The following is a 144179-nucleotide window of genomic DNA, read 5'->3' on the forward strand; positions in this document are numbered from 1 at the left end:
CAGCTGGCTGTGTGCTAAGAGTCTGCTTGTGCAGAAAAAAATACCTCCCCCTTTCCATCTAATGCAAATGTAAAATCACCAGAGCAATACCAAACAGCTTTCTGAGACCAACAATATGTGTAGCCTGGGTGACTGACTACACTCCAGCAAGGGCAACCAGCCTTACTGATGCTCAATGTATTTGCATTACTGACTGCAACCTCGCCCCCTAAAAGTATTCCTCATTTATACCACTACACCCTAATTTATGGTGAAAACATAGTCCATATTATTTTACATGTTTTTATTTGCATTATTAAGTGCAACCTCAAACCCCACTCAGTTGTGAATACTGTGCATAATTCCACAGGATAAGCAGCTGGGTGTGTGCTAAAAGTCTGCTTCTGCATAAAAAAATAGCTCCCCCTTTCCTACTAATGCAACTGTAAAATTACCAGAGCATAACGCAATAAATCTCTGCCTGTAATTCCTATTTGCAAACAGAGTCATGTTTTCATATTAGTCTGAAAACGTAATTTCTTTGCCAATTTGAAACCACACTTACTACTCTTTTTTTTGGCAAGTGATAAATACTTTTACAGTCTGACACATTTTAAATCCACTTTTCAGATTCTTAAAAAAGCACATGTCCAAACAACATTTTCAGACCAGCAACATGTGTAACCTGGGTGACTGAGTACACTCCAGCAAGGGCAACCAGCCTTAGTGATGCTGAATGTATTTGCATTACTGACTGCAACCTCAAACCCCACTCGGTTGTGAATACTGTGCATGATTCCACAGGATAAGCAGCTGGCTGTGTGCTAAGAGTCTGCTTCTGCACAAAAAAATAGCTCCCCCTTTACATCTAATGCAAATGTAAAATCACCAGAGCAATACGCAATAAATCTCTGCCTGTAATTCCTATTTGCACACAGAGTCATGTTTTCATATTAGTCACAAAACTAAATTTCTTTGCCAATTTGAATGCACACTTACTACTCTTTTTTTTGGCAAGTGATAAGTACTTTTACAGTCTGACACATTATGAATCCACTTTTCAGATTCTTAAAAAAGCACATGTCCAAACAACATTTTCAGACCAGCAACATGTGTAACCTGGGTGACTGACTACACTCCAGCAAGGGCAACCAGCCTTAGTGATGCTGAATGTATTTGCATTACTGACTGAAACCTAAAACCCCACTCGGTTGTGATTACTATGCATGATTCCACAGGATATGCAGCTGGCTGTGTGCTAAGAGTCTGCTTCTGCAGAAAAAAATACCTCCCCCTTTCCATCTAATGCAAATGTAAAATCACCAGAGCAAAACCAAACAGCTTTCTGAGACCAACAACATGTGTAGCCTGGGTGACTGACTACACTCCAGCAAGGGCAACCAGCCTTAGTGATGCTGAATGTATTTGCATTACTGACTGCAATCTCAAACCCCACTCGGTTGTGAATACTGTGCATAATTCCACAGGATAAGCAGCTGGCTGTGTGCTAAGAGTCTGCTTCTGCATAAAAAAATAGCTCCCCCTTTCCTACTAATGCAAATGTAAAATCACCAGAGCAATACACAATAAATCTCTGCCTGTAATTCCTCTTTGCACACAGAGTCATGTTTTCATATTAGTCAAAAAACAAAATTTCTTTGCCAATTTCAAAGCACACTTACTACTATTTTTTTGGGCAAGTGATAAGTACTTTTACAGTCTGACACATTATAAATCCACTTTTCAGATTCTTAAAAAAGCACATGTCCAAACAACATTTTCAGACCAGCAACATGTGTAACCTGGGTGACTGACTACACTCCAGCAAGGGCAACCAGCCTTAGTGATGCTGAATGTATTTGCATTACTGACTGAAACCTCAAACCCCACTCGGTTGTGAATACTATGCATGATTCCACAGGATATGCAGCTGGCTGTGTGCTAAGAGTCTGCTTCTGCAGAAAAAAATACCTCCCCCTTTCCATCTAATGCAAATGTAAAATCACCAGAGCAATACCAAACAGCTTTCTGAGACCAACAACATGTGTAGCCTGGGTGACTGACTACACTCCAGCAAGGGCAACCAGCCTTACTGATGCTGAATGTATTTGCATTACTGAGTGCAACCTCAAACCCTTAAAGTATTCCTTATTTATACCAGTACACCTTAATTTATCGTGAAAACATAGTCCATATTATTTTACATGTTCCTCACATTTAAATTTCTCCCAAAACAGAAAATGATAAACACAACTTCAACAAAAGGAATTCCAATTTTATTATTCATTTCTTAATTTACCATATACATCCCCTCTCAAACTCTAAACTCACCTTTAAAATTAGTTAGTTGTGAAAGAAATGTGGCACTCAAACAGCAGATTATCAGAGCCAGGATCTCTGTTCTGTACACCTCTCTCCTCTCAGCAGAACCAGATAATGGCAAAGTTTCCCTCTCTTTTTCCACACATATACATGTAAGTTTCAAATCTCAGTGCTTCCCCCTTTTTTTCAAATGTAATCACACATTTCTATTGGTTGAAAACCAACCCTTTTCCAAAAGTACCCTTCCCCCAACTTGACTTCTGCCTAGTACCCTTCCCCCAACTTGACTTCTGCCTGCTACCATAGCAACAGCTCTTGAAACACTGCTGTGCAGAGTTAGGTCAGAAGTTCACCAAACAATGTTTCATTTCCAAAGAGCAGGAGTGCTTGACTTTTCAAACCTAACAGCAAATCCATAGTACTGTTCTTTGGTAACACATTTTTCTGTACCAATACAAAACATGCTTCTATAAATTTACACATACAGCCTAGTTTTTATTGTAGAATGGTATGAAACAGCCAATCAGTTTAAAAAAAAAAAAAATATGTATGCCTCCATTCCCAAACTGTCTTTCATTTCTTTTTACCTTTCTACTGAATTACACCTCCTGAGTGCATCCAGTTCTCCTTTGAAGATGTTCACAGTGTGGATTGTAGGGCACAGCTATGTCTTCTGGAGTGAAAAGTATGCAGAGAAAACAGGTATGGTGAGAGACCTTGCTTTGCCAAATGTAGACATTAAATGGATTGGTCAGAGAGAGTTAAAGTGGCACCAATTGATGCCATTGGTGAAATCCTTCATGCAAATCCAACACCCTGACCTCATAATAGTGCACTGTGGTGGCAATGACCTAGGCACTTTGACTGGGGTAGGTCTGGAAATGCTTATGAAGGAGACCTTTGCACAACTGTTTTCACTTTTCCCTAAAACTGCCTTTGTGTTTTCTAACATATGCCAAAGGCAAAAATGGAACTGGTCCAATCATTTCTGTCCACAGATTGACAAAGCAAGAAAGCACGTCAACAAATCTGTTTCTGCTTTCCTCCGAGACTATGGTATGGGTTCCATTTACCACAACAACTTGCGTTACGACATGCAAGACATTTATAGAGGAGATGGTGTGCACTTCACTGATGAAGGGAACAGAGTCTTCCTCTTGAACCTTAGACTCTGCATCGGTACTTACTTGTAGGTACCACTAAAAAATCACTTCATAAACACAACGGCTCTTTTTAGAGCCCCCTAATATCTAAACACTTAAATCTGCATTTCATTTCATTTTTTTTTTTTTACCGTACGCGTACGGTGAGCTTACCGTACGCGTACCCCGCGATTTTTTTTTAAATTAATAAATGTTTTTTTTGTACTTTTCTGTCCTTCTTTGACCCCCTTTCAAATGTTAGGGGGTCTGTAACTCTCTTCCTTGCCCCCTTTTCAAGTTATCTCCCTTTTTTTTTCTGACTGAAACACACGAAATGGCGTCCGCCGCTTCCTGGTTTCGACCGATTCGAATGTTTACTAAGATCTATCAGCCAATCAGAATCACGCTCGCGCACGTCACCGTACGCGTACGGTATGCGCACCGTGAGCGCACCGTAAGCTGGCTCAGATATATATATTGATTTAAAGGCTATTTTCTCAGAATCTACTGAACAGATTTACACCAAACCTACAAAAGGCACTTCCTTGACCTGAGGACTACCTCTCTGCCAAATTTCATTTAACTCTGTTCAGCCGCTCGGGCTGTAGCTGTGTCTAAAGGTCCTATGGAAAAATGCATGGGAAAAACGCGTTTTGGGACCCCCCTTTTATCTCAGCCCCCGCTTTACGAATCCCCCCGAGACTTTCAGGGTAGGAGCGGAGCGCAGCGCCCCACCTATTTTGAAAATTTGGCGAGGATTCGTCGACCGGCGCCAAAGTTATTCAAAATAGAATGTTGCGGATTTCCTATGGTAAGAGGGTCCTAACTATAACTACCTACTGGCGACCGCCAGTAGGTAATATATATATATATATATATATATATATATATATATATATATATATATATATATATATATATATATATGTAATGTGAAATTTCTCTGATACAAGAAACACACCTATTAGATAAGGATAATAATTCATTAATGAAACATTGGTTGGATTGGGTATTCTGTTCTCCTGCTTGTAATAACAAGAATTGGGTTGCGGTATTAAGTCATAAAACTCTCCCTCTGGAGGTGCAGAAGGAAGAAAGAGATGACAAGTGTAGACGGCTTCTCCTCCACCTCACCATAAAAGACATACCAATTTCAATTCTCCACATTTATGACCCTACAGGAGTTGATGTACAATTTTGGAAACATATGTTTGCCATGTTACAATCTTGCACAAACACAAACTTTATAATAGGTGAAGATTGTAATCAGATAATGGGTCCCTCCATTGACAGAAAAAATCCGTAGCTAAATACACCCCTAATACAATGCAAAAAACATCCAAGCAATCTCTTCAGTCTAGAGGACTGGTAGATGCTTGCAGGTTTTCTAGCCCAGATACTTTAGAAAATACTTTTTACTCCCCTGCTCATCCATCTTACTCCAGAATAGATTATATTTTCCTCAGACCACATTTAATCTCCAAACTAATTAATGCAGAAATTGGGTCCATTCCAATCTCTGATCATGCCGCAGTTATAATAGATTTTGAGGTTTTGCCTGATACATCAAGGTCTCATAGATGGCATTTTAACAATAGCTTACAGAAAAATGCATTTTTTTGTGGAACAGTTTGAACACTTCACTAAAGATTGTTTTGTGTCTAATATAACTCCTGATCTTCCTTTCTATGTTATCTGGGATGAATTTAATCATCGGTTAGAGGATTCATAATAGACTACATTGCACTGAAAAAGAAAAAAGGCCTCACAGACTCATCCACTTTACTCACCTCATTTAAACACCTCAAACATTTATTTTATATGTCTAATGATAATTATATTTTGAAGCGACTTGTTCAGGCCAAGTTAGAATTTAATAAAAGATCAACTGAGGAGGCTCTTAGGGTACTGTTAAGAGTTAATTCAAATTTCTATGGAATACATAATAAAGCTGACAAATTGCGTGCTAACTATTTGAAAGTTAAATCTCAAAATCCCAAATAGTTAATATTACAGATGAAAAAGGTGAATTACATTTCAAAGATTGCGAAATGTTACATTTTTGGCAGATTTTTTTCAAACTCTGTACACCCCTGAAAACTCACCTTCAGATGAGATACTTGATACTTTCTTTAATTCTCTAACACCACACCAGATGCAATCATTGGATTTTTTTACCTTAGGAAAGGACATTTCTCTTCCAGAATTAAAAGCAGTTGTGACTCAATTACCTAAAGACAAAGCCCCTGCACCATATGGTTTCTCTACTGAATTTTACTAGAGGTTCTCTCATATTTTGTTCCCACATGTGCTCACATTATACCAATATTTTCTCTCATGATGAGCCTCAAAGCACCTTTTTTTAGAACCCATGGTCTGTTTAATTCCTATAAAAAGATTGAGATCTTTCCTCATGTGACAATTATAGACCCATTTCTCTCATTAATTTAAATTGTACATTTTTTGAAAAAAATCTAGCCCTTCGAATCACTCAGTGTATTCCAGATCTTATTGGACTAGAACAAACAGGATCTGTGAAGGGCAGAGATATGGTAGATAGCTCTAGACCCTTTTTGGAAATTTTGAATCTCGCATCACACAGCACTTTGCCCATTGCCACCATTACACTTGATGCCGAAAAAACTTTTGATAGGGTTCTTTGACTCTTCATGATGCATGTTCTCGAAAGGCAGGGATTTGGAAGAGTCATTTTAAAATACATTGAGCTTTGTTACTCTTCCCCGAAAACTTCAGTATTTGTTAATGGTCTCTAATCTTCTTACTTTTATTTTTCATGGGGAACTACACAAGAATGTCCCTTATTACCTTTACTTTTTATTTTGTCTCTGGAACCCTTTCTACAATCTTTACACCATTCATCCTCTTTTAAGGTTTGCACACAAGGACGTTGAAGTTAAATGCACTGCCAATGCAGACGATGTGGTCCTTTTTGCATCAGATACACAAACCTCATTGACTACTTTTGTAAATCTCTTAAATATTTTTTCTGGGTTATCTGGTTTTAAATTAAACTTCACAAAACCTTCCATTAAATAAATATTGTTTTAAAGAAATGTTTATAGATACTGTGTTCAAATGGAATTCTCAATATATTAAGTGCTTGGGGATCAAAAACTCTAATTCCATCACTAACACCCTACATATCAATGTGACTGACTTTCATATTAGAGTTATACAAACGACTGAGAAGTGGTCTCCTTTATACTTGTCTTGGTGGGGTAGAATAACTACGATTAAAATGATGATGCTACAGGTCATTAACTTTTATGAATCTATGTTGCCAGTAAAGAATTCTCTAAAATGTTTCAAATCCCATAATAAATTACTCAGGTCTTCTTTGTGGAATGGAAGCAAAGGTCACATATCACCAGATTCATTATGTTTCCCCAATGAGTTGGGGGGTATTAACTTCCCAAATTTCTGAAATTATCCTTCTCCATATGATTTAAAACTAATTTTACCTTATTTGGTCACACACTAATGCACATTCAACTATCTGGTGCAAACTGAACGACTTGCTGATATCACCTTTCCCTTTTCACTCTCTGGCATACTTCTCAAACCCTGCACAATCTTTCTCTTCTCCCACTGTCAAACATTTTGTACTTTTGACATGTCCCATCCTTTCTAAGTCACTGACACTGCTTCAGGTGTTTTTTTTTTTTTAAATCATCCATTTGGCATAACAAACATATAAAATTATCTAATCGCACAATTCTTTGAAAGGATTGGGTGACCAAGGGAATAATTCAGGTAAAACAATTATACAAGGAATCGGTTCCCCTCTCTTAGCAGAAACTACAAATTCAATATGCCCTCTCCTATGCTTCTGTATTTAAATATGATTTTCTAAAGACGGTTCTTCGTCAATCCACGTGTACACTTATACAAACACCTTCTACCAGTTATCCTCAGATTTCCGAGCAGTTTAACCTATCCCTAGCTGTCACAGAATCTTATATATATAAACATTTATGTTAGTCATCTCCCACAGGATTTAAATCTAAAGTTGAATCATTATGGGAATCAAATCTGTAATGCTCATTTCACTTCATAACCTGGAATTTAATTTGGTCCAAAATACACCACATGTCTTGCATTGCCTGCACTATACAAACAATATTCAATTTTTATAATAGATTGTTTCTAACCCAGACTGCTCTTCACAAATATAATCCAACCATACCAAATTCTTGTTGGTCCTGTAAAACTACCCCTGGTACATATATGGATATGTTTTTTCAATGTTAACCAATTCAGACCTTCTGGATAGCAGAATACAAACTAATATCAACAATTTAGCCAATTACTTTCCCATTTAATACACAATGTATTGCTTAGGGAAGGTCTTCTCACCTTTGGAGTGGCACTCAAAATATGGTGAAAATGTGTTGGCTTACTAATTGCCATTGCCTTACAAATAATAACCTCTAACTGGAAAAATTTGACTATGCTTACTGTAACCGAATGGTGGAACTTACTTACATCGTAGACTAGACAGAGCATCTGCTATGTCAACGCAGCATCATATTAAAAAAGACTTATTTTGGTCACCCCTTACTAGTTATTTTAACAATAAATGTGATCGTATTCAGGACAATTCCTTTCCATTCCAGCCACCATTAACTATATTTATTCATTGTTCATTGTAGCAATTTAGTTTTTTTGGTTAGTTAATAGCAAACATATTATCATTAGCTTCTTGTAAGGTTGACTGATTTTAAAGTTTCCTTTCCATTTCTTTTCTTTTCTTCACTTCTCTTTTCCTAACCCCTACAAAATTTAAAATATAAAATGCTACAGTGTTAAGGTACTGCTTACTATACCTTTATTATATATCTATAGTTTTTCAATGCATTGGTGTTTGTATTCTCCTTGTTTAATGATGTGCAATGTTCCATTGCATTGCGTTTTCAAATAAGCGTGTCTTATTTCCAAGATATGACTAATATGTACTTCTTGTTAAAATATTCCGATGAAGCTTTCTTATGCTAATAAAAAAAGAGCTTTGAAAACAGTTGACTTGTCCAAATGTACAACAGTAAAGGGTGATATCTGAAAATCAGTGGTGGCTACTGTCAAATGAAAGTGATGGGGCAGCGCTGGGGAATAACAAAAAATGTTTACAGTGTACTTATCTGTCAGCCCCAGCCTTGGTGCTCAGCTCCTGTCCCGCCAATCTTTGGGATCATGCACAGGCTCCCAGACTCTAGTGAACTCCCTTACGCCAATCCAGATTCTGCTTTCATGCTGGAAATACTATTACCTAGCATGACAGAATCACCAGGATTGGTTGGAGCGGGCTGGTTTGGCACTCACTCAGAGACTGGGACCCTGTGCCTGTTCTCCACCCGGCTGTGCAACACAGCTCAGGTTGGAGAAATCTAAGTGCACATGTTGGGCTGACCGCCGTAAGACAGCTGGCCAAACCGACATGCACAATTGCAGTGCCCACCGCTCCTTCTCCCTGCTGCAACTGCTGTAAGCAATAGCCTCATCCTTGCCTAAGACTTGCCTCTGCTGGCAGGATGAGAAATGAAACTATGATAAAATTGTGTTATTGCCATTTTATTTTTCATGTTTGACTTTGCTTAGCTCACAGCAGTAGTGCATCGCTCTTCCACTCTAGTGGAGGAGCCCCTGCTGCTAAAAACAACATTATCAGCTGTGCTATTTCAAGGCCCCTTTGAATGTTAATGTCCATTTGCGACTAATTCAAGACCACATGATACCAAACACATTTTCAGAAATGGGGATAAATCAAAACAGATGAACTATACCTTGCCAGGGGCCCCAAAACCTTAAGAATGGATCAGCAGAGAGAGACTGAGGCAGAGGTGAGCAGAGAGGAGGGAGGTTGACACACAGAAATAGACAGAGGTGAGAGAGAGAGAAAGGTCATTATTCCAGGGGGCCCCTTGGAAGGCAGGGGCCCAGGGCAATTGCAGACTTTGCACATTCCTTAAAACGTCTCTAACTGTTAGATGGAATTATTAATAGCATGAAGTACAATTCTGATGTAAAGGACTAGACAAACTTCAGATTACATCGAGAAAGTGGTTTAGGTGAATGCCAAAAATTAAAACACAGATATACAGCAGTGCACAATTCTCTCCAGGAGTTTGAAGAGATAGTGATGAGGTAAATGGGATGCTAGTAGCAAGGTAGAGAAGAACTTAAGGACGGAAGAAATACTATTAAAATAAAGGAGACAAAAATCAGACTCAATAAAACATGTACAATGAATATATTATGGTCGTGTCCTGGATGCAGGTATAGTGTAAGAGCACATAAGGTAAACAAAAAAAAATATTTTAGCTTCGATGCCGATGACAAATCTGAAAATATGTGATAAATTTAGATGCGAAGTAGTAGTAAAGGCTTCTTAAATATTTGCATTTTTAGAGCTGTAGATGGAAAAGGAGTTGGCTATTTCCAAGGGGAATCTTGACTTTACAACCACATACATGCTAGGTACACTTCGATAGGGTCCGTATAGCAGGAGTACACTTGATTACTGTCATGATTATATACCTGCATAAATTCACTGTTTTAGCACCATGGTAGAATTCTACCTTCTATTTACTCTGTTGGTGCTTGTATTCCTTTACATATGTTTCTGTCTAATGATTGTCGCAGCAAACATGTTTTATACTAGAATGATGCTGGTTCAACAAATGCTTATTGAAAATGTCCCCACCATTTATTCTGTGTATCTCTCTGAGACCAAGTGATCGGGGTTGACTGAGTGAAAAGTACTGCACTGTTTCCATGATCCCTGAAGGATCAAGGGTTGTCATGTTCAATGGTTGCCAGAAACTATTCTGTCCTTGGGAAGATTAGGGGCCTTATGCTTGCACTGTGAGCTAGCTGGTCTAAAGGGCTAACCTATCCTTCGGGGGTGTCCAGAATCCGTCTAGACACCAATCCCTTAGTGTATGTTGTCCAAATGTGCAGATCCTATGTATTTTTAGGAACTACAGGACAATAGGCTCATGCCAGATAACAGAGGATGTAAAGGATATACAATTATCTGTTTTTATGTGCATGCTCTCGAATGATGCACTATTAGATGTTATGTGTAAATAATGAATGTCTAAATGAATAAGTCCAAGCCACTGTTATTCTGTATAATTTATTTACCCTAGCCACATTTGGTATATTGGTTTGTGGATTTTTATATCAATTGAGAATTGATTTTTATATCAATTCTGGAGTAAGCCACACTTACCACAATTCTTCCACACTCCACCAGCCATCAAACACAAGGCTGTTATGGAGGCAGGGATTTTCTAATCAAATGGCAGCCACTCGGTTTAAAGCAGGTGAACACCCATGTGTTATTCAAGTAATAACTATATTTCTTACCAGAATTATGTGTGCTAGATAATAGAAAACCTACAATTAGGTCTCACCCTTGGTTACTTAAGGCCCCATCAGGTTACACAGATCACAAAACCAAGGCTTTTACAGTAACGGCATTGCTAGGCTAGAGTTAAAAGTCTCCAAATCAGACCAACCTATCCATCAGGCTACACTCTTCTCAGAGCCTCTGGCTTGAGATATTATGGTGCCGATTCCGATCCGTTAAAATTTTTTTCCGTACGACTCGTATCCATATATTTTTACGTACGATTCGTACAAGTGCCCTACAACCGGCGAAGTACGATTCGCACGTTAAAAATACATACGAATAGCGTCTGGAAAAGTGTACGAGAGGGAGCCGGACATTTTTACGCGCAAATAGTAAAACAAAAGTCCGAGTGCGCAAGTACGATCCGTACCGCCCGTCCGAATACACAACCGCATGTAAAAGGCCCCGTACGGAGCGAACGCAGTAGCACACATGTACATGGGTAAACTTGTGCCCGGATACGAGTCGTACAGCCCCCCCTCCCCCCGTATATGTCAGCACCGTACCCCAGCCCCGTACCTGTACGCACCGTACCCCAGGCCCGTACCCCAGCCCCCCACCTGTACGCGCCGCACCCCAGGCGCGTACCCCAGCCCCGTACCTGTACGCACCGTACCCCAGGACCGTACCCCAGCCCCGTACCTGTACGCACCGTACCCCAGGCCCGTACCCCAGCCCCGCACATGTATGCGCTGCACCCCAGGCGCGTACCCCAGCCCCGTACCTGTACGCACCGTACCCCAGGACCGTACCCCAGCCCCGCACTTGTACGCGACGTACCCCAGGCGCATACCCCAGCCCCGTACCTGTATGCACCGTACACCAGGCCCGTACCCCAGCCCCGCACCTGTACGCCCCGCACCCCAGGCGCGTACCCCAGCCCCGTACCTGTACGCACCGTACCCCAGGACCGTACCCCAGCCCCGCACCTGTACGCTCTGCACCCCAGGCCCGTATCCCAGCCCCATACCTGTACGCACCGTACCCCAGGACCGTAGTGCTTGTTCGCGCTGCACCACAGGCCCGTACCCCAGCCCCGTACCTGTACGCACTGTACCCCAACACCGTACCCCAGCACCCTCACCCAGCATCACGTATGTACAGACCTTACCAACGTGAAAAAGACTCATACAGAACCAGGACACTGTAAAACAGCACAAGGAGGGTCAATTCGACTCGCACAACACCACAAAACACGTCTACATGACAAAATACATCTCAATGACTGACCTGGCACATCCAAACAGGCAAAGAGAGGCCCAAAATCACAACCACCTCTTATAACACACCCACCAAAATTTCAAACCCAGCCACACCCACAAATCGACCAATAAAAAGGGCCCACACACACAACCCATGAGCCTTTGCAACAGACCCACTGCTGCCAGACCCCACAGACAAACAACTGCACCTTACTTACACCTTAACTACACCTTAACTTACACACCTTCACACAACCTCCTTCACAAACACCCCCTCTTCACATTCACACATACACCGTCACACTCACACCCACAACCACCCACAGAGAAGAATCCAAAGTTCACAAGGGTGGAGCGGGACCTCAATTTCAACGAAGTCATCAGAGTCGAGCCACAGCTGTTTGGAACATTGGTCAGACTGACCAGCACAGCCCAAAAAACTAGCCTGTGACAGAGGATCGTCGATAAGGTGAATGCTGTTGCACCCATCCGAAGGACCAAGCATGAATAACAAGCCAGGTGGGACGATCTGCGCAGGGCAGTCAAGCGGAAAATGAACGAGGAATACACCCAGAGCAACATCACTGGAGGTGGGCTGCCCCGCAGACCCGTACATTACCATCCCTGGGAGGAGAAGGTGATGGCCCTGCTTCCACCGGTGGGCGTACACAGAGTCGAAGGAGTCGCAAAGCCTGGTGAGTACACAAACTACTTCCGTAACATGGGGGCAATGGCATCCACACCCCAAATACACCAAATGCACGCAACTACCCCCAATCCCTCACCGGACACAACCACACTCAAAAAGCACACTCATGCCACTAACATGTCCATGCCCCATTCACAAAGCAAGGCCATGCCATGTCCCAGGCTACACGAACCACAAACCCAAGACAGGATGTCCGGGATGCTGGGAGGGTGGGCCTCACAAAACACATTGTGACACTCAGAAGCAGACACCAATGCCCTCAGCCCATATGGCCTAGGTGCATACCCATGCACCATGCCCAAGGCACAGGGACTGGCAAAGTACTGACAAAGTAGCTGACATTTGGCCCTGCTGTATGCAGCACAAGGCCCTCCTGTGACCACTGTACACTCAAACACCAACTCCACTAGCTCAGATATCTAGCACAGGAACTCACACTCACTGTCATGCCAGCATGCATCATGTGGGGACAGACACATCACCTGGGAGACCCAATGACAAATCACACTACACACAACAGCAGGCCCGGTCACAACCCCCCCCCCCCCTTACACAAGCACACACCCCTGGGGCAGGCAACGGATTCATCCACTCTCACAATGGACATGTGACACAACAAGATCAATCCATAGCCATATAGGCATCCTAGCCACAATTCTACAGGTCAAACACTCAGGAGAACATATCAATCTGTCCCCCGCAACATACCCATCCACAAGTGGACATTGAGAGGAATGCTAGGCACATTCAACTACCTGGAGGAACTGTGCCAACTTGAATATGTATGAAACATGGATGTCACATGAAACAGCATTGACATTGTCTCTCTCTCACTCACAGGGCAACATCATGGATCTCCCCCCAACAATGGGGGGAACAATCACAGTCCCACGCTCGGCGTGAAGATGATCCCACTGGCAGCGACGACTCTCACCACTCCGTGGATGACCCCGACCAACCTGGACCCTCTGGTGCCCAAGCCCCTGCAGCACCTGCTTCAGGTACATCTGTGCCAACCACCTCCCCCATTCCTGCCACATCCCAGGAGACACCCAGGAGCCCTGCTCGCACTGAACGACAGAGCCAGTCTGACCAGGAGGGACATTCTCCGGCCACCCAGGAGGAGGCAGGCAACCCCGCAAATGCCATCTCTCAGGGGTCCCGTAGACCCGATGTGCCCACAACGGCAGGCCAGGCTCGTGTGGGCAGGGGTGGTTGGAGTGGAGGCAGGCGGAGGCGAAAACCTGACCAGCCAGCTGAGGGAACCGGTATGTCACACATACGCCACATCCTGGACACATACCGGCGTGACACCAGGGGCATCAGCCAGGTAGTGGGGAGCGTCACAGAGATGAAGGGGACCCTCGACGAGATGAAGAACCTGCAGGCCGAGCAACATGCCAGTCAACAACAACACCAAGGACGGATGGAGGCAAGACTGGCTGAGCTCCTGGCGGTGCAAAGGGACATAAGCCATTCACTCCGTCGGATCGCCGACAACATGGGCAACCCTCCCTGTGACACCAGGCGCAGACCAGCACCAGCCACAGGGAGGGAGGAGGAGGAGGAGGATTCGTCCGACGGAGCGTCCCAAACATCGTCAAGGCCTGCATCTGAGGGTCCCCGGAAGAAGGTGGGTCGTCCACGGAAAAGACCGTGAGAGGCAGCGGACCATCCACATCTCCCAGGTCACCTGGCCTGGCACCTGGCCCTCTGGCGCAACAGTAGCACCACATCCAATGACATTCTTTGCCACATGGACTTGCTGGTCACAGTCTGACCAATGATGACCAACACTGTTGTCTGGACTCTGATGACTTCAAATGCCAAGGATACCATCTCCCCCTGTGAACTTTGGATTCCATGCACCCGGTAGAGCACCTTATTTTATCTACCAAAACACGTACCCCACTGCAAGTAAAAAGATTTATTTTTTATTATGAGATGTTGCAGTCATTTTGCATTAGTCCACAACATATGTGTGTGTAAATGTCAAACTATGCCTGAGTGTTGAACTAACTCCACCCATCCATACCCTTGGATCTGAGTCTGGTACAGGACACACATGGGTCACAATGTAACATTCAATGCAGACATGGAGCACAATACTCACCTGTGATGGCCTCAAGCTGCTGAGGGGGGGCTTGCAATACTGTGCGGACAGACCTATTTGGAAGAGTATCATTAAGGCGTAGAGGTCATGGCTCATGTGGAGGATCCCGGGAAGGGAGTCCCAGGTGTGTTTTGCCAGGTGGGAGAACTATGTCCTGCATGCTGGAGTACGGTGGATGTGAAGAATGGTGGCCAGGGCAAGGTTGGATGCACGGAGATGGCCCAACGGGGTCTCGGATGACAGTGGTATAAGGTTGGTTTTGGGTTGGGGTTGTGGCCTGCATCCTGAGTGTGGGTGGGGAGTCTGAAGGTCATCCTGCAGCAGACAGTGATCCATTGCAGCTTTCTCTGCTGGACGGTGATGTGGCTGGGGCGCGGGATGTTGAAGCTGAGGTGTGCAGATGCACCCTGGATGTGTACTAGTTTCCCGGGAGTTTGGATGTACTTGCTCCGTAGAGGGCAGGGCAGTATTTGACACGGATGTTGTCGTGGTCCTGGGGGATGGTCTGTCTTTCCTTGGAGTAGATCTATCTGTGGATCATGTGCATAATGCAGAGGGTGTTGCAGCCTGAGGTACAGATGCTGGTGATTACCATGGCAAATGTGAGCGAGCAATACATGATGCACACCATCTTGTGTGTGTGCCCACTGGGTGCTTGTGCAGGGCTCATGCGGGTGGGACACAAGCAGTTGACCCAGCTGTAAGGGGACAATCTGCAGATGATTACCTCAGTCCTGTACAAGTCCAGCCTCAGGTGGCTGATGTTCAGCCATTCATCAATGGATCTCATGCATTCTTGAATATTGGAACTGGCAATGTCGGCGTCTTTGGTGAGGGTGAGGAGCGCCTGGCTGTCAATGGCATACAAGCTTATGATGAAGTGCTGTGCGCATGTGATGGTGGTGAGGGGGGTCCTGGACACATTGTAGATTGACACGCTGAGAGATGATACCTGTGCCATGTGCCAGACAACGACACCATACTACATGCAGAAGCCTTGAGTCCCACTCCCATGGCCTTGCTGGGGTACAGAGCCAGTGGGGAGTAGGAGGGACATGACCTGGTTGGTGTGACAGGGCCTGGAAGGCGTGACAGCACTGTGTAGGCAGTTGGAGTTGCACACTCATCATGCAAAGGTGTTGTGTGTGCGCTTAGTGTATGTCTGAGAGCAGGCGGTAGATATGCGGATGGACATTGCTTGGAGGGTGGCTGCAACATCAGACTGTAGTGTGATGTGGGTCATGCAAGGACATGAGGGTCGTGCAATGTGCATGTTGCATGTGCAGATGGTCCAGCCTTTGGCACCGCGTGGCCGCAACAGTGGCACAGACAAGCAGATGACTGCCAAATGAATGGGTGGAGGGAGGAAGGGAGGAACATCTTTGAGGCGTGTGTGTTGCCAAATACGGAAACTCTGTGTGCCCTTGTTGCAGGGGCTGCAGCAGCAGGCGGCATGTCCTGGAAAACATGCCACAAGTTGCACACAAAGATGCCTTCCTCACAATCCACAATCCCATTACAGATGACTGTCAGGTAGGGTGACTATCAATTCATGGGAGTCATGCTACATGTCATGTGCCCCATTGTGAGTCGACATGTATGCATAGTAACAAAACCTGCACAGGAGCAGTGCCCACACAATCCAAACAACTACCACACCCAAAATGCCTTGCTGCAATCCTTACCCAAAGGAGACTTTTCACCATGTCCGTGCATGTAACGCTGATTCAGCACAAGTTGCAATACTCATGAGGAATAGCAGGAGCCCAACGATGCCACGAGCAGACTACCTGGGGATGACAGACACACAAGAAGTCACCGAAAAGATAGTCAACCGCATGCATGGTCATTTACTCTACAGGAACAAGGTTGTCACCATGCTAGTTTTAAATTTACTGTCTCAGCTACAATGTGTGGAATGACATCATCACTCGAGTGACACATCAGAACACACCTCTAAGTCACTTAGCATACAGTCAGCTGGACACACACATTGCAACACATGCCACACAAGGCTCAAAGCGTGCACACTCAGACCCCGGGACTCACCATTATGAGAAGAAGTTGCGTATGAGCTGACTCCGGATGTCCTCCTCCTCCTCCTCCTCCTCACTTGCCTCGTGACCAAGCCCTTCATCCTCCACGGGTGAATGTTCCTGCTCATCCGGATCCAGGATGAGTGGGCAGCTTTCTCCACTGCCATGTTGTGCAGCATGCAGCACACGAGGAAGATCTTGCAGGCCTTCACCGGTACATATGGGAGGGATCCACCTGTCTTGTGAAGGCACCGGAATCGGCTCTTCAAGAGGCCAAACGTCATCCCAATCACTCGCCTGGTCTGCCCATGGGTGTTGTTGTAACGGTGATCTGTAGCTGTTCTGGGGTTGCAGAGAGGCGTCATCAGCCATGGCATGTTGGGATAGCCAGAGTCCCCTACATGGAAACATCATGTAAAGAAGTGGGTCAGGAGATGCAGTAAGATACAAAGATACCACTAAATACAGGACAAACAGAGTATACCCACCAACAAGACATGCTCGTTCGTTGTGCAGCCGCAGCATCATTTCTGGCACCCTGCTACGCCTCATGATGTAGGCATCGTGTGCTGACCCTGGAAAACATGCACAGACATGGGAAATCAGCATGTTAGGTAGACACACCAAAAGGGCATTAATGGAGTGATAATGTTTTCGGTTTCGATAGGCTACCTCCTGTGCCTGTGGTGGTACCAAAGCCACATGTGTCCCATCAATGGACCCAATTACATGGGGCATCCCTCCCAGGGCATAGAACTCACCCTTGACACCTGCCAACTACTCACGAGTCGGAAAATGGATGAATTCATCCAGGTGCTCCAACATGGCTTCTAAAACATCATGCAGGACACGGCTGAACATGGTCTGGGACCTGCCACCAACATCAGCAATGGTGAATTGAAACGTACCGGTGGCAAAAAAATGTAGGGCTGCCATCACCTTCATCTTGGGGGTCAGCGCAGTAGGATACCTGTGTAGCGGTTGGATGTGTGGTTCCAGCCGGGCGGTCAAGTGCTCAATCAACTCTTGCGAGAAGCGGTAGCGTCTTATGCAGTCACGTTCCCTCATGGCACCCAAGTCTGGCATTGGTCGGGGGGAGAGGCGTTGCCCTGCAGAAATTTGGAAGGATTAACGAAGAGTGAGTACATTACAACACCAATGTCAATAAACTGAGCACATGTTCAACAGCTAATACACATCTGCGAAATACAGAGTCTGGTCTGTGCAATACATCCAGGACACGTATGCCAGCCAGATAAGACTCCTACGAAGAGCCAGCTACAACCGTTGATTGTCAAGTTCTACATTACATGCCCTGAAACAAGCTGTGGGCCAGTGTAAGTGAACAGCCAGAGACATCACAGGAGTGACATACATCCACATATCTGCATTTGAAGGATGTCATCTCATACAGACAGCTGGCGGCAAGCTAGACGCACAGGGCACATGTCATTAAAAATTAGCAGCTCACACACATTGCGATGAAGGGGTACACGTGAAAAAAGAAAACACAGACATGGAGACGACGCAGATATGTCCTCATGTCAAAAGAACATGTTCGAAGCATCTAGACACACGTAACGTGTGAATCCACATGTGGCATGGTGTGCGTATATGTGTGCCATGGCCATCTACGCACAGACACATGTTGGATGCAGCAACAGCAGATGCAGTTGACGGAACACCAACAGCAAGCTCATGGGAACACATGACACACACGATATAGTCACATCGGGCCACGCTGGCAGTGAGATGTCAGGTGTTAGTGTCCCTGTCCCTGGAATCAGGGGACAGTTGTGGGTGTTGGTGACTGTGCCATACCAGTGAGGCAGTGCTTGACACGTTTGTACTACATGCACACATGTGCAAAATGTGAAGGGGAAGTGTGCCACATAGTGCCCCATCACACATGGCATGTGTACATAGTTCATCACACATCTATTGTGCAAAAACATGAGGAGACATGTGCTATATCACTGCCTGACACACATAGGCCATGCACAAGAAGGACTGCACTGACAATGACTTGATGTACAGCCTTGTGCGAGTCTGAGACCTTCATTCCTTTCCTGTGCACCTCCTATCACCAGTGGAAGATGTGAAACGCACCGTACACACGCTCTGAGGGCATGTGTACGGTACGTATCACTATATTGGTGTTGGCGTCGGAGTACGCGTGTATGTACGGCCCATACACACGTACGTGTACGACCAGTGTGTACACGTACGTGTACAATGGTAGTACACGGACGTGTACTACGGTAGTACACATACGTGTACACACTGGTGGTACATGGACGTGTACACACTGGTCATACACGTATGTGTACACACTGGTTGTACATGTACATGTACGACCAGAGTGTACACGTACGTGTATGACCAGTGTGTACACGTACGTGTACCTTAATATCAAAAAGGGGAAACAGTTCCTCTCTATGGGCCTAGGTAGAGAGTTACAATGACTTACTACACTATTAAAGATGGTATCTGGGGGGATCTGCAAATCCAGATCGTAATGCCCTCACACACCTGTTAGGGTGTCATGCTTCATCATTGGGCGCTCCTCGTCGGACCGGCGCTGCAATGTCCGACGGGCCTGGTGGCATCTTTATCGGAGATCTTTTGATCTGGGAACGCCGTATGGTGAGTGAGGTGTGTGGGGCTATAGGAGAAACATTGTTTGGTGAAGGTGTAGATTGTGATTATTAAAAAAGGCCCCTAACCTTTTTGGTTCACTTTATTAAATGTTCAAGGATGGGACTTTGTTAAAAACAGTGAGGCTACGTGTGATAATTAAAGGTATTCAAGTAGCCATTGGTGGACTAAGTCAGGTCAACATGTTTCGTGTCAGGTGCTCCAAAGTAAAGCGACACTTCTTCAGGACCAGAATGATATGACCGCTTAGTTAACAGTCACGGGAGGTGAGCTCCCTTTCTGAGAGATAGAATCCTCAATTTGGGGTTCTCATTAAGGCATTCTTCCTGTATAGATAAGGCCAAAGAAGAAAAGAAAGGGATATGGATACCATCAGAACTCATGAGTGTGACCTATTCAGCTGAGACAAAAGACAGTATATCATCCAGACAAAAGACAGTATATCATCCAGACTGGGCCAAACAAGGCCGGTATCTATTAATAACAAAGGGATAATAAAAGAATTAACGCTAAGAGAACATTAAAAAACATGGTATGAAAGGGTTCACAGCATGATATGGCTAAAGTAACGCAAATGCAGTTGGACCACCAAACAATTAGGGGAGGTAACGTTGTCAAGGAGAAGGAATTAATCTTACCTCCTCAAGGTAGGATGTAGAGCCTCAGAGATGAGGGAAGACGACCCGACCAATTGAGCGGGTGTACCTGAAAAAGACGTGGGCTCGTCTTAGAACCTACTCGTCTCCATCTCACCTTGGTGTTACCGTAGGCGGTAGGGTCCAGGTTATGAAGTTTCACTCGGCGATCTAAATCTCGTGAGACTAGGCCGCCATTTTGTCACAAGACGAGATGCCTGACCCTGAATGATATGTAAGGTTTTGATCACAGAGTTTGTTAACAAGCGGAAACTACTGCTAAAGGGCAGTTAGAGCAACATATTCTTTTGTGCACAGGGGTCCAGAGGGTCCTAATATAACCATGATAAATAGTTTGTGGACACCAAAGGTCTCCTCCCAATGGTTGTGTGGATTAAAAATTATAATCAGAGCAAATGTTCAAATGCACATCGTCGTGGAGTAGGAATTCACCGTTTTGCTGTGGTATTAACTTCTGTCCAAGGGATATCGTCGTTAAGACCTTGTTTGTGTGTAGAAAGGCGGAAAATCCACCTTTGTTCAGTTTCGAAGAGTTTGTGACTGGACCAAGCAGGGTTATTTTCAAGTACTGTCCAGTGCAATTCGTTCGTTCCATGTTGGTTGGCAATGAAGTGGGTACTCATTTTTGTGGTGGTTCTCCCGCATCGTATATTACTCCGATGCTCCAAGATCCTTGTTTTTACTGGACGTGTGGTCATGCCTATGTAGCGAAGGTTGCACGGGCACGTGATCATGTAGACACAGTTTCTAGAGTTGCAATTCGTGTGGTTTTTTTGGGTCCAAATTTTGCCTGCCTCTAGGGTGAGTTCTTTTGTTGCCTTAGTCAAGTTACATACTCCGCAATCTCCACATGGGTAGTGGCCCCTAACTGGTGTTGAACTCCAAAGGGTACCTTGAGCTGTTGTTTTAGTGGTTTTTGGGCGTGTGTGTACCAAGATGTCTCTGAGGTTACTTGTACGTTTATTAGCAAACCTTGGTTTCGGTAAAGATAAAGTACCTGTGGTCAGAATCTTCCAGTTTTTCGTGATGATTCTTTGTATTTTGTTGGGTTCTGGTGTGTAAGTGGTAACACAGGTTATGATGTCATCCGTCTTCTTCATTCTTGGTTCTAACAATGCCTCTCGGTTGTTGTTGAGAGCTCTTTTGTTAGATTTATTGATGATGGTGGTGGGATAGTTGCGTGCCTTCAGATGGTTACTTAGGATGGAAGCCTCCTTTTTATAGTCACTGGTCTTATCACAGTTCCTGCGGAGGCGTAGGAACTGGCCAAAGGGGAGATTATCCCTGAGGGTCTTTGGGTGGTGACTTTCATACTGTAACAGACTATTCCGGTCCGTTGGTTTTCTGTAAGTGTGGGTCGATAGGGTGCCATTGTGTAATGTGATTGTCAAGTCCAGGAAATGTATTTCGGTAGGAGAAACGGATCTGGTGAATTTCAAGTAGGGGTCCAAAGAATTCACCCAAGTGAAGAAGTTGTCACAAGTTTCTAGATCCCCTTTCCACATGATCAGGATGTCGTCAATATAACGCCTCCAAAGAATGATGTTGTTGGAATAGGTGTTGGTCTTTTCAACATTGAGGCGTTCAAATTCTGCGACGTAGAGGCATGCCAGGCTCGGCGCAAAGGTGCTGCCCATAGAAGTTCCTTGGGTCTGGTGGAAATATTGGTCTTTGAATATGAAGTAGTTCTCACACATGGCGATGGTGGCACATTCCATTATAAAAGAGACAGGGGTGTGTGATGTCCACTCTTCTTTCAGAAGGAGCTCTTCGATAACCCTCAGTGTCTCCATTTGGGGAATATTCGTGTAGAGAGCTTCTACATCCAGTGTCATCATGAGATCGATCTCTCCACTCATGGTAGTATCGGCCAGTAGATTGAGGACGTCCCTGCTGTCTTTCAGATATGAGGGTATCCGTTGGACCAATGGACGGAGGAAATGGTCACAAAATTTGCTGAGGGGTTCCAGTAGTGACCCTATGCCCGAGACTATAGGGCGACCGGGGGGTGGATTAACTCCCTTATGAATTTTGGGTAAGGTGTAGAAGGCAGGAGATCTGGGTTGAGTGTTCACCAGAAATTGGGCTTCATTCCTGGTAATCCAGCCTTGTGTTTCGGCTGATTCTACGATGGACTTGATCTTGGTCACCAGCCTTCCTGTCGGATCTCCATCAATCTTAGTATAGTACTTGACTTGGGAGAGTTGTCGTAGGCATTCCTGATCGTAATCTGGTGTGTCCATGATGACGATCGCACCTCCCTTGTCTGCTGCTTTGATGGTAATGGTAGAGTCTTCGTTAAGGGCTTTCACACGTAGCCTCACTGTTTTTAACAAAGTCCCATCCTTGAACATTTAATAAAGTGAACCAAAAAGGTTAGGGGCCTTTTTTAATAATCACAATCTACACCTTCACCAAACAATGTTTCTCCTATAGCCCCACACACCTCACTCACCATACGGCGTCCCCAGATCAAAAGATCTCCGATAAAGATGCCACCAGGCCCGTCGGACATTGCAGCGCCGGTCCGACGAGGAGCGCCCAATGATGAAGCATGACACCCTAACAGGTGTGTGAGGGCATTACGATCTGGGTTTGCAGATCCCCCCAGATACCATCTTTAATAGTGTAGTAAGTCATTGTAACTCTCTACCTAGGCCCATAGAGAGGAACTGTTTCCCCTTTTTGATATTAATATACTTGCCTTGGAGCATGGAAACAGGACCTCATTAAATAACCAGCTCTGATGTCCCCCCTTTGATTATACACGTACGTGTACCACCAGTGTTTACACGTACGTGTCAAACGCACTGTACAACTGGTGCCATAGGGGTACGTGTGGAACGCACCGTACCTGTGTGTGGATTGTAAAATTACATAGGGGACACATGAGGGACAAGTATTATGGCCTAAATGCATGCTGGTTGTCATGGAGACCGAGTTTCCAGTTCAAATTTTTCCATCAGGTGGCCAGCAAAAGTCGGTTGGAGACAATATACAATGTTGCAAAGTGGTTGTTGACTTGACATGATGCTCAAATTTTGAACCATGCAAAGGCACTCACTGGTGTATGTTTAAAGGGTGTGGAAATATGGATTTTCCTGGTCAGTTATGTCCCCTATCTTGGACCCCAACGGTTTCATGTATGAATCACAAGTACATGTATGTTCCCTCCAGTTCCAGTTATGAAGACGCAAATACATGTGCGTCCACCGTCAACATGTCCTCTGTCAGATCCGCCATGAATAGGCCGGATATTCCATTCCTAAGTACAAAAGGCCACCGGCTCTATATGGTTCACTTATGCCATTTTACAGTCCAAGCAAGTAGGCCCTGATTCTGTCATCAAAACTCTTCTTGCCTTCTGCCTCTGAAAGCTCCAGTCTGAGCCTGCATCTGTGACCATGAACTTTGTCTCATTCTCTGCGCGGCTCACGAAGCCTGACATCAGCCTATTCTCTGCCAAGAACTGTATTTCACCTTCGAATTATCTGCTTCCCCCTCAGCCAATGCATTCCTGCCTAGTAGTTTAAGTAAACATTCTTCCAGCTACCGAGCAAAAAGCCCGGCTTCTCTGTCTTAATACAAGTAATTCATAGCCCTGTTACTATGGAAGATTCCTGCCCTCGCATTTAGTGTAGACACTTAGACGCTTGTACACGCACACACAGTCAGTATAGAATAGATTCTGTCCGAGAGTCCTTCCTTTGTGGATAACATAGTTCTTTAAACATAGGATGTTAGATATGATTTGGGATTAGGTTGACTTGACCCCCCAGACTTTTCGTCTCCACATGTAAAGCTAAATGTCAAGTCCCCTTCACCCCCTAGTTACACGTCAATCACACGTCATGCTGCTGCGCGCGCATCTATGCCAAGTATTATCTTATAGATCCACCTATATATGACATCATAACCAATTATGTTCCTTTTTACTCCTTATTACACCCATTTTCGGTTACGCAGACAAATCGTCATTTTCCTTATCAATTGTTACGCCTACTGTATTCGCTTCATTGTAATGTATGTACTATAAAAGCCATTTCATGTCAATAATGTGTGTGCTTCACTTCCTGAACCTTCGTGGTGACGGAACATGGGAGCAACCGATTATAATCGTTCATTGGAATAAAAGCCCATTCCGAACCTCTAATACCACGGATTCTGCCTCTCATTTTACTGAGCTATTTTATTATGTTCCTGTATCAAATTAAGTCCAGGTAAAGGAGAATTATTTACCACATGAATGGCGCCCGAACAGGGACACTTTCTCATCTCACGCGCCGGCGGTGAGTTGCAGGCCCGGTCTCCTGCCACAGCTGGACGGACAATAACGCGTACCAGCAGGATTTCCTGTAGTTCCCTCCGGTCAAGCGGGGGCGACTGAGACTGCGATCAACACCCAGACGAGGCGGTGAGAAGTGCGAAGTATCCCGACCAGAGCCTAGCTGAGAGAGCAAGATCCGAGGTATACAGAGGCCCACCAGTTTCTGAAGTCCCAAGTCGAGTCCAGTGTCCGACGAGTCGAGTCCAGTCCAGTCCGGTTCAAGTTCAAGTTACCGAGGCCTTCCGTTTCCGAAGCTACCCGGTGAGTACCATTGCTGGGGAGGCATTTCTGACGTGCACATAGGTTGTGCCGGTCAAGACGGGTTTGGGTACACAAATCCGGTCTGCACTGTTTTAGCAGTGTATCTGTACTGTTTAGCAGTATATCAAGTATTCCGAAGTGTCTAGTTATTGTCGAGAATTAAGCTTGGTGATTAGTTATGCAGACGATCATCATTGTTGTTTCAGTTAAAGGTTTAATGTTTAATGTTTAATATGTTTAAATACGTTCTGTATATTGTGGTATGAATGACTGTTCATAATCGTGTTTATTGTATTAAGTCTGTTCAAAATCAAGTATCGGGTCAGTTGGTCAAAATCAAGTATAAGGTCAGTTCTCAAATATGCCGTTCTTTTCGAAACTAAGACAGATCACTACAAGAAAAGGGGTACTCGAAGAAGCCGTTCCTATTCCTCCTAGGGACACCCCAGGGTACTTCATGTATCATAAACATGGCTTAGATGCCATATTATTTCTTGATTTATGGGTAGACTACACCAAGGAATTACCAGAAAGTCAGAGGTGGCCCACAGCGGGAACCTGGGATGCAGAGTGCATCATGAAAGTAGAAGAAGAGTTATGGAAAAGGAAAGTCAGACAGTCACAGAAAGATGCCATTGAATTATGGCGTAAGGAATCACATAGACGAACAGAAAAAGCACGTAGACAGGAAGAGAAGAGTAAAGAGAATTCCAATAAAGTTCAAGAAAATATATTAATTGAGGAAGGTATCCGAGTGAAATCAGAACAAGTAGACAGACAAAGAAATGCCCTTATGAATGGTATGTATCCCCTTCTGGCCGAAGGATTACCTAAGGCTACTCCAGAAATACCGAAAGACTTGCCATCCCCATTGTTCCCAGTAAAGGTACATCCAAAGGGGCGTCCTCGAACCGCAGAAGATGTTTTTCTTTCCTCATATTTAGATGACGCGGCTCCCGAGTATGCTAATTCCGCCCCACATAGACCGCCTGTCAGGGAGGTTCAACGCCAAGATCCGGCACCCGTATCTCTACAGTCACAAGTTCTGGCAAGCACATCTGTTTCTACATCTGTTCCCACAGCTGCTTCTATAGCTGTGTCCACACCTATAGTTGCTGTATCACGTTCAACGAATCCTTTCACACCCGACACCCCAGATGGGGCTACGGGAGGTGCTACCAATATTTTTTCTACGCCACCCAGAATAAATAAACTTACATTTCAAGAGTCAGGACATTCACGTACACCCAAACTCATTAGTGCCCGTGCGCTTAAGGAACTTCTTATAGATTGTAGATATGACCCTGTGCCTGGAAAAAAGGACGAAATGACCCTAGCATCATTACGTATCAGACGAGCCGCGGTGTATTTAGGGAAGTTACCAGGAATGACTGCACATCTAGATAAAATATACCATTTTGTCCAGACAGGGCGAGATCCAGAATGTATTAACAGAGCTATGGAATACCAGAAAGTGGAGATACAGGGGGAACTGTTGCGTTTCCTCATAAATTGTGTGATCAGAAATGAAGACCGACCGGGGGTAGACCCGGAAGCAATGCAAATTCTTACCCGATGGAGCCAGAATATATCAGAAGGGAGACATGATAAGCAAAATTGTATAATAGCCATGTGCCGAAAGATCCGTAAAGAAATAGAACGCCTACACGAAGAGAGATTAGAGGTAGACCAGTTCGAACAAAGCGAGGAAGAAGGGTCAGGACTGCCCACAGGACAGTCAGAAACTATAGCCTATGTAGGTAAAAGAAGATCTTGTAATAGTACGAGATGTCTTATTGACCCGACACGCCCGATATGTCCAGACAATAACAGGGGTTTCCCAACACCCATAGTCCATATAAGGTCTAACGAGCATTCGTTCCAAACAGCTGACAAGTTACTCCGAGAACGAAGGGGTTATCATTTCCTCGATTCTATGGATGAACAAGATTTAGCCAGGGCAGCTGTCCATTGGGTGGACAGTCCCGGAAAATATAGTGATGATACAGTAGTACGCACATTTTTGAATCTCACCCCAGATGAACAGAGGTTAGCTGGGATTTATATGATTCAACAACTCATTATACTATATCGGAGTCAACATTCAGATCCTGGTCCCTTACCCGACATATTGACTGAATTACTCACGAATAGATGGAGAGGTCCAGGTACTAAATTAATTAAAGAAATTCTAGAATCAAGAAAGCAATACATTCTTTTTGTATGTTCAGAACATGTTCCATTGCCCGTCAAGGAAAGAACTACGTATCATATAGATAGACAGAATCCCTTACGAGAAGTGCACCCAATAAAGGGCGAGGACAATCAGTTTAAACGCGTATTTGTATATACGCCCATATCGAAAATAGAATTGTTACAAATGAAGAAAGTGGTACCCAGTCATGACAAAGACCCAGCGGGTTTTCACCGAGAAATTAAAGACATGTTGCTCATGGGAGAGTATACCTATCCCGACATTATGACAATATTAAAGGTATTGATGCCTGCTGGCATTTATGAGAAACTCAAGGAAAAAGAGTGGGAGGTAGGAGACCAAAAGATAGAATGGTCAGTATTAGAAGCAGAAGAAAAGGCCCGAACTGCAGGAGCAGGGCTTGGGGACAAAACTAAGGCATTACCAGGTTTACTAGTACAGGTACTGCCGCGTTTATTAACCACGAAAAAGGAAGATTGGGGTACAATTTCAGCCTGTAAACAGAAGCAAGATGAAGACACTAGTGATTACTATGCCCGATTTGAAAAATGTTTTGGTATAAATAGTGGCATAAAAGCAAGTAGCGAATCATACCCACATCTGTTTGTAACAAAATTAGTCGAGAATGCTCTACCCCAAGTAAAGAATAGAGTATTAAAATTCGAGAGTACCTGGCAAGGTAACACTCCATCACAAATGTTACAAATGTTACAATACCATCACAATAGAATTAGAGAGGAACAAGAACATGAACACAGACGCATGAAAGACACGAAAATGAAAATGCTAGTTTCCCAGACAGTTCCAGCTGAAGGACATAAGAAGGGTATGACACATTCCGATTCAGCAGGACCTGTAAAAGGGACATGCAATTATTGTAAAAAGCCAGGTCATTATGTACACGATTGTCCAGTTTTAAAACATAATATCGCCATAGGTAAAACACAAGAAAGATCACGGCCATTTAGACAAGATCAGAATGAACAAGGAGCTCTGCAGCATGCCCAGGCCATGCCAGCCGCACAACAGCCAATACAGTTTGTGCCAGCTGCACCAGCGTTGCCTGCTGCTGCCACACAGACAACAACACGACAAATGTATCAGACCGCACAGTATGAATATCCTGAGTACCAGCGTTACGCATGAACTAGCCTAGAGAGGGAAGTTGACTTACCCCTTATCGAGATACCTGTAGATCAAGAAGGACCTTATGTACACAGTGAATTATTAGGTCAAGATAGAAAATTTTTACTCGATACAGGGGCAAGTCGAACAACTATAAAACGTAGTGAAGTTCCAGGGGCACCCCTCTCAGGCTCACAAAATATTTCCCTTGGTTTTTCAGGAAAACCTATTGTTAATGAAGTGTCACAACCTCTGCCACTTACGATAGGACCTCTGACCCGAACTACAGATTTATTGCTTACTAAATCATGTCCAGAAAATCTATTAGGAATAAAAACGTTGAAGGCTCTAGGAGCCATAATATGTTGTTCTCCGGAAGGAGTAAGATTGTTTTAACGTGATTTTAAAGGTCATTATGTGTCTAGAGACATGGATCCCCGATTACAGACTTTACCCACACATCTATGGGCACAAGGCCCTACTGATGTTGGATGCATGAATATTACACCATATCGAGTCACATTAAAGGCAGGAGTGGTGCTACCACGAATGCGACAATACAAGTTACCCCCAGATGCTGTAATGGCTTTACTGCAAATCATTGACGAACTCATTGCCCAAGGAGTGGTTGTAGAAACCGACTCCAATATATGTAATTCGCCAATAATTCCGATTCTTAAACGAACAGATCCAAAGGCCCCGCCAGTATATCGATTGGTTATTGATCTGCGCGAATTAAACAAATGCACTGTGCCACAATTTCCTGTGGTTCCCGATATCTCGTCATTACTGACAGCCATTGATTCCGAAGCAACATTCTTTACTGTAATCGATCTCAAGAATGCCTTTTTCAGCGTCCCAATAGATCCGGAAAGCCAATATTTATTCGGATTTAGTTTAAATGGACGTAGCTTTAAATTCTCACGCGCACCTCAAGGATTTACAGAAAGCCCCAGCATCTATAGCCAAGCACTGAAACGAGAACTTGACAGTATCCACATGCCAGTTAACACTGCTCTGCTTCAATACGTCGATGATCTGCTGATCACCGCCCGAAGCGAATCCAAATGTGAAAAAGCATCACTGACAGTTTTACAATTTCTAGCCGAAAAGGGGCACAAGGTGTCCCCTTCTAAGCTGCAATTCTGTGTCCAGCGAGTTATTTATCTTGGACACTCGCTGTCCAAGGAGGGAAGGCAGCTTACACCAGACCGCATTCAGTTAATAGCTAACATGCCAATACCCAAGACACAAAAGGAGGTGCGGGCTTTCATAGGCCTCACTTCATACTGTAGACAGTGGATCCCGCAATATGCATTCCTAGCAAAACCACTCATTCAGTTGACAACACAGGAGGCAGCCACATCGACTGTTCTCCCTTGGACCCAGGAACATACACAAGCTTTTGAAAGCCTAAAGAAAGCTTTATGTCAAGCACCCGTTTTAGCAACACCATGTTACAGAAAACAGTTTACACTCTTTGTTACAGAACGCGAAGGCACTGCTTTGTCAGTACTCACACAGGAACAAGCAGGAGCACACAAACCATGTGCTTATTTTTCTAGTACATTAGATCCAGTAGCTCAGGCCTTGCCTGCATGCCTAAAATCAGTGGCAGCAACAGCTTTAGCAATCAGACAAAGCGATGCCATAGTGTTAGGACATCCATTGACAGTTCAAGTACCACATGCAGTAGAGGTTCTTGTAAATAGAACGCAAACACAACACTTGACTATAGCGCGACTTACAGGGTACGAGCTTACATTGTTTCAGCCACACATAGAAATCAGACGCTGTAACACATTGAATCCTGCCACACTTTTGCCAGTAACCGGAATAGACCCACTAGCCCATGACTGTATTGAAGTTATTACTATAACGACGAAACCTAGACAAGACTTGACAGATGTTCCATTGTCAGATCCAGACCTAACGTTGTATGTAGATGGTTCATGTATGAGAACAAGTACAGGAGAGTTGGTGGCTGCTTACGCAGTCACAACAGATACTGAAGTCATTGAAACTAATCGTATAAATACTCTGTCAGCTCAAGCCTCAGAGCTCATCGCTCTGACACAAGCCTGTATTCAAGCCACAAGTAAAAAAGTCAACATATACACTGATTCACGTTATGCATTCGGAGTTGTACATGACTTCGGCGTGCTGTGGCGAGAGAGAGGTTATTTAACTTCCCATGGTGCCCACATTCAGCACGGACCCCTCATTCATGCCTTATTAGATGCAATACATCTACCTACTGCAATATCAATTATGAAATGTAAAGCTCATACGAAAGTAATTGATATCATTTCTCAAGGCAATGATCTAGCCGACAGAACAGCTAAACAGACTGCTCAAACCCAAACATCCGACATGACAAAGACAATAGTCCCGATGCCGACACATTGTATGACAGTTAAAGATCCTACCCTTGACGTAATTGACATACAGACACATGCTACACCAGATGAAATAGAGAGATGGACTGAATTAGGAGGGATCCAAACGGACCAAGGATGGATGACGAAGGAAAAATCTGTGTGGTTCCTCCCTGATTCAATGGTCCAAGTCATTATTAACACTATCCATAGCCCAGCCCATCTAGGAGAAAAAGCTATGCTAGACAGCATTCAACGCATTTGGTTCAATAAACATTTACGAGCAGCAGCCAAACAAAAAGTCCGTACCTGTATGATCTGTTGCCAGTTCAACCCAGGAAAAAGCGTTCCCGTAGAACAGGGTGGATTTCATCCCCCTGATCACCCTTTTGAAGTCCTCCAGATGGATTATATCCAGATGGAACGATGTCGAGGATTCAAATATGTTCTCGTAGTTGTCTGCGCTCTGTCCCGTTGGACGGAGGCATACCCGGTTTCAGATTACACTGCCCCGACTACTGCCAAACAGTTAGTTCGAGAATTCTTCCCACGCTACGGTTTACCACGTGTTGTCTACTCAGATAACGGCCAACCGTTCTCATCCGAATTAATGAAACATGTTTCACTTCTGTTAGGATATCAGTGGAAATTCCACTGTGTCCGACACCCCGAGGCAGCAGGTCTCGTAGAAAGACATAACCAGATCCTGAAAATTAGATTGTCCAAAATATGCCGAGAAAAAGGTGTCGACTGGATAGTAGCGTTACCAGTTGCACTTTTTTACATGAGAATGGTAGCGCACTCTCGAACAGGGCTATCCCCGTATGAGGTGATCTTCGGCAGACCACCAAATATGTGGGGGACGCCTGTACCACGCAAAATAACTGATATTGACTGTAATATGCTGACAGATTACTTGGCCTCCTTGATGTCTGCACTACAATCTTGTCGTTCACAGGTAGCTGCAGCCTTTCCCGACAACACTGAGGTAAAACCCCATGACGTAGTTCCGGGTGATATCGTATTTGTGAGAAATTTCGACCGAAAGACTCAGCTGGAGCCCAGGTGGAAGACACCCAAGTTGGTTCTGCTGACCACAAGAACAGCCGTGAAGATCGAGGGCCGCAAGGGCTGGATTCATTCAAGTCATATCAAGAAATTTCATGGACTATCCTCGGATATAGACATTGTGCCCTGCACTCCCTCACAGACTGATTCAAAACTTCCTTCGGTTGAAAAGACTGAAACAGAACTTTATAAAGTTAAATTGAGGCCTAGGACGTCAGACGATTTGATTGTTTAAGTCCTCTCCTAGGTGAAGCGGTTGAATCTGTCTCTGACATGTATCCCCTAGACCTGAATCATGGACAGTCGCGAAAAATGATGAAACGACAGGCGTATTGTAAATCACTGCGTAGCCATTGTATAGTGACATTATTAATTTTGTTTTCCTTAAGTCTTTTAATAATTACTACCAGTATATTGTTGCACATATATTACCCTATTGCCAGAAATGTTCACAATGTTATTGCAGAACATTCTTTTAGTGACTTACCCCCGCATGAATTGTCCTATAGACTTGCGCTGCGCAATAACACTTTCATTAGTATGTTACATCATTCCCATCAGACTAGTAATGCAACTAATTGTTGGGTGTGTGGCCGACTCCCTCCCTATCAGAATTATGAAGGAGTCTTGCCTTTCTTTCCACATCCATTTACACATAATGGCTCCTGTGGAGCATGGTTTAGTTTAATCAATTCCATAGACTCAGACACAGCAGTTTACCAAGATCAGTGGGTATGGGGAAACCTAAACCTAGTTTTACTCAAGGTCTGCTACCCTGACAAGGAGGGTCGCCCCAAAAGAACAGGAACTGATCTAGAAAATGAAGTATATGGATTAGGTAATTTTACACCTAATCTCATGATTCTAAATGTCGTATCCGAAGTTGAACTAGTCTTACCCACCATGTCAGTATTCCCAGCAAAAGGTGAATTGTGTGTAAGAAAGGTTGGTTCCATACATATGGGCCATAGTAAGTGCACTACTACAGTAGAATTCAGTGATCAAGGCAAATCTTCATTTAGAGCTTATCGCCACTCCTACTTTATATGTGGTCAGACTGCATATATGCGTCTACCTCTAGATTGGGACGGTACCTGCTACATTGCATTCCTTTTGCCACCTGTTTTCCTAGCTCCTCCTGATTATTATAGAAATATTCATTTAGTACACAACAGAGAGCGGAGAGATCTCCCAATTGTCGATTACACTGAAACAGCATGGGAAAAATACACAGATTTCAATAAAGGCATCTTTCCCTATATAGGTACTGTTACTAATAGTAAACTGATACGTAGATTAACGAGAACCCTTGAAGCAGTAGTAAATGAAACTACTTCCGCCTTAGGCAATTTAACAGAAGAGCAGTCTGCTATGCGGATTGTTGTGCTTCAAAATCGTCTTGTCCTTGACGTCATCCTGGCTGATAGAGGCGGAGCTTGTAGGGTCATCGGATCAAGCTGTTGCATTTTCATACCAGAAAATTCGCCATCTGTATATAAAGCTATAACTCGCCTTCATAAGATTGTAAGCCAGATACACCAGAATCCAGGCACCTGGACTTGGTCCAGTTGGTTTTGGAGTGTGATATCAGCCTGGGGATGGAGAGTTCTATCCTTCCTAGGTATTGGCCTTCTCATACTATTCAGTTGCTGTCTATGTCTACAATGTGGACCAGCGATTTGTGGTCTGTGTGCCACATCGTGTATTCCACCACCAAGATTTCATTCAAGATCTCGGAAGAAGAATGAAGAACAAATGATGTTATATGAACAGATCAATGGATTAATGAAGATTGATATCTCTTAACGGGCAAGTAGGGGACAAGGAGGGAATGTGGAAATATGGATTTTCCTGGTCAGTTATGTCCCCTATCTTGGACCCCAACGGTTTCATGTATGAATCACAAGTACATGTATGTTCCCTCCAGTTCCAGTTATGAAGACGCAAATACATGTGCGTCCACCGTCAACATGTCCTCTGTCAGATCCGCCATGAATAGGCCGGATATTCCATTCCTAAGTACAAAAGGCCACCGGCTCTATATGGTTCACTTATGCCATTTTACAGTCCAAGCAAGTAGGCCCTGATTCTGTCATCAAAACTCTTCTTGCCTTCTGCCTCTGAAAGCTCCAGTCTGAGCCTGCATCTGTGACCATGAACTTTGTCTCATTCTCTGCGCGGCTCACGAAGCCTGACATCAGCCTATTCTCTGCCAAGAACTGTATTTCACCTTCGAATTATCTGCTTCCCCCTCAGCCAATGCATTCCTGCCTAGTAGTTTAAGTAAACATTCTTCCAGCTACCGAGCAAAAAGTCCGGCTTCTCTGTCTTAATACAAGTAATTCATAGCCCTGTTACTATGGAAGATTCCTGCCCTCGCATTTAGTGTAGACACTTAGACGCTTGTACACGCACACACAGTCAGTATAGAATAGATTCTGTCCGAGAGTCCTTCCTTTGTGGATAACATAGTTCTTTAAACATAGGATGTTAGATATGATTTGGGATTAGGTTGACTTGACCCCCCAGACTTTTCGTCTCCACATGTAAAGCTAAATGTCAAGTCCCCTTCACCCCCTAGTTACACGTCAATCACACGTCATGCTGCTGCGCGCGCATCTATGCCAAGTATTATCTTATAGATCCACCTATATATGACATCATAACCAATTATGTTCCTTTTTACTCCTTATTACACCCATTTTCGGTTACGCAGACAAATCGTCATTTTCCTTATCAATTGTTACGCCTACTGTATTCGCTTCATTGTAATGTATGTACTATAAAAGCCATTTCATGTCAATAATGTGTGTGCTTCACTTCCTGAACCTTCGTGGTGACGGAACATGGGAGCAACCGATTATAATCGTTCATTGGAATAAAAGCCCATTCCGAACCTCTAATACCACGGATTCTGCCTCTCATTTTACTGAGCTATTTTATTATGTTCCTGTATCAAATTAAGTCCAGGTAAAGGAGAATTATTTACCACAAGGGATTGGAGGAAACGTAGGATGCAAATGAGTCTGACCAATCACTCTGTACTCCTGTAAATGAAACAGCCCAGCAAGGCAGATATAAGGCAGCCAGAACCCATGAGAGGGCACTTGCCTGCACAACACATCATTGGACACCACTGTTGCTGTCATTGCTTCCTCTGTCACCATGTCCAGGTCTGTGGAGAAGGCCCAGCCATTCACCCAGGAGGAGAATGAGGCGTTGCTGGACGTCATCCTCCCACAGTACCCCAGCCTGTATGGGAGACCAGGGGAGCAGGTGAGTGCTGACTCCACTAGCTTTGACTGTGCACCTTTTTTGTGACTGTCACTTCTGGCATTGTGTCCAGGTGTGACAGACATTCAATGTTGTTTAGAGTGGGTCCCAGGGGGGGAATGCCTTATGTATCTCATGAAGAGCATGAGGCAGTTCATGTCTGCACTCCTCACTTGCATTGTGCTTACTGTGACAATCACTGCATGGTGCATGGCACATTCAGCCTGGCTAATCCTCTTGTGCATTTTTGTTCTATAGTCCTGATGTGATTCAGTGTTCCCCCCGGTGTGACAGGTGACTGTACCCACAGATGTGTGTGAGTTGAGTGGAGCTGTGGTGAGAGTGTCCAAATGATGTGTGCGCCCCCTGGACATTGATGTGTGTGAATGTTCCTTGTCATGTGGGTGAGTGTCTATGTGGAGTGTTGCACCACAGCTGCATGGAGGAGGCAAATGCTCTACCCATCTGATGTGAGAAGGAAGCCGTGCTGTGTGTCTGATGTGCTGAGCTAGCCCCACACCTGTGACACCCCCCAGGCAAGTGGCACATGTGTAGAGTGAGGTTTGTATCCGATGTTGCCAATGGCAGGTGATTGATCTGTGCCTGTGTGTGTTTGTGTACTCTGCTGAGGTTGCGTCAGTGGCCTGGGGCATGTGACTGCTTTGAGGTGCTGTCCATCAGCCTTGTGTTACTTGTGATGCACAGTGTGAACCATGATCAGGGAGTGGGTCACACCCCTCATGCCACCTGTGTACTTTCAATGCCATGTAGTGCATTGGGGCTTCCCCAGAGGCTAATGTCCCTATGACAAAGGTGCTATTAGTTGGCAGCATACCATGCCCTGTTCAAAAAATCAAAGATGTTCAAATGTGTGTCTCTGTGACATGGAGCAGGTGTAGTGATGTTGTCTCACTTTGTCATCCTCACAGGTAACCGCCTACGAGAAGGGGAGAATTTGGAAGCGGGCCGTCAGGGCCGTGATGTCGGTGGAGGGTTGCTGTCGGCGCCTACCCCAAGTGAGGAAACGCTGGCAGGACATCCGGTGCTGGACCAGGAGGATCGCCCGGGTCCTGCTGGGGAACTCACCACCACGCCCCCACGGCGGGCGTCGATGACTGACCCACCAGATGAAGCGTGTCCTGGCGGTGGTCTTCCCTGACATGGATAGGCGGTTACAGGAGGGACAGCAGCAAGGAGGGGGTAGGTACATGTGTGTTTGTTGTGTGTCACCAGCTTTAGGAAGTGCTCAGTCTTATGGATACACTGCCAGGGTTTATATGTGCAGTGCATATCCTGTTGCCCCAAGTCAACCGGGGCTGTTCTTTCTCCCTTCCCCTCCTTGACATGTGTTCCCTGGTCTGTGTGTAATCACTCTTGCACATGGTCATCTAGGCTGCCAGTTAATCCAAGTGCACAATGCTTGCTGCATCATGTGTGGGGGTGGTCTGTGACATGTGTTGGTACCTTGCCTGTGCCCTGTCCTGTTCAGTAATTTGGGGGTCCATCATTGTTGGCACTGATGCTGAGTCTCAACATAGGATTGTGAGGTTTAAAATGAACAGACTTGCAGCATGCATGACCGATGTTGTGGCCTCAGACATGATGTGCATGAGTGGGAGATATGCATAGTGCTGGGACGGTTGCTCCTGTTACAGTCAGATAATTCCAGGACCATGGAGCAGTGTGCCCACTACAGTCCCCTGAGACACCTTTTCCTAGGAATCCTGTGTGTCATCCAACACTGTGGCCATTCTCGGTGTGTTCAGCATAGGTTGGCCTCTGTGGAATTGTTCCCTGGCCTCATTTGTATTTACGTAAAGTGTGCTACATGTGTCCACTGTACAGGGTGACCCCATTTGGCTTGTGCATACTCACACTGGCCAGTGCCTGTGTGTCTATGTACAACTATCTGATGATGGTTGTTTGTCACTAATATGTGTGGTCAGCCTCACAAGGTGATGTTGAGTACATTTAGGAGTTCTTGATGCACATTTTAGTAAACCCAGATTAAGAGGTGTAAGTACTTGCTCTGTCTCAATCACATTGTCTCAGGTAGGTGGGGTTTGTGCAGGCAAGGCCGATATGTCCAAAACATATGTCTCCCTGCCAGATCTGACCTGTGTGTGATAATTGTCTGGACAGACACTCAACATGCAGTGACCCAGTCATGTTGTGCAGGGTTTAATGTTTGTGCTTTGCAGCATGTGTCAAAAGTTAAAAGACATGGTTCCTGCTCATCCATTTTTTGCAACGGTGTGTGGTCCAGAGTTTGGTCTGTGTGTGCTGACATCTGTGTGGACAATCTTGGTTCCCATGAGGGTGTCTCCTCAGTGCAGGTACTTCTTATTCCGACACAATTGTAGGGCCATTAGCTAATGCATTGTCCTGTGTTTGGACATGTGTGCGACTCCACATGACAGGTATTGGGTCAGATGTGTTGCCAAATGTGTCATCATGGTACGGATGGCCATGTGACAGGTGGCATGATTCAAGTTGTTAGTCAAGAAGTCTTGTACATTGGCACTCACTACACTTGTCAACATGTCTCAATAGTTGATATGCATGACTTTGATGTTTTGTGGTGAATGACAATAATGTGCCTGCATGACAGATGTCTCCCAAGGAAGTGCACAAGACACCACCTTTACACTTTTCTGGGACACGCTGGCACATTTAAAACAAGGCACAGTTAGGAAAAAATTTGTTTAGAGATTATACATATACATGTTCCCACAGTGTGGTTGTATTTGGGTAAGTCCTTGGTTGTTGCTGATACCAACTTACGAGTGTCAAGTCATCCAGACCACCGTGGTGCCATGTATATGTACTTACTGATACCCCATTTCTTCTTTACAGTGGCTTATTTGATTTAGGCTGCCAGCTCATACAATGACTGTGTAAATGTAGTTTTGTGTGCACCTCCTTGTGTGACTTCTGTTATACAGGCACATGTGTGTTCTGATCAAAAAGTGGCACATTCACACATTCCAAACACGTTGATTGTGTAAAGTGTTGTGATTCACAAGGGTTCACAATGTATTTCTTTTGGCTTTCCAAATTACTCACAGGTCTCTGAGTGTGGGGACACCTTCAGCATTGGCGTCTGTTATTTGCCCTTGGGTGCACCAATACTGTTTCTTTCACAGTGAACAAGAGGTGGCATGCATTCATAGTCTGGCTGTGCTCAACAATTCCCAGACACCATATCCTCTGTCTAATTGGATATCGAGTTATTTGCTGATGTGTCCTAATTTTCATTGTTTCCAAGTGGCATGATGGGTCAACCAACTGGGGAGTGCAGGGCTTACATATGTGCGGAGTATTCTAGATGTTGCACTGTGACCTATTTTGTTTGGACTCATGTGTCATATATATACAGGTGTCTGATTATTTTTTGTCTCTTCACCTTGCCCACAGCATCATCGGGGGACACCGAGGGAGACACCTGCACGGACGTGGAGGAGGGATCCAGCACCGGTGCCACCAGTGCTGGCGAGTCTGGCGCAGCAAGTGGCACAGAGTGCGAGGGGAGTCAGGCAGAGGTCCTGTCTAGTACCAACACCGACTACGACGCTGACGGGTCCGAGGCTGAACTCCCAGAGGGGGCGGAGGCTGCTCCAACAGCTGGCAGCAGCACTACATCTGTCACCGCCCCCTCCATTCCCATCACCGCCCTCCCAGTTGCTCCGGTCCCTTCTGTCCGTGTAGGGCAACAACATATCTCCTTCGTGCCAGGCACCGCACCCCCTGCCCCTGTCTGCCCTGCTGCCCTCACTGCTGAGTCTGTGGACATTCAGCAGCAGTTGCAGGTTGGCCAGACATCGCTGCTGAGTGTCCTCCATGGCCACACCAGACTGCTGACACAGATGGTGTCGTACATGGAGGGCATGTCATCAGTGATGTCTGACCAACGGATGTTGCTGAGGTCCATGGACTCGTCACTGATGGCAGCAGTGAGTCTCCTGCAGCGCTTCGTCCCCCCTACCCCTGCACCATCCACACTTCCCACTCCCATGCCTGTCCCAAGCACACCCAGACATTCCCAGGCACGCACCCCACCAGACACAGGCAGCACACCAACACGGAAGGGCAAGCGCACACCTCCTGTCACGCACACTCAGGGGGAAGAAGGCACACCCACTGGGTCTGGGGCACACAGGCAGACACGCAGCCACAGTCGGAGTGGTACGACCCATGCTCTGAGGGCGTGGGTACGGGCTGTACCACCATTGTTGTGGTGACGTAGGGGTACGGCCCGTACACACGCTCTGAGGGCATGGGTACGGGCCGTACCACCATTGTTGGGGTGACGTAGGGGTACGCGTGGTACGGCCCGTACCCACGCTCTGAGGGCATGGGTACAGGCCGTTCCACCATTGTTGTGGTGACGGAACGCGTCCACGTCCACTTCCGTTGTGGCGGGACGCAGGGATTGGTGGACACGCCCCCCGAAGTGACCAGACCCTGGAGGTACTGTATGTACATGATATATGTGGTATAATTTGGGTAGGGGTTAAGTTTCATGCCTCCCCCCCCTCCCCCCCTTTGACCATGGGTGTTGATCTGAACTTTTGCGGCGTCTGCGTCGGTTTCTGTGCACCAGGTGGGCCGGAATTACACGTAGGATGGTGTCCATGGCTGTCCGACGCGTACAGGTGCTCCTTCTTCGCGTCGTCCTCAATTTCCCGGGAGTTTTTGGCTGCCGTAGAAAATGAGCCGTGCGGAGTGACGTAGGCACGAATCGTACTTGCTGGTCCGTAAAACGCTGCATGACTCCGTCCGGACGTCACGTACGCGATGTCCCGGATCGGAATTGTGGGTATTTTTTAACCGCACGTAGTTTTGTACGAATCGTACGGAAATGGTATTTCTGTACGAATCGTACTTGCTGGTTTGTAAGGAGTATTTCCCGGGTACGAGTCGTACTGAGAAAATGCTCCGTACGACCATTCGTACCCGGGTTTTACAGGATCGGAATCAGCACCTATATGTCCTGATTCACAAAGATACATATACTTTGGCATATTTACTCAATTGTATAGTTACACCTACACCTAGGTGTAACTTTCCACTGTTTTGCTATTTCCCATTTCTGAGTAGAGAGTTACACTCTTTGTAGACTTGGAGATATCTGCAGAGAAATGAGAGGAGGGGCAGAGGTCTCCAGCTGTAGGTTTGTGAATTGCATTTTGTGGTACTAAGCAGTATTACTGTAGTACTACTTTATGCAATACGAAATGTAGTTTGTGAATCCGGTCCTGGATAGATGTCCTTTCACTTCACATGTTGTATGCTTAGGGTCAAAACAGTAAAGGTATTCTATATGAGACCTTAAAAGTTTGGGTCTCTGCCAGTAGAGCTATAAATCAAGGTACACTGGAAAATATTAAGCCTCCTTAAAGAAAAGTATTGTCAGTTATGTGCGTCTGTCATAAGACCATGCTGTGGAGCATCATTAAGGTTTGCAAATAGTAAATCTTATGTTAACATATTATAATGGAACTAATCCTTTAACAAAAGGTCCAATATAACAAAGTAAAAAAGTAAACTGTCCAAGCGGCTGTAGTGATTAAAGCTTTACTTGCACACCAAAAAGGCCTAAAAAGCAACATCTCTGTAATCAAATGTCAGTGAGTCAACAGGCACAGCACAGAGATGTGTGCAAACTAATCTATCAAAACAACTCATTAGGACAGCAGTGAAAGCATCTCTTAAACACAAATAGTCAGCAACAGTGCAGTCTTCACTCACACACAGTACAAGCGGCAGCAATGTAATCCTCACTTACACTCAGGCAGCTACAAAATGTGCAATCGCATTGAAAGCTTCCCTCACAAGGACATGAAAAGGATAGCCCAGGCGCAGCAGTACAGATACCACACACATACAGTAGTGTAGTGAGCCACCCGGCTGCTACATTATGGACCCAGACCCTGTTTATATTTCAGTCCATTCTGGATGTATTGCACACAACCCTCAAAGCCGGGCATTGTTGAGGGTAAAAATGAAGGGAAAGAAGACAGCTCATGGTATTTTACTCATACCATAGCAGTGAGTGTGTGGTGTCCATTATTGTGGTGGCATGTGGTGTCTTTGAAAAGACTGCCTAGGCACTTCATTGTGGCAACCAGGGGGGCCCGTGCAGGTCCCAGACTCAGCCCTGCTACCCTGGACCAGAAGTTTCTGCTGGCAAGCTGCTGCCGCAGCTCTGCCTTTACGTGGCCTGGCCACCTCCATGCACCTGACTCCACACGGTGGCTGTCTATGATGCCTTGCCCTCATGGTGCCAACTGCGCCATGAACTGGGCCTGCCCACCTGCACTGGACGCCTCATCTGGAGCTGCGGATCCAGCACACCAGCGTAATGTGTCCTTCTGCATCTGCCTCCTTGATTTCCTCGTCCCGATGCCACCAGTCTGCCTGGCACTGCTGGATTCACCCACTGGGCAGGCCAAACATATGTCAGGGGATGGTCTGTGGGATGGTCGCCCCAATCATCATCAGTAGTGGTCTTTGCCAGACCTGATAGGCAGCCCACGCTCATTTTGCCTGCTTGTTTTTCCCTGGGGGATGTCCCACTCCAGGACCTAGTGAGTACTTCTGGCAATCACATCTACTTTTGGGACACTGTGCTTTCCCCATTTGCCTGTGGGTGTTGCACCTCAGACATAAGCACCATGGCAGATTATGCCGATGCCTCACGCACTTCGATGTCACTCGCCTGCAGCACAACCTGTTGGTGGCCCTACAACCATTCAGTGAACTGCTTTACCCTGCCACAGCTCCCCCGGATGGAAGATGTGGGTGGGCAGCTTGAACAGTTACTTCAGACAACCTGAGAAACTGATGACACAGTCAAGCAATCTCTCCTGCTTCCCTACGCTCTTTGAGCGCCTCCCTAGCTCTGGGGTGAATGATGACCATAATGGGGCTAAGTGGGCCTTGAATGCCTACTTTGACCTGCAGCTGAAACCGGACTTTGAGCGTGTAAAGCTACAACAAGCATGCCAAAGCAAAGGAGAGTCGATTGACAACTTCTACAACTGCCTTCATAAATTGGTCAGCACCTGCATGGCAGACAAACAGCCAAAAGAAGCCTGAAAACTGATCATTCAAGATTGCAGATCCAAGACCCTCTGTGGCCTAATCCATCTTGAGGCAGCCAAATCATCCTGAATGACATCCTTATCTTAGCAAGGCGGCATGGGTAGTCAAAATTGATATGGCATTGACACCCAGCTATGGTGGCAGCAAGTTGCCCAGTGTCAAGACAGAAGCAGTGGATGCGATCACCTCCGAGACAAGGAATACCCATGCAAAGCAGAGGAATTAAGTGACACTCCATGGAAGAAAGTCAGCCTCGACTCTTCGATTTTTCGAGATGGGTGCATAACCATTCAAATTATCCTGTGGTGTAGCTGATTGAGTAAACTTCTTTTCACAACATTAACCCTGCCCTAAAAAAGGTTTGGTCTGCTCGAGAGGATAAAGACAGATAATGAGCCACCATTTCATGGATTAGAATTTTGAGACCGCTTGCACCATATCAACATACAACTTAAACACATCACTTCACAGTGGCCGTGGGCAAATGTAGATGTAGCGCGCTTTATGCAGAACGTAAATAAGATGCTGAGAATTGCTGTTCATTAAGGGACAGACCATGAGATCACCCTCAACACATTCCTATTAGAACACTAGGGAAGTCCACAATTCACCCCTATATGCCCTCCCTAAACACTGATGATGAAGGTACACCGGCAGGACACCATCCCAATAAACCCCGAATGGTCATCTGCTGACCATGACCCAGACGGCATGGAAACTCGGAGGAAGCAGAATAAAGAAAGAGCGGGCCAGCAATGGGGAGCTCATCTGTGTGGTCTGCAACAGGGGGATCTCATGCTTCTAAGGAATTGTCAACTGGATTGGAATTTCTGCACCCCTTACAAACTGGGAACATGAGAATCGTGGAGGACAGAATGGTGACGGCATGCCGAGGAGAGGAAATAGTGAGCAGGAATGTATCATGGTTCAACAAAGTAGAAACCCCCACAAGGAAGGTCAGTGAGGAGAGTGGGAATCAAAGTGAGGAGCAGTAGAAGAGGTCGACAATCACAATCTCCACCGGGATGTGAGCAGGCAATCATTCGAGGAGGGGATGGAGGTCATCAAACAACCAAGGTATCGTGCAACAGGAAGAGCCTATTCCCAATAAGACAGCATAATGATCTTCATCCTAAAGCTCAGCCAAGCCAAAGACTGAAGGACTATATGTGTGGGATGAAATCCAATTATCCAGATTAAAATGTAGAGGGCAGGTAGTGAGCCACCGGTCACTATGTCATGGACCCTGACGTATTGTACTCAACTCTCATGCAGCAGAGAGTATAAATACATGGGAAGAAGACCACTCAGGGTCTTTTACCCACACTGTGGAGGTGAGTGTGTGGTGTCCATTACTGTAGTGGTGTCTGGCATGCTTGCAGTGGCTGCCTCTGCATCACAAGTAGAAGTGCAATTAACTTTGCACAGTGGAACAACAAAAGTATCCTGAGCCATAATGCTACCAGCACAAACAGACAACCTAATCTTGGTTTGATAGTAAAATGCAGAAGTAGATTGGAGTCACACCCCTGGCTACTGGCACAGCTGTATCTTTTGTACTAATGATAGGATGCCCCTGCCCTCTCACAGACTGACTATAAATGACCAAATTGAGCAGCTTAATTGTGCTCCACAATTGCAATTAGCCTGATGAGCCACCAATCGGCAAAGTTGCTTCTGTATTTCCCAAAACATGTATAGTTATAATGTTCTTATAATGGGAGAGGCAGCACATTATTAACATTTGGAGTGCTAAAAATAATGCAACAGTGGACAATAGTAAAAAATAAGAGCATGGAAAGAAATGTTCCTTGTTATTTTGTGCCCTAAATGTGTCTACACCTGCTATTCAGAATACTCATTCCAGTGGACCACAAAGTAACGCAATTGTTCAAAATTCAATGATAAATTAGGCCTGGGCCAAAATTCGGTTCAGCTAGCGGAAATTGCGATAATTTGGCATTTTCGTGTTCCGGGGAAAGCGCAAAAATGTCAAAATTTCTGCAATCCGCATTTTAGCGGTAATTTGTTTCTTGCTCGCGCTGTAAAAAATACATTTTCGCGTGCGCGCGGTCGACTTACCTGAATCCCCGCATTCGCCGACAAGAGCAGGTAGCCACAGCTTTATTAATCAAGTGTTTTCTGTGTGGTCTGCTGAATTTAGACATCATTGAGGGCATGGATGGCATTGGATTGAGTTGGGGAAGTGTGTTTTTTTGGGGTTGGCTTTCTGATGTTGTTGGGTCTGGCCATGTGGCTGGTGGCCATTTTGAAGCCTAGGCCTGCAAGCTTGCCTGGACTTGTCTGCCAACAGGCCTGCTTTCATCCAGTAGGATCAGAGCAGGTAGCCACAGCTTTATTAATCAAGTGTTTTCTGTGTGGTCTATTGAATTTAGACATCATTTAGGGCATGGATGGCATTGGATTGAGTTGGGGAAGTGTGTTTTTTTGGGGTGGGCTTTCTGATGTTGTTGGGCCTGGCCATGTGGCTGGTGGCCATTTTGAAGCCTAGGCCTGCAAGCTTGCCTGGCCTTTTCTGCCAACAGGCCTGCTTTCATCCAGTAGGATCCGAGCAGGTAGCCACAGCTTTATTAATCAAGTGTTTTCTGTGTGGTCTGTTGAATTTAGACATATTTAGGGCATGGATGGCATTGGATTGAGTTGGGGAAGTGTGTTTTTTTGGGGTGGGCTTTCTGATGTTGTTGGGCCTGACCATGTGGCTGGTGGCCATTTTGAAGCCTAGGCCTGCAAGCTTGCCTGGCCTTGTCTGCCAACAGGCCTGCTTTCATCCAGTAGGATCAGAGCAGGTAGCCACAGCTTTATTAATCAAGTGTTTTCTGTGTGGTCTGTTGAATTTAGACATCATTTAGGGCATGGATGGCATTGAATTGAGTTGGGGAAGTGTGTTTTTTTGGGGTAGGCTTTCTGATGTTGGTTGTCTTAAAGACATGCTTTTGTTGTGTGTGTCTGGTGTGTGTTGGTGTGCAATGCATGCACCCTGCAGACCTTTTTGGGGTCTGTGAATGTTTGTATTTGCATTTTGTTGCATTAAAAAGGCAGAGCAGTGTGGTTTAGCATGCATCCTTTACCTGGCTTTTATAGGCCTTTTGTCAGCTCCTGGTGTTTCCCAGGCCCCCTGCTTGTTTGTGATTTGTGAGTGTCCATGTGGCTGGTGGCCTTTTTTTGTGCTGGGAGTTATTAGTGGCCTGCTTTTGCCATATAGGCCTGCGTGGTTTTCCTATTGGCTTACTGCTTCCATCCATCCACCTCCTTTTCCAGCAGCAGCTCCATGGATGCTGAGATGCTCAAATAATTTAATGGCAAATAGGGTCCACCCCACTTCCATTACATTTTTATTTTGGTGGTTCTTATTAACTTTCCTATCCTTCCTGAAAGTGTAGTGTGTGACTGACTGTACACAGTAGTATAACATAGCCCTTGTTAAAAAAAAGTCATAAATGGCTAGACTATATCTTTTTTTTGCACTAGTACAGTAGTAAGTAACTGAACCACAACAACAAACAGCAACTTTTCACTGATGTTCTTCTCTTGGCTTATTTGCTTTTAGGTGCACAAAAAGCCAGAGGAGGAGGTGTCATCAGCATCACCAGGCTACCCGTTGTACTGCCAGCCAGACAGAAGTCCTGCTGCGCATCACGTCCACATGTGACCAGAACTTGTTGTGCATCTGCATCCTGCCTGACATCTGAAGAAGATGGCCCCAAAGAAAGGTACCAGGTCCAGTACCAAAAAAGTTGCCGGTGAGAAGAAGGAACAGAAAAAGGAAGTGCCATTAACGACGACTGGTGGTGTGCCGGCCAATGGTTTTTTGGCACCAAAAAAGTTACGCCTGCAGAAGCGTTGTCCAGGAACCAAGCTGGGAGCAGCACCTCAGCACCAGTGGTCCAACCCCACCAACCTAGGCCCAAGGGCTTTAGTTTCGCAGAGGTAGCCAGTCTAATAACGAGCAGCGATGTTGAAGAAATGTCATTATCGCAAAGTAGTACACAATCAACACAGGCGCAAACTCAGCAGATAAGTGTGCAGCCGCAACAAGAACAGCAGCAGCCGCAACAAGAACAGCAGCAGCCGCAACAAGAACAGCAGCAGCCGCAACAAGAACAGCATCGGCCGCAACAAGAACAGCAGTGGCCGCAACAAGAACTGCAGCGGCCGCAACATGAACAGCAGCAGCTGCAACAAGAACAGCAGCAGCCGCAACAAGAACAGCAGCAGCCGCAACAGCCCACCATTGTAGTTGTTGCTCCTGACGTAGGGGCATTACAGGAAATCGAGCTTCCTGCAGACAAAGTGGAGCAAAGTCAAACCACTGTTTCAGAAGATCTATTGTCTTCCAGACCACCAGCAAGGAAAAGGAGGCTTAGTCCATCATCTTCTTCTTCAAGCCCCGCTTCTGATGATCGTGATGCCACTTGGCACCCACCAGCTCAGTCTGAGAGTGATATACGCCACAAGACAATGCTTCTGAAAAGGAGGGTCCCAGAAAAACTTAGAGTTATGGAGGTAGATGTAGAAGAGGGGGGTGATGCTGATGTTGATGAAGACGAGCCAGTCATCACGCACATTACTTCCGCCCCAAAGGGATTGGAGACCAACATTCTCACCCTATCCAGAAAGGCTGCTACTCAGCGGGATGTAGCACGGATATCACCAACACAGGTTACACCACCACTACCTCCAGCTGCCATATTTTCCAAGGCCCGGCAGGGACCTACATCCAGCTCAACCATCTCAGTAGGTAGTGGTAGTAAAAGTCACAGTCTAGGTGCACAGGGTCACATTTCAAGCACACCCTCCAGTTCATCTGGTATTGAAAGTGGCACATCCAGCAGTGCCAGAAAGTTCTCCTCCCCAGTTTGGGACTTCTTTTCTATTAGCACCAAGGAGGAGAACGTTGCTATCTGCTCAATTTGTCGGCAAGGTGTTCGGCGGGGTAAGCTTGGTACAAACTATGGTACCGGAGGCCAAGCAAGTCTTCTCAGAATACACCACACTATCTTGTGGGAGAATCACCTACTTCAGTTAAAAGAAAGTAGAAAAACTCAACTCATTGAAGTTGGTCAGGAAGAATCAGGGAGCGATATTATTGCGGTGAAAGGTGAAGAAGAGGGAGGCATTTCTAGCCCTGTCCCCAGTAGTGCAGTGGTACCGCCCACATCCTCCTCAGTAACGTCTGAGTGGCACCGCAGGAAGAGCCATACTCAGAGTCAGGCTGAGACACCAAGGCGACCGAGTACCGCAATGAGACAAACTGTGTCGTTGAGCCTAAGTGGGGTAATGAAAACAGCACCACAAAGTAAAGTAATCCAGCCTACCATTGAGAGTATGTTTAGGTTGGAGGGGCAGTTCCAACGCTACCACCCAATGGCACGGTTGTACAATGTGAAGCTGGCTAAAATGTTAGCGTTGGACCTACTTCCTTTTTCATTTGTGGAAGGGGTGGGTTTCCTTGAATTTGTGTCAGCCATCTGCCCTAAATGGAAGGTTCCCAGCCGGTCCTATTTCGCAAGAATTGCTGTTCCGGCACTACATCATGATGTGCTGGAATTGGTTGGACAAGCTTTGCAGCAGAGTGCTGTTCACAATATCCACCTGACAACAGACATGTGGACCAGTTGCCAAGCCACAGATTACATGTGCATCACTGCACACTGGGTCTCTTTTGTGGGGGTTAGAGATAAGCTATCTGCATGAGGTGCTGTTGACACAGCTGCGATTTTTAAAGGTACTCGGAAACATGCAACTGTAGCCATGTTCGAAATTGAGAAATCTCATACGGCTGAAAACATTTTACACGAGTTTCGCAGCAAGGTTTTGGAATGGCTGCGGCCAAGAGGGCTTAGTATTGGTTTTGTTGCCACAGACAATGGCAGTAATGTACTTAAGGCCATGGAATTTGGTTCCTATTTCAGGGTTCCGTGTTTGGCGCACTGCATAAACATTATAGTTCAAGACTTTCTGAAAAAAGAACCCATAGTCAGCAATTTACTGCCCATCTGTCGAAGAATATGTACTCATTTCAGCCATTCTTTGAAAGCTCGGAAGCAGCTGAGGATCATCCAACATAGGATGCCAGTCAAGGCACTCATCCAGGAGGTGGCAACACGTTGGAACTCAACGTATTACATGCTTGATCATCTATATGAGCAGTACAGGTCACTCCATGAATATGTCTGGAAATGAAGAGGGGATGCTACTGTTAAAGGCATGAACCTTGAGATGGAGCAATGGAGCCTAATTAAATGCCTGACTGAGATGCTTTGTCCTTTTGAGGTCTTCCCACATGAAGTCTGCAAGAAGGACTGTACAATGGGCCAAGCTATCCCATTATTGCAAATGCTAGAGCATCAGCTGAAGAATGTGTCTGAATCATACAAAGGTGTAGAGGACAAAAGGGAAGACTATCACTTGGTGGAGAGCTTAGCCCATCGCTTAGCTGAAAATGTAAGGATACAAAATAAAATTTTGTCACAAGAACATTACATTTGTGCCTCAATTCTGGATCCACGTGCAAAATTTGGACTGAAGACATCCTTTGCTTTTTCCGAGATTAATGTTGCCCGCTACAAAACTTGTATAGCTGAAGCAGCCAGTAAGTTGGAAAATGAACGGCTGCTAATTAAAAGCCCGCAAGATCAACCCACAAGAAGTACTGCAGCAGGCCATGCAGGATCAAGTGCAACTTCGTCAGCTGAGGGCAGTGCGTTTGGATCACAACACTCACCATCACTATCGACAACAGCAACAATAACTGGATCATTAGGCCCAGTACAATCATTAGACGATTGGTATGTACAGTTAGGCATTAATAAGCACAGTGCTGATGCACATAGAAAAGAGCACAAAAGCTTACCAGCAGCACCCCTGAACATTGAGCGGATGGTCCAGGCCTATCTGGACGACCCAACAGAGGTGTACATTGATCAGAACCCATTGCAGTATTGGTATAGGAAAAGGTCAGAATGGCCATAAGCTATCTGGCTTGCCCTGTTGCAAGTGTCTCTTCTGAACGTGTTTTCAGTGCTGCTGGTTTTATTGTAACATTGAGAAGGACCAGTCTCTCGCCCAAAAACGTGGAGAGGTTAACAATGATCAAAATGAGTCAGGACTTCATACCACCGAATTACACAATTCATGAAGCAATGGAGGAAGATGAGGACAGCGGCTCAGGTGACGGAAGTAGTATGTCATATGATGATTACCTACTACTGGCTGACCCCCCAGAGTTTGAGGACGAGCTATACTTCCCTGACAATTTAGGCTTGCACTTACTGTCTTCCTCCCTTTTTTCCCCCCTTTATTTGTGTGTCTGTCGTTCCGGTTACAAACTTGTGAATCACAACAAATCCATCACCACCGTCTTCTACTCTTCTTATTTAATATACAAGTTTCAGGTGTCTGCAATTTGACAGTACAGTCCTCCGAATCCAGCTCCTCCGCTCCATCATACTGAATCTCCAGCCAAAATCCATTGCCCTCATGAATGATGATTGGATGATGGTAAAAATACTAGAAGAACAAATTAAAACTTTCCTAGTCTTGCCAAAAGAAGTGGAGCATGAATCAGATGACTACTATAGCTATCCTCCTTTCAGAGCCGAGAGAGACTGCCCATTAAGTGAAAATAAGATGGAACAGGTAATGATTGATGCCATGCATTGGACGCAGTCGCAGACTGAATGATTTTGTTGTGTTTGTTGTGCATGAAGTTATGTAATTGTGCACTACCACTAATCATCTTTGTACATAACACACTAAACTTAACTCAAGGTGAATTCAATTTTCCCCTTTTTGCAAATAAGAAATTTGTACTTCTCCTGCAGCTTGGTGATACATTGCTTTTAATTCAATACAGGAAGGGGACTCACTCAATCTGCGCAATGAGTATGATTGACACAACAGCACCGTCCATGATGATGGCGAAAAAGATGGCCCGTTAACTTAAGCTGAGAAGGAACAGGTAATGACAATTAATGGCATGCATTGGACACCTGACTCTGAGCGATTGGTGTTTGTGTTTTCGTTGTTTGTTTGTTGTGCACAAAGTGAAGTCAAAGTGTACTAGTAATCTATCTTTCTGTACACACTAAAGACTGACTCAAGTCAATAATATTTCTACTCTTGTTGTGTAATAACAATTTTACTTCTACTGCAGGCCGATCTTCACAGTCAGTCAGTAAAAGTATCGGAGATGATGATGAAGTCAGGAGGACGTTTCATGAGTGGCATAAAACTTAAAAGCCTAAAGGTAAACACGTCATCAACAACCACAGCAGACTCAAATGTCTGTGTAGAAGTGGAATAGAGTGTAGCGGTGGGATGACTGCGGTGCATTGATTTACTAACTTAAACTGTAAAATGCTATGTTTGGAATGGATAATGTGCTTTGCCTTTGTCCAACTCTTTAAAAAAAAAAAAAAGTACTCTAAAGTCTAAACGTAGGATGTGCTACTGCTAAGCAACGTGCCGTCAGGCCTGTCACTGTGGGCCTGCTCTCTCCTGTTATTGTTGAAGTTCAATGCTGGAAACAGACTAGAGTAGAGATGATGGATACATGCCACCTCGGAATGTGTTCTTGTTGCACTACACCATAACTTTTGCATTTGTTTCAACTTTGTTTCTCAATTTCCCCTTTGGTTTTCCATCTACAATTACAGGCCGGGCCTTGCCCTATACTTTGGAACAAATTACAATGCACACTTACCTTACCACTAAATCGACATTTTGTTTTTCAGCCGGGCAGTGGCGAGTGGCGAGGCGACACACCCAAGATTGATGGACGAGAGGACCAAGAGGAATGCCAAGATGCAAATCCAGTCCACATTTTTCACCAGGATAACACAGTAACAGTATCAACTTTTATCTTCTTTTAAATAATTTGAATAATTTTTTTGTATACAATCTTTACAACAGTGTGTTCTTGTTGTTGTTATTATCATCATTAGGTTTGCTCTCTGTTTACGATTCTTCCCTACCAATATTTAACATTTTTTTTTGCTATCTGTAAAAGTATTAAGGCCGGAACAACAGAACAAGAAGTGTATGTAATCCGGGTCTCTCATCATCATGCATGCATTTCCTTTTTCTCCCTTAACATATGGATATGGTAGTCTTCAAAGATTGTCGTTTGTTTGTCCATGCATACTATTTTTCTATGTCAAACCTTTTCCAAAAACCCCCTTCCCATCCATTCAACATACCCTAACCCTCTTCCCCCGGGCCGTGTGACTTATTGTCGAGGTGTGACTAAATTAAATGTACACCAATACTTAATCACACACTTGCTTGGGCGGATGTGGTGAAAGCAACAGTACTTCAATTTCAAGGCAGAGCGATGATCTTCTTCTGCTTGCCCACCCATGAGTAGTTTATTTTATTTAACAAAGGAACATATACCTCAGCATTAATTGCCGGCATTGATTGGATTTGTTTGTTGTCATTCCTCATACACAGCACTAACTGTTAGGCTGTAGGCCTAGTCAAGTGACTCGACACAACTATAGTTTGTAACTCTGTCTCGTAGGCTATCCCAACCACCATTATGTTTTGTTGTAAAATATTTTAGCAGATTATTGTTGCTCGGTAAGTTCTGTACTGTACTTCATTCTACTACTCCTCTAACAGTCTCTCAAAAGGCGATTGACTGTCTCCTTCTCTTTTTTGCAAATGCTGCCGCCCTGCCAGTGTCTACTACTACTACTATACTACCACCACCACCACCCCAATCATGGCAAGTTAGAAAAAGGAAACCATCTTCACCATGCAGCCATTGCTGTGCCTAAGTTAAACATGAACATCAAGCACAGGTACGAGACAAGTTTGGGGGAGGCAGAAATAATAATGGATATGTTTTTTTCAATGATTTCAATTTCACACACCAGTCCAGATAACGAATGCATAGACTAGAGGACAGACTGAAAGTACTAGAAGGACAAGTCAATCAGTGAGGTGTGTCGCATCTATCTGTTTGTGTCTTACACAGTCAGCCAATTATTTAAATCAAACACAGGCTATGGGCGGCCCTGCACCAGCAAGGAAACAGTGTGATGTAAAACAGTTACCCCACCTACAAAACATTAACAACATTGCATGTAACATAGAAAAATATATTTAATTTACCCTAACAAAAATAAACTAAATCCACAAAAGCTGACCCACCCCCCTCCCTAACACCAACCGATGTCCGTAGGAAAGTCCAGGAGAAAAAGTCCGAAAAGCAAAAACACAACGCCCAAACCAGTTCCCAACCACCCAAACAAGAATTAAAAAAGGGGCAGAACTTGATGACAGGGACTAAGGCGTGGGGCGGGACTCTAGGAGGACATGCATCTGCCCCTCTAAACGGGCGACGCGGCGTCTGAGGGCACGGCAGTTGCATCCACAGTGGGGGGGGCACTGCGGTGGCGGCGGGCAGCCACCAAATGGTGGTGCCGTACCGCTGGAGGGCGGTGGCTGGGGCCCAGGGCACAGGAGGAGGCTTCAATTGCTGCTGCAGTCTCCTCCTCCTCCTCTGCCAAGACCACCAGCCGCCAGTATTCAAGCTGGATTGCCTCCAGCTTCCGGCGCCGTGCCTTGGTTGCCAACTCCTTTCGATTGAGTTTAGGAGTAGCTGTGTATCAAAAAGAAAAAAACAAGACAATTGTAAAATATACTCTTAGAAAAACAGTAAGACAAGTTAATTATTTATACACATAGTGGCATGGTAGAGTAGCACTATATAGCACAGTAGTACATAAGATTTTAAATCTCGCCCGTCCTTCTTCCTTCAACCCGTCTTTCACTTTTTAGTTGAACAGTGCACCAGGTGCTCTTCTCCATAAAACTTTCAAAGCGGAGTTGAAATCAGATAGATGAGGCAATTGGTTACTCAATACTCCCGCTCCTATGCCAATTAATGGGATTCTAGTCTTCTAGTTCACTCTTCAAATGTTCACAACAACTCATACTTACTTAGGACATCGAATGGGGGGCGTACTTTGTCCACCCGCAATCCTCACGCTAAAAAGGGTGGGGGTCCCGTGGGGACAATTAATTAGGATGATGCGCCCGGCGCAGTGGCGGGTGCATCCTGTTTTTTTTACATTCAGGTTGGCGGTGCCGAAAGCAATGCTAAAAATACATGTTGTGCTGCTTTTCCAAGCACAACATGACAGGCCCCGCACGGAGCCTGTCACGTTTTGCTTTGAAAGGCAGGGGGGGTACCATAGCATAGGTAGGTACCCTCCATGGGGGCCCCCAAGCATACTCTGCAATGTCTGCATGCCTTTCCGTGGCGGACGGCAATGCCGCCACGCAAAGGCATTCCAAAATGCAGATTATATGGCTGGCGGTGTGTTCAGAGAGACACCACCGCCATATTGAACCCTTTTCCGCCTGGTCGACATGTGGGGGGTCTGACTCTTTTCTACAGGGATGGCGGGTGGTTTGCCCCTGCGGTGTCGGCGGTGAATACCGCTGGCCCGGCGGGGGCTATACGCCTGCCATCCTAATGGGGCCCTAAGTCTCAACAGTACAGTATACATACAGTACACCCTTGCAGGGAGTGTACTGTCAAGTTCAACAATAGTTAAGGATTATGAATCTAACTTACCACCGCCCGCCACTGGTGCTGCCACTCCGCCTACCGCTCCATCGTCGGTATCTGCAGCAGCAACTACCGCATCCTCTCCCTCCGCGTCACCTTCGCTGGCCCCGGCAATGGTGGTCGGTAGTGCGCCTAGAAAACATTACACATTTATTAGGCGTCATATACAGCTCCCCCTATTGATCAGTAGCAAGGTTGAAAAATGAGTTGATAGTATACTAACATACATCACTAGTACAAATCAGGAAGTAGTAGAGTAGACCTTAATAGTTATATATGGTCATTCTAGCCTTTGCTTAGTTAGCCCGAGCCATGCAACCATTTTACCTTTGTGTCTTTTATTTTTGCACATGTGATGTTACCTTGCAGCTTTTTGTATAAGACACATTTGAGCCCACATGACCTGCCTCACACTGCTACTGTCTACGCGCTGCGTACAAGCGGTCAACAAAAACATTAACAAGCCACTATTTTATGAAGTACTGGTGTACTGTTAGCCCATATTGCTTATCCATAAATGCTACACTTTTTGGCACGGCTGAGAAATGCTTGCAAGTTGCAATATACTAAGTGCACCATTTAATTTTTCGCATTACAGACGGAAGATTCCCCTCTACGAACCAGAGCTTTGCAGAGCTTATGAATGATGCAACAACTACCAGTACTATATTCTTCTAAGGATCTTCATTTATAAATTTATATAAACTACATTCCTAGTGGATGGTGGTGCTGCCTTCCACCACTGTTCAGTTATCATGATTTAATTCCCAACTGTAAGTAAGTGTAACAATGTTTATTGTTTTAATGTTATGGGTGGTGCTGCATTTTATAAAAGAACAATGTACAGAGCTTCTCAATTCAAAATAAACATTTTGAACTTACATAGACTTGGTGGTATTTGATGTGTACTAACTTACACGAGTGAGCAAATTAAAGTAAGGGTGTGCATGTGCATTGCTTCCACGACTGAGAGGTTGAGTGTGTTATGTTCTGGGCTATCTACTTGTTGGGTATCTTGGGGGAGGGTTCGGAGACCTAATAGTTATGACAAGACAGTACTATAGTCGAGCAGGGGATTGGGGTGTGTTCTGAATTTCTGATTGAGGTGTGTGAGGAAGGTCCAACCTACCATCACCAACATCCTATTTTCTTGTGCAAAGGTCTGTATGTGCAAGATCCCTACAACAGTAGTAGTATGTCCTATAGGCTATCATATCAAAATAGTAATAAATGAAGGTTGGGCATTTGTTGCAGTGAATTGTCAAAGCCTCAAGATTAACAAAGACTCAAGATCAATAAGACTAGAAGTAGTACAAGAGGACGACCTAAAGGACTGGACTCAATGGCTAGAGCTACTGGTGAATCTGAGTTTTATTACAACCTTTCACATAAAGAGTGGCACTGGCCAACTGGGCAAACTTAGCTACTACAGTACAGTTAGACTGGTAGTAGTAGTAGTACTGAGAGTCATCATAGCAGAGGCAGGGATAACAAGATTTTTGAAACCGTACAGATCGAAGGATAATTGTTGGTAAAAAATAGCATTGGGAAACTGAAACAATAGCTGGTGAAAAATATGGTGCAGTAAAAGTTATGGAATAAGAAATATTATTAAAAACAAGAAGACTTACTGGGGCCAGCAGAGGAGCCCTCATTGGTGTCCTCCTGGTGGTGGTGTTCGGACTGTTGTCCCGCCGACTGCCCACTCCCTGTCTGTCTGCCCCTGGGTGCTGATGAACAGGAAAGATATAAGAAAGAGACAAACATTGATGGATGGTGTCAAACAAATACAATATTTTTTAAAGAACGGTCAAAAAACACTTATGTAAACAACAATTGCAATAACTAAATTGACCGATCTCATCTGGTCAACAAGTAGTATTGGGGGATTCACGTATCGACTACTTAAGTTACTATTCATCAACAGTAATCCAGTCTTCCATTCTGATTCCAGAATACTAAGCTACAACTAAGCCTAAGTACGACGTACCACCCGGCTTAGCCCACCTATTCCAGGCATGCCAATTGTACATTAAGTATGCATTTCCACTTCTTTTATTCCTCAATAATGCATATGGTCAAATGGTGGACACATGACTAACTTTTTTGTATACATCAAATTTTGGGTTGATTGATTGATGCTGATGTTCTGCTAGTGCTAAGCCAATTACCAACACTCATTGAACAAACTAGAAAAGGTTCTAATAAAGACTGCCGTACTAGCAGCATGTCACGTAACTGAGGGGGCATCACGCATACCACTAACAAATTAGAAACTCATACAAAGTACCTAAACCTAAGTATCAATCCGCCCTTATCTCTTAGTGACAGGACAAAGTAAGGAGTGGACTAGAGTCACTGTAGCATTACGTAACTTAATTTCTCTAAAATAAACTCTTACTGAATCACGCTAAGCGAGCGCAAACGCAAAGTTGCAAACAAGTAAGATTAGCGCAGAAGAGCACCTGTGTCATAATCACAGAAGACTTTTAAATGTAATTAACCTGGAATGTAAGCAGCAACATTCTAGCTGGTTGGAAGAAAAAAAAAGATATTCGCAATATATAACACAGAGCAGAAGGTCCAGCAGGTCCTGCTCACGGTCCAGGATGTCGGACCACCAGTGCGTCAGCTGCGCCTGGGTGCGCCGGACACCAGAGAAGCGCGACACTGCCCGGTGCACCTTCCCCCACCGCTGCCGACGCTTCCGGAGGCCGTACCCGGACCCAGGCCTGCCACCTGCTGCCAGGGTTGAGGGGAGGTGGCGCTGCAAAAAGAAAATGAGTGCAGCCAACTCCACCTCCCCAAATAAGGCCCGTGCCTGCACCCCTTGCGGAAGGTGGGATGCGGCACTGGCTGCGACGACGACCAGCCCTACCCTTAGACATGGTTCTGGGATGGGGCGGGAAAGAAAAGGTAATAAAATTAAAGAAGTAAAGGAAATAAATAGCAGGCAATAGAAAGAGAGAAAAAGTAGCTAAAAAAAAAAAAAAGTAGACAAAAACCAAGAATATAGAAGCAGGCAAATAGTTAGAGAAATAATAAATAAGAAAGATAAAAAAAAAAGTGGCTTTAAACAAAGGATTGAAAAGATGTAGGGAGGATTCAAAATCAGGCCCCAGAACCATGCAATAGAGTGAAAAACAAGATAGCCGCGCCCATTGCGACCACGTGCGCAAGTTTGCGCGATATTTTCTCCCCGAACAAGCAAAAAGCAACGTGATCAAGTAAAAGCGGTCGCGAACAGGAAATATCTACCGCGAACGGGCACGAACAGGCGTTGCACGACCCGGAACAGGAAGTAAGCATCGCGAGAGGGCGGGACAAGTGAAAACAAGAACTTCCGCGTCTTCGCGATATTTCCGGGGTGTTTGCGGAGATTTTTAGCATTTTCACGATCGTTTGCGAAAGTTAATTTCGCAAATTCCGCCCACCCCTATGATAAATCCACTATATTAGTGCTGCTGTATTAAATGGGTTATGAAGAGTATAATATTGCTCATAATTGATATTACCTGTAGTATTACAATGGCCACCACCGCAGGTAAATTTTTATGCTTATTCATAAAAAATGTTTGTGGATGTTGTACTCAATGGTCACCCTTTCTACATTGTTTCTTTAATTAGGCACCATCCATCTCCATCCCTCTTCCATCTTCAATGGAAAAAAGGCATTTGAAATGAACTAGGGGTGTCATTTAGAGTTTGGAAGAACTAGACCACCACAGTAAATAAGAGGTTCTCCCGCTCAAACACATGGTTCCCCCACTCTATTTAAAATAGTCAGAAGGCCTGTGTTTACATCAACAGAGCCTCAGTTGACTCCATTCGTTCAAACCTCTGCCCTGTTGGCCAATCTGCCAAATAAAAACACAATGTCACAGTGATTATCATCCATCCCTATTAAGGGTTGTGTGATTGTGAGAGATGGCCCTCAAGACTCATGGAGAAAGCTTCTTGTATGTAGGCATCATTTGTATTTTGTTTACAGAAAACAGGCATCTGTATGGCATTTGGTTTTCCCTTAACACAATGTTGCATGGTGGGGGCTTCAAGCATGCATCCTTGTTGTAGGTTGACAGGGGTATGAGCCCTAGTCAAGCAGCAGTCGCAATCCTAGTCAGGGTAAGAAGCAGGCAAACCCTAAATTAACCTGTGCTCACCCTCTAATAGCCTTCTCACCCTCTAATAGCTTGGCACAGATCAGTCAGGCTTAACTTAGAGGCAAAGTGTAAAGTATTTGTGCAGAACATCAAATAAACAAAATAAAAAAATGACACCATCACCTCCCTCACACTCAACATCATCTTCCCCACCGATATCTGGCTCAATCTAGCATCCAAACCCAACATCGCCACGGCCACATTAAGAGGCTACAAATTTGCACACCAGGACTGCATCAACAAACACGGAGGTGAAATCTACATCATCCACAAAGAAAACATCCATTGCACCAACCCTGCGGATGACACCACCCTCATCATGGAGCACCTCGACTTCCAGCTCAAAACAGAGTGCAAGATCACCATCAGAGGCACCCTCGCCTACACACCCCCAGGGCCACGGCCTGCTTCTGCGACGCCATTCCCGAATTCACATCTCAAGGCATGGACACCAACGTCTTCCTCTGGTCCTCAAACTTCACCTCGAACACCCCATAACATCAGTTAAGCCAACCTCATCCAAAGCATGAACAGCATCAGACTCACCCAATTAGTCACTAACCCCAACACACATTGTACCAACCATATTTTTACAGCCGGCAACAGAGCAAAGTACAGCCATGTCACCTAGCTCACCTGGACAGACCACTCTACCATCCACTTCACCATCAAAGTATCCCCCAACAGTGCCACCAAGCCACCCAGCATAGCACACCACAGCTAGACCAAAGGATCCAAAGGCAAATCCTGACACCTCCACCAACCTTGAACTGGCTGTCAAGAACTTCGCCATCTGGATCCCCGACTGTACTGACAGAGTTGCCCACACGTAAATCACAAAGCTCAAGAGACCCACCAATCATGCCAGTTGGCACACCTTGGAATGGAGAACCTCAATATGCAACTGCAAATTACTAGGAAGGAAATGGCGAACAAGCAAGAAACCCACACCTTCAATACCGCCTTCAGCCACTATCATCAACTCCTGAAGGAGACAACAAAAAAACACCCTAGTCGACTGCATCAGAGCCAGCTCCAACCACAGCAAAGAACTCTTCAGTATCATCAAGGACTTCTCCAACCCCATATTGACTGAAAACATCATCACCCCTTCCCAATACATCTGCGACACACTGGCGAACTTAATCCATGACAAGATCTCCACCATCTATAAACACTTCGAAGCCCATCCCTTCTGCTACTGACATCCAAAGCCTCCTCACCCCCACTGATGCAAGCTCTAACCACTGAATCATGACTTCGGACCATCTTACCTCACAGAGCACTACAGCCATCATGCACTCAGTCAACTCAGGAGCACCCACAGACCCCTATCCCCACCACATGTTCAACCTCGGACAAAAGACTATCAGCAACAAGCTCATGGCCATCGTCAAGACATCCATCACCTCGTCCACATTCTCTGTAGAATAGAAACACACTGAAGTCAAAACCATCCTCAAGAAACTGTTCACCAACCTCCATTGAGCTCAAGAACTACCAGCCCAGATATCTGCTCCCCTTTCCCACCAAGGTCCTTGAAAATGCCATAAACCGCCTGCTCACTGAATACTTGGAGAACAATGACCTTCTAGACCCATCCTATTCTGTATTACACATAAACCACAGTACCGAAACTGCCATAATCACATTAACTTATGACATCAGAACCCATCTAGACCGTGGAGAAATTGCCACGCTGATGTTCCTCGACCTTTCAGAAGCATTTGAGACTGTACCACCACACCCTGATAAAGAAGCTGCATCAGATGAGAATCTAAAAGGATGCTCTCAAATATATTGCATCCTTCCTCACCAGGAGAACCGAGAGACTCTGCCTTCCAGTTTTACCTATGAACCCAAGAACATAATCTCTGGCATCTCTCCAGGTTCATCCCTCAGCCCAACTCTGTTCAACACCTACAAGACCCTCTTGGATAATATAGCCAAGTTGTCAGGGTATGCCCAGACATGGGTCCCTTGCTCACTTTGCCACTGGATTAGAGATAGCCTGGCTGATGAGGGTTATGAACCCGAAACTGGTCCCAGGATGCTTGTTTCTGGTCCAGGGAAGACATGGCTTGGCAGTTCGGGCTGGACTGTTCGTATGTAGCACAGGGTCAGACTGATTTGCATATGGCCATGTCTGAACTTGGGTGGTGGAGTGAGCTAAAGAATGATGATGAATTAAACCCAGATCAGTTGACTGGGGGTGAGTGTTTAATTTGCTCAAGTGCTCCGTCCATCATCCCCTTTGTTATCGCTTTGTTCGCCCTAAGTTGGCAGGGTATGCCCAGACGTGGGTCCCTTGCTCACTTTGCCACTGGATTCGAGATAACTTGGCTGATGAGGGTTATGAACCCGAAACCGGTCCCAGGATGCTTGTTTCCGGTCCAGGAAAGACATGGCTTGGCAGTTCGGGCTGGAGTGTTCCCATGATGCACAGGGTCAGACTGATTTGCAAATGGCCATGTCTGAACTGGGGTGGTGGAGTGAGCTCAAGAATGATGATGGATTAAACTCAGATCAGTTGACTGGGGTGAGTGTTTGATTTGCTCAAGCGCTCCATCCATCATCCCCTTTGTTATCGCTTTGTTCGCCCTAAGTTGGTAGGGTATGCCCAGACGTTGGTCCCTTGCTCACTTTGCCACAGGATTCGAGATAGCCTGGCTGATGAGGGTTATGAACCCGAAACCGGTCCCAGGATGCTTGTTTCTGGTCCAGGTAAGACATGGCTTGGCAGTTCAGGCTGGACTGTTCCCATGAGGCACAGGGTCAGACTGATTTGCACATGGCCATGTCTGAACTGGGGTGGTGGAGTGAGCTAAAGAAAGATGATGGATTAAACCCAGATCAGTTGACTGGGGGTGAGTGTTTGATTTGCTTAAGCGCTCCGTCCATCATCCCCTTTGTTATCACTCAAATCACATGGACTGAACATCATATCCTAAGCAGACGACAACCAGCTCATCCTCTCCCTATCTGAAGACCCTTGCACCAAAAGGAACAACTTACACCCGTGCATGACCAGTGTTGCAAACTGATTGCAAAACAACTGCCTTAAACTCATCACAGACAAAGCAGAAGTACTGATAGTTGGGAACAACACCACCTCGTGGACTGACTCATGATGGGCAGCTGAACTAGGACCCTCACCCACTCCTACAGACCACATCTGGAATCTTGGCATAATCCTGAACAGCAAGCTCAAAATGAAAAAACAGATAAACACAATGCAGTCTCTCCTCAGCCTGCTTCCTCACTCTTCGCATGCTCTGAACGAATGTCAATAAGCTCCCAGTCAGGACCAGATGCACCATCACTTAAGCCCTAATCACCAGTTGTCTGAACTACAGAAATACACTCTGTGCTGTAAATACCACACACCTCTTGAAAAGACTGCAGACCACACAGAACTCAGCAGCCAGACTCATTCTTGACCTCCCCACACAGACCCATACCATCCCACACCTTACGAAACTCCACTGGCTCCCCATCCACAAGAGATGTCAATTCACAATGCTGAGCCACGACTACAAACCCCTGCACAATCAAAGACCAGCATACAGCAACCACTGCCTGAGCTTCCACCAACCCCAGACACCTGCACTTTACCTCCCTCTCCCTTGCTCACACCCCCACATCCGCCAAAGCAACAAGTAAGGGTGTTGCTTCTCTACCTTGCCACAAAGTCCTGGAACACCGTTCACCTCCAGACCTTACCCTTCCATCAGGAATTCAGAAAAAGACTCAAAACCTGACTGTTTAAGTGCTTCCTCTTGCGTAACTTAGGTCTCAGCACCTGGATACCCTCTAAGGTGAATAGCCACACTCTAGAAATCCAAATGGATTTCCTGAGTGAAAACCACAGAAAAATATTCCACACCAGGTTAGAAAACCAGACCTTAATTAAATAAATAAAACTCAACCAAAATGACAAAAATCCAAAATGTAGAACCTGAGATATGATTTTTGAAGAACAAACTGTCAAATAGCACTTTGAAGCAATAAGTGCTTACTTGGTATATTTGGTGGTGCTGGACTGGGACAAAGTCAAACGTTCAGGCTGACTGCGATGGAACTTTGGTTGGAGACCCACTTAAGCCTGCTGAACAAAAGTACATTGAAAATGCCGGGCGCAGCCGAAGCAATGCATGAGTGTTAAGCCACACAATGGTGGTGATGTACTAGTCCTGATCTTCATAGCACAGATTATGCATCAGTTTTGATGAGAACAGAGTTGCGATGTGGGGATTCATGGTAGTTGTCAAAGATGCCATCAACGGAGATGCAGAAACCTGTGCAGTGGTGTTTCTGAAGGTGATGTGTCAGGCCAATCCATGCAGTAGAGGCAATGCGCTGGTTCTGGTCATGCAACAGTAGCGATGTGCTGGTTCCAATCCACGCAACAGGAGCAAAGCACCAGTTCAAATTCACATGAAATGGGTGATGCACCAGTTCTTATCTATGCAATGGCACCGAGGAGCCAGTTTGACAGAGAGTACGTGTGTTTTGATGTAGCACGCACCTTAGGCCTTACATCCAAGGATCTAGGACTGAGGTGGTCCCACTTGGCTGGAAAACTCACAGATGGCGGAATCCTGGTGCAGAAGCAGGTACATTGGAAGTCTTTTATGTCCCTGAAACCTCAGATCAGGAGGCCAGTCAGCTAGCCCTTGGGGTCACTCCTGGTTCAAGTGATACAGGACCAGTCCTCACCCAGGCAGGGGGAACCACAGGCAACAGGGCAGCACAGCAAGGCAGGTGTCCAGCTAAGCAGCAGTCCAGCAGAGTGGCAGTCATTTAGCAGCACAGCTCTTCCTGGCAGAGTGTTCACTGGTTCAGAAGGGTACTGAAGTGGTGGTGTCATAGGTCCAGTACTTGTACTCAGTTGTGCCTTTGAAGTGGGGGAGATTTCAAAGAAATACATTTGAAATGCACAGAGGTCCCTCCCTTCCTGCCCTGTCTCCAGACTCACCACAGTGGGTATACAGGCCTTTGTGTGGGGATGGGCCATCAAGTCACACCTAAGCACCCGATGTGTGTGACTGCCTAGGGGAAATACACCAAGCCTAGTTTCTTCCTTCCTAGTTGTGTATCAGAGACAGCCAGCAGGGACCAAATGGCTAAAGAAAGATAATTCCAACTTTCTAAAAGTGACATTTCCAGAATAGCAATTTAAAATCTGACTTCACCATAAGTTGTGATTTATAAATTGTGATTCCAGAGACACCAAATGTGAAAAACCTATCACTTCACAATTGGGAATTACACTTAAAAACATTTAATAAGTTAATCTCAATGTTATCCTATGGGAGAGATAGGCCTTGCACTACTAAAAACAAATTTGAGAGTGTTTCAGTACCAGAACATGTAAAACTTAAGAGTACAGGTCCTGCCTTTTAAATACATTACACCATGTCCTCTGGGTTGTCTCAGGCCTACCTTAGGGGTGGCTTATAAGTATAAAAAAGGAAGTTTAGGAATGGCAAGAGGTTTATTTTGCCAGGTCGAGTTGACAGTGTAAACTACACACACAGGCTCTGAAATGGCAGGCCTGAGCCATAGCTAGAGGGCTACGTAAGTGGGTGGCATAATGAGTGCTGCAGGCCCACTAGTAGCATTTAATTTACAGGCCCTGGGCGTGAGTAGTGCACTTTATTAGGGACTTACAAGTAAATTATATTTGTCAATTGGAGATAAGACAATATTACCATGCTTAGTGGAGAGAGTACAAGCACAAACACTTTAGCATTGGTTAAATGCACAAGCACTTTAGCATTGGTTAAATGAGCAAAGCCAAAAAACGAGATCAGAAAAGTGGAGGAGATAGGCAAAAAGTTAGGGGGAAGACTACCCTAAGGCTGTCTGGCCTAACAACTCCCTTTACAGCAGAGTCTTATTTGTTATACAGACGGATATGTCTAAATAGAGCAGACGTTCATCTTTCAGGGTGGTAGAACCCCAGGAACACTTATCGACTGTCTGCAAGACTTTAAATGACTCCCATAAAGTTTAAACAAACACTGGGGTTATCAGACAAGACTGGCCACAAGGCACCACATGTACATTGAGAGAGATGAGTCTTGAGCTAGAGTCAGTTTGCCATTGCCGTAACACATTCTGTAGGGATAGGGTCTTAAAGCTTTGGATCTTCCACTATTCCTCACTGAACAATTCAATTTTGAGATTGGAAGTGTTATTTATTTAAAGGGGACTGTGCTAATGCTATATTGTCAGTACCTTCCTTCCTACCAGCTTCAGAAGTTATGGGCAGTTTGAAATGTAGCAGAACATTTAATTTTTTGATAAAACAATAGAACATTTTTAACTCCTCTTCTGAGAACAAAGCAATAGTTGCAAGTCAGAAAGCAAATGGAGTTGAAGACTCTTTATTTGATCTATAGGAGCATAAGTAGCTTGGCTTTGGTCTCCTTGAAAAAAGGTTATGGCATATTTATCCTACAATTTTATTTTGGCTGGTCAACTTATGCAAAGTTCGAACGTATTGCTAAAGGAGTTCAGATACAGGTCCCACGACTGTGGAATGTTCTCCATTTGGATAGCTGCACCCTCCCAAAGTTAGTTTCTCTGTAAAGAATCTTGCAAAACATTCTGTGTATTTTACCAACGCTATTTGCTGTGGTCAGTCTTATTTTACTAGAAGAACAGAAAGAAGACAAAATTAAAATGAACAAGCACAATTGGACCTACATTACAAATATATTCAAACTATTTCACGATTCCATGTTGATTTAATACTGGTGATAAACACCTAATTATTTCACTTTCCTTAAAGTAAAGGACCCTATGAGTATCTGTTAGTTGTTTCTAGAGGGTTGTGTTTCACTTTTCATTGAAGACAACTGAGAGCTCTGCTTTCAACCCATCATGGTATGTCATTCACAAAGGATAGCAACAATATTGATTTTAAGAAAGAAAATGTATAAAGCATACAGATGCCAGGGTTTAAATAAATTACAAATGTTTCCAAACCACCACAGTGCCTCCTCCAGAGAGACATCACTGTGACATAATAGCCAAAGATACCATATTACCATATTCCTATTTCAGGAACTATGTAATAGAAGGTTTAATTGTTTTGGCACATCTAGAACTGCTTCCGAAACTGCAGCTTGCTTTTCCTGAACATAGAGCTAGGGCTTGGGTTTAGGAACCTTGGGACCTAAAGCAACAACGGCCTCAAAGGGATACAAAACAATGATCACAAATTGAACAGTGTAACTATTAAATGCAATATGATTCCAATATTTCTTGTGTAAGTCCAAAGTGGCTGTCAAGTCACATTAACAATTAACAACTCAGTTGCACGTGTGGGTGAGACATCCATATAAATGCCATTCTCTTCTTCACTCCAATGTCATTTTTAACTTGACATAACCAATGATGAAGTGAATAAGAAAATATATTGATACTAAAAGACTTGTTTCTTTCCCATTAAACGACTCATGTGCAAGATGTGTTTCTTCTCTCTGCTGCAGACATTGCAACTTTGGAAGCTGTTTATTATGCACTAGTGAATAAACACTTGTTTGTATTCGATGACTAGTGGTAAGGTTCTCACTGCAAAAGATGCAGACGGCAGTAGGAACGATTTATGGGAAGAAGTTTTGGGAAAACAAGAAAGAATGTGCCACAATATTTTAGGACGCATAGTTAGAAGATGATTGTACTTTGGCGAGAAGATGGAGAGTAACCCTGTTCCTTCAACCTTCAGCACTGGGACACTCTTTGGAGTATATGTTCACTCCATCAATGCCTTTTCATTTAATTTCCCAGTAGCGTGATAAAATCTCATAATCAACATGAAAAAGAAAGAATATTATTGTTGCAACACAGAAAATGTATTTTTGTGTTAGTGCGTGTTCTTAGACTAGTTGCAGGCTGATTTACTGAGATTTTCATTCATCCTTTGTCTTAGACTGAGAGTAGCTTTTTATTCTGCTCCCCTTTTTTCTCAACTCGCTTAGAGGAAACTCTTCAGTGAGTGCCTTGGATTTCTTTATTTGAGTAAGCTTAGCTTATTTCGTGGTCTGCTTTATTTGAGCTGAAAATACCTTCCAGCTTAATATGCTAAAGCTTCATGCTTATGCTTGATTCTCTCCTCAAAGCCCTTCATGGGTATCTGAATTGACACCTTTTTAGTTTGAGCCTAACCTGTGCTTGCACTGTCGCTTAATGACCTGTTGTATATGCCTTCTGAAGTTCCAACTGCACACATTACTTGCCTCTACTTTTCATGTGTCTATGTCAGTGTCCTTTAAAAATCCTTGCTTGCTAGAGGTTAGTCCTGCTTCTTTGTCCCTCCTTTTTCTCTTCCGTTCCTCCAACAGAGCAGGGACTAAGTACTGTCTCATTGCGCTATGGTTCTTTGTCTGTTCTTTGGGGGACTATTTTTTTCTTGGTTTCCTGCTCTGTTACTGTTTGCTTGTGTTAATCTTTGGTGCCATAACTGCTTACATTTAAATATAACATTATTCTCTCCCCCGTCATTTTAATGTCACAGTTGTTTTAACACTGCCTCCTGCGCTATGCTTCCTGCTCCGTTGGTTGTATTTTTGTAGCCTTTTTTGCAATTTTCAATGTTGACTGTCAGTTGGGCTTTTTTTTGGTAGGATATTCATTTGGTTTTGGGCTTCCTTTTAAAGGAGATGGGGCTTGTTAAAGTCTTGTTCTATTGTTTGAGGTAGCCTTTCAGAAATTTTATATTTTATGTTGAGCAGAAGGTTTTAAAACTGCTCTACTGGAATTCGAAAGGCAGCATGTTAATGCAGCATTCACAATCAATCAATCAGGGGGTTTATAAAGCATGCTACTCACCCGTGAGGGTTTCAAGGCTCTGGGGGAGGATAGGCAGCTCCGGCTCAGTCGAAGAGCAAGGTCTTGAGGTCCTTCCTGAAGATATGCAGGTTTGGGGAGTGTTTAATGCTGACTGGGAGCTCGTTCCAGTTCTTGGCACCAAGGAATCGAGAGCGCCACGTCAATCTTGAAGGGCTGCAATGAGCACCTCTCATCCAACTTTAAATACTTGCTCTCAAGCCATGAGAGGACACACTCTCCACAGGAAAATAAAACACAATCATTGGAGAAGCCCCTATAGAGCAATGCTTGACATTGGCAGAGGAGCCTGTTACATTTTCACGTCAGGTAATGACGTCGATCTGGTTGTTACAGTTCTGTAGTTTAGGGTTGCAACATCAATGTACTGGGAAGTGGGTTGACACAAGACATCTTTGTTAATGCAGGTATTGTTACTGCGCAGTACTTTAAGCAAGAGGGGTAGTGGGTTGTCACAGCTGGTGTTTGAGCATCTGGAGTGATGCAGGCCAGCATAGCAAGCAAAGCACATGGAGGATACACATGCATACCAGATTTATTTTGCCTCTGTGAAGGACTTCTCATGACATGGAGACCTCTCAATTTCCTCTCTCTGAAAATGTTGTTAATGAAAGATTTGGGAAGGTACAAACCACAATAAAATGTGCATGAGAGAAGAAGCCACAAGGGAATGATCTGGGAGCAACAGGGCAAGGTGGTAAAAGTTCACAAACTGTTAAGGCCGAAGATGCCAGCACGGTCCCCATCCCTTGCATGTGATTTACTCCCCATGTAATATTACTTTGTGGTGGGCTAATGTTCTGTAGAAGGAAATTGATCAATAATTGCTAATTCACATCTTTCATAAAGCCTAACAGTTATATGCCAAGCCATTCAGATTTGTAAATGTAAAAGCGCAATAGATTTGTGATTCAGTCCACATTTTCCCCTCTGAAGCTTTATTAATGTTTCATTGCTTCTGTTTCAGGGCTGCATCTGTTTCACGCGTGCCATTTTTCTGCTTTCTGTCCGTTCGTAATATTTGTATATAATTTTTTGATTATTAGATCCTGTTTCTATGTTTATTTTTGACAATTTTCATCCAACCCACATAATTACACTCCACACCACATATATCCACGCCATTCCAAACCAAAACACATGGGTAAAAGACATTGGGGTATAGTCACAAGAACGTGTGATAACTACCGCAAGAGTAGCGTAACGCAACTTTCAATATCGCAGCCTAGTTCGGGAAAATAACCCCGTGTCAACGTGGAATTCACAGCAAGGCGTTAGCATGCGATAGCCACCAAATAACACGGACAATGTCCGCGATACTATCAACCCGATGGAGATAAAAACACAAACCACAACACCAGAAAACCTGCGATAAGCCCTTCCTCGATGTGGAAAGCAGGGATAAGCAGCGCAAGGGCAGCAATGCTCATGCGCAATGCAGGAACAAGCACAAGAACAGCATACGGAAAATGCCACTGACCAAAATACAGCAACAGCGGAATACCACGGATGCACCCTGGCCAACTGCAGAGGACAACATGCACACCACAACATCCAAGCACCATGGAAGGACAGAACCGACAGGCACACTGCATGAAAGAGACCAGTGGCAGTCAAATTGGAGCCGCTGGAGTGACACACCCACCGTGCAGCATACGCACATAAGCAGAAGTGCACCTCGACATTGGCAACATCCCAGTACAAACATCAACCCCTCCACAACTAAACACAGGACACAACTGGACCGGCAAATGTGCACAACCAGGCAAATCACATCTGTAACCCCGGGGACATGTAACATGACAATGCACAATTCCAAACGTTAACCTGCAAAAATGTTTAATTCACACATGCAGTGCAATTGGACATCTACTACTGTCCCATGATTGCCACGGACTGACACAATGTGAGGTGCTCATGAGAAGTAGGTGTCAATGATGTAGTTCCTACGGGCCATTCCTTCTGCAGCTGCAGTGGGATGTGGCTCACCTGCCCCATCACCATCATCATCGATCGGTACCTCTGGTACTGGGATCCATGGGGTCATCTTGCACACGACGTCCGGGCTGTACAGGAGCTTTCCACCTGTGCAGTCCAGGCACCTGAAACGTGACTTCAACACGCCAAATGTGCATTCAACGATGCCCCTGGTGCGTATGTGGGCCGCATTGTACTGCCTCTGGGCGGGTGGGTTCGGGTCCCGGAAGGGGTGTCATCATCCAAGAGCAGAGTGCATATCCTTGCTCACCTGTGACTGTGCAGGGAGAAAAGAGTCAATACTTGGTCTGGCAGGATGTGATGGCAGGCCCACCAACTCAGTGACGCCTGTGCTGGCTGAGTGTGGGGTGAGTGTAAGCCAGCCCTCTGGGAGTAGCCCCGGATGACTATGGAGTAGTGTAGTCGTGTCTGGTAGGTGGTCGTGTAGTCTGACATGTCGAATGTGGCTTGGTCACGTGTGCATCCCCACTGATGTGCTTTGTGCGTTGTTGGCTGTGGGATGTGTGGTGTGTTGATTAGGTACTTACCAACAAGCTGTCCAGTTCCACATGTGCCATCCTGGAAGTGCTGGTTGATGATCGACTGTCGGAAGATGAAGGAATCGTGCACACTGCCTGGGTAGTTGCCGACGACATTGTTGAAGAGTCACCGGTGGTCCACTATTGCCTGCACATTGAGGGAATGCGTGTGCTTTCTGTTGCGGTAGTGGTGTGCAGTATCCGCAGGGGGCACAAGTGGAACATGTGTGCAGTCAATTGCCCCCAACACGGCCAGGAATTTGGCTATGACGTAGAAGCCTTGTTTTGTCTCCAGCTGTTCCTGAGCAGTGTTGGGGAAGTGAAGGTACTGAGGTATAAAGCTGAGGATGGCATCCAGGACAGGTGTGATGCACTTTGATAGGGCTGGCTGTGAGACTCCTCCGACTCTGGCAGTTGTTGGTTGGAATGTCCCAGAGGCCAACAGGTGTAGCACAGCCAGCAGCTTTGCCTGAGGTGGAATGTTGGTTCTCTGCTGTGCTGGTACCGTCAGCCTGTGGGTGATGTGTGTCATGATGTGAAGAATGGTTGTCGTTTTGAGCCTGTAGTGGGCAATGACTTCGGCGGGCGTTAGGTCTGTGAGGTTGGTGTGTTTTTGGTAGGCCCGCTGTCTTACTCTATGCTGCCTCTGTGGTGGTCCGGGAGAGTTCGGGTCTGGGTCCTGAGGGTGGTGGCGGTCCAGAGGGTGGTGGCAGTGGGTGTTGTGGCCCTGTTGGGGCTCCGAACTGCATGATGAGTAGCTCCATGGCATCGTTAGTTCTTCGGGTATGGTTGTGTTCGGGGCTCCGTAGTCAACTGCAGGTAGGCGTCCATCTTTACACCTGCTTGAGGCAGGTGTTAAATACCTGCGGCCACCGCGGCGTATCACCAGTTTTTGGTTTGCATCGCAGTTCTGTCAATTTGTTGTGAAAGTGGTGTTGTTGTTTTTTTGTGTGTTTTTGCATGGGTACGCCTACTCTGCATTTCATTAGAGTTAGTTGGTGGTGTCCGACGTGGTGGTAGATTTTGGGGCAGTTATCACGGGAATACTGGCGATGTCTGCAGTTTACACCTGCTTGTGAATGGGGTGTTAAATATATCTCCACTTTTGTTGCGTTAAGGTGGAGATAAATCGGAGATATGTCCTTGTGAATAAGCCCCATTGTTGTTTATTCACAATGCCAATAGCTCTAACTCATACGAATGTGAGACCTATTGTATTGCAAATGCTTGTTTCTTCTTGCATTTAATTTGATTTATTTAGAAATGGGGAGCTTCTTTATGGCAAATAATCAAGTTGTGGGCGAAGGGATCACTTGTCCTGTAAAATCAGGGTCTTTGATGTTGGAAAACTTTGTAAAAAACCCTCCAATGAGTACACAGGTCCTGGGCGGTGTATCTTGATTCTCCGCCTTAGTGTACTGTCACAGCATCATCATTGGGTTTCTTTTGCATATATGCTGTCCTCCACCTGGAGGTAGACCAACTGATTTGTCAGTAGTGTCCAGATATCAAAAGAAAGAGGGACGTGCAGGAGCTCATAAGTGGTGAACTTAAAATTCCCTACTGCACTCAAAATACAGTAAAAACTTTAATAGAGATACGAGTGAAGTGGGAAATTAAAACAAAAAGTGTGATGCGTATATAGACGAAGTTACTAGTCTATTGCAGTGGGTCAGGTCAACATGTTTCAGCCTGCTCACGCATTCTTGAGGCTTTCGTCAGGACCAGAATGTATTAGGGGCTCGTTCTGCCACCTAATGTAAGTGATAGAGTCGTCAAGTTTATCTTAGTGTTTTTCTTAGATCTGTTGTATCTGTAATTGGAATCAAATTCATATATATGTCACAATAACTAGTGTACCCTCTGTTAATTATATAGCGACCATTTGTCCTATATTGCGAAATTGTGCTATGACAGTGTTAGTATACTTTACATTATTATCATGTTATAAGATAAACAAATTCAGCTGGAGTGTAGGAGCGCTCGTACTAATTCAAACAAATATGGAGAGGCAGGTTATAGGACTATAAGAGGAGACACATTTCGTGAATATCTAAAAATGCGGTAAATCTGCATAATCTTACTAGTTAGTTCCGCATTGTCAAAGTCTCGATATTGCGAAAAGTCAATGCGCGTGTGTCATGATTATTAATACGGCGATTTGTGCTGTGAAATAATCGCAATAGGTGTATAAATAACTTCGCTATTAGGTGAAGGATGTTATATATTGATATCACTTATGGTGCTATCTGTTTGGCGTGGTCGCAGATATCGCTTACATAGCCGAGTAGATATCATTCAGCGTTGTTACCTTTACAAATGCCGTGTTGTGGCTTCCTCAGGACATCAGAGATCAAGGAGAGAGCCTGTTCCTATGAAATTAGATTTTGTTTAGTAATGGATCGCTTACACTAGTCTACCACAACAGAAGACCTTAGATACTCTTGAAAACATTCTATTCTCTGAAACATGGAATTACCACACACCTAGACATTTTGTATTGGAATGTTGCAGGATAGCACTTACAGAGAACTATTTTGAATATGAAGGGATGCTGTTTGGTCAATGCCACGGTACTTCTATGGGTAGTACCTTCGCCCCTAGTGTGGCCGGGCTCTATGTAAGTCCCTTTGAGCAACAGTTCATACAAAATCAAAGTAACCCCTTTCACTTACAGATAAGTTTCTGGCGACGTTATATTGACGATGTAATCATGATATGGGAAGACTCACAGGAAACATTGAATGAATTCCTAACATGGATGAACAGTAGAGACGGATGCTTGAAGTTCACATGCACATCAAATAGAGAAAAACTTGACTTCCTAGACATAACAATCTACACAGAAAACAATACCCTGCAAACCAAGACATTTTACAAACCTACAGCACGGAACAGCATACTTTCCTATAACAGCTTTCACCCTCGCCCCTTGAGGGAGAACTTACCCTACAGCCAGTTCGTACGTCTCAGACGTAACTGCTGTACTATTGAGAACTATAAAGATCAAGCCAGAGATCTGGAAAGGAAACTACATTTGCGAGACTATCCAAACAGAATCATCAAGAAATGTCAAAAGAGAGCACATAACCAAGCAAGGGAGAGCCTTTTGGAAACAACACCAAAGGCAATACCTCCAGACCTATTGACATGTGTTACTACTTACAGTATCTCTACCAACACAGTCAAGAAAATCATAAACTGGAATTGGAGAATCCTAACTTCAAACACCTTACAATGGCCTAAACCAAGATTCGCTAATAAAAGGACACGAAACCTGAGGGACCACTTAGTGCATACGAGACCTGCACCAGTTGTCAATAAAGAGAGCCTAACAGCAATTTGGAACTTGAGTCCCATCATGGGTCATTACCCATGTGGGTCATGCGCAGTGTGCAAACTCACTACAGCTACAAAAAAACTAGAATTGCTACCCAACTTTACATGGACCTTACGTCACCATACAAATTGCAATACGACTCACGTGATATATATGATCACGTGTCCATGCAAAAGTAGATACATAGGCATGACATGCTGGAAAATCAAACTCCGCATAGGAGAACACAAAAGCAATGTGAACTGTAGGAGAGCCACAACCAAGATGAGCAAATATTATATAGAGAAAAATCACAGTACAGACGATCTCAAATGGGTGGTTTTGGAAACCATATACATGAAAACCAACAATGTTGAACGTGTCCTTTTTGAAAAAGAACAACGCTGGATCCATCATCTCAGAACGGATATCAAAGGGTTGAACGATTTTATCCCTTGGCACACACTGGCATGACATTTTCATAATGACATTTTCACAATAACAATACGGTCTGATTCAGCGATAGGGACAATAGGGCTGTCTTCGCTATGCTTAATTGGCAATCTATAATGCTTACCTTTGACTTCTGGTGTCACCAACATATTTTTACTTGTGACCTCTATCGTTATTAACATCTTTTTAACATTCTAGAGGAATTGTTATGATAATTCTGCAATAGAACATAGTCTCTTTTCCATTATAGCTACCACAATGCCAACCACTATGCCAACCATTACGACACTGAATGAGTCCTTTCTTAGTCTTTAACCTCTGTTAGACTATGTAAACACGAGCGATACGCGGCCCCGCGTTTACCGGGACACCGCGATCAGAGACAGCACAAGTTGTGTAACAGGAAGAACCGGTAAGCGCTCATTCCTCTTAACCACGAGGCAGACGACAAACACGGTAAGCGATCCATTACTAAACAAAATCTAATTTCATAGGAACAGGCTCTCTCCTTGATCTCTGATGTCCTGAGGAAGCCACAACACGCCATTTGTAAAGGTAACAACGCTGAATGATATCTTCTCGGCTATGTAAGCGATATCTGCGACCACGCCAAACAGATAGCACCATAGGTGATATCAATATATAACATCCTTAACCTAATAGCGAAGTTATTTGTACACCTATTGCGATTATTTCACAGCACAAATTGCCGTATTAATAATCATGACACACGCGCATTGACTTTTCGCAATATCGAGACTTTGACAATGCGGAACTAACTAGTAAGATTATGCAAATTTACCGCATTTTTAGATATTCACGAAATGTGTCTCCTCTTATAGTCCTATAACCTGCCTCCCCATATTTGTTTGAATTAGTACGAGCGCTCCTACACTCCTGCTGAATTTGTTTATCTTATAACATGATAATAATGTAAAGTATACTAACACTGTCATAGCACAATTTCGCAATATAGGACAAATGGTCGCTATATAATTAACAGCGGGTACACTAATTATTGTGACATATATATGAATTTGATTCCAATTACAGATACAACAGATCTAAGAAAAACACTAAGATAAAAGTGACGACTCTATCACTTACAATAGGCGGCAGAACGAGCCCCTAATACATTCTGGTCCTGACGAAAGCCTCAAGAATGCGTGAGAAGGCTGAAACATGTTGACCTGACCCACTGATGCAATAGACTAGTAACTTCGTCTATATTCACATTACACTTTTTGTTTTAATTTCCCACTTCACTCGTATCTCTATTAAAGTTTTTACTGTATTTTGAGTGCAGTTGGGAATTTTAAGTTCACCACTTATCAGCACCTGCACGTCCCTCTTTCTTTTGATATCTGGACACTACTGACAAATCAGTTGGGCTACCTCCAGGTGGAGGACAGCATATATACAAAAGAAACCCAATGATGATGCTGTGACAGTACACTAAGGCGGAGAATCAAGATACACCGCCCCCGACCTGTGTACTCATATGAGGGTTTTTTACAAAGTTTTCCAACATCAAAGACCCTGATTTTACAGGACAAGTGATCCATTCTCCCACAACTTGATTATTTGTACTAACCATTGGAAGCCGGATGGATCACTGCTTCTCATTCCCTCCCTGTTGATTTCTACGAGCTTCTTTATGGACCACGCTTGTTGCATTATTATCACATCACCAATTAATATATTGATTTACCTTATTATTTAACTTTGATTGATTGATTATAATAACTTTTGATCATGAGAGATAGAAAATAATAGTTAAATTAAAATGACAATTTCAAAGATCTAAAATAAAACCCTTTAACTCACACTCATATTCGTTATTCACTGAATTAGAAGAAATGATAATTGATAATGTTTTATATTGATTGCAGCTTGTTACATCTTTTTCAACATCAAAGATCCATCGACATATAGCACAGGGTTTATGATCGATAAATAGGTGAGAGAGAAACCCTGTTCTCCAATAGTGGTAGCCGAGTGATGGTATATGTCACAAGAAAGAAGCTTAAATAATTATCCCCAGTTTAGAAATGCTCTTGAACTTATGCCCAAGGCCCGAAATTGACGATTTACTGTGTTGCATTTTTTAAGGCAGTTTTAGTGGTGAAGGTATATCAATAGGATCATGCTTTGCCACTGTCTTTTTTGATATTTTGTCATTATGTTAAATGTATCCTTGTGCTTCAGAATGCTTTTGTTTAAGCTCTAAATATTGAGCAGCCAATGTTTTTATTGGACTCAAGGAAGTCTGAAATTGTGGTGTTGTTTGCTAAGTTTTGTGGTGAGGATTTGTGAGGTACCATTGAATTGCACAATTGAGATATGGAATATAACATTTGTTGTTAAAGTAACAATATTGATTAGTGTTAGTAGAACCTAAGGTGCAAAGGGGAATATACTTCAGTTAGAGTGATTTCCCACTGGTCGAGATCTCATTTGTGTGTGTATGTAAGTTAAATCCTTAGTTCTAATTATTTCTTGTAATGAATGAACTACTTTGATTTCTTTAGTGGAGCAGACAAAAGGTATTTGTTTATTGTGCTTCCTTAGAGATGAGGAAATTGTGTACCATAAAATTGTTAGATGGTGAACTGCTGGAACGAGTGAAGAGTGTGGCACACTTTGTGTTGAGATTGGTCGGTTGATGTGAACTGCCACACTGGGATCGGTTGGTTGATGTGCAAAGTTGTGCTGAGACTGGTTAAAGAGTTATCAAGTGTTAAACTGTGATAGGTTTGTGGAAGTTGAGTTGTGATAGAATTGAAGAAAGGAATTGACGTATACAGCAAAGAAACAGAACCAAAACTTTGGGATTAAATTGATCACTGTTCATTGATAAGTGAAATATTGCAAAAATGAAATGTTCTAAAACCCTTAGAGATTTGTTGAGGGGTGATGTAGGAGTCCCAGTACTGGAAGGTGAAGAGGCACCGCCAGCTTACTATGTGATGACAAATGTAGGGATCCATACATGCTTGTGGCTTTGTCAATCGTGCAAGATCATGAAAAATCATGGTCCATTTAAATTTCCATAATATGGTGCATTTGATTTAAAGGTTATCGAGCATTTAGGGGAGAAAATATATAAGATGAAACCACCTCCTAGACCCACAAATCAGGAAGCATTAAATGCTTAGGACAGAGCAGCACATGCTAAAGAGAAAGAACAATACCAGAATAGGGACAAGAGAGCTGTGCAAAATTAGGCAGATGAACAATGGAATGAAGGACAGCAAAGGTGGAGAAAATGTATAATCGAAGGAGCTAGAATGTACCCAGTCATAGCTACGGAAAAGACTGAAAAGAATTGGAAACAGGGAAATGATGATAAAGAAGCTGCAAAGAAAACAGACACTACTGGTGATTTAGGGGATGACATTCTGGATGCTCTATTGGCTTCACGTCCACCACTTTATGTGGCACCTACAAAAAATACTGATAGTCATACAGCTTCTAGTGTTACAGGGACTACAGCCCTTTTGATCAAAATGCAATATGGTATATGGTATGGTTGTGTTCGGGGCTCCGTAGTCAACTGCAGGTAGGCGTCCATCTTTACACCTGCTTGAGGCAGGTGTTAAATACCTGCGGCCACCGCGGCGTATCACCAGTTTTTGGTTTGCATCGCAGTTCTGTCAATTTGTTGTGAAAGTGGTGTTGTTGTTTTTTTGTGTGTTTTTGCATGGGTACGCCTACTCTGCATTTCATTAGAGTTAGTTGGTGGTGTCCGACGTGGTGGTAGATTTTGGGGCAGTTATCACGGGAATACTGGCGATGTCTGCAGTTTACACCTGCTTGTGAATGGGGTCTTAAATATATCTCCACTTTTGTTGCGTTAAGGTGGAGATAAATCGGAGATATGTCCTTGTGAATATGCCCCATTGTTGTTTATTCACAATGCCAATAACTCTAACTCATACGAATGTGAGATCTATTGTATTGCAAATGCTTGTTTCTTCTTGCATTTAATTTGATTTATTTAGAAATGGGGAGCTTCTTTATGGCAAATAATCAAGTTGTGGGCGAAGGGATCACTTGTCCTGTAAAATCAGGGTCTTTGATGTTGGAAAACTTTGTAAAAAACCCTCCAATGAGTACACAGGTCCTGGGCGGTGTATCTTGATTCTCCGCCTTAGTGTACTGTCACAGCATCATCATTGGGTTTCTTTTGTATATATGCTGTCCTCCACCTGGAGGTAGACCAACTGATTTGTCAGTAGTGTCCAGATATCAAAAGAAAGAGGGACGTGCAGGTGCTCATAAGTGGTGCACTTAAAATTCCCTTCTGCACTCAAAATACAGTAAAAACTTTAATAGAGATACGAGTGAAGTGGGAAATTAAAACAAAAAGTGTGATGCGTATATAGACAAAGTTACTAGTCTATTGCAGTGGGTCAGGTCAACATGTTTCAGCCTGCTCACGCATTCTTGAGGCTTTCGTCAGGACCAGAATGTATTAGGGGCTCGTTCTGCCACCTAATGTAAGTGATAGAGTCGTCACGTTTATCTTAGTGTTTTTCTTAGATCTGTTGTATCTGTAATTGGAATCAAATTCATATATATGTCACAATAATTAGTGTACCCTCTGTTAATTATATAGCGACCATTTGTCCTATATTGCGAAATTGTGCTAAGACAGTGTTAGTATACTTTACATTATTATCATGTTATAAGATGAACAAATTCAGCAGGAGTGTAGGAGCGCTCGTACTAATTCAAACAAATATGGAGAGGCAGGTTATAGGACTATAAGAGGAGACACATTTCGTGAATATCTAAAAATGCGGTAAATCTGCATAATCTTAATAGTTAGTTCCGCATTGTCAAAGTCTCGATATTGCGAAAAGTCAATGCGCGTGTGTCATGATTATTAATACGGCGATTTGTGCTGTGAAATAATCTCAATAGGTGTATAAATAACTTCGCTATTAGGTTAAGGATGTTATATATTGATATCACCTATGGTGCTATCTGTTTGGCGTGGTCGCAGATATCGCTTACATAGCCGAGTAGATATCATTCAGCGTTGTTACCTTTACAAATGCCGTGTTGTGGCTTCCTCAGGACATCAGAGATCAAGGAGAGAGCCTGTTCCTATGAAATTAGATTTTGTTTAGTAATGGATCGCTTACACTAGTCTACCACAACAGAAGACCTTACATACTCTTGAAAACATTCTATTCTCTGAAACATGGAATTACCACACACCTAGACATTTCGTATTGGAATGTTGCAGGATAGCACTTACAGAGAACTATTTTGAATATGAAGGGATGCTGTTTGGTCAATGCCACGGTACTTCTATGGGTAGTACCTTCGCCCCTAGTGTGGCCGGGCTCTATGTAAGTACCTTTGAGCAACAGTTCATACAAAATCAAAGTAACCCCTTTCACTTACAGATAAGTTTCTGGCGACGTTATATTGACGATGTAATCATAATATGGGAAGACTCACAGGAAACATTGAATGAATTCCTAACATGGATGAACAGTAGAGACGGATGCTTGAAGTTCACATGCACATCAAATAGAGAACAACTTGACTTCCTGGACATAACAATCTACACAGAAAACAATACCCTGCAAACCAAGACATTTTACAAACCTACAGCACGGAACAGCATACTTTCCAATAACAGCTTTCACCCTCGCCCCTTGAGGGAGAACTTACCCAACAGCCAGTTCGTACGTCTCAGACGTAACTGCTGTACTATTGAGAACTATAAAGATCAAGCCAGAGATCTGGAAAGGAAACTACATTTGCGAGACTATCCAAACAGAATCATCAAGAAATGTCAAAAGAGAGCACGTAACCAAGCAAGGGAGAGCCTTTTGAAACAACACCAAAGGCAATACCTCCAGACCTATTGACATGTGTTACTACTTACAGTATCTCTACCAACACAGTCAAGAAAATCATAAACCGGAATTGGAGAATCCTAACTTCAAACACCTTACAATGGCCTAAACCAAGATTCGCTAATAAAAGGACACGAAACCTGAGGGACCACTTAGTGCATACGAGACCTGCACCAGTTGTCAATAAAGAGAGCCTAACAGCAATTTGGAACTTGAGTCCCATCATGGGTCATTACCCATGTGGGTCATGCGCAGTGTGCAAACTCACTACAGCTACAAAAAAACTAGAATTGCTACCCAACTTTACATGGACCTTACGTCACCATACAAATTGCAATACGACTCACGTGATATATATGATCACGTGTCCATGCAAAAGTAGATACATAGGCATGACATGCTGGAAAATCAAACTCCGCATAGGAGAACACAAAAGCAATGTGAACTGTAGGAGAGCCACAACCAAGATGAGCAAATATTATATAGAGAAAAATCACAGTACAGACGATCTCAAATGGGTGGTTTTGGAAACCATATACATGAAAACCAACAATGTTGAACGTGTCCTTTTTGAAAAAGAACAACGCTGGATCCATCATCTCAGAACGGATATCAAAGGGTTGAACGATTTTATCCCTTGGCACACACTGGCATGACATTTTCATAATGACATTTTCACAATAACCATACGGTCTGATTCAGCGATAGGGACAATAGGGCTGTCTTCGCTATGGTTAATTGGCAATCTATAATGCTTACCTTTGACTTCTGGTGTCACCAACATATTTTTACTTATGACCTCTATCGTTATTAACATCTTTTTAACATTCTAGAGGAATTGTTATGATAATTCTGCAATAGAACATAGTCTCTTTTCCATTATAGCTACCACAATGCCAACCACTATGCCAACCATTACGACACTGAATGAGTCAATCAATCAATCAATCAATCAATCAAAGGCTTTATTTCGATAAAAAGTTATCATAAAAGCATTACAATAAAAAGTTTCAGTTCATTTTAGTCATAGAAACCATATATTACAATAAAAAGTCACATCGATAAAGTTTAAGAAATAGATTAAACAATTAATTTAAGCCTATTAATTCTAATACGTCACGCCCAGGCTAAAAATTTAGAGAGGGCGCAAACATACAATGAACGAGAATCAGACTTTAAAATACGTAGCGCGACAGCGTGCTGTCTAGTGCCTAATGAGCGGCACAAGTGTTTGAGCCATCTTCTCCTCGGGAGAGTATACATTTGGCATTCAAATAAAAAGTGTGCTACAGTCTCGCGCCTAGATGTACAAAAAGGGCAAAGATCTGTCGTCTGTGCAGGGGATTTCCATCCAGATGTGAAAGCGTGGAGTGGGAGAGTCCCAACCCTAAATTTAAAATAAAGGGTCCTATCAAAAGGCTTCTCTATAATGTCCAGATATAGTTCACGGAGGGGCAGGTCCTTAAAACTCAGAAAGTCCTCCGTGAGTCTGCCCAATGAAGAAGTAGTATTCTCATGTACTGCAATCCAGTTCCAATATAATTATAGCTACCACAATGCCAACCACTATGCCAACCATTACGACACTGAATGAGTCCTTTCTTAGTCTTTAACCTCTGTTAGACTATGTAAACACGAGCGATACGCGGCCCCGCGTTTACCGGGACACCGCGATCAGAGACAGCACAAGTTGCGTAACAGGAAGAACCGGTAAGCGCTCATTCCTCTTAACCACAAGGCAGACGACAAACACGGTAAGCGATCCATTACTAAACAAAATATAATTTCATAGGAACAGGCTCTCTCCTTGATCTCTGATGTCCTGAGGAAGCCACAACACGCCATTTGTAAAGGTAACAACGCTGAATGATATCTTCTCGGCTATGTAAGCGATATCTGCGACCAGGCCAAACAGATAGCACCATAGGTGATATCAATATATAACATCCTTAACCTAATAGCGAAGTTATTTATACACCTATTGCGATTATTTCACAGCACAAATTGCCGTATTAATAATCATGACACACGCGCATTGACTTTTCGCAATATCGAGACTTTGACAATGTGGAACTAACTAGTAAGATTATGCAAATTTACCGCATTTTTAGATATTCACGAAAAGTGTCTCCTCTTATAGTCCTATAACCTGCCTCCCCATATTTGTTTGAATTAGTACGAGCGCTCCTACACTCCTGCTGAATTTGTTTATCTTATAACATGATAATAATGTAAAGTATACTAACACTGTCATAGCACAATTTCGCAATATAGGACAAATGGTCGCTATATAATTAACAGCGGGTACACTAATTATTGTGACATATATATGAATTTGATTCCAATTACAGATACAACAGATCTAAGAAAAACACTAAGATAAAAGTGACGACTCTATCACTTACAATAGGCGGCAGAACGAGCCCCTAATACATTCTGGTCCTGACGAAAGCCTCAAGAATGCGTGAGAAGGCTGAAACATGTTGACCTGACCCACTGATGCAATAGACTAGTAACTTCGTCTATATACACATTACACTTTTTGTTTTAATTTCCCACTTCACTCGTATCTCTATTAAAGTTTTTACTGTATTTTGAGTGCAGTAGGGAATTTTAAGTTCACCACTTATGAGCACCTGCACGTCCCTCTTTCTTTTGATATCTGGACACTACTGACAAATCAGTTGGGCTACCTCCAGGTGGAGGACAGCATATATACAAAAGAAACCCAATGATGATGCTGTGACAGTACACTAAGGCGGAGAATCAAGATACACCGCCCCTGACCTGTGTACTCATATGAGGGTTTTTTACAAAGTTTTCCAACATCAAAGACCCTGATTTTACAGGACAAGTGATCCATTCTCCCACAACTTGATTATTTGTACTAACCATTGGAAGCCAGATGGATCACTGCTTCTCATTCCCTCCCTGTTGATTTCTACGAGCTTCTTTATGGACCACGCTTGTTGCATTATTATCACATCACCAATTAATATATTGATTTACCTTATTATTTAAATTTGATTGATTGATTATAATAACTTTTGATCATGAGAGTTAGAAAATAATAGTTAAATTAAAATGACAATTTCAAAGATCTAAAATAAAACCCTTTAACTCACACTCATATTCTTTATTCACTGAATTAGAAGAAATGATAATTGATAATGTTTTATATTGATTGCAGCTTGTTACATCTTTTTCAACATCAAAGATCCATCGACATATAGCACAGGGTTTATGATCCATAAATAGGTGAGAGAGAAACCCTGTTCTCCAAGAGTGGTAGCCGAGTGATGGTATATGTCACAAGAAAGAAGCTTAAATAATTATCCCCAGTTTAGAAATGCTCTTGAACTTATGCCCAAGGCCCGAAATTGACGATTTACTGTGTTGCATTTTTTAAGGCAGTTTTAGTGGTGAAGGTATATCAATAGGATCATGCTTTGCCACTGTCTTTTTTGATATTTTGTCATTATGTTAAATGTATCCTTGTGCTTCAGAATGCTTTTGTTTAAGCTCTAAATATTGAGCAGCCAATGTTTTTATTGGACTCAAGGAAGTCTGAAATTGTGGTGTTGTTTGCTAAGTTTTGTGGTGAGGATTTTTGAGGTACCATTGAATTGCACAATTGAGATATGGAATATAACATTTGTTGTTAAAGTACCAATATTGATTAGTGTTAGTAGAGCCTAAGGTGCAAAGGGGAATCTTCTTCAGTTAGAGTGATTTCCCACTGGTCGAGATCTCATTTGTGTGTGTATGTAAGTTAAATCCTTAGTTCTAATTATTTCTTGTAATGAATGAACTACTTTGATTTCTTTAGTGGAGCAGACAAAAGGTATTTGTTTATTGTGCTTCCTTAGAGATGAGGAAATTGTGTACCATAAAATTGTTAGATGGTGAACTGCTGGAACGAGTGAAGAGTGTGGCACACTTTGTGTTGAGATTGGTCGGTTGATGTGAACTGCCACACTGGGATCGGTTGGTTGATGTGCAAAGTTGTGCTGAGACTGGTTAAAGAGTTATCAAGTGTTAAACTGTGATAGGTTTGTGGAAGTTGAGTTGTGATAGAATTGAAGAAAGGAATTGACGTATACAGCAAAGAAACAGAACCAAAACTTTGGGATTAAATTGATCACTGTTTATTGATAAGTGAAATATTGCAAAAATGAAATGTTCTAAAACCCTTAGAGATTTGTTGAGGGGTGATGTAGGAGTCCCAGTACTGGAAGGTGAAGAGGCACCGCCAGCTTCCTATGTGATGACAAATGTAGGGATCCATACATGCTTGTGGCTTTGTCAATCGTGCAAGATCATGAAAAATGATGGTCCATTTAAATTTCCATAATATGGTACATTTGATTTAAAGGTTATCGAGCATTTAGGGGAGAAAATATATAAGATGAAACCACCTCCTAGACCCACACATCACGAAGCATTACATGCTTAGGACAGAGCAGCACATGCTAAAGAGAAAGAACAATACCAGAATAGGGACAAGAGAGCTGTGCAAAATTATGCAGATGATCAATGGAATGAAGGACAGCAAAGGTGGAGAAAATGTATAATCGAAGGAGCTAGAATGTACCCAGTCATAGCTATGGAAAAGACTGAAAAGAATTGGAAACAGGGAAATGATGATAAAGAAGCTGCAAAGAAAACAGACACTACTAGTGATTTAGGGGATGACATTCTGGATGCTTTATTGGCTTCACGTCCACCACTTTATGTGGCCCCTACAAAAAATACTGATAGTCATACAGCTTCTAGTGTTACAGGGGCTACAGCCCTTTTGATCAAAATGCAATCCAGATTGATGGACCAAAAAGACTCGTCAAATTGAACCTGCACCCTGTTGTAGCTGCTCATAGTATAATAACTCCAGGTGGTACCGCTTTGGTTGTGACTGTTCCTGCCTCAGTAAGGCAAGTTGCATCTACACAGACATTGGTAGGGCCTGTTGCAACTGCGGCAATAAATATTGACCTGAATACCATATTTCAAGGTGCTGAAGGAGGAATAGCTGCAACAGGGCACATCCTGACATTGCAGAACTCACAGATTGTTGCTGGGACGTTACCGCAAAAATGTTCAATCATTGAGAGTAGGGAGAAGGATTCTCTTTACAACACTAGTTGCACAAAGTGAGACAGGAACATTTGAGGATGAATTTTTTCCCCCTGGTTTGAATAAACCACAGGCAATAAAAAGACAGGTGGTGCAGAAAGATCTTTCACTAGTCAGGAAAGAGAGAGACCATTAGACATGTGAAAATTGAAGGAAGAATTAGATGAAATTATTAGGAATTGTTTAGAGATTTCACATTTGGATCATTATCAGTAGAATGAACTGATATATTGGAGTAAAGAAATCATGAGGCATGCAGCTGCTACACATAACCAATTAGCTGAATTATCAGGAAATCTGAGTGGATCTCTCAAAAGGGTGTTCCATTACCGAGACGCTTTAGGGCACAATTAGATGATGAAGCTATTGCAACATTGTGGTCTTCAGGGATGAGGTGATATATTGCAGAATTTATAAAATGTATCCACAAATGGAGTGATTTTGACAGATAAGAGAGCAAATGGGCAAAGAATCAGGAAAAGAAAAAGAAACCATCAGATGCAGCAGACACAAATAGTAAACCACCTCCACAACACCACGATGAAGATGAAACCTTGACAATCAATCAATCAATCAATCATGGGTTTGTTGAGTGCGACTACTCACCTGTAAGGGTCTCAAGGCACTGGGGGTGGGGGGAGGCGCAGGGTCCTGTCCATCAAGGAGGAGGTCTATCGAAGAGCCATGTTTTGAGCTCCCTCGTGAAGTTGGGGAGTGATGTCGTCTGTCTGAGGTGGAGTGGGAGGGCATTCCAGGCTCCGGCTGCGAGGAAGGAGAAGGGTGCATGGAATATGAGTCGGCTATTGAGATATGCTGGTCCGCTGTTGGGAGGGCTTTGTGTGCGTGGGTGAGAATCTTGAAGGTGATTCTTGCCTCAATGGGGAGCCTGCGGAGTGTGTGCAGGCGCTGGGTGATGTGGTAGTATCATGGCAGGTTGTCATTTCCTATGAGGGAGATACTAGGTGGAGGATATGTTCATTTGCCATGGAGTAGAGTTGATCTTGTATCTTTTATAATCAATTTTCCAAAATTGAGAGAGAATCTTGCACAGTGGCATACAAGGTTTTGAGGGCAGATTTGAATACCTTCTTCAACATTGTTGTACCGAGTAATTTGTGGACTGAGTGTAAAATAGTTGTGCAGTGGCCACGTTCTGAACTGCCGAGAGATGCCTATACTCATGCACTCTCACCTATGGGCATGGCTAGTATGATGAGGTGATTACCTTTTTTAAAGGAAAAGTTCCAGTGACAGATATTGATTTGCTGAATATCAATAGAACTACTTAAGAAGCAAAAGAATCAGTGCATGCTCACTATGAACAAATGCTACAGGCATTTAAATGACACAGTGGACAAAAGAACCTTGAGAAAAAGTGATGTGGGGAATTTTATGTCTCGGGTTATTCTTGGGTTCTGACCAGAGATCAGTACACACATACAGCAAAATGTGATTTGCTGACAGACAAAATCTGTAGACAGGTTCCTGAGGTATTCAAAATACTGTAGTGACGGGCAAGAAATGAAGCAGAAAAGACTTATGTAGAAGTTTATGCTTACACAGACAAAGCTAGCTCAGAAAGGATTACAGGGTTGTCATTTGAAGGAAACATTAGTGGAAAATGAGGTATTGAATTTTAAGTTGGAGGACAGTTCAGTCATGGAGGAGTTGGTGTTTCACAGGGTAGAGGTTGAGTTGTTCCGATTGACCTACATTTTGGGATAGACATTGCAACATTGAAGAAGTCAACAGCTTGTCCTTTTTGTAACAAGATCGGGCAATGGAAGAGGGATTATAGATAGAATCCAAATAGAGTGAGTGGTGATTTGCAAATGCAGGGAGTAAGCCAAACACAAAAACAGAATGTCCCAGTTTAGGTACCTGCATAACGAATGCATTATTTATAAGGAACAAGAGCCACCCATATGTCCTTGTGAACTGGGTATTTGTATTAAACAAGAAAAGGTCCACAAGGAACTTATTTGATTAGTACATTTATCACTACAGAGTAAACATTATACTCACAACCGATTAAATCAAAAAACAACAAAAAGTATACCAAGGATTGTCTCACTTTACCAAGGAAAATACAATAAATGTAACTACTTAAATAACCAGGAGAGCTTATTTACCTCAGCCGAAGTAAATATGATTTATTCCATAAGTCACAATTATATCATAAGCAGTTTATATTTTTTCAGGCACAATTGAAAAAAGTGAAAAGAGGTGAAGAATCAGAGAAGTAAACCCAGTGAAGTGATCATAACCTACAAGGTGAACATAATATTTAGAAGGTCTTAAAAACAACAATGAGAGGCATATAACAATATGACGAGTCTTTTTTGCTCTCCCTTGGTTGGTGTCGACGACGTTTCAACCCACTCTGGATATGGGGTCTCTTCAGGACAATTATCTGGGAACTAAAAAGGGAATAGTAAGTGCCTGATGATAGATTTAACCCACTAATGGTTAATGTAAGGACTCCAGATTGATGATTGGCTTACCTATAGGTACTCACGACAAGGAATAGAAACAGGGCGACTGATGCGCTTAATCGTATCCAATAAGATCTATAATAAAGAAATCATAGGCAACCTTATAGTATATAGCAACTTCATGGTACAATGCCAAGGTGCACTCTTATCTATGGATTCGAACTATATCATTATGCCTGTCTCAGAGTTAACAAATTATTTTAATGACAGTCTGACCTCTATCATAAAAGGGGCCATCAAATCATAGGCAACCTTATAGTATATAGCAACTTAATGGTAAAATACCAAGGTGCACTCTTATCTATGGATTCGAACTATATCATTATGCCTGTCTCAGAATTAACGAGATATTTTAATTACCGTCTGACCTCTTATCTTAGATAAGAGTGCACCTTGGTATTTTACCATTAAGTTCCTATATACTATAAGGTTGCCTATGATTTGATGGCCCCTTTTATGATAGAGGTCAGACTGTCATTAAAATAATTTGTTAACTCTGAGACAGGCATAATGATATAGTTCAAATCCATAGATAAGAGTGCACCTTTGCATTGTACCATGAAGTTGCTATATACTATAAGGTTGCCTATGATTTCTTTATTATAGATCTTATTGGATACGATTAAGCGCATCAGTCGCCCTGTTTCTATTCCTTGTCGTGAGTACCTATAGGTAAGACAATCATCAATCTGGAGTCCTTACATTAACCATTAGTGGGTTAAATCTATCATCAGGCACTTACTATTCCCTTTTTAGTTCCCAGATAATTGTCCTGAACAGACCCCATATCCAGAGTGGGTTGAAACGTCGTCGAGACCAACCAAGGGAGAGCAAAAAAGACTTGTCATATTGTTATATGCCTCTCATTGTTGTTTTTAAGACCTTCTAAATATTATGTTCACCTTGTAGGCTATGATCACTTCACTGGGTTTACTTCTCTGATTCTTCACCTCTTTTCACTTTTTTCAATTGTGCCTGAAAAAATATAAACTGCTTATGATATAATTGTGACTTATGGAATAAATCATATTTACTTCGACTGAAGTAAATAAGCTCTCCAGGCTATTTAAGTAGTTACATTTATTGTATTTTCCTTGGCAAAGTGAGACAATCCTTGGTATACTTTTTGTTGTTTTTTGATTTAATCGGTTGTGAGTATAATTTTTACTCTGTAGTGATAAATGTACTAATCAAATAAGTTCCTTGTGGACCTTTTCTTGTTTAATACAAATACCCAGTTCACAAGGACATATGGGTGGCTCTTGTTCCTTATAAATATTGTTTGCGCAGGGTTCCTGCAAGAGCTTTGAAATATATTGCTCAATACCCTAATAGGGTTGTGTGTAATGTTTGTTTGTTAATGTCCTTAAATGTCAAATTGTTTAAATACAACTGTAAAGTGACTGTTCTAGAAAGATTTAACTAGCTATGTCAGATAGAGAGGCCCTCCTCTATACTGAAGAATATATAGCTAGAGTCAATAGTGGTCCTTCTCTATTTTCAACTCCTACACCAGTGATCCAGACCAATCCTAGATCTGCCCTATTGGAGAGACTTGAACGTGCCAAGAAAAAACATGTACGTACTGAACTGCATGCACGCATGTTGACTGAATATTTAAAAGCCGGAATTATTCCCCAAGGGTTGGGGGTTAGGAACGTTCCTGGGTTATTCAGAGACGATAAGAGATTTAAAGGTGGTTTTTCAAATATTTCAGTGACATGCTCTAGGCATTGGATGGTACTAGGTATAGAAACAGCTTTGGAACATAGCAAACAAGAACTGCTTGAAATAGAGAATTTGGAAAAAGAATTGTATGGCTGTGATAACCTAGAAGAGTCTAAACTTGCATTAGAAAAACTAAATAAATCCATATACGACTTTAACTGTTTTGATTTGAAAAAGAAGGCTGATAAGGTACAGAAAGATATTACAGCATATAGTAAAGAGAAAGCTTTTCCCTATTTACAAGAGGAATATTATACCCAGCCTCAGCAATACAATAAGAGTGTTAAGTGGGGAAGATATAAAAACAACAATTTAATTGGTTTTTCAGATTCCTCTGCAGGTTCAATATCCTCGGACGACGGGGTTGAAGGACCTAGTGGGTTACAACAAAAAAATCAACCACAAGTCTCTCTACAACAGCCTTTTTTAGGCCAGGGACCCAGGGGCAGAGGGACCAATTGGAACCAGAGAAGAAATTGGCATCAATTTGCAGAAGAAAGGCAAACTCAACTCCAATATTACACATGGGGCCCCCCGGGACATTAGAAATTATATCTAGAGAGACACCACTATTGACACATACTCAAAATCAAAGATACGATCCTTTGATTAATCCAACTATTCCAAATTCAGAAAATACCATTCCTGTCTTTAATTTATCAGCTCACCAACTAAACATCAACGAACTATCATTACTTAACAAAGGTCTCTCCTATGTCCTGACTGAATCTACGGATTTTTTCAAATTACAGACCGAATTGCATAAATTTTTCAGGACACTAAGACTAAAATTGTTCTTCAGTGACAGAGAGACACTGGCCCTGGATCTGAGCAGATCTCTTATGAGACCAAAATCTATATTTTTACCTTTGAATATTATGATGCCTGCAGAAATTATGGCATTTGAAAAAGGAGTCCTTGCTGATATTTTGAAACTAAGGAGTACAAGAGCTTATACTCCATATAACATCACTAAATTGGAATGTGAGGCCCTTATCAACTTGAAAAGGGATGAGTCAATAATTTTGAAACCGGCAGATAAGGGTGGTGGAATTGTTATCCAGGAGAGAACAAGTTATGAAGCAGAAATATTGAGACAATTGAGTAACAACAATCATTATAAAAAACTACAACGAGATCCCATAAGCCAAATTCAGGAGCATATACTTGTTATCACCAAGAAAGGAGTTGATGAAGGTTTTTTAAATAAACAAGAATTTGATTATCTGAATAAGAAACTCCCTAGGACTCCGGTCCTATACACCCTACCAAAAATACATAAGGACCTTGCCAATCCACCGGGCAGGCCTGTCCTTTCAGGATGTGGATCGGTGCTAGAACCCCTGGGAAACTACATAAATAGTTTTATCAAAGACTATGTTCCCGACCTACCTGCATATGTTAGAGATAGTACATACATGATCAATCTAATAGAAGGGATGGATTATAACCCCACCGAGGAGACATTGGTTACAATGGACATAGAGTCGTTGTATACTAATATACCGCAGGCTGAAAGTATGGAAGTAATTAGATCTGTTCTTAACACCCGTCCAGGCCCTGTTTTGGTTCCTACTGAGTTTATAATTGACCTTCTCAGAATATCTTTGACCATGAACTATTTCAAATTTAATACCTCGTACTACCAACAATGCTCAGGTACATCCATGGGCGCTATTTTTGCGCCGAATCTAGCCAATCTTTATGTCGGTGCCCTTGAAGAAAGACACATCTATGACGCCTCTAACCCATTTATTAACAACATAAGATGTTGGAGGCGTTATATTGATGACATCTTTTTTATTTGGAAAGGCAATGAGTCAGATCTTGAATCATTCATCAAATATCTACATGAGTGTCAATCTGCTTTGGGATTTACATCTAACTCAGATAAAGAGTCGATTCCTTTTCTGGACCTGAAAATCAGAAATAACAATAATCAACTAAATTTCACCCTCTATCGTAAACCTACGGATAGAAATACCCTTCTCCAGTATAAAAGCTTTCATCCTAGAGCCCTGAAAGATGGCCTACCCTATGGGCATCTTTTAAGGGTCAGAAGGAATTGTACTGAGAAGGTTGATTTTTTCCTAGAGGCTAACATATTGAGTACAAGATTGAAAGAGAGAGTGTACCCTAAGAGACTAATCAAAACATCAATGAAACGAGCCTGGTTTAGCCCTCGTGAAACACTTTTGGAAAAAACTGTCAAAACACCATCTACCCAATTGGTATGTGTAACTACGTTCTGTCCCCTAAGTACACAAATCCAAAAGATTATTAAAAGACATTGGCCTACATTGAAAACCCTTAAAATCGGTCATGAACTACCAATGTTCTCTTTCAGAAAAGGGAAAAATATAAGGGATCACTTGGTCCATTGTGATACGAGTATCACTATATCCAAAACCAGTATTAATGATCTCTGGGCTCTACCTCCAGTAATTGGACACTATAAGTGTGGAAGTTGTGTCGCATGTAAGTTCACTAGGGAAACAAAGTTCTTCTCTCATGAAAGTATAAATCTTACTTTGCGCGATTTTTCAAACTGCTCTACATCCAATGTTATATACTGCATTTGGTGTCCATGCGGCTTAATCTACATTGGACAAACCTCCCAGCCAGTTAAAGCCCGTATCTGCCAACATCGTAGCAGGATACGTTGTGCAACAGAAAATGCCCCACTGGTAGAGCATTACAAAGAAAAAGCACATTCACCCGATGACATCGAATGGCAGGTAATTGAAAAAGCAAAACTGACATCCAGGGGTGGAGATATGTCCATGCTGTTGCAAACACTGGAGTGTAAATGGATCGACAAGTGCCAATCGACAAGCAAAGGTCTGAACAGTTTAGAAGAATGGCGTAGGTTTATTAGCCTGCACTAAAGGAAGAATTGAATAGGGCTCCATTCAATAAATATCTGTGTTGATATACCATAGGTGATCGGTCAGATCACTTGTATGGTTTAAGAATAAGGTACCGTTTTTAGAATGTAAATATTCCCCCTTCCTTTTTCTCCTAAGTCCCTAGTGAGTATTAAGGAGTAAATAAATAAAGAGTAATAGTATAAATTGGAATACTGCTGTCTCTGAATATTGTGTAATTTCTGTATTCTGTAATGAATTGCATTTTAACCAAGAATGTTATCATTGTAATGAGAGATAACCGATTAACACAAAGAGTTTATACACCACTCCAAAATGGCCACTGGCGAATCTGTTTTGCTCTCTCTTTAGCGCTTGTGTAAATCTCCCGGGCATTATTTTAGCACTTCCGGGTTACGGGTGGTACACACCTCACGTTTTTCGATTGAGTGGTTAGCTCGGACGCTTTACTCGTCCCTCCCAGAATAGTAAATACTATACGTTACACTCTAGATCCCCCATATGAAGAACGACTCTAGTGGGACAATCCATAATTATTCTCATGCTCTACATACCCTTTAGACGGTTTAATTGAATTTAAACCTTCCTACAAGACGCATTTCCCGTCTTTGTTTATCCGCATTTCGTGCTGAAAGCGAGCAGCGAGCCCTTAAAACAACGGACACAGCGGTTTATTGTGGCTGCCAATGTGAGTAATTTGCGTATGTATATAAATAGAGTGATTGAATTGGCATACTATATAAGAACCATTCCAACGTTGCATACCGAATGAATTCCTCGCTTTTGATCCCTCGCAGACGGTGTTACTGAGCTTAAACCCTTACACAGACACCTCATCTGTCTTTGTATATCCGCGTATCTTTAAACTGGAATCCAAGCTGAAATCCCTAAAGAGTACAGACACAGCGGATCAAATAGATTTTCAAGTGAGTGACCCTTAGATGTATAGAACGATAGTGACTACATAACCCCACTGATTGTAGCAATAGATGTCCTCAGTGCACAGCACCTCGTTATTAGGTATATTCCGATAGGGTCTGTATTTAACAGATGGGTAATTGACTAATAGGTAATTTTTAATCGGCTTAAGAGTCAACCATCTAGATACATGCCCCATATGGAGATAATATTTATGACACAATATGGTATCAAGTGATGGCCCGTTTATGATAAGAGGTCAGACGGTCATTAAAATATCTCGTTAATTCTGAGACAGGCATAATGATATAGTTCGAATCCATAGATAAGAGTGCACCTTGGTATTTTACCATTAAGTTGCTATATACTATAAGGTTGCCTATGATTTGATGGCCCCTTTTATGATAGAGGTCAGACTGTCATTAAAATAATTTGTTAACTCTGAGACAGGCATAAGGATATAGTTTGAATCCATAGATAAGAGTGCACCTTGGCATTGTACCATGAAGTTGCTATATACTATAAGGTTGCCTATGATTTCTTTATTATAGATCTTATTGGATACGATTAAGCGCATCAGTCGCCCTGTTTCTATTCCTTGTCGTGAGTACCTATAGGTAAGCCAATCATCAATCTGGAGTCCTTACATTAACCATTAGTGGGTTAAATCTATCATCAGGCACTTACTATTCCTTTTTAGTTCCCAGATAATTGTCCTGAAGAGACCCCATATCCAGAGTGGGTTGAAACGTCATCGACACCAACCAAGGGAGAGCAAAAAAGACTTGTCATATTGTTATATGCCTCTCATTGTTGTTTTTAAGACCTTCTAAATATTATGTTCACCTTGTAGGCTATGATCACTTCACTGGGTTTACTTCTCTGATTCTTCACCTCTTTTCACTTTTTTCAATTGTGCCTGAAAAAATATAAACTGCTTATGAAATAATTGTGACTTATGGAATAAATCACATTTACTTCGGCGGAAGTAAATAAGCTCTCCAGGCTATTTAAGTAGTTACATTTATTGTATTTTACTTGGCAAAGTGAGACAATCCTTGGTATACTTTTTGTTGTTTTTTGATTTAATCGGTTGTGAGTATAATTTTTACCCTGCAGTGATAAATGTACTAATCAAATAAGTTCCTTGTGGACCTTTTCTTGTTTAATGCATAACAAATGCAAACACCAGTACAACTGCAAGTTCCTATGAAGCTGATTCTGCAAGCTCCAATGGCCCCACAAATTATGGGGAATCCCAGGTTTAAGATGAATCAAGTACTAAGAGCAAATCCAAACCCATTTCAATACCAGTACACATTCCAACAGTTCCCTGTGTTGGAAAATGAGAGTTTTGACTCTGACATCCCAGTGGTGGTGCCTGAGGGGGAGGAAGATTCCGTACTTGACACAGTTTTAGAGGTAGACTAAAGTGGACCTTTCGTAGAAGGAGAAGTTAATGGCCAACAAGTGTCATTTCTTATTGACAGCGGAGATACCCGATCCTCTGTTAGAACAGCGGCAGTCCCAGATCAACTCCTCTCAGGAAAGAATATCCAAGTTGAAGGTGTTAGGAATAAACAAGTATCTAATCCTGTTTCAGAAAAAGTGCCTGTAAAAATAGGTTTATTTGAGGAAGATCATCAATTTGTAGTATGTGATTCCAGTCCCTAAAATCTATTAGGAAGGGATGTTTTATGCAAGTAAATTGCACTATTTACTTCACACCAGATTGTGATGAATTCGAATTGCATGATGAAGATGTTGAATTAAAAATGGCATGACGAGAAACAGCTGTAGGATTCTATTCAGTGAGGACAGTAGAGGATTTACCTTCTGAGTTTTAAGATACTGTAAACCCTGAGGTATGGAACATTTCAGGAAAGACATAGGACAAATCAAAGGTATAGAGCCAAATGCAATTTTCCCATGAACACCACAGACCGACAGCAGTGATAGAGAAAATGGTAAAATAGGGAATTTTAAAAGAGATTGTGAGTTTACAAAAACCTAAAGGAAAATACTGAACTCTACATGGTTTACAAGTTTTATCCATGCCAGGCATTCTTCTCTATTACGTTGAATGAGGACTGTCAATTCTTGTTCTGATTTGTGTTTAGAGTATGGTATACAGAGAGTCCATCAATCAATAATGAGATCTTGGAAAATAATTTTGAGACTCAGCAGATCCCTTCCAATTCAGTTCTTATGCAGTACAATGATAACCTACTTATGGCATCATATACACGAGGGGCTTGCAAGCCAGATAACATTGATTTACTAATTAATTTAGCGAAGAATTGCTATATAGTACCTCCAAGCAAGCTGCAATATTGTCAATAAGAAGTTTAATAACTGAGACATATAATTGAGAAGGGAACAAGAAAAGAATCACAGGAAAGAGTTGAAACTATCTTAACAATGAATCAACCAAGAACTCAGAGAGAAGTCAGGGTGTGTCTGGAAAAGGTTGGCAACTGTAGACAGTGGACACCAAACCTTTCCCATGTGGCCAAGCCTTTAGAAAACTAAGATGTGAAAGAAATACTGCCATGGAACAATGATTGCATGAAAGCTTTCCTGGAACTGAGAGAAAGTCTCTGTCATTCCCTGGCACTATTAAAGTTTAATTATAATACAATGGTCACCTTGTTTTTAGGGGTGGGCAATACATTTTGCTCCACTGGTGGAGTTCGCAAAGTTTTGGCCACTCTGTGTAACTCTTGTAACGTGGAGTCCTGGTCAAACGCCACCAACCGCCGAGTGGCAGAGTATTTTGTGCATGTGGCATTCCAATGGTAAGTTGATGAGCACAAGTGAGAATTGCTGTCATTTTCGGATGCTAGGAGGGCACTTGGAGACACTTCCCCAAAGCGGGCAGTCAGGACCATTTGCAATGAGAAAGCTGCAACTCAATTAACAAATCAACTTGAGCAGCAGCAGAGAAGCACCGCCCTCTGGTGCACTGCATGGTGCTGTTTGCACTGATCTTGCAGTGTTGAACAAGCTCCCATACCTAAAAATCACTGCAAGCAGCGCAACGTGCAATTTCCACCCATTCATGAAATTCCACGGAATCTCACAGAGTTGTCATGTAACTCAGTGAACTTCCATGGAGTAAAACTACACAAATTCCTCCCATCCCTGCTGTATTTGAGTGAGAGGGAGAGCTGCACTTTCTCAGTGCTTTCTCAGAAGCTTGGAGATTCACGAAGACCTGTGGCATATTTTTCGACTACTCTTGACCCTGTTGCCGCAAGATGCCCAGCTGCCTTAATGGGGATGCAGTAGTTGGTGTCAGTATTGAGAGATGTGAGAGTAGTGATCGGACATCCTCTTACAGTGATGGTTCCTCACGCTGATGAAATTTTGCTCACTCAAATGAAAACACAATATTTGATGAACAGCAGACTTACAAAGTATGAACAACAAACACTTGCTGCTGAAAATATGGTATTGAGAAGATGTTGCATGCTATATCCAGCTACCTCGTTGCCATTACCTGAAAATGAAATTGTTGGGGATGAGGTTGCACATGACTGTCTAGATGTTACAGACTTATGCACCAAGCTGAGAACAGACATAAGAGAGGAACTTTTTGATGAGCCAGATTATATAATTTTATGGACGGCTCATGTCGCAGAAACAAGGAGGGAAATTTGAGAGCAGCTTATTCAGTTTGCACGACTCAAGAAGTGGAAGAAGCTTCTTAAATGTGAGGTGTTACAGCTGTGCAAGTGACATAATTGATTGCTCTTACAAGAGCATGTTGGCTTTCAGCAAAAATGAGAGTGGCTATATTTACAGATAGTATGGTTTTGTTGTGGTCCACGACTTTGGACAGTTATGGTCACAAAGGGGATCATGACATCATCAGGATTCCCCATTAGGAATGCAGAATATGAGAAAGAATTGTTTGATGCTTTGCAGGGGCTCCAAGAAATTGGAATTGTTAAGTGTGCAGGTTACAGAAACGGCAATGATAATATCATAATTGTAAATCGATAATCAAATGAAGCTGACCGGTCTTATGCACTTACAGCCTACACGTTTAACATAGAAAATGCAAATGAATCTGACGAGGACCTTGCTTTTTCTATGATGTTGTCAGTAGCTGACACTTGTTAAGAGTCTAAAAGATTGCAAGAAGAGATTTCAGAAGTAGAACAAGGTCAGAGCAGGTTGTGTTAAGGATGAAAATGACATTTGGTTTTCAGCTGATGGTAGACCAGTGTTTCCAGACAGTTCGCTGTTTCCCATGTGACAACATGTCCATGGTCCTTCACACATTAGAAGGGATGCAATTGATAAGTTATTTAGGCAAAATTGGTTGAATGAATCCCCAAATCAGAGTTGTAGCAGAAACAGTGTGCCACAGATGTTTAACATGTCAGCAGATGAATGTAGGAAGGAGAACACCAGTAACCATGAGCCACATAGGTAGATCAGGTGGACCATTTAAAAGGATGCCAGTATATAATGGGCTGAGATACATCCTAGTTATAGTGTGTTTTTTCTCTCAATGGGTGAAAGCCTACCCACCACATAGAAATGACAGTCTCACTATAGCTAAACTGCTATTGCGTGAACTCAGACCAAGGTATGGATTTCCGGTTTTCACAGGAGTCAGACCGAGGGACTCATTTAAACAATGAGGTCCTTAGACTGCTATGCGTGGCTCTTCAAGTGGAACAGAGATTACATTGTAGCTTTTGTCCTGAGGCTTCGGGGCAAGTAAATGGAATCTTGAAGTCACAATGGTCAAAGTTTAAGCTTCTTCCTCTGTGAAATGCCCAGATGCTTTACAATTGGTTCTGATGAGTCTTCAAGGGTACTCGTGAAAGCAGAACTGTATTATCGCCTCATGAAATCCTCATGGGTAATGCAATGAGACCTCCGGCTGTACATGTAAATGCACTTGTGAAGGTCACATATAACATGATACTCGATTACTGTAAAGGACTGACTGACATGGTGCATTCTATTTCTTGCCAGATTGGAGCTGTCACTCTCAATCCACATCAGTGGCGGTACCAAGACCTTAGTCCAGCCAAGTCAGAGACCACTTGTGACAGTACATACTAAAGAACAAACGAGGGGTGAAGAACAGCAAGATCTCACATCAGTACAAGTTCCTGAAATATCGCAAAGTAGTGTAGAAATAACCACTGAAGACACTGTTGAAATATTATGAGATCCAATTGAATGACCCAGATGAAGGAATGAACGTGAGGAGAGAAAGACCAATATGGAACTTTGAATGGCCAAGTGGTAGGAGGCAATTAATATCAAGTGTGTCAGTTGACTCTTTACTGCAAACAATCAACGAAGACACAGAATCCAGCAGTATAAGTAAAACAGAAGATGATCAGCAGACACTAAGGAGATTCAAACGAAAAGAGTGTATTGTTGAAGGTATTCAGCACCTGAATGAACATACCATGAGAGAAATGTGCCAAATGGTTTAAATCAAAGACTAGATGAATTGAGCTACGAGTTGTTTGAGCCTCCATGACATGCCATGCTGACACCATTGATTAAAACAAAATATTTGAAACAAATATTACAATTGAGAACTTGATGAACATTGTTATTTGAACTTGAGACTGAAAGCAGCTTCAATGACCGATAATAAAATAATTTATAAAAATACTTTAAAATAATAAAGAAGAATTCCCTAGGGCCACGTCTTAAGTGGAAGCATAGGGATAACACATTTAGAAGAAGAAGGAATAGAGTTAGGGGTGGCAAGCCAGTCCTCAAAAAAGGATTTGCTTCTTTGCACAAGAACAAGTTAGGGCAGATAATTGAATCTGCTACTGCTATATTCTAATAAATGTGTGACTGAATTTAAACATGTGTTTACTTATAAAAGCTGGATGTGGGATCATTGTCGGCATCATTTTAATAGCTATATTAATAGCAATCATAAAACTATTACTTAGGCTCACTTTTTCACCAGCGATAGAGATGCCTATAACTACACCTGCAACTACAAACCTGCACACACAATCAATGAATTAAAATTGAAAGCTTCATTTGTAGACTATTTAAAAGAAGAGTTTTGACTAACATTACTTCTATACTAATTTAGGATGCACCCGAGTATTGTATGCTAAGGAAAGTTATGTATGCGCACACTTACCTTGTTCAGCTGCAGATGAGGTGACCTATCACCACATCCACTATCATAAGAAAGTACTATATATTTATTGACAAGGTATTTTGAATAATATGTTTCCAATTACGACATGACTCTTTCAGAAGTTCCTCTTCAGAAAAGTATGAATCTTCACACCCAGGCAAAAGATAAACACACTGCGTGGTATTTAATTGGATCTCCCACAAATACAGACACTACCAAGGCATATAAAAATAATATGACCTGTTGAATGAGACCATTAGGAAATAGATATTTTTGCATTATAGAAAAGAAGAGCTCATATTGATGGAAGAAAGAAGAAGATGAATATATAAAGAAAATGGTGTATCGTAATTGAAATTAGATAGACAACAAAAAGGTAAATGAGGTGTTTCTAAAAGAAGAAATCAATTTAGAAAAAGGCACATTGGCGACAGCAGTCGTGAACACACATTTGACATTTTTGTATGAACTATTTAAATTCTAACAGGGGAACACGCAGTTATTCCAAGAGTTTTTTTGTGAGGACAATACGCTTGTTATCAATTACTTGCTGATTGGGAAGGAATGTATTACTTAGCCTTATTGTTGCTCAAAATGAACCATGTAAATGGCACAGATGTTTTGACCTTGACATCATCTCATAAACATGCACAAAGTGTTTATGATGGAACATAATTAGTGGGAGCCATTTAGTGAATGATGAGAAGATTAGAAAATTGTCAACAGTAGGAGAGACATTGGCAACTAGTGAATCTGGTGCTTTGCTGGCTGGTAACATAGTTAGTGGCTATTAGATCAATGGTTTTACAAGATCAATTAGCTTTAAATATTTTGCTGGTAGAGAAAGGCAGAGTCTTCAAAATGCTGAAGCCTCAACATTGCTGCTCATTTATATCAAACCAGAGTAAAAAGATAAAATAATTTGAAACGAACATTTTAGAACTGAAATCTTAACTAGAACCATTAGAGGCTGCTAGTATATTGGGGAATTTAGGTAAAGCAGCTTCTGCTAAAAGTAACTAGTTTGCAACAGTAGGAGGAGGACTTTCTAGAGTCATTCTGAAGCCTCTTCTAAACATCGGTATTTGTTTTATAGCTTTATACACAATATATAAAATATTTAGATGTTTTCTAAACAGAAGAAAGAATAGTGAATGAAACAGAAGAATTAGGAAAAAGTTAGAAATAGAAGTGAAAAAGAATAGAGAATACAAGAAATTGAAAGAACTCAGAAAACATACAATTGAAAAGGAAGACTCAACAGAGATTGGGTGGTCTAAAGATTAATTTGTGGAGCAGTTATGATAGATTTTCAATCATCAGAGGGGGGAAACCCCTGCAGCGAATTTAGTCATTTTCAAATGCTTTATTAAAAATAATGTGCAGAGTTCCGATTTAACAATGACATGTATTAAATGCAAATGGTGTAGTAGACACCCACACTTAAGACTATAAGCCTATAACATAGAAATAAAGCACAGGTGTTTAACTTTACATAACTGATAATGTCATGAATAACTGAGAAAATAAATGAATACTAAAAGACTTTTTTCCATCAAATGACAGTTGCGCAAGATGTTCCTCTCCCTGATGCATATATTCCAATTTCAGAGTCTATTGTTTATGATAAAGTGAGTAGACACATATTTGTATTATACAACTGATCGTAAGGTTGTCATTACAAAAGAAGCAGATGACAGGGAGAATGATTCATGAGAAGAAGTTTTTGGAGAACAAGAATTGCTGTTCCACAATAGTCAAGGACACATGGTTAAAAGATGATTGTACTCTGGTAAGAAGGTGGGAAGTAAACCTGTCATCAGGAATGTGCTGAAATCATATTGGTCAATATGAATAAGAAAGACTATTGGTTTTGCAACATAGATGTGTATTTATATTAGTGAATGTTCTTAGACTAGCTGCAGGCAGATTTACTGAAGTTTTATTCATCCTTTTTCTTAGACTGAGAGCAGCTTCTCATTCTGTTCCTCTTTTTCCCCAACTCTCTGAGTGGAAACTCTTCATTGAGTTCCTTTGATTTCTTTTAATGAGAAAATATCTTGGTCTGCTGGTATTTGAGCTGAGAATACTTTCCAGCGTATTATGGTAAAACGCCATGCTTATGCTTTATTCTCTCATCAGAAACCTTAAAGGGTGTGTAAATTGACACCTTTTTCCTTTTCACATTTAGTTTTAATTTGTTTAGTATAGGGGAGTTTCTCTATGGAACACGCTTGTTGCGTCATTATCATATTGATTGCATTATTGATTAATATAATTATTTACCTCATTATCTAAGAAAGATTGATTGATTACAATTACCTTTGATGATGAGCCTTGGAAAATAATACTTAAATGAAGATGACAAACTAACAGATCTCAAATAAAACCCTTTAACTCAGTCTAAATCTCTTTATTCACTGAACTAGGAGAATGATAATTGATAGCATGTTATATTGATTGCAGCACCTTACATCTTTGTCAACATCAAAGATCCATTGACCTGTAGTGTGGGGTTTATGATTGATGAGTATGAGAGAGAGAAACCCTGTGATCCAACAGTACTGACAGATAATTCACTTCACAGAATGCACCCAAGTAATACTAGTGTGTGAAACCTCAAGGGAGGATGTGTTTCCTCGATAGTTCATTGCACTACTAGTATATAAAGTCTGTACCTTGGATTGAATTACCTAATTGTGTGATATTAAATGTCAGTATTAATTAATCTTCCTGACTGAATGTAAATGTTTTTGCTTGGTTGTACGTCCAAAATACAGAAATGAAATAAAGAGATAGTTGAAGCTTTTTTGCTTAAGAAAATCTCATTATTCTGTTAGAATTCTAGGTTGCATAATAATAAATGCAAGCAAGTTATTACTGTGGCACACATCAACATTTCACAAGCTTCATAAATAATGTGAATAGAGTTAATCATATGAATGGCATAGAGGGTCGTAAAAGAAGATTTTACATTACAATCCTGGTAGACCACATATCAGAAATAAAAGGGACGCCCAAAAAATAGCAGACGGTCTAAGAGTCACTGCAATTTTGAGAGCCAGGGAGAGAGAGGGAAAGAAAAAAGCAAACGTAAAACATTATTTAGCTAGAACCTGTTTATTATGTGTTGTTCAATTATTCCCTCCCTGGAAAATGTGTTTTTAAATTATTCTATCCTCTTGTTTTATAGGAGTTGGAATAGTACATTTAGCTTTAATTCATTATGTATTCTACACTGTTAGTTGTCTATTTTTGCCAAACTTACTTTCCCTAAATTAATTGAGATTGCTTTCTTGGAAAAGCAATCAAGATTTAAAATAAATTCTTGGTTAGCCTAGAAATGGTTTCACAGCAGCAAGAAATCAAATGACTCTTTGTGCTGCATAAACACCCCACTCTACAGTATTTGTAAAAGCAGCATGCTATTTTATTAAATAATAGTGTCTTGTCACATTCATTTGTAAATGTATATATTTTTTATAATTAGCTATTTCATTACATTTCATTTCTGGACACTGTGCATCGATTTCAGAGCAGAGAAAATCTCTTTTACTCCTTTGATATTCTGTTTCCAACCAGGCACCCACCCCTTCAATACTTTCATTGGTTAGATTGTCCAGTGCCTAATACACTAAGGAAGCAAAGGCTGCCTTCCAACAGCCGTTCAAAAATCTTTATGGGCATGCATAAAGTAGTCCCTCTAGCAGTAGTCAATCAAGGCAACACCAAGTCATTGGTGCTCACTGTTCCATTTATGCAACTACAACGCACCTACAAAAATATATCAGACAAAAACAAAGTGATTACAACACATGCTACAATGTGGAAAGATATAGCCTATTGCAATTACTAGACATTTAAGGGTTTAAAGCTTATGAAGGGTTTTAGGGTTCAGGCACAGTTAGTTGAAAGAAACTGGGTTGTAAGTTGAGGTCACTGAGTACACAACTGAAGTAATATCCTTGTCAGGTTGAACCCTCAGAGTCACTAAATTAACCTGAGCTCAAACCCGTGGTAGCTATGGTACAGAGCAGGCAGGCTTAACTCGAAGGCAATGTGTAAAGTATTGTAGTAGTGCCAAAACTGTAATAAAGTCAAAACACAACACAAGGAAAATCCCAAATCGACTTGGAAAACTAGAGTGAATTTTAATAAATATAATAACACCAAAATGATAACAATCTAATAGGGAATCCAGAGTTATGAATTTTTAAACTTGAAGGTTCCTAACAGTGCTAAAAAGTGCTAAGGGCCACAGGCAGTCATCTGGTTATGCTTAACCAGTAACTAGGAGCAGGTTAAGGCAGAACACAATGGAGCTTGGTTGAATATAGCAGCCAAGTTTGACCCCATCAGAAGTTTTACCTTCTGACTAAGATTCTGAAATTTCATTCAGAATTACTCAGCAGGGCAAGGCAAGATGTTGTGGCCAAAGAGGATGCCATGTTGTTGGATAGCTGCTGGATGAGGTCTCAGTGAAGCCACTTCCTTTTGATGGGAAAGCTACGAGCAGTAGAAATTTTAATTTTGTGCCCACAGAAGTTCCCTTGCTGGCCGGATACATTTGGCACCTTTGTCAGTTGAAAATTTCTACTTTTGAACATAGTTACTTTTTTGAAGCCCAGATTCTTCCAATGAGGCAAGGCTGCAGGCTGTAGCCAAAGAGAGCTCCATGAGCCTGGATGCCTTTGCTGCAAGGCCATGATCAATCAGATTTGCTGCTGTGGAAAAGCTCAGAGCGAGATTAATCGAAATCTATGACTCAGATGCACTGCACCTGAATAGGTTTGGCTTGGCAGTTTAGTCAAGGTCATACTGAGGTCTTTGGAGCCAAGAAGTGTCAAAGTCCCAGTGCTGGGCTTGGCGCTCCCTACAAGGTAACGCTTGAATGTTTTGTCTCCACCCTCTGATTGTTCTGATTTTGTTTTTGTTGGCCCTAGCACTCTATGCACTTTACCAATGCTAACCAGTGCTAATGTGTTTGTGCTCACAGCAGAGCACATTGTAAAATTGGCTTATATTGGCAAATTTAATTGACTTATATGTCCCTAGAAAGTGATGAACAGTATACACAGGGCTTGTAAAACAAATGCAACTTGGTTGTCTGTGGTACTTATTGTGCCAGCCACTAAGTAGCCCCTCAAAACATGCCCCAGATTTACCACTGCAGCCTGAATGCAGTTTTAAACAGCCAATTCTATTTGGCAAAATGACTTCCTTGTCAAGCCTTAAATTCTCATTCTATTGCATATAAATCACTCCTAAGGTAGGCACTAGGTAGTCCATAGGACAGGGTGGAGCCCACATCTTTGTTCTGGGTTCAAGAAGGAGGGCAGAACCAGACTTCTAGGTTCTTCCCAGGTCATACACAGCAGGTTCAGTCCTCTCCTGTTCTTTCACTGGTCCAGAGGGTATTGTGGGTGCCACATATATGACTAACACCGACCTGGGGGTAGGAATGACTCCTGGCCCTTTCCTAGCCAATAGGGTAAAAGTTCCTAAGAACAACCCTACCCACTTCTGCAGCACTTCCTGAATGCCCTACTGGAACCATTATCAAGGAAACCCACAGTGCCACTCATTTTTTACATTTAAGATAGTGAAACCCTTTTGCCTATGGGTAACTGAGTAAGGCCACACCAGTTGGCCATCAAGGGCCGCAGAAGGCCGCTGCTGGGCCCTCCTCTCCAACTAGAGCATCTGGGCCTCCAAAGACATCTGCTTCAGCTTCTGTGCCACCTTGCCCCGCTTATACCCATTAATCAAACCAGGAAGGGTAGTTTTACTGGCCGCCCACAGTGTACCCGCTGACTGTATAGAGACCTCATTCACCGTAAAGTAAGAACGGATTTCCGATTTACTAAAGTTGGAACACTCCTGCTCTGTAAGATGCCACGCGTTAATCTAGCCCAGGGGTCTTGGTGCTACGCCTCAATGGAGAAAAGCCAGACCACGTTGTTACAATGTGTAGTTATATTAATTTGTTCAATTGAAGTCACTCTCTACTCCTGTCTTCCTGGTTTATTTTGGTACATTCCTCCCCTGGTTTCCCCTATGTTTTCTTACCTTGGTACCTTCCTCTGTTCCCTGGAGGCTACCTTGGAATGTTCAGGTATGTCAGTTGCTGCACAGTTGGTGGAGAGAGGAGACTGGTAATAAAGAGTTTGACTCACCTTCTTGGAGACTCCTTCTTTTCATCACTGGCGACGATCTGTAGAAGGGGGACAGACAACACTGGTTCCTCCCCTTTTGATGTACTACCCCACCAGCTCTTCGGAAAGGTACTGCTTTGTCCTGGGTATTTCCTGAGAGAAATTCCTTGTTTCACTTGAGAACCTTCATTCTCTGACATTTATATTGTGAGGCTTTCCTTATGATCTCTCCGTCTCAGCCTTGGACCCACCGCTGCTGTGAAGAGTCTTCTGCCCTGACTCTTCCCTATCTCTGTCGGAGAACTTTTCTCCCATCAACACTCCTTGTGGCGCCTTCTATGGAGAGGTTCACTGCAGCTGCCAAGAGACTGCTGAATATTTTTGGAGGGCTGCCAGCATACTTGCGCATGTGTGACCTTGTTGGTACTAGTGTTTGTCTCGGGGGCATATTGGTGATATTGGCGTCTGATGCAGTTCGCAAAGGGCACTGAGGCAGTTGTTTCCTGTATGCCTGCATGCCTCTTCAATCATTGTGCCACCGTCACTGCTACAGATTTACGAGCTCCGGAGAAACGCTGAGGTGATTGTTTTATTTTCCTCACACACTTCCTCCGCCTTCTCTTCTTGCCACGATATTGTTGCTGGTCATTGGAGAGGTGCCAAGGCATTGCATTCTCTTCAGGCACGATCTCCTGTCCTCCATTTTGCCTTGCCTCTCCTCAGACTTTGCATCACCCTTCTTCCGCATTCAGTTTCCTGCTAAGGCGTGGTGATCGTCTTGGGGGCAGCCCTAGGCGGAGCTTTCTCTTTCTCGTCATCTCCTTGGGGGCAGTGACTTTCTTTCAACGCTGCATGGAAGAGTGTTCAGGGCAATTCAAAGCGCGCTACTCTGCTGCGTGCATTTTCCCAGTGACACGCACACCTTAGTACATGTTTCCTCAGTATATCAGCGGATCATTCAACGGTGACACGCACATCTTGGGCCATCCTTACACTGCTCCTTCTTCAGCGTACACTTTCCCAGTGACATGCACACCTTATGCAGTTTTCTTAACATACCAGCATGTCATTCCACGGTGACACTCACACCTTGAGGCACCTTTTCACTTTTCTTCAGCGTGTCAACCACGGTGACATGCACACCTTATCTCACCAGTGCAGTGTGCAATTTCACGGTGACACGCACACCTTGGGGCATTGGTGCACTTTTCACCAGCATATCACTGTTTACCTTGGCAGAGTGTTCTTTCACGGTGACACGCACACCAATATTCTTCATAATTTTCCAGCGTGCAGCATAACATTGATTCCTTCCTTATTCTGGAACTTTGTCATACAGAGTGCATTTTCATATATACAAGGGGTCATTTTATTAATTGCGTATTCCAGTTTCTTCATTTCTAACATATTCCTTCCGGTATATTTTTGCTTCTCGTTATTCCATTTATTGTTATGATGGCTGCCGCAAGTATGTCCCAACCTGCACCATTTTTTAATGAGTTTGGGGAACCCAACATCCCATGGAAGGAATGGGAGAATATTTTTTGAATCATACCTTATAGCAATTGGGGGAGAGAAATGTAGTGCTTTAAGGAAACACCACATCCTCTTACACAGTTTGGGTCCGGAAGGTAGGAAAATATTTGAAACATTACCAGAACCTGAGGGTGATACAGATGAGGAGGATGATGAAGATAACTACACAACCACCTTGTTAAAACTACGTATCCACTTTGGTGACAAAGTAAACATAGTGCTGGAAAGACATACATTCTTCAGTCGTTCTCAAGGCAAGCAAGAAAGCGTTTCCACTTATGTAGCAGCACTCAGAGGTCTCAGCAAACTATGTGAGTTCCATGACCTAAATGATTCCTTAATCAGAGACCAACTGGTACGTTGTACAAACAATAAGGAAATTCAGGGGAAGTTGTTACAAAAACAACCTAACCTTCAAGAGGCCATTGAAATAGCCAAATCCATAGAGCACACAGCCATCTGTATAAAGGAAATAAATTCTCCAGATTCTAATGATAAAGTGGCAGAAATTACAAGCTTAGAGGCGGAATCAAAAGTTTTCAAAATAAAGAATGATAATTGGCGCAACCAAACAGGAGAGTCAGAAAATGTTCAATTTAAATGATTTCGTTGTGGGAGCAACAATCATTTAGCCAATAACCCCAATTGTCAAGCCAAATCAGCTATGTGTAGGAAATGCAACAAAAAGGGTCATCTAGCAAGAGTTTGCAGGAGTTTTCCAAGAAAACCTTGGGCAAATGGTGCTTCTAATGAAAAAACTCAAGTCAAGAAAATCATACTACAAATTAATGAAATTGATAACGACAATCAACAAAGGTATCCTGAATGCAATGTATCCATTGATGGCAAAGCTGTTAAAATGTTTGCAGACTCATGCTCTCCTTTCACTCTTGTGAGCTTTTCGGACTTTAAATCCATTTTAGGTAAAGAACTATGGGGCATATCAGCAACAACCGGCAATAATTATCGCTCAGCGCTCTTAGCGTGAGGATAATTATCGCCGGCTAGCGTGGATTTTTATCGCTGAAATAGTGTGCTATTAGCAACGCTTATCTCAAAAGCGATCAAAATCCTAGCGCTAACTGCCTAACACGAAATGTGGCGTTAGCTTGTTGATAGGGACTCACAAACTTAGCCATGATATCCACCTTCCATAGGATATCATGGCTAAGTCAGTCCTGAAGCAGGCGTAAGGAAAGTAGCGATAACAGGGGTTATCGCTACTTGTCTTGCCGCTATGCTTCATAGCGTGGGGTTTGATGATAGGAAAAATGTCTCTTAGCGAAATTTCTCCTGTCATGTTAGGTCACGAACGCCCACTTTGCATCTCATTAGAGATGCAAAGCTGGGTGTTAAGAATCTGGGCGCTAATGCAAGGTTTCACGCGTTAGTGTGACCTTGCTAATTAGGCAATAAAATTATCGCCGCTTTTCGGCCAAAAACGGCCGCAAAAGCGGCAATAATTTCCTATCGCCGCCTTGTAGATATGCCCCAAGATAAGTTATGTAAAGCAGACATTTCACCCAGTGGAAACAATAGAGACCCCATACCGAAGAAAGCCATGATCAAATCCCTCATCTCCTTTAAAGATCGCTCTACAGTGGGAAAAGTATACGTAGTTGAGAACGGATCTAATTTATTAGGAGGGCAACATCAGAGAGAACTGGGCATTAAACTGGACCCTAACAATCCGGAACAGGTTTTAGCCGTAAATCCTTCAAGCAACAGCGACCACATTGCCAATGAATTTCCAGAGTATTTTTCAGAAGATTTAGGTTCACTAAAGGACTTTCAACACAAAATTCAATTAAAACAAAACGCCAAACCAGTGATACATAACACTAGACCTATACCCCACCTTATGTGGGAACCCCTGAAAAGAGAGTTGTCTAGATTAGAAAGGTTGGACATTATGCAACCCATTGGTTGCTTGGAATGGGTTGCCCCCATTGTTATCGCTAAAAAAAAACACAGGCAAGACATTAGAATGTGCATCGACTTACGCGATCTAGGCAACAACATCTGGGTAGAGAGACACCCATTACCTCGTATCCACGAAATGTTAAGCAGTATGGAGAGGCCACTTGTTTCAGTGTTCTGGATCTCTCCATGGCGTATCACCAAGTAGAGCTACATCCAGATTCCAGAAGACTCACTGCATTCACTACACCTATGGGTACATACATGTTCCGTTGCATGCCTTTTGGATTGGCCTCTGCGGCAGCAGTCTTTCAGAAGATTATGCAACATGTCTTAACAGGTGTATCCAAGACATTATGTTTTCAAGATGATGTATTGATTTACGGGGCCACCATTGATGAACACAACAAAGTTCTGAAAGAAGTCCTTTTCATATTCAAGAGTGCAGGACTCACATTAAAGAAAGAAACATGTCAGTTAGGTGTGGAAGCAGTGGAATATTTGGGGCACTGCATTTCGAAGGAAGGCTTTAAACCTAAATACTGCCTGCTAGAAGCAGTGAAAGATGCTCCAGCACCTGCAAACAAAGATGAACTTAAGTCGTTCTTAGGACTGGCAGAATTTATGGCAAAGTATGCAGATCATTTTGCATACCTAACCTCCAGCCTAAGATAACTCACAAAGAACCACACACACTTACAGTGGTCATCTGAACATCATGCCTCATTCTTGAAAGTAAAAGATGCCATTCTTTCAGCTCCATACTTATGCAATTTTGCACACAATCACAAAACTATACTTACTACTGACGCAAGCAACAAGGGCATAGGAGCTACCCTCTCCCAAATAATTGATGGCAAGGAAAGAATTGTTGCAAATTGTGAAACAGTTTTACCTCGGCACTCCAACCGTTAATGTACACAAATGTAGTGTAATAATCTCGCAACAGAAAATGGCCAACTGTAGAGACCCAATTTGTTACCTTTTTGCATGCAATTGACTCACAGATGAAGCATCATCAAGTGCAGCAACATTGTGTGAAATAGAAAAGAAGAGAACATCCAATAAATATATTTTCTATGCAACTTTGTTGTTTAATCCATGGTTTCCAAAACAATGCAACAGATTTTTATGGTTCCAGGTTCAAGTCTGTTTCCTCCTGTTTGGCTTGGGTGGAAGATGCAAAGAAGAAGCTCTCACCTCTGATCAGAGGCCAGATCCTTCAAGCCTCTCTGTACGTCGAAGCTCTCTACCTTTCATTGCCCACTCCCAAGCCTGCTCTATGGTGTCAAAGAAGAAGGTGGCGGAGTTGAAGATCACCTTCATTTGAGCCAGAAAAATGAGCATATACCGATAGTTGGTCGGCAGTGAACCAAGACTGCGGCCAGTCCTCCAGGAGTTGTTCCATGCCAGAGGTCTCAACCCCCTGCAGAAACCCAACAAAATGGAGATTGTTCTTACAAGATAAGTTTTCAGCATCTTCGGCTCATTATTCAAGCACCACCATAGCTGAGCGCAAATTGGAGACCTGGAGCTTGTGAGTGCCTACCTCATCCTCAACCAATGACATCTTAGTCCTCACCTTGGTCACCCAACCAGCGACGTTCCGGAGATCTTCACACAAGAGAGAGACATCCACCTGCACTTCACCCACCTTTGTTTCAACCGCCTCCCTCGAGTCCTGGATCACCTTCAGGGAGTAGCACGGGGGATGGGGCCCCTGTTGTGCAACCAAGGCCCACCTATTTCAGGGGGCAGCACAAGCAGCCAGGGCACCAGTGACCCCACAGAGATGTCCAACACCAGTGGTCACTGCAAATCCAGGCAGGTAGCAGATCACCACCGATTGGTAGGGGCTTCCTGTTCCGGGTATCTCTCCGTACCAGCATAAGGCGATGACGTGGATGCCAAGTAGGCAACCTACCAGGTTTAGGCCACTAGCACCCTAAAAGCAAGGCAAAATCACAGTGCCCAGAGTCATCCTATGATCACCAGTTCCAAGTTCCCAAACAGCCACCAAACCACTGAGGGCACAGCTAGGAATCAAGAAAAGAGGAACGACCCTTGTAGGCAGTAGAAGGAGGGAGTCGGGGCATCCCATCCATGGACACCCTCAATGCAGCAGACCTGTCCAAGATTACTGGCTCCTAACCTACCGGCAAATGGGAAACAGAAAGTGGTGCTTGCCTTTACGAATAAGTCAGTGCACCACCCCTCCATAGGGCAAGTCTGAAGGCAGTCCCACCCATGACGGCTCATACCATCATTTCCGGCTGAGGAAGCTTGACTTCGCACACTTATGGCCAATCAATCCATCCAAGGGAGGGCTGCCCACACCTCAGTTGCCCAATCAAAAGCCAAATACCACCGGGCCAGTGCCTTTCCCTTAGTCCCCTGAAGGCCCACTGGGTGACAGGGCCCTCATGGCAGAACCATTCCTCTTTGGCTCTCAGCCGTGCCAGCGATCGGGCATCACCGCATCTTGAGTGAACGGCAGAAAGGCGGGGCGGAAAGCAAAAGGCATACCACAGCCACCCACAGCACTCACTCAGTGGTGCTACCCAGCAGCTCCGGAGTCCCCGATTTCGGCCTGCAGCAGCTTCTGCCAACATCAAGCCTCCATCCTGGGTGTGTTGCCCAATCACCGCAGCGCTGCTGGTCCCCCATAAAGCCAATTCCTCCCCACCGCCGTAGGCAAAAGCTCCTCCACAGATCCCTGCGTCCCAAAGCACCAAGGAGTGGGTCTTGAGTCATCGCTGTCGGGCGCAATGCAGCCGGATTCTACTGAGGGATTCGGAACAGCTCTGACTTGCAGCCACCATCCTAGCCATCATAGCAACTCCCCCTGGGGTCTTTTCACAACAAGAATTTACATAACATTAATTTTCTACAGGTCCTGCTTTTAAATTTGATGCAACCTGTCTTGTGGGCAGTAAGGCCTACTTAGAGATGACGTATTAATAATTTAAAGCAAGGTTTAGGCTTCTTAAAAGTGGTTATTTTGGCAGCTCGAAATGGCAGTTTAAACTGCACTGTTAGGCTACAAATGGTAGGCCTGCAGTCATGTTTACACTGTCAATGTAGTGGGTGGCAGACTCAGTGCTGCAGTCCGCTCGCGACCTTTAACTAGGCCCGGGTTGAGCTTTCAAAGTTTCCCTCCATGGAATTCCACTAAGTTATTGAAGAACTCTGCTAATTCTGTGGTTTGTAATTGGGACAAATATGACACATGAACTAATTACCAGCTTTAGGTCACAAATACTTAACACTTCTATCTCTATCAAGTGCTCAAGGGACTCTGCGCACAGAACTATGTGTAGAATTATGGGACCTTAGTATATAGGGACTGAGTCACCCTACCCCCTTAGTACTCATGAGCCTAGGACCGACTAGCTATAGTGTCTTACTTACCCTCCTACTCAATCACAGAGGAACAAGTGATTAGACACCCTGTTCTGCTTGGGTTTTCGGATCAGATAGAACCCGCTCATCAGAGCCTCACTAACCCAGACAGAACGTTACCCCCTCCCTAGGGCCTATTTACAATAGTGCAACCACATATATCTACCACCGAAGGACAGGGAATTCCTACTATACATACCAAGACCTCTTATAATCGGCGGCCTCGCGATCCCATACGGATCCAGACCTCTCTGCCCATGCGACAGTATCACAAGTGGCGGCCTCGCGATCCCACACGAATCCAGACCTCTCTACCCAGACGGCAGTCTCAGCACAATCGGCGGCCTCGCGATCCCATACGGATCCAGACCTCTCTACCCAGACGGCAGTCTCAGCACAATCTGCGGCCTCGCGATCCCCTACGAATCCAGACCTATCTGCCCATACGACAGTATCACAAGTGGCGGCCTCGCGATCCCATACGAATCCAGACCTCTCTACCCAGACGGCAGTCTCAGCACAAGTGGCGGCCTCGCGATCCCCTACGAATCCAGACCTCTCTGCCCATACGACAGTATCACAAGTGGCGGCCTCGCGATCCCATACGAATCCAGACCTCTCTACCCAGACGGCAGTCTCAGCACAAGTGGCGGCCTCGCGATCCCATACGGATCCAGACCTCTCTACCCAGACGGCAGTCTTAGCACAATCGGCGGTCTCGCGATCCCATACGGATCCAGACCTCTCTGCCCATACGACAGTATCACAAGTGGCGGCCTCGCGATCCCCTACGAATCCAGACCTCTCTACCCAGACGGCAGTCTCAGCACAAGTGGCGGCCTCGCGATTCCCTACGAATCCAGACCTCTCTGCCCATACGGCAGTATCACAAGTGGTGGCCTCGCGATCCCCTACGAATCCAGACCTCTCTACCCAGACGGCAGTCTCAGCACAAGTGGCGGCCTCGCGATCCCCTACGAATCCAGACCTCTCTGCCCATACGACAGTATCACAAGTGGCGGCCTCGCGATCCTATACGAATCCAGACCTCTCTACCTAGACGGCAGTCTCATACGACAGTTCATCCTATGATCACCATAACATACAAAAAGGGAATCAGTCTCACTATTCATCAGATCACACAAGGATTGCCAGTTCGAGCATAGCCTGTTCTCAGGTTCGAGGGGCTCCTCTTTCCCCTATTCAGTTACCACTTACCTGATCAGGGTTAACATCTGTTCATGTAGCCGCAGCTGACTAGAAGAATAGGCTACCCTCTCATACAAGAACACGCAGCACATGTTGGTTCACTACAAACTGGGTACTTTATTACTCATTACATACGCAATCACATAACATTACAATATAACACATAACCTGCAAAGAAAAGTGAAAGATTAAGTTGTACACTCTAATAAGAAAGGGTCGACATCACCTTAGTAGTATGTAGCCTGCACTCAGTGGTCATCTAGGTTCCCTTCTCGTCTGTGCCTCGGCTCGCCTGGAATCACCCTTCTCCGAGTCACTGGGACCTCTTCCTTATCGGCTACTCTCTCCTCTCTGGCTATTCTGCTAGGAGAGCATCTGTCTCTCGGTTCTTCTCCGCCTTCAAGATGGCGTCTGTCTTCCCTGGAATAAGTAGTAGCTTTACTGCTAACGGCTAGATGCCGCCTACGGACTGAACATGTAACTGCCTCAGACTTTCACTAATATAGAGGTGCGTTTCCTCATGGAAAATTCCGGCCCGTAACCTGCCGCCCACCAAATTCTTGTACCTCCCCGTACCAAGGACACGTTCCCAGCCGGCCGGCCTGATGTAGTGTCTTCGGCATGAAGAAAAATACAATCCTTCGATAAGGGCCGGCCTGAACCGGTTCTCTCCAATCGAATAACACCTCATAACTAAAACATTACATTTGACCTAGAAGCATCCCAAGCTGCCGGAGCAGAAAGAAAGATGGAGTCTCTCCCGTTTGAGGCCTACCAGGCCTGAATTCAGCACAGCTCCATGAATTACCCTTACTACAGGACAGGTTATCCCTAATACTAACGAATCTATCCCCTAGGCAATGTGTGCAAGACCTGATCTATGGGGAAGAGCACAGAATCATGTCGAAGTGCCTAGTAAATAGGCTCCATTCACTACTCTAACCCTTAGACTTGAATGATAAGAGACTGAAGTCACATTCCATCATTGTTCCCCACAAGAAGGCCGGGAAAATCGAGCAGAACATTTCACCCTTGACTTCAGTCTATTATACATTCATTAAACAGAACTAATATCTGTGGAAGAATAATATGAAACAAGACTAACTGATCTATGTCTAGTACCAGGTGTGCAGAATTGAAGTAGTGAAGGAATACACTGAATAAAGCAACAGATAGAAATCAAAATGCCGATAGTAATCAGAATACCTCCTAATATCTGACGTAACATATGCAAATCAGGTAACCAATTAAAGAGCTAGTCAAACCAGCCCTGGTCAATGTGTTTTCTAACTTCTTCTGTCAAGTCATGTAGTTTATCAATGTGAGCTTGAATGGATTTTGTATGATCCGACAAGTTAAAACAACAAAGTCCCTCAAAATCAGAACAATCGTGTCCATGTTTAAGCAAAAGATAATCAATGGCCGCTCGATTTTGCAAGATAGCCCTACGTTCACCCTGGGCGTCTAATAGCATGTCAGACAGGACTGTAGAAGTATGATTGATGGATTTTACCATCCAGCAGGCCATTTTCCCAATAGATTTGGCATTATAAACTGCCAAAGCAGGAACACCAACAATTGAAATAGCCAGGCTAAGGTATTCAGACTTGGAATATAAATGCAAAGATGAGTCACAATCCTCCTGTAACCTCACTGTATCTCGAATCACACGAGAGTTGGCATTCGGATGTGATGAGAACATTAACAAGCTCAGTCTAGTAATGGCACAAGGGCCTCCAGAAATATTTGCGGGAATATATGGCCAGGAAGTATTACCACATGAGAAAAGCCATCCGGCAGGTAGTAACATCGTGCGATAATGACTGGGGGTAACTACCAAACTCTTGCAAGTCATGTTATTCTGAACAGAAGTACATGTTTTCGGTGTCCTCTGAAGGCACAAAGTTCGTTCATGAGCGGTGAATGAAATGGCACCTTTCAATCTTAAACGCATACATTCAGAAATCGCACTAGGATCACAAGTAAGGAAAAAACACAGATCACCCTGTGTGATATTATAGGTAATTATTTGGGACTGGATGGGGGGTATCGGGTCTGACAGTACAGTACACAAGGGGCAATACTCATGGGCAGCGAAATCGCCCAGAAGAACATTGGGGCGAGCATTTGATATATTAAAAATATGAGTCAAAGTCTCCAATGAAGCAGGGACAGCAACTAAACAAGTCGCTAGAATGTCCGTCACCGATCTCATCGGTGTCAAGCAGAAATGAGGGGCTTTAGTCACTTGTTTGGCTAATGTAATCCAAAAGTTCGACGACGAATCCCACGCAGCGAAGGAACGCGACACTCGGGTTCTCAACTCAGCCCGGGTTGATGGGATCCCTCCTCTCTCGTCGTACCAGCCCAAAAGGAGTCCAACGCCGACACATCCTGCAGCAACAGTCCAAAGAATGATCTGAAAGAGAATCAAATACAAGCATTATTCATTCTCGTAAGTAACATTTGTCAGCCGGGACTGCTTCCCAGCTATCTTTCCCTGGTCTCATAACTAAAATGGTGTTGTCTTGACCGGTTGCAATGACTTCTGCCTGCTCAGGGGGATTCTTAGGCGACTGCACCCAAACTCTGGCCCCAGGATTATCTGTGGAGCCAAAACCTTTCTGGCCTTGTACAGTTAGCAACGTTGGGGCAGTGCCTTTTGTGATCTCACCACTGAAAACAGGCATTATTAGCAATTGAGCCACTCGGTCAGTTTGATGTATCAGTAAGTCAACCTCACTGCTATTCAGCAGGAGCACCTTAATCTCTCCCTGATAATCACTATCAATGATTCCTCCAAGCACCTGAATGCCTTTTACAGCCAGCCCCGATCTAGGGGCGATTAATCCGAAATTTCCAGTTGGTATATGAACACCAACACCAGTTTCAATGATGACTCGATCCTTACTTTTTATAACGGTGTCATCCATGGCATGCAAGTCTAAACCTGCCGACCCTGGGGTCGCTCTACATGGAGCTAAAGCTCCGGGAGTAATTTCCCAGTACATCACAGTCTCTCTGATTTCATTGGGCTTAGCATCAACATTCGGAGGAAACAAACGCATAAGTGGGGATTCAGCATTTAGAAAAGGACGGTTATTCAAAATCAATAGCGCTTGAGGCAAAAAGTCTCGCCAATTCTTATACTTGTCATCTGTTAATTTACGTAACTGGTTTTTCAGCAGGCCATTCAACCTCTCCACAAGACCCGAGGCCTGAGGATAATATGGTATATGAAACACCCATTCAATATTGTTTTCCACACAGAATTCCTGTACCAATCTTCCACGAAAATGGGATGCATTATCAGATTGAATTTGGAATGGCACACCATAATAAATCATAATCAATTCCACTGTTTTAATAGTATTCAATTGGGTAGCCTGCTTACAGGGAAGAGCCACCAACAGGCCACTGTATGTATCAACAATAGTGCAAACATATTGACAATTCCTACTCATAGGAAGTGGACCAATGTAATCAATCTGCCAAATTTGAGCGGGTAATTTCCCGCGATGTAAATGACCTTTAACAATTTGGGGCACTTTGCGCTGCCTGATATGCTGACAAATGGGACAATGTAGAATAACATTTTTAATTAAATCTAGGGGAATATAAATTCCTCGATCAGCAGCCCACCTGCTAGTGGCTTTCTCTCCAAAGTGTCCTGCTTTCTGGTGGGCCCATTTCGCCAATCCCGCAATATCAGAATCTTGCCTGTCCACCACTGCCTCAGCAATTTTAGATTTCTTATCTGCAATGTTATGAAAGAATTTGTCAAGAGAGTCTATCGGGGTATGAGCATCCACATGGAAGATTGTAACAGTACTCTGTGGGAGCATTTCCCAAATCTCCTGCCATGATTCTTTTCCCCACAGTTCTTTTGAATGGATTTTCCAACTATGGGAATGCCAAGTCGGTAACCAAACTGCCAGTCCATTGGCAGTAGACCAAGAATCGGTGAAAATATGACATGTGCCAGGTAACTCTTGTTTCAGAACTTGATAAACAGCATAGAGTTCAGCAAATTGACTGCTCTTACCCTCACCAGTTGTACTCAGCAATTTTTGTGTGATCGGATTATAGGACACCGCCTTCCAATGCCGTTTCGTCCCTATGAACCTTGCTGAACCATCCGTAAACCAGACATGGTTTCTGTCCTCTGCGGACAAATCATCAAAATGTCTACCCCACTGAACAGGAGACTCCTGTACTAAAGGTACGGAACATTCACTCTCAGTCTCAGTCGATGGCGCCCGTGCCACCTGCTCATGCAAAGATGCAACTCCTTTTTGTCCCACACGTGCCCTGTCTTGTATATACCATTTCCATTTAATCACACTCGCCTCTTGAGCGTGTCCAATTCGGTGAGTTTTCGGCGAACTCATAACCCACTGCATGATAGGAATTTCAGGTCGCAAAACTATATCATGTCCCAAAGTCAATTGCTCGGTATCCACCAGAGCCCAATAACATGCAAGTAACTGTTTCTCAAAAGGTGTATAACGCTCACCAGCATCAGGTAACTTTTTGGTCCAGAAACCTAACGGTACTCTACTCTTGCCTTGTTTCTGCCACAAACTCCAATTCGCATAAAGGCCTTGTACAGACACATTCAAATCCACATCACCATCACATACAGGCCATAAATCCAGAGCATGCTGAATTGCTTCTTTTGCCAGACTGAACGCATCTTGCTGTGGTTTATCCCATTCAAATGCATTCTTTTTACGAGTGACACGGTACAAAGGGGCCAATATTTGACTCAAATGAGGAATATGCTGGCGCCAAAAACCAAAAAAACCAATGAAGCTTTGGGCTTCTTTCCTGTTCCTCGGAACTGCAAAATCAAGAATTTTCTGTTTAACCTGAGGGATCACTTCTCGGTGCCCCTCATGCCAATTAATACCCAAAAATTTCACAGCCTGGGACGGACCTTGTAATTTATCCGGGTTGATTTCCCAACCTTTCTCACGCAGGCACTCAATGACTCTGTCCAATTGGGTCTGAACTTCCTCTTGTGTTTCACCTTGGATCAAAATATCATCAATATAGTGACATATCTGAATTCGCGGATGAACCGGTACCTCAGCCAAATGCTCTGCCACCAGCCGGTGACATATCGTAGGACTATGCACATAGCCCTGGGGAAGACTTCTAAACGTCATCTGACGCCCGTTCCACGTAAAACTGAATTGTTCCTGACACTCAGGGGCAATCGGAATCGAAAAGAAAGCATTAGCAATATCAATGGACGCATACCATGTACCTGGATGTTTTTGGATTGTTTCAATTAGGGTAATAACATCCGGTACTGCAACAGTCAAAGGGGGTGTGTGTCTATTCAATTCTCGATAATCAACAGTCATGCGCCAAGAATTATCACTCTTACGTACAGGCCAAACAGGATTATTCCAAGCAGAAGTAACTGGGGTTATAACTCCTGCATCCACCAACTCCTGAATAGTGGTACTAATCTCTTCATGACCACCTGGAATACGATACTGCTTCTGACGAACCACTTTTGTCGCCTGGGGAACTTTTATGGGGGGCATTCTTAAACGACCAACCCGTACAGGCCTGGACGATATATAATGTTTAGTTCCAAATTGGTAACATCCATCATCTAAGTGCAAAGTCATTCCTTTCAAAATATCAATTCCAATTATGAATTCTAAGAGTGGCACCACTAATACAGAGTATTCTTTTCTAGGAATTCTACCTATTCTCATTTCAAGTAAAGTTTGAACTGCGGGAGTTTCCTTTCCACCTAATCCGGTAATTGTAAAAGGCTGACCTTTAAACTTCTTTGATTTTCCATGAATAAGAGTGGCCTCCGCTCCTGTATCTACCAATGCTCGGGCCCTTTGGATATTACGATGTCTCCAATAAATATCAATATCTACATAGGGTCTATTATCTCTGTGAGCCCATCTGTGTACTGGAGCTTGACCTATTTCCTAGTCAGTTTTACTGCGTTCTGTGTACCAGGATAAATCAGGATAAAGACTCTCACGTTTCCCAGGTATCGATACCTCCTGTTCATATCCATCTCCATTACGAAATGGATTCCTGTTCTCTGCATTGTACTGCGGGTTTCGATCGGCCAATATGTGTCGATCCTCTCTCCTTCTCAACTCAGGGGATTGATCCCTATCATCTCTATGTCTGCTGTTAACATAATCATCTCTCCCCCTCTCTCTTTCCCCCTCTCTCTCCCTGTCTCTCTCACGACGGGGGGACAAATCACGTACATAACGTCGATCATCACGACGATCAGAGCGCCCACGGCGGTCGTCATCACCGCTACCGTCAGAAAAACCACGATCACACTCAGTTGTCCGAACACGCCGGGCACCCTCCTTTCGATCCAAGCCACGTTTGCGAAACATTTCCCACAAACGAGAAGTAGTCTCACCATCAATGTCCTCCTTCCGCACACCATCGGCCATAAGACCAAAAAACATATCACGTCTAGTAAGTTTATTGTCACCAGGAGTACGAGTGTCAGGCCGGGATTGCCGTTCAGGTTTAAACCACTCACCCAACTCACCGAGTTGGCGTACCGATTCCAGCACCACAGATAACATGTTACCAGTCTGATTAATCAATAAAGTCATCATGACCTGCTTATAAGCAACAGGGGAAGAACGAATAATACGATTCCGCACAGAAGATGTCAAGAAACCATCAAGCAACCTGTCAGCAGTATTTAGAAAAATTGCTGTTTTCATCACCTCCTCTTTGAGACGTTGCGCAGCATCGCGCAAAGTATACCACGGTTTGTCATTCACAGGCCAGTCAGACTCAGTAGGATATTTTTGATTACAACCCTCAGTCGCCAATTGAAGCAAAGAAATTTGACCACCAACATTAAAGTTACGAAAATGATCCTGTACAGTAGAATCCGAACTCAAGGAACAAAACTTCAAACAATCGCCAGTATCCAACATAATGCCAGCAGCGCCCAGTTCATAAAGGCGCACCATCCATGTGAGTAAGGTCTCACCAGCTCGCTGCCGAAATCGCTGCAAAATATCACTAATTTCTTGTTGAGTAAAATCCTCCAAAGAGTCTAAAGCAATACCATTCGGAGCACCGGGAGCCTGCTGCAACTTCCGCCGAAAAACTGGATGCACCGAGACCGCGGGACGAGCATCACAAGGAGCTCGACCAGTACACGTAGAGGAACAATCAGTGTAAGAAGCATCGACCCCGCTCGAAGGACGAGCGCAATCACGGGGTGCACCATCAGAGGCGCAAGAAGCAGACTTACAAACACGGCCAGAGCGAGAGGACTCGCGCTTGGCAGACTCCTCACCCGAGGAAGGAGAATCACTCGAGTTCCAGATATTACCATCCCATTCATCAGGATTCCAATCCAGTCCGGCTTTCGCCACGACCAGACGCACCTTTCGCTTCGAAACCCGACCACGCCGATTTTTGTATTTATAACGAGCAATTCGCACAGCCGCCCTCTCGGCAATAGTTTGGTACGTCTCAAGTTTGTCAGCAAGCAACTTATTTTGACACCGCAACAAAGTATGAGCATTCTGAATCTCAACAAAGTTCGCTTCCACATCCTTATGCGATTTCTGCAACTTCAACAACCTCTCATGCAGAATCCTGTACGCAGACAGAACAATCCAACCTCTGCGCCCCAAAACGGGAAGCTCATCACCCTTAGATACCGGCGCCTTCTGTAAACAAGTAATCACATTAGCCGGCTCCGCCAGCTCCAAAAAAGAATTCCAATTCTCACTCAAACCAGTAGAATCAGCCCATTCACGGGCTAAGGCTTCATAAGGCGTTGAATCCCAGCCGGGAATATCAACGGGCAACTTAAAAGTAGATTTCGACTTTCTAGAAAACATCTCGGAAAAGAAAGAAAAAGAGAAAAAGAGAAAGAAGAAAGAAGAAAAAGAAAAAAAAACTACACTCACAAATATATAGAAATAATATACAAACGAAACCACGCACGCGCCGAAAGCAAACACGATACAACCACAACGCACACAGGTTTCGTAAACGGTTCGTGACGCCAAATGTTCTGCTTGGGTTTTCGGATCAGATAGAACCCGCTCATCAGAGCCTCACTAACCCAGACAGAACGTTACCCCCTCCCTAGGGCCTAGTTACAATAGTGCAACCACATATATCTACCACCTAAGGACAGGGAATTCCTACTTTACATACCAAGACCTCTTATAATCGGCGGCCTCGCGATCCCATACGGATCCAGACCTCTCTGCCCATACGACAGTATCACAAGTGGCGGCCTCGCGATCCCACACGAATCCAGACCTCTCTACCCAGACGGCAGTCTCAGCACAATCGGCGGCCTCGCGATCCCATACGGATCCAGACCTCTCTACCCAGACGGCAGTCTCAGCACAATCGGCGGCCTCGCGATCCCCTACGAATCCAGACCTCTCTGCCCATACGACAGTATCACAAGTGGTGGCCTCGCGATCCCATACGAATCCAGACCTCTCTACCCAGATGGCAGTCTCAGCACAAGTGGCGGCCTCGCGATCCCCTACGAATCCAGACCTCTCTGCCCATATGACAGTATCACAAGTGGCGGCCTCGCGATCCCATACGAATCCAGACTTCTCTACCCAGACGGCAGTCTCAGCACAAGTGGCGGCCTCGCGATCCCATACGGATCCAGACCTCTCTACCCAGACGGCAGTCTTAGCACAATCGGCGGCCTCGCGATCCCATACGGATCCAGACCTCTCTGCCCATACGACAGTATCACAAGTGGCGGCCTCGCGATCCCCTAGGAATCCAGACCTCTCTACCCAGACGGCAGTCTCAGCACAAGTGGCGGCCTCGCGATCCCCTACGAATCCAGACCTCTCTGCCCATACGGCAGTATCACAAGTGGCGGCCTCGCGATCCCCTACGAATCCAGACCTCTCTACCCAGACGGCAGTCTCAGCACAAGTGGCGGCCTCGCGATCCCCTACGAATCCAGACCTCTCTGCCCATACGACAGTATCACAAGTGGCGGCCTCGCGATCCTATACGAATCCAGACCTCTCTACCTAGACGGCAGTCTCATACGACAGTTCATCCTATGATCACCATAACATACAAAAAGGGAATCAGTCTCACTATTCATCAGATCACACAAGGATTGCCAGTTCGAGCATAGCCTGTTCTCAGGTTCGAGGGGCTCCTCTTTCCCCTATTCAGTTACCACTTACCTGATCAGGGTTAACATCTGTTCATGTAGCCGCAGCTGACTAGAAGAATAGGCTACCCTCTCATACAAGAACACGCAGCACATGTTGGTTCACTACAAACTGGGTACTTTATTACTCATTACATACGCAATCACATAACATTACAATATAACACATAACCTCCAAAGAAAAGTGAAAGATTAAGTAGTACACTCTAATAAGAAAGGGTCGACATCACCTTAGTAGTATGTAGCCTGCACTCAGTGGTCATCTAGGTTCCCTTCTCGTCTGTGCCTCGGCTCGCCTGGAATCACCCTTCTCCGAGTCACTGGGACCTCTTCCTTATCGGCTACTCTCTCCTCTCTGGCTATTCTGCTAGGAGAGCATCTGTCTCTCGGTTCTTCTCCGCCTTCAAGATGGCGCCTGTCTTCCCTGGAATAAGTAGTAGCTTTACTGCTAACGGCTAGATGCCGCCTACGGACTGAACATGTAACTGCCTCAGACTTTCACTAATATAGAGGTGCGTTTCCTCATGGAAAATTCCGGCCCGTAACCTGCCGCCCACCAAATTCTTGTACCTCCCCGTACCAAGGACACGTTCCCAGCCGGCCAGCCTGATGTAGTGTCTTCGGCATGAAGAAAAATACAATCCTTCGATAAGGGCCGGCCTGAACCGGTTCTCTCCAAGCGAATAACACCTCATAACTAAAACATTACATTTGACCTAGAAGCATCCCAAGCTGCCGGAGCAGAAAGAAAGATGGAGTCTCTCCCGTTTGAGGCCTACCAGGCCTGAATTCAGCACAGCTCCATGAAATACCCTCACTACAGGACAGGTTATCCCTAATACTAACGAATCTATCCCCTAGGCTATGTGTTCAATCCCTGATCTATGGGGAAGAGCACAGAATCATGTCGAAGTGCCTAGTAAATAGGCTCCATTCACTACTCTAACCCTTAGACTTGAATGATAAGAGACTGAAGTCACATTCCATCATTGTTCCCCACAAGAAGGCCGGGAAAATCGAGCAGAACACACCCCCGAACATAACACTCCCGATACTCTCAGGAATCGCAGTTACAAGATACTCTCTTTCACTCACACTCTTGTTCTCATCCACAATAAGATCTGGCAGAGACACAAACAAGTTTAAAATATTTATTTTAACTAACCTGCTCTAATATGCAGTATATGTGCCGCAATAAGCAGAAAAATTGGTGTTTTCTGCAGACCCCATACCTCACTCTGTAGATGGTAGTTCTGCATCATAGGTGCTGTCATGCTCTTCTCCCTGGAAATGTCCCTCTCCAAGTGCTTTCTACCCATCCCTGTATCCCAATAAGACCAAAGTGCGTATTCCCAAACAACAGCTGCATCTGTATGTTTTATCTAGGTGTTAGGGCCTGACCAGAACAGAATAACAAGTGGCATTGTTGTTCGACCTTGTTCACAATGTTCACACTAAATCCCAGGAACCTGCAAAAGCGTGAACACAGGAGCCGGTCCTCATGTGAAAATATCAGAAAAGGCATTTGCAAAATAAACTCATGTAGTAACATGTGCAAGGCAACGATCAGTCTACAGCATCCACATGCTAACTTAGGGAAGATGACTATGTCCCATGGGCCCTGTGAAAGAAGGGTGCTAGGTAGTTAAGCGTTTAAAAATCAGTGTTCATTTCTTGTGATGATCTTCAGACAAAAAAGTGAGTGATCACATAAAATGAGTGTTCTGCATAAAGTGCTGAAGTATTGTTAAGGACAATAAGCAGCTGACGCACCCCAGAGCAGACATGCACCATGATACATTATCCTAGAAAAGGGAGTTGACTGCATTCTCTGCTAAGTAATTTGGGGTGTCCCTTGTCATTTTTTGTCAATCTTTTGATAAAATCAGTTATTCCCAATGTTTGTTACCAAGTTTGCTGTTCCAGTTTTATTGCCCACTTACTTGCTATACTTTAAATGTGTGGGGCATAAGATTTTTTGGGCGGGGTGGGCTGCCTCAGAAGGGAAATGTTAAACAATAACAATACAGCCTGTGGCATATAATTTATAAAGGAACTCTCGTACCCGAGCAGAAGCTGTTGCTGCAGATGGTCCTACCCGAGCTCCCATTGCCAGACTGGCAGTCCTTGCTTGCCTCCTCAGAGAAGGGAGACTCAGAGGCGGGGTAGGCCTTCAGCCAAGGCAGATAGGAGCACAGAACCTGCCTCAGGATGCGACTGTGGGCAGATGCCTCCTGTTTGTCTGGAGCTCTTGGCTGCTCCACGTTGGCCTGCAGTATAAAGGGAAAAGTGTCAGCGCAGGCTGGGCTTGTTCCCCTCAGTGCTTAGCTCAGCTGCTGCCTGGACAAACTGTATAAGGTACGGGAAGCTGTGCTAGAGAGCCATCCACAGGGCTCATGCCTCAGAAGCCTGTGCCACCACCATGCAGTGGTGACCTCCCGTGCCAGACCGGAGGTCGGAAGAGGAGAGGAGGGTAGGCTGTGGAAAGTAACCCTCTGCACTCCCATTACCCTCACACCCTTTGTGGTGCGATTATTCAGGGAGTGCTCCAACCGCCAGTTCACGGCTTAGCTCGGTCAGAGGAAAGGTGCGGACTCCACGGCCAATCAGCATTTTGGAATATTGTGCAGTGTGCACTAGGATTGGATAAAGTGCCAGCAGTCCTTCAATCCTAGGTCCCATTGCACTGTAGCAGTACCTACTAATTCAAGCTAGACGAGTCTCAGAATATGTTCTGCCATGGCATTGCATTGGTATAAGACCTGTAAGTGCTACTATGAGGGTCAAATGGCACCAGTATAAACTAAACAGGGGAGGATGGTGAGCAACTGTAAACTCACAAAACTCCACGCTCCACCGGTGGAGCAGAGTATACTGCCCACCCCACCTATGACATACTAGACCTGGGTACACTTTTTTACCATATAGTAGTGAATTATGGACAGGGCAACTGGAAATGTGTGGCAGAATATGTGGCATTGTTTACTAAATAATGGGGCAAGAAAAGGTCAATTATGTGGTGTATTGCTGCACATTTTGTGATAGCAATATTTCATAATTTTCTTATTTTTACACTTGTTAACACTGTCTGGGATAGGTTGCACCTCTTGAGTACCAGTTTAACACACAACTATAACAATAGGCAGCATATGGTGACGAGTCAACCTTTAAATAGGGCCTTAAACTGTGCTGCAAAATGTGTTGCTGTGTTTTAGTGACTTTTGGACAGTTTGGGCTAGAAACTTTTTTTTTTGTTAAATTCTGCAGATTCTGCAGCTGATGATGAATTATGTGGCAAATGTAGCAAATCCATAATCATGCAAACAAGTGTTGATTAGCTCAATCACACAATTCCAGTAGTCCTGTTTACAGTTAAATTAAATATGCCAATTTGGGCTATGCCAATTTCATCATGATGAAAGGAGAGCAGGGACAGCCAGCAAATTGCAGTCAAGGTCAAAATCTGGGGGGCACACCACACAAAAGATGTTCATTTCCAACATGGGTACCCACTAGCAGAAGGTAGAGAGAACTTGTGAGTTTTGATTGCTAATGCAGAAAAATCTGTAATCATCAGTATTGGCTTGGTCCTAGCTGATCTTACAATGTAAGTCCATATCCAGTAGGGAGCTAGACCACCTCAACAGCTTAGGTTTCTCACCCCACATTTGCATCTGCCATCTGAGGGATCAGTGGTCTGTCTGAACCCGGAAATTATTCTCAAACAGGAATTGTCTCAATTTCTTCAATGCCCAGACCACTGCAAATGATTCCCTCTCAGTTGCACTCCACAGTCTTGTGACCCTATGAGTCAACATTTTCAGGCATTTGCTGCCTTTTTTGAGCGACAACATTTTTCTTCAAGTATTTTACCTGCATCCGCAAACAATTACATAATGCCAGACCAGCGCTATCACCCGAAGCACCGGTGAAACCATTTCAATTATGTTTTGACTAAAATCGAATGTAACTATTCATGATGACTAAATCATTCCATGAATTAATATGGATGGAGACTGTTTCAATACATAAATGGCTGTGGTTAGAAAATATCAGTAGAATTTGCAGGCATCCTCTTTTCCAACTGGGTGCTCAACTTTACTCCTTGATTAAAACTGTTCAATGAAAAAAATGTGTGTTGCCAAACAACATATCCTGACTATGTAATGGATTAATGAGTTGTCTTCATGATAGAAAACCAAGGGTTTACTGCTGGTAGGAGCTGTATAAAGCAGTAGAATTTTCCACAGAAAAAAGTGATTTAAGCATTTAATCAAAATCAAAATATTATATATTATATAGTTTAAATTTGAGAAACAAGTTCTCAAATTAATTAATTAATATGGAGAAAAGTTCTCAAATTAATTAATTAATATGGAGAAAAGTTTAATATGATAATGAAAAAAATGGTCAAAGGGAGATTAAGTAAATCAGAGAATTGAATTGCATATTTTTTTAAGTCACAAAGGGCAAGGAAAAAGCAGAGTTCATGTGTTTGTTTTTGATTGGGATCTACGTGCAATTTTAGGCCATCCAAAATGAAGTGGGAGATGGGTAAACTATGGGGCATATCAGCAAGCGGCAGCGATAATTATCGCTGGCCGCCTATAGCGTCCAAAATCCTACCGCCTAACGCCGGATTCTATCGCCTGGTCAGCGCAATATTTAAAACGCGCATCGCTGAGGCGATAGAAATCCCGGCAATAGTGGTGATAGGCATAAAATATCACTGAAATACTAGCGATATGACGAACAGTCAGAGTAAACATTGTAAATAGGGAGAGGTCGATGTAGCATTATGATCCACCTCCCATGCAACATATTGCTAAGTCATGAATTCATCAGGTGTAGGGAACCGGCGATAGACCCGGTTAGCGCTAGTGTAAATGACGCTAGAAGTGTTAGCGATTATCTAGTTAATAGTGAGTAGCCGTTTTAGCGATTCTTCCCGCTGAGTTTCAGTCGGTAACGCCTACCTCGCATCTCATTAGCGATGCGAGGCGCTAAAAAAATGGGCACAGAGGCATGGATTCCCAAAACGGACGCTAATGCGGTGATAATTCTAACGCCGTGCCTTGTAGATATGCCCCTTAGTGTTTTGCACCAGTCAAGAATTCTGCTTTCTGATTTCTCCAGCGGTGCAAGGTAAGCAGCAGTCCTTTGCAAGTCAGAAACTTAATTTATTTTCTCAGTCCTGAAAAACGAAGTACAATCCTTAATGAGATCACTTAGCAGATTTAGGATTCTGATTGTTACAGAATAAATAACAGAACTTTCAAACTATTGTCTAATATGTTCGCTGTATCTGTCTGAGATTGGAAGTAAAGCATGTTCAACAACGGTTAAAAAGTTAATAAATAAAACAATCTTGAAGAACCGGAACCTCAAGATATCTTCATGTTCAGAAAAAAACTGCTAACGTTTTGCATCAGGATTTCAGAATACAGCACCCCTCTCATAAAAGGTATCAGACACAATCAAGAAAACAGCACTGACTCTCTGCAAATATTCAATTTGCTGTGAATTTAACAAAAACAAGGTTAACACCAATCTTTTAAAGATACTATAGAAAAATATTAAGAAAACATTGCAAAGAAGCCTTCACCTGTACTAGTAAACCATCATGCTGAAAGATTGAAGCCTTGAATTGCTGAAAACACACCTAATCAATAGGTATGTTTTGATATCCCATGTCTGTCTATATTTAGTCTCTCACATGTTTGCTTGCAGTCTGTGTGAGATACCTATGTGTGCTTTAATGCAATGATTCTCAGAAAATGTAGGTGCGATACATTCATACCTTAGTTTCACTTGCTCAGTAACTTTGCTGAACTTAGAAACTCCAGTGGGGCTTGTGGCTTCCTTAATGTGTTCTGAGCTTTTAAAGTAGCACACTTCTGTAGGACATCAGGTGCTAAGCCGTTAACATTCTGAATAACTCACATCCCAGAAATGACACTATAATATGACATTTTAGATTTCCTAAAATTTGTTTTTATACCTGTGTCAGCCCAAGTGAGTCACTATCCTGTTTACCCTAAGTTTTTCTTTCTAGTCATCGTTTCTAATGTTCAGTCAAGTAGTCATCTCTAATCTATATATAATCAAGGTAAGATAGCGCTTCAAGGTCTTATTGTAAAATTCTTGTCGCAAAAAGGACAGATCTCTTCTCATACAATTGTTTATGCATATGCATATTGGAAACTAACAAATGAAATAACAGTTAGATCCTGGGATTCAGGCACTATATTATGACTAAAACAGTAAATAAAGCATTTTAAACTCAAAAAAATATAGGAAAAAAATACATTAAATATTTCTAAAGTTGTTTTTTATGTTTCTGATCAGATTCATCATTAATCCAGTTGTGTGGGAATTTTTTTACAGCATGTGTGTGTTTGTGCATATACGTTTCTATAATCTAATTCCATTCTATGTGAATTAAAAGATTTCAATACCAGAAAAAGAGAAGTGTTCATTGCGGAATTCCAAGGTGCTAAATATGCCTTGATATTATAGCTGATCAAAAATTACTTGTATGTCGTTCTTTGTTTCTGGCTTCAAGGGATACTGAGTCTGCACTTGGGCCTCATTCCTTAAGCTAATCACATGTTGAACAGATTCTTTGTCCCATCTCACCCAGTTTCAATACAATGCAGGAGCCTGTTTCAGAGCCCACTCGTGCACATTTTTCCCTGAGTTCTTCAGGTACTAAGGAGGAAAATATTTTCATTATCATCTCCTCGCCTCAAGGTCCATTCTTTACAAAATACGGATGCCAATCCAGAATGATGTTATTTTCATCCCATAAAGGAGGCCAGAATGTATCTTTTATTTTGCATGGTATAAAACCCTCAATTTGTACTTCTACATGATAAACCCTCTCTGGGGCGTTTATATGTTCATTCGGCATTTCAACCAGTATGTAGGCTTTTATTGGAGTTATCACCAGATGCTCCTTGAGAGTGTTGTGAACTATTGTAACTTCTGCTGTATTGTCCAGAAGTCCTTCAACTCAAGTTCTGAAGTATCCGTAATTTTTAGGATATGCTATTTTGCTAGTCTGGCCACTTTCTTTTTCTTAAAGTGAATCCTGGACCATGAACCTTTTACTTCCTACTCAATTTCAACGTTATTTGCTGGTTCACCTTTTTGGTTCATGTATTTTTCCTTTATGTGATACTTAGTTTGTCCAGGTCCTTTCTTCCATTTTACTGTCCCCAGAGTTTTGTATATAATGGGTAGAATAGATATCTGGATACTGATATCATTCTGGCTTTCTTTTTCTTATCACCGTCTCTTAAAAAATATCCACCACTACTGGATTCCTGCCTTGAGAGAGATCTAGCCCTTTTTTCAAATTTTACTTTCTGCTCCTTTTTAGTCTCTGGCACTGCTTTTTCTTTAGTGAAACACTCTTTTTCGCTTTGAGATGCACTTTTATTGTTGATTAACCTATGCTATCATGGCCCACAGATGTGTAAACTTCTTAAATATTTTTTTTAAGATCTTGAAGGAGAAACACTACCAACCACTGGTGTGCTGTTAGAGCTGCAGCTTCTCTGCAACCGTTACTCAGAACTATTAAGTCGATGGTTTCAAAATTACCCATTAATTTAATTCATAAATCCAGAGAAGGTCCACTTCCATGCTCACTGTGTCTGCTTTAACACATCTGGTAGCACCACAAATGTGGGTGTGCCATGCATTGCATTATATATACTTGCAAATTGTGCTCCCCAAGTGCTACACAGGTCTGCAAGTGGTACCATCCCATGTGGAAAAGATTTTGTGCGTATCATGGCATGTCTTGAGAGGACAGACCACTTCTAACTGATTCATTTTGAAGGCAATCCAGAATGGAACTTAATCTTGCATTATGGGCATTTAAAGTTTGTGGAATAATTGCATGCGCCATGGGGTGTACTTGCCATGCACGGCCAGAAATAAATGCTCCTGTTGCAGCTGACTGTAGGACATGATGTTGAAGTTGTCTATAAACAGCCAGTATGTGGTTTAGAAAGTTACTTACTTCTGCAATCTGTAAATCTTCCTTTTCAGGATATGGTGTGTTCTCAGCCAATATTGACCAGGTAGCCCTGTCATCACTTCAGGGAACCATTCTAATGCTACATTTTATGGATCATCTAGAACACAGCCTAGGAAATATACTTTCTAGACCCTCTGGTTGTGTCACTATGCAAACCCTAGAAAGAATGTCAATTGAACTGGAACAACTTTGCATACTTTTAAGAAGTACTCAAATAAGATGCCTCATAGGTGATGATCAATTCTTCGTAATCATCCCAGGGTTGCTTATTGGAACCCAATCCCTCTTTCATAATAGAAAGGTACACTTACAAACACTAGGAAACAATGGATATATATTAAATATGTATTTTACAATGGAAATCATATTCTAGGGCACACAAAATGAGTAGTAACTATAACGAAAACAAACAGAGTAGTAGCTGCAGCATTTACTAGATATGTGAAGAGCAGAACATATTCCAACATCTTGAATGTGTAATTTTATATAAATCTCGCCCTCACTTCATTGGATTGCTAAACTAAATTCAGCACCAAAAGAAAGCTTAATTTGAATTTCCAAAATAGTTCATCAAGAATATTCTTCAATAAAACAGTGTTGTCTGCTATTGACATCTGCATTTGAAAGCATGCTGATAAGCCCACCAAGCGACATTACAGCAAAGGCATTTGTCACCCTTGGGGAAACTGTGTATTCACCCAGGAAGTCCTGAGCTGCCAGGCACATGTTCAGTCTCTGGGTACAGTGGTTGAGATGAGGAGATGAGGTGTCAGTCTCAGAGTGTCACCCTTGAGCTTGTAAATGTAAGAGTGGAAGCTGGGTCTCTCCAACCTGAAGTTGTAGCATCCCACTCTGAGAAACTTACAAATCACCAGGGACCTTAGCAGCATGTGGAACACTCATTGCTAGCTCAACAGCTGGGAATTAGAAATGCCCCTAGGCACAGGATGAGAGTACCCACCTATCAGTGCATGACCTCTGGCATGGCTCCTGATACTGGCATGTCAGTAGCCTATGTCGGTTGTCATCCTTTTGAACAGAGCCTGCCCTAAGTTGGGGACAAACAACTGACATAGGGAGTAGAATGACCTACATAACTTTGTTGGCCATGGAGGTGCTGCCCACCCACTGGAATGCACATGTGACCAAACTAGGTAGGCATAGTTAGCAAATAGGTAGGTTCTGCAGGTAAAGTAAATGGTTGCTGGCTAGGGTAGATGTTGACAAGTAGGTTCAGAGGGGCGGAGAAATGACAGATACTACTTTGGAGGTTGTGAATTTTCCTACTATTGTCTGAGAAGGGACGTCAATCAAAACATTGATTAGTCAACTCAAGCTCTTGACTGGGGGTGTTTTGTGTAGGAAATCTCCCTTTTCTGCATGGTCACCCCAGGTTTTCTCCATGTTCTGGATACAGTTTTTGCTGGTTTTATAACTCTGTTCTCTTTACCCCTGATAACCAAGAGTATAGTGCCTATGCTCCCCTGTAAACATGGTTACATTGACTTATTGCTGATTGGCATGTTTAACTTGCCTGTAAGTCCCTAATATATGGTGTTAAAAAGGCACCCAGGACCTGGAAGTTAAATTCCACTTGTGGCCTGTAGCATCTATTGTGTCGTCCATTATTGTAGCATTGAAAACATAGTTACAGGCCTACCCTGCATAGCCTGACTGCTGCAGTCTGACCCTAAAGTGTGAACTGTCAAAATAACAATGTTAACAGAGAATGAGCTCAGTTTTAAATATAAGTAAGCCAAACCCTATGTAGGATTGTTACCTCACAATGCAAAACGCATGCTATTAAAATGTGGGACAGGTAAAAAATGAATATTACCATGTCCCTACAGTGACAAGACCAAAAATGCTATTTTTGCTGTGGCAGGTTTATTCTATCCTGTGCAGATAACCTAGGTGTAGCTTAAAATAGATACACATTGTTTCTGGGCCACAGGGGACTCCAGGTCCCAAAATTGTAGGCACTAGGAGACACCAATTGTATCTTCAGTGGGCAGGGCTTTACCAAGGCGCTACATGGTGCTACCCTTACTACTGCTGTGTGGGGCACATGGGGGCCATGCCCAAGGAAGCCCAGGCCAAGGGCAACTCCATCCTGCTCCTGTCATCGCCCACAGGAGCCTGGGCTTGGTCACTCCTTTTACTCCTGCAGCACTCCAAGGTATGTCATCAATGTTTTGTAAGTTTAGTTGTGGAGGAGCTATACTCATCCCTGACTTCTGTATTTAATTATCATGTCAGCTCAATCTCCTATCATGGGGAAAAGGAAGCTATCCAAGACATCCATTAAGGCCTCATCATCAAAGAAAATACAACCTCTGCACCTACCTCTGCTTTCACTAGAAACACCGTAACTGAAAAGCAAATGTGATAGAGGACATCCGAAGTCTCTATCATTAGCTGTTTGCCAATCTGTGTCGCATATTACCCCACCTCATGGTGACCCTGGGTCCTAAAAATCCACTGCTGTGATTTAAATAAAAAACATGGGCAAACTGTTGAAGTTCCTAGACCACAGCCTCAAAAACCCTCAAGCAGAATAAATGGCTTTATTGATATTGGCCCTCTGGTTGAGGTTTCTGTTCCAGAAGCCCTCTTGCCCTAGCTTCCTGTTATCCTTAATGTACTTTGCAGTAATTGCTTTGCTCCCCTGGCAAGCATGGGGCACGAGGGTGCTGATGCTGTTGAACCGCTGTTTGTGATGGACTCAGGGCCCATAAACAAGCTGGCTCCCTGACAGAATTGGTCTAAGCCTTGATAAAATCTGTTGTGGACCTTAAAACTGAGGTAAACGATTTGAAAGTACACATAGTTTCGCTAACTGAACTGCAAAAAGCTACTCTGCCTCCACTTCGCAACTTGCAAGTGGCTTACCCTTCCAAAGTGGGAAGGAAGCATATGATTCCCAACTTTGTAGAAACTTCTATGCTGCCACTTCCTAGTCGGACCACTTGATTTCCTCAGGTTTCTAACATAGCTAGCACCTTTCAGAGGCCTGGGCAGAGAATGGATGGTCCATCTTTGGAAGGCAGCTCCTTCAACTAAAATCTCTTCCGCTATCTCCTCAACATCATTTGAGATGTGCTTTGGACTGCACAGAACCTGACCTTCCTTACTCCACAACAAGCTTTAGCCCTGGGTTCACGATGCTGGCATCAAATCGCTCCTATGGTTTCTTAGCTTCTCGTTCACCTTTCCCCCTCAAAGGAGGGTGCAATACAGAGAGCCACAGCACCATCTTTAAGCACAATGTCCAAGGCTATCCGAAGGGGCAAGAGAAGATCAAGATTCCTTGACCAATAAGGCAATCCACTGGCTGCATAATGTGAGGAAATGCTCATCCATTATTCAACAGGACATTGATGGAGCGAAGCGCATTCCATCACTGCTGGGCGGTCCAGACACTGTTGAGCTCACTTGGACTTCTTGTAACATGGCACACAACTTTATTGCTTTAAACTTTAAATCTGTGATTTCTAACTCCTGCCTCGACTAAGATCTGTTTGAAATGTAATGCCCCTAGGTCCCATTCACATAAAGCCAGCTAATCGTTGCTGGCAATTTTGATGTAACATTTGAACATCTTGGTGCCTTGACTTAACAGAAGAGGAAGACACAGCTTGGGGCATTCCTCAGCTAAATATGGAAACCGTGAAAAAATGTTCAATGGAAGCCTCCCACGTGATGAGCTTATCTCTTCGCCTTGGCTTCAGGGCATGAAATGGTAGGTCCTTTTCTGATTGCAATGGTGCCCATACCTTCAAGTGTCTTCTGATCAAGAGCCGCATTGACTATTTATTACTATTCATTCAGCTGTGGTCATCTCTCATAAACATGTGGTAGTAGAACATCACAAAAATCACAATGCTCTTGAATAACCATCAGGGGGTTTGGGCCTTTAGTCCAACAAGGTGGCACTTCTAAGGTAGCGGGGAAACTGGCCCTTTTGAATAATAAGTGCTTTAAAATGGGAGACTGTCTGTAGGGACCTAAATGTGCTGGCTTCGATTTATGGTCAGATCACTTACTCTTTGGAGCTACTGTCTCCCAGTTGATTGCGAGCTTCTGACTTCGTGTCTGTACTTAATATTCACGAAAAATAGTTTACTCATCTTAAGGGTTTCTTATGCAAGGATAGATGTGAGGAACCTAAACATCACTCACGTCATTCATGGTTTGACAGCCACTGTAGAAAGGCTAGAATTGCGATCATGGAGACATTAGAAGCAGGGAATGGAATTGACATCACTAAGGCAAGGGAAAATTATGAAGTCACACTGTCACAGGGCAAAATGGCATGGGATTTCATGATGTGGGAAGATCTGGTTTTAGCAGCCAGGGCAAAGGATAGTGGGCTATTCTAGGGTATAGTGGCCCATGGCAAATGCAATGCTGCAACCCATTTTGATTTTAAATTACAACCAGAGACCTGGGTGGATCATTTCCACAAGGTCTAGACTGATAAGCCTAACCCCAAGTGGAGAGGTAAGGATAAAAGTTCCAATTCCTCTGTTAGAATAGATGCCTTGTTGATTTGTGAATTTAAAGACATTTTGAAAGCAATAACGGTGATCCCCCTACATAAAGCTCCCAGCCCAGATACCGTCCCTGGGAACTTGTCCCAATTGGAACACCTTGTCTGGGTCTCATATTTCCACCGGTTCTTCAGTTCCATTCTGGGCTGTGGCCCGATTCCTGGTTCTTGAAGGTCCACCAAGATTGTTCCAATATTTAGAAAGGGCAGCGAAGATGAGCCAGGTAACTTTAGGCCTATTAGCCTGATTGATGCATCCAGAAACTGTTCTCTCATCCTATTGTAGGGAAACTGATTAAGTGGGTTCAGGAGAATGTCATTCTCTCAGATTTGCTGGTGGGATTCAGGAGCAGGGTCAGCACAGTTGACTAAATTGTACAATTCTCTAGCTTATATTGGAAAGCAGTGGCACTAGACAAGGGCTACCTACATGTGGTAATTGTTCACTTAAGGTCAGCCTTTGAATTGATCCCTAGAGCCAAGTTACAGGACATTTTAAAGTGGATGGGTGTATTGCTAACCTTCTGTTCATCCTAGATTATGTGCCTCCAACACAGCCCATGTGAGATATGGGAATAAATGTGAGCATACAGACCCCTTTAAGTTTGTGATCAGTGTCCGGCAGGGATGCTTTCTCACGCCGACAATGTTCACTCTTTACATAAATGATTTAGTAAAGGCTTTTGATTTCAATGGGCAATGATGCATCAAAAATGGGCCCATATATATTCTGTAGGCTGCTTTTCTGAGACAACACACTTCAAATTTCTAAAATTCTGTGTGGCCTGCATGTGATAGTTGCAGTGCTCAGGGCTTTACATTCAGTATCAACAAAATCAAATTCATGGCACTCAATCCCTATAAATCAGTAAGGGTGAACATACTGGTGCAGGGTAAGCCTTTGGAGACGGGGTGGGAGTTTGGTTCCTTTGTGCTCTGCCCAACCCATAAGATTAAATTGGCCATGAAAATTGGCAAGAGCTCCCTGAAACTTCAACAAGAAGCAGGTGCCGTGACCAAAATGTGTAAGAGAGCTCAGGCATGTCTTCTTGCAGTAGAAATGTACAACCTAAAAGCAAAAAGCTCAGTTAGGTAGGGTACAGACCTTTGAGGATGCGTGAGGGTTGAAGAACTTTCCATGGAAAAAAACAGATTTGTCAGGAGTATTCGTAATATTCCTCAGAGTGCACCCCATCTCCCCCAACTCATGGACATAGGTTTCTACCCAATTAATCCTAGTGTGATGCTCAGACCAATTATGTACTGGCACAGTCCTTGGATCACTGATGATCTGGAATCATTTAGTGTAAGGCTAAAGATGTTCCTATGGTCCTCGAGCTGCAAGAGGATTCCCTGGTTTGTACATATTAAATCAAGGTTTTATGAGATTGGTTTACCTCCTTTATGGGATAGCCCAGAGGCACCAAAGTCAATTCCTCGCTCCCGGATCAAAGAGTACTTAATGGAGCATCTGTGGTTGCGAGAGTAGAAGTGTGTTAAGACAGGGAGTTTAACTGATCTGTTTCTAGACATTAAGATTATTCCTGCATATGAGTTGATCCTTGACACTTTCCTGGGATCTATCCCTCTGAAGCTTTATCCAAAATGGAGCTACAAGGTCCTACCTGTGAATAGCTTTGGTGCTAAATGGGGAGAGTAATACTGTGGCTTAGGCAAATGTCTTTCCTGCATCTCAATTGATGAAACACTATTTTTTCTTTTTTGCCCCGCATATGCTTGATCACGTAAAAAATGGCTTAAACCCACATGCAGGCTCTTGGGTTCAGCCAGGATGCTAGCACACTACATATCCTATGCTCCGTTACAAGAGAAATCGTTGTTATTGCAATGTCAGAATGTTTGTACACTGCTCACTCATAATTGTATAATTGTATTATTTGTCATTAATGTTATGGCATTATTTGCTAATTGACACAATCTTTTACTATAGATTCTTTGCAGTTTTACTTCACTTTTTATCTGATTGTTGCCTATTCACTGCTGCTTGTTGTATGATTTTTAGGAATTCCATTAATCTTGTTGATGTTTTCCCTGTTAGTCTCCCCAACGCCTTGTAGGCAACTTCTGATATGGGATGACTTATGAGGATATTTTTCGCATGTGTATTGGCCTTGGCATCCTGCGTATGATTGCTGGCACCTTACATTTTATGCAATATGTTGCAAGTACTGTATTTTAATGTGCAACATTTTAAGATATGTGTTTTATGGATTCTTGTATTGAAATAAACAGTTTTTGATGATTGATTCAAAATTATTTTATTGCTAACTCCTGAAACGAACCATACAAACAATAGTTAAACAACTATTTTAGATGAATATTAAAAAGGTCAAATGAATTGCATTTTTTTTAATAAAGAGTAAGAAAAGAGAACTTTTAGAGTGTTATCTTTTATCTGCCCAAGGCAAATTAGCATTAGCCTTTGCCTCATTGCCTGTGATGTCTTCAATGAGGTGTGAATGAGGTATGTAATCCCTCCCAGAAGCTACACAATGGGTTGCCCTGAATGAGCAGTGATGACTCCTCTGAGCTCTGCTGAATCTTCAGGATTTTGACTGCAGCCATCCTTATTCACACCAGAGTATTTGAGACATATGTAACATTTTGACACACTTGAAAGGAATAGAACAGTATGCCAGAACACTTCTTATGCAACCTTTGTTTGGATGCTGTAGAATCCTGCCTTTGTTCTACCAGGCATCTCTTTCCTAGTTTGTTGTGGGTATAAGACCTGCATTAAATTGACTTTTAGTGTTAGATTTGGAGGACACTGGAGATTTCCATAGTCAGTCTCCTATACATCCACAACCCTGACATTCAAGTTTAGTACGGTCAAGATGTTTGTCATCTTGAAAATGTCCTGGTCTATGGTATTTTGGACCGTTTAGCAAACGGGAACTGCTGAAAACGTTAGTGTTGTCCCAGGAACGGGTATCTCATTGATTAGGGAGTGACCATGGATTACATCCACCCACTAGCTAGTGCCAGGCATAAATGTGGCACCCCAATGCCCCACATTAGAACACTTTCTGGACCTGTGGAAGGACAGAAGAGGACTGGACATGCTTTTTGCCTATGAGGAGCTCTGAAGGACTGGACCTCCACCCCTTGTAAAAAGTACATTGAAGTGGACTCTATGGGGCAATTGGTCTGTAAGAGGCCTTCCCCTGCAATTCTCAGCTGACCAGTGGCAACTGGAACTTAGACTGGGCTTGCTTGTGGCCTCTGCATGGCACTGTGAGAGTCTCTAGGTGCCCAATGAGGTCCAGAGGGCATATCAATGTACTCCTCTGGTTGCTTAAGCACCAGGAAAAAGTTTTAAATCTTTTAAAAATGGTTTGGTCTAGAGTCAAAGGAACCTGTCGCGAAAAACACTAGCCAGGCAGTTCCATAGCATTGGATTGAATTGAGATTCCTCATCCTGGAATGCTCCAGCATCTTTGTTTTGGGAACTAGAAACGTTTGTAGCAAAAATCTCAAAAGCGCCAGAATCTCAGGGGGACCAACCTGTGGCAGCTGACCAGCAGTTGCATGGCAGTGGCTATAATTTCAGAGATGTCCCTCAGGGAGGCATATTTTCTTCATCTTTTTGGATTAGGACTTTGAGACTTTTTAAAACTATTTGACTCTCACACATTCAGCAAGATCAATTTACTTGGTGTACCTGACCAGTACTCCATTGTGGCCAACCTCAAATTGCATGGTTTATTATGGTTGGACTATTGGCTACAGTTGGTGCTTTGCACTTTTTTGTGCTAATTTCACTTAAAACTTTAAACATTCATATCCCTACAGCCCCTTTTTAGATTTTTATAATCTTCCTGTCATATTCTTTGTTAATTTTTTCTCTATTTCTGTAATTCAATTTAGGATTTCATTGCTTTGTGTTTATCACTGTTTGATACTGTATATATACGTTTACACATTGCCCTAAATAAAGGGTATCTTCTCTTTGCTAAAGCTACCAGGGGATGGAGCAGATGGTTATTCAGTCACTTCAAGGATTCATCCTGATGAGAGATGTGATTTTCCCTTGATGTGCGCAATTGCCCACCCTAAATTAATTATCCAATTTCGTACAGACCTTTTTCGACTGAGAAAATGTTACAAAAAAATGATAAAACGCAAGAGATAAAACATAGATTGCAAATTTCCTCCTAGGGGAGGTTCTGTGTCCTTTTTACTTAAGGCTATGGTCAGTTTGACAATGTACAGCTCATCGTTTTATGTTGCAGCACAGAAACTTTAGACTTTATGAACCTTGAAAACTTTCTAAATATCCAAAAACCCATGGTACTTGTCTCAAGCTGTTGTCACTGAATAAATATTTCAGGAACAAGGGGCTTGACTCACAAAGGTAAACTTTACAATTTACGGTATTCACAAAGGCCATTCACAAGAAGTAAAGTTAAACTTTTGTCTCTTTTTAACTTAAGTTTTGGACTTAAGTTTAACTGAGAAAAGACTTTTGGTCTCAGTTAAACTTAAGACAAATTCTTCTTTTAAACAGAGGCAAAAGTCTAACTATACTACTCGGAAAATGCCCTTTGTGAATGCTGAAAGTTGTAAAGTTAGACGTTCGTCTCAGTTTAACTTTGGGAATCGGACCCAATCTGTTTTGACTACTTAAGGGGAGAGTAATGGTGCATTAATTAAAGGTGACTAAAATGTGAAAGCTTTTGTCTACTTGTTGACAACCTTTGATATTGTTTACTTGATGCATTACTCTCCGTACCAGTTGTCCTTTAGAACAAGACAGTTTTAGTGGGAATTGGTGTTTCCTGTGGTTTGTGGATTTGTAGCAAGGAAAACTATTCCTTTCTCTTTCGAATGGGAAAGCATCTATATTGCTGCTGGATTATTGCATGCTGGAGCAAGCAGGAACCAGACGTGGAGGGGTGTAACAGCCAGCCACCGTGGGCCCATATAACTAGTTGGATGACGTGGACACGTACACCCTGTGAGGCTCTATGTGCTCTGCAAAGCTTAGGATATCTTTGCCAGGATTTGAATCCGTGACCTGCACTGTCATACTGATGTTTGCTGTGGGTGCACTAACACAAAGAACTGTCTGGCTGGAAGTCAGTGCAAATAGCTCTTAGGGGCATATTATCAAGACAGGCGATAAAATTATCGCCACTTTAGCGGCAGAAAACTGCCGCTAAAACGGAGATAATGGGCTTGATAATATGCTCTATGGAATTTCAATTGAAGCCCATGTTAGATGTTGAAGGACATCTAACATGGGCTTCAATTGGAATTCCATAGAGCATATTATCAAGCCCATTATCGCCATTTTAGCGGCAGTTTTCTGCCGCTAAAGTGGCGATGATTTTATCGCCTGTCTTGATAATATGCCCCTATATGTCTCATGGAGGTAGCTCTCTCAGAGCTTACAGACCTACTCATATTCTTGCTTGAATGGTTACTATACCCTCCAAAGCTTTCTAAGGGCTTTAATGATAGGATGTTGTTGCAGAAGTACCCATAATTACTTACTCTTCATCCTTGGAGTGAACATATTCTCTTCAATCAGAATCCTAGCGTTGTATGATGAAATATCGTCAACAACACAACTGACAGCTAAAATATCACCAAAAAGATATCGCTGACACAAATATCAACAACAAAAATTATAGAAGTTCACAAAAGCATCATAAAATTGGTTACAGTAATGAAATGCTATTTTATACACTATATTAACTTCAAAATATAGATTAAGATTAAAAATATTACTTTTGAAAAACACAATTTAAAAAATAGAAAAGTGTAACTTAGAAATAATAAAAATATGCATTAAAATAATTGCAAAAATAATTAACATTATATTTTAAATGCAAATATTATTTAAACATAAATAATGCAAATCTAATATAAGTATTAGAATTACAAACAGTACATTTTTATTAAACTAATTTTTAAGATTACTATTCACAAATTTTTGAAAGCAGAGTATTGTAAGATTGATTCGACTGTGTATACAATTTTGTGAAAATCATGTACATATACCAGTTGAAAAGAGAGCTATTGTCATTAATGGAATGTATTGAAATTATTTACCATTTGGTAGGAGCGATGTAATTATGAAATTAGGTATAAAAATAATGTTGGCTGGTATAATGAATTATTTTTTTAAAGAAAATGTGGATATTTTCCTATTATCATTTATGCCACATATGACAATAAGCTTGAGATATGTGTGAGCAGTCTGATTATGTACTATGAATTTGTTTATTTAAACATTCAAAGATGGCTGCCATGAAAACCTAATGCAGGATAGAGGACACTGTCCTTTGTTTATTTTATTAGTATCATGCACCAATGAACTGCCTTGTTCTTTTAGAATGGATATGCAAACAACAGTCCAGTAACAGGATCCAGTAACAGGATTCTTCCCTTGATTGATGCAAAGCATACAAATATAGTCACAAAGTAAATGATTTTATGGTTCCAGGTACGAAGAAAAAGAGGAAGATCACTAAGTTGCTGAATTGCAATTCTGAATTGACTGTATATTGTCTAACCTGCCCCTGTGGGAAACAATATGCGGGCCATCATGGATAAAGATCATACCATTCCGGTGGCCTGACATTTTGAACAGGAGCCCAACAGTAATTGGAGTCTTCTTAAAGATTTCTGTCTTGATCAAGTACATAAGAAAGAGAGGGGAGGAGGTATGGTGCAGAAGCTAAGAACCTTGGAATCTAAATAATACATTATTGAATTACTGACAAAAGTCCCAAGGGGATTTACCAACGAAGAAGAACTGTGGATACACAGGCTCAGAACTGCAATTGAAGAATAGTCTGGACCCCTTTGCCCATAGTGCTAGGATGGATGTCACTTAACGAAGGGTAGGGACAGCATAGGAAGTGCATCAGAAAATTACGGCTAATTAAGCTTAGAGAATGAGAACGTTTAGAAGGAAGAGTTCCGTTTTCATTTTTACCCATGCAGGGCAATATTATAGAAAAATAAGGTGGGTAATGAGTTGTGGGCCGAATATGAGAGTAGAGTACATTGTTCAAGCTCCTCAACCCGTTCAGGGCACAGTTTTAAATGCAGATTATTTTAAGATTGATTTGGCTTTGTATAAAGATTTGTGAAATCTTGTACATTTGAAAAGAGGGCTATTGTTATTAATAGAATGCTATGAAATAATTTACCATTTAGCAGGAATTCTGCAATTATGAAATTAAGTATGAGATTAATGTTGGCTTGCATAATTAATTCATTTTTCAAAGAAAATGTGGATTTTTTTTATCATTTATGCCACATATGACTAGAAGCTTGAGATAAGGGCAAGCACTCTGAATATGTAATATGAATTTGTTTATTTAAACATTCAAAGAAAACCTAATACAGGACAGAGGACACTGTCCTTTTTTTTATTTTGTTAGTATCATTCAACAATGAACTGCCTCATTGTTTTAAAATAGACATGCAAACCACAGTCGCACTGACATTGAGAAAGGTGACCATGCCAAAATGCATATGTATAGTGTGTTGTTTGAAGTGACGATAAATTATGAGTAATAATATGCTCCGCTGTGTACTTTATCTGGTGTGGCCAGGATTGGTCAATGGACTTGGCCTTTTATTGAATTTCCCTCACGAGGAGCCGGACCTGCGGTGTGTGCTTCGGCGGCTGGTTAAAGCACAGACTTGCAGCCCGAAAGCCGACATGAGTTGGGGCATTAATTAGTGAACGAGCACCAGTTACTGAAAAGACGCTCGCAGATAGGACTGCTAAGTTGTATTTTATCTGATGAATTCGAGACTAAGGGCCTGATTACGATGGCGGTGAACCTGCAGCCGGCAGCCTGCTGGTGGCTGGTTCACCACCATTGTAACGCCATTCTCCACCTGATAAGGATGGCGGGTGGTGTGGTGGCAGGCGGAAAGGCCATCCGCCATGGGTCTGACACATGCAGTCATTACGATTGCCTGTCGGACCCAACCGGCATCCCCAGAATGGTGGTGGTGCGTAGCAGGCACCGCCCCCATATTGGTTGGGGGGGATTGAGCTTGGTGGCCCGTTGTGGGCCCGTCTTGTGCAGGGGCACTTTTGTGCCTCCCTACATTTCCCTGCACCAGGTGGCAGGCACTGCGTGGTGCCTGCCACATAGTGCAGGGAAGAACATAATGTGCATTTTTAACATTGCGGAAGGTGCTGCTGACAGCAGCACCCACCGCAATGTTGAAACTGCCTTTTGCGGTCGCAATGGTGGTGACCACATTGTAATAGGCAGACGGTCCCTATCCTCGGGACGATGGCGGACGGATTGAAGTCAGTCCGTCATCGTAATGATCCCCTTAGTTTGGGGCCAAAAAGAAGGGACACTGTATCTTTAAGAAACAAGTGTGATAAGATACATGCTCCAATGGGAGCCAACACTTGCATACTTAGTGGTTCCAGCTGATGAACCCTTCATGTGGAACAGGCATTAAGAAAGCCAATCAACAGAAAAGCGTCTGCCTTAGCGTTTCAAGGACTACACAGAAACATCCTTGTACTTACGTTCCTGGTGATCTATTAAAATCGCTGGCTGTGTACCTGAGCTGTGTAGACCCATAATTGAAGTAGAGTGGAATTTGAGAGGTGATAGACTTTAAAAGGGTCACATTTGCAATTTCCACTCCAGCATAAGCCTCATTAGGAAAAGTGTTTGACTCTGGAGGATTATATTTCCTATTCCCACTATTATGTAAACAACAATTGGGACCGTTTTGGACTCTGTAGGGGTCAACTTTGCTATTCCCACTCCAACATATGCAACAGTGGGGAAAGTGTTTGACTTTGGAGGGGTTGAATTTACTGGTACCACTCCAACGTAAGTAACATCGGATTTGTTAGATTTACTTTCCCACTCCAACATAAGCAACATGATGGAAAGTGTTGGACTTAGGAGGGATCAAATTTACTATTTGCCCTTCAGTCAGAGCAATGGTAGGGAACATTTTGGACTTTGGATGAGTCAGATCCACTTTTCCCCCCTTAAACTTAAGCAACAGTAGGGAGAGTGTTGGACTCCAGAGTTGTTAGATTTACTATTCCTACCAAAACCAAGTGTTGGAATTCGAAAGGGTCAGAGTTCATATGCAAACTCCAACCTGAGCAACATTAAGGAAAGTATTATCATTTGGAGTAGTTAGATTTACTATTCACACTCCAAGAACAGCAGCAGTTAAGAAAGTGTTGAATTTTGGATGGGCAGAACTATGATTCCCACTCCCGTGTAAGTAACAGTAGGAACAATATTAAACTGTAGAGAACTCAGATTTAATGTTCCTTATCCCATATTAATAGAAAATAAAATTGCCTATTTTTGTAAATATGTTCAACACAGAATTTATATAAAATATTAAAAACCCAACCTTAACATATACAATTATTCATAAAACAATTTTTAAAATCACACCAATTAATAAAATTAAAAAAAAATATTTCAAATTCTTCCCTCCCTAATACCATGAAATTCTAGCAACCACAAAAACAAAATTATACTCGTGATAGAAACAGTAATAATATATATATGGAAAATATAACACTGGAAAAATGATAATTATAAAAGAGATGGAAACATATTTTAAATAATTGATACCCAAATTTTTAAAAACAATAACATATTTAACCCAATGATCAAATTAATCATTTAACAAATAAAGTAACATTTCCATATTGTTAAAATTATCCCTTAACTAATAAAATAGTAATATAATAATTATCTGGGGCAGTTTACTTACTTATCCCTGGGCCGTGGTGGTGTCAAGCTGACCTTCTCCCTGGCAAGTGCTCGGCTCCCTGGTTGACCGGTCTCCCGCCGCCGCTCTTACACCTACAGCGGCCGCGGAGCGGTCCTTGGACTTCAACACCCAGAGCCCCTAGTGGCAGGAAGTCGCCGCCGACGCCGTCTTTCGCGCCAGGAGGCGCATAAGAATCAGCTCTGACTCCGGCTGAGCGGGCAGTTTACTTACTTATCCCTGGGCCGTGGTGGTGTCAAGCTGACCTTCTTCCTGGC

Source organism: Triturus cristatus, chromosome 6 (assembly GCF_964204655.1).
Source record: "Triturus cristatus chromosome 6, aTriCri1.1, whole genome shotgun sequence".
Classification (NCBI taxonomy): domain Eukaryota; kingdom Metazoa; phylum Chordata; class Amphibia; order Caudata; family Salamandridae; genus Triturus; species Triturus cristatus.